This window comes from Tamandua tetradactyla, chromosome 2 (assembly GCF_023851605.1).
Source record: "Tamandua tetradactyla isolate mTamTet1 chromosome 2, mTamTet1.pri, whole genome shotgun sequence".
In the NCBI taxonomy this organism is placed as follows: domain Eukaryota; kingdom Metazoa; phylum Chordata; class Mammalia; order Pilosa; family Myrmecophagidae; genus Tamandua; species Tamandua tetradactyla.
Window position 1 is genome coordinate 223,530,084 of NC_135328.1, and position 109,217 is coordinate 223,639,300.

Genomic DNA, 109,217 nt, shown 5'->3' on the forward strand with positions numbered 1-109,217 from the left:
TACAGAAAATTTAGGTTTGGATCAAAATAAGCCTCTCTTCCTTTGGTCTCACAAAGTAGGTGAAGTTCTAAAATACAATGTCCTCCTTCCCCCTGTATTCTGATTCACCCTAGTCCCGACCTGATCGATTTCATTCTTATCTCTAATTGAAGTCTGGTCTCTTTTTTTTGTTTCTGTAATTGTGTTGTACGTGGCAATGCTGACTTTCAGAGCTACAAAATTCCAGCTCTGAGTCTTAGGTGTCCCTCAAGTAGCCAAAGTTGCAGAGAAATACCAGCTATACATATACACATAGCACAGCCTCTCGAAGTCTAGAAATAACAATTACAGCTCTGGACTAAACATGACTGCTATAAAAGCTCACAATCTAGGCCCCAATTTCCTTATAAGTATCTTCTAAAAGAGACCATAAAATATTTGCTCTTTTGTTCCTGGCTTATTTTGCATTACATAATGTCCCACAGGTTCATTCACCTCCTTGCCTGCCTCACGACTTCATTCTCTTCTGTGGCTACACAATATTCTATCATGTGATGTGTTGGTCAGGGGTCTTAGAGAAACAGGACCAACAGGAGAGCTCTGTGAATATGAGGTTTATAAAGGTGTCTCCTGCAACCGTGGGGATGGAAGAGTCCAAAATCCGCAGAGCAGGCTGTGAAGCTGGCGGCTCTGATGAAGGGTCTGGACGAGCTCCAGGAGAGGCTCGCTGGCTAGAGAAGCAGTGGAAGGGTCTCTCTTGTCCCTTAAAAGCCTTCAATGGATTTGATTATCTCATTGGTGGGAGACAGGCCTTAGTTGATCACAGATATCATCAGCCACAGATGCAGTCAGCTGACGAATGCTTTTTTTTTTTTAACTTTTTTTATTAATTAAAAAATAATTAACAAAACATTTAGATATCATTCCATTCTACATATACAATCAGTAATTCTTAATATCATCACATAGTTGCATATTCATCATTTCTTAGTACATTTGCATCGATTTAGAAAAAGAAATAAAAAGAAAACAGAAAAAGAAATAAAATGATAATAGAGAAAAAAAACTAGACGTACCTTATCCCTTACCCCTCGCTTTCATTTACCACTATTTCAAACTGAATTTATTTTAACATTTGTTCCCCCTATTATTTATTTTTATTGCATATGTTCTACTCTTCTGTTGATATAGTAGCTAAAAGGAGCATCAGACATAAGGTTTTCACATTCACAGAGTCTCATTGTGAAAGCTATATCATTGTTCAATCATCATCAAGAAACATGGCTACTGGAACACAGCTCTACATTTTCAGGCAGTTCCCTCCAGCCTCTCCACTCCATCTTGAACAACAAGGTGATATCTACTTAATGCGTAAGAATAACCTCCAGGATAACCTCTCAACTCTGTTTGGAATCTCTCAGCCATTGACACTTTGTCTCATTTTACTCTTCCCCCTTTTGGTCGAGAAGGTTCTCTCAATCCCTTGATGTTAATTCTCAGCTCATTCTAGGGTTCTTCTCAGTCCTTTGATGCTGAGTCTCAGCTCATTCCAGGATCTCTGTCCCACATTGCCAGGAAGGTCCACACCCCTGGGAGTCATGTCCCACGCAGAGAGGAGGAGGGTGGTGAGACTGCTCATCGTGTTGGCTGGAGAGAGAGGCCACCTCTGAGCAACAAAAGAGGCTCTCTTGGGGGTGACTCTTAGGCCTAAATTTTAAGTAGACTTGACCTATCTTTTGTGGGGTTAAGTTTCATATGAACAAACCCCAAGACTGGGGGCTTAACCTATAGCTTTGGTTGTCCACACTGCTTGTGAGAATATCAAGAATTCAACTTGGGAAAGTTGAATTTCTCCCCACTCTCACCATTCCCCGAAGGGGGCTTGCAAATACATTTCCAGTCACTGATCAAATCACTCTGGGATTCATCGGGGCATCACTCTGGACAAACCAACAAAATCTCATGTGCTACCTGAGATTCCAAGTACTTATGACATTCAATCAAACTATCTACATGAGTTATATTAGGAAATGCTCTAGTCAAAATATAAATTTTGTAACAAATAAACATTTTTTTGCTTTAGTCTCACACATAAGGTGACATTTATAAGTATTAATTATCATCTATTTTCAGCACCCTGAAGTAATGACATTCCTTTGTTCTTCCTCATGCAAAAACATTTTTAAAATTTGTACATTGTACATTTCACTATTGTTATACACTCTAGGCATTCCTCGATTATACCATCTCGATCTTTAACATCTATCTTTCTTTCTGATTTCATTTATGTACCCAGCCCTCCTCCCTCTATCATTCTCATATGCAGCTTCATTGTGTTTTAACATAATTGTATTACAGTTAAGTAATATTGTGCTGTCCATTTCTGAGTTTTTATATTCAGTCCTGTTGCACAATCTGTGTCCTCTCAGCTCCAATTACCCAATATCTTACCCTATTTCTATCTCCTGATGGTCTCTGTTAACCAAGGAAATATTCCAGGTTTATTCACTAATGTCAGTTCATATCAGTGAGACCATACAGTATTTGCCCTTTTATTTCTGGCTAATCACACTCAGCATATTGTCCTTAAGGTCCATTCATGTTGTTACATACTTCATAACTTTATTCTGTCTTACAGCTGCATAATATTCCATCTTATGTAAATGCCACAGTTTGTTTAGTCAGCTGTTTGTTGATGGATATTTTGGCTGTTTCCATCTCTTGGTAATTGTTAATAATGCTGCTATAAACATTGGTGTGTAATGTCCATTTGTGTCCTTGGCCTCGTGTCCTTTGAGTAGAGACAGCATATAGATGGGTCCTGTGTTTTAATCCATTCTGCCGGACTATGTCTTTTGATTGGAGAGTTTAATCCATTAACATTCAGTGTTATTACTGCATGGGTAGTACTTTCTTCTACTATTTTGCCTTCTGGATTTTATATGTCATATCTAATTTTCCTTCTTTTTACCTTTACTCATAGTCTTCCTTTTTACACTCTTCTCCACACCTCTCTCTTCTGTCTTTGTATCTGTGTCTAGTGTTCCCTTTAGTATTTCTTGCAGAGCTGGTCTCTTGATCACAAATTCTCTCAGTGATTTTTTTTTGTCTGAAAATGTTTTAATTTCTCCCTCATTTTTGAAGGACAATTTTTCTGGATATAGAATTCTTGGTTGGCAGTATTTCTTTTTTAATAATTTAAATATATTATCCCACTGTCTTCTCGCCTCCATGGTTTCTGCTGAAAGATCTGCGCATAGTCTTATTGGGTTTCCCTTGTATGTGATGGATTGCTTTTCTCTTGCTGCTTTCAAGATCCTCTCTTTCTCTTTGACCTCTGACATTCTGATTATTAAATGTCTTGGAGTATGTCTATTTGGATCTATTCTCTTTGGGGTATGCTGCACTTCTTGGATCTGTAATTTTAAATCTTTCATAAGAGTTGGGAAATTTTCAGTGATAATTTCCTCCATTCGTTTTTCTCCTCCTTTTCCCTTCTCTTCTCCTTCTGGGACACCCACAACACGTATATTCATGAGCTTCATATTGTCTTTCAACTCCCTGAGTCCCTGCTCATATTTTTCCATTTTTTTCCCTATAGTTTCTGTTTCTTGTCAGATTTTAGATGTTCCGTCCTCCAGTTCAGAAATCCTATGTTCTGTCTCTCGAAATCTACCATTGTAGGTTTCCATTGTTTTTTTCATCTCTTCTACTGTCTTTCATTCCCATAAGTTCTGTGATTTGTTTTTTCAGACTTTCAGTTTCTTCTTTTTGTTCTTTCCTTGCCTTCTTTATATCCTCCCTCAATTCATTGATTTGGTTTTTTATGAGGTTTTCCATGTCTGTTCGTATATTCTGAATTAATTGTTTCAGCTCCTGTATGTCATTTGAATTGTTGGTTTGTTCCTTTGACTGGGCCATATCTTCAATTTTCCTAGTGTGATTTGTTATTTTTTGCTGGCGTCTAGGCATTTAATTCCCTTAATTAGTTTATTCTGGAGATTGCTTTCACTTCTTTTATCTAGGGTTTTCTTGCTGGATGAATTTGTTGTCTATCTGTTCTTTGACATTCCATTCAGCTTTATCTGAACCTTTAGCTTAAGTTTTGTTTAACAGAGGAGAATTTTTCAGTTCTTCTTTTCTTGTTTCTTGCCCTGCTTGTGTGGTGCCTTTCCCCCACACACACTTAGGAGGGTCTACTTAGATATTATAGACCCCAGCCAGATTTTCCCAGACCAAACTGGCCTCCTATCAGGAGGAAAGAGTCACCTGCGTTGGTTTTCCCTGAGGGTGAGACCCAGCAGGTTGAAAGACTTTCCTGTGAAGTCTCTGGACTCTGTTTTTCTTATCCTGCCCAGTATGTGGTGCTTGTGTGACTGCAGGTCCCACCAGCATAAGATGATGCGGTACCTTTAACTTTGGCAGACTCTCCCTGCTGGGGATGTGATGGAGACAGAGGAGAGGATGTAGGCTGGTCTCAATGGCTTCAAATTACCAAGCCCTGGTGTCTGAATTCCTTGATGGAGGGATTCCACCTGGGTGGGACCTCACCCCTCCCCTGGGGAAGGCACAAGCTCCAGATAAGCCCCCAAAAGAGCTCACTTTTGCCTATGCCTGGGGTGGTTGCAGCCTGAAAATTCCTGCCGCTGTATCCAGAGGCAGTCAAGCCTTTGTAGAAACACAGCCACAAAAACCTCTGTTTCCTCCTTTTTTTTTTCCCCCGTTTTCTTTCAGTCCTGCCCCCTTGGCACTGGGGCAAAAATGAACAACCTCCACTTTGATCAGGTTCACCTAAGCTGGGGGCCTATTTTTAGTCAGAATTTGTTAATTAGTTCCACAATTGGCGTTTGATTGTGCCCAGTCCCTGCTGCTGGTAAAGTCCTTTCCTTTCCCCTCTGGGAAGCGGCCTGTGGGGGAGGGGCACTGGCCACCACAGTTTTGGGAACTCACGGTTCTGGGGGGTGCTTGCAGCTGGTCCAGACTGGGGTACGCTGTGTGTCCGGTCACTATCGTGGCTCCACTATCGTGGTACTGTTTCTGGTTATTTAGTAGTTGTTCTGGAAGATGAACTAAAATGCGCACGTTGTTAAGCTGCCATCTTGACCCGGAAGTCTCAGCTGACGAATGTTTTAATACACCAACCTTCCAGTGTATCAACCAGCCATGAAATGTCTTTGCAGCAGTGGTCAGGCCAGTGCTTGCCTGACCAGACATCTGGGTATCATCACTTGGCCAAGGGGACACAGAACCATCACAGTTCATGGTTCTACTTCTCAGTTAGTGTCTCCTTCAGCCACCTCCATCACTGGGCATCATGGACAGCGTCCACAGTCAGCACTCCATACCTCACAATATCCTTACTTAGTTGTACAAGCAACAACACTCTCAATTTTAGGCACTTTTCATTGCTCCAAAGAGAAAAAGAAACGATAAACATTCCCTCACCCAATGGAAAATCCAAACTTCCCCTTAATTCTTGCTGTTCTCTCCCCATTATTTACCACTGGCGTTGCTGTGGTACTGTTGATATTTTCCTGTTAAACACAGCCCAGAGCATGCAGTAGCATTTTTCCTCCATCACCTTTATGATTGACTCCTTGTCCGAGATTCGTAACTTTGAAGTAGTTCATGCAAGAACTTATTTGTATTTGTAGTGTTAACTGGTGGGATATGTGGCACTAAACAACCCCTTTCAATTGAGTTCACTTTCAATATGGTCTTTTGCCATTTTATAATTGGTTTGTTTGTCCTTTTATTGTTGAGTTATAAGATTTCTTTATATATACAGGTTATCAAACTCTTATCAGATATATGTTTTCCAAATATTTTCTCCCACTGAGTTGGCTGCCTCTTCACCTTTTTGACAAAGTCCTTTGGAGCACAGAAGTGTTCAATCTTGAGGTGTTCCCAATGATCCATTTTTTCTTTTGTTGCTTGTGCTTTGGGTTTAAAGTTTAGGAAGCTACCTCCAATCAGTAGGTCTTGAAGATGTTTCTCTACATTTTCTTCCAGGAGTTTGATGGTACTGGCTCTTATATTCAGGTCTTTGATCCACTTTGATTTAATTTTTGTATAGGTGTGAGGTAGGGATCCTCTTTCATTCCTTTGGATATGGACATCCAGTTCTCCCAGCACCGTTGATTAAAGAGACTATTCTGTCCCAGCTCAGTGGACTTGGCAGCCTTGTCAAAGAACAATGACCTTAGATCTGAGGGTCTATTTCTGAACTTTCAATTCAATTTTTAAAAACTTTTATAACCGGATAACCTTCCATTGTATGGCTGGACCACGTTTTGTTTGTCTGCCATTTGTGGATGGGCACTTGAGCTGCTTCCCCTGTTTGGCGAGGATCAACAGTTCCACGATGAGCAATATTCTTTTCTCATGCTTTTCCTCCCTTGCATCTGGCTGCTTATCACCACGCTCTAATAAGCGTGTCAGCCCACGCTTCACCCACCACGACACTCTCCTTTGAGAAAAAGAAAAGACACCCTTGGGTACCTTGGATCCTTGAACTTCATTTCATTTCTGTTTCACAAAGGGCCTTGTCTGCCTCTGCCAAGTTTATTTTCCAGTTTTTCTTCATTTTTACCAGACATAATCTTTGACTTTTCTGAGGATTTTCTTGAAAAACTTGAGACTCGACTGAAGCATCCGCGCACCCCTTGTGCATTTGCTGGGCTTTGCCTCTTGCTTCTCGGGGGCTGTGGAAGTGACACAGTGCTGCCCTGTCCCCCGCGGCCAGCGCCCTTCAGAGGCTGGCAAGTGTTGTTTTTGCTCTTGACATTTTTTTTTAGATAAAGTCCATTTTATTTTAGAATCACTTTAGATTTATAATAAAGTTGGAAAGACAGCTGATAGTATCCATGTACCCCTCCTCCAGTTTCCCCGTTGTTAATGTCTCACATTAGGGCTGTTACAACTGATGGACCAATCCCGACACCACATTATCAACAGGGTCCGGATTTTATTTAGATTTCCTTAGTTTTTACCTAATGTCCTTTTTCTGTTCCAGCATCCTTCCCGGATAGCATACGATATATGTGTTCATCATGTCTTCTTAGGCTTCTCTTGACTGTGGGTTTCTCAGACTTTCCTTGTATCTGATGACCGCGGCAGTTCTGAGGAGAGCTTGTCCAGCACTCCATGTGGATGCATCTGGTGTCTCTCTCCGGCCACTCTGGGGTTGAATGTGGGGTGATGTGCCTTTCTCGTCACCTCACATCAGGAGCATACTTCATGAGCGCGGCTTGCACGGCTGATCTGCCCTTGATCTCCTGGCTGGGCGTCCGTCAGCTCTCTCCACGGTGAACGTCCTCTCCGTTCCCCTCTCCACACTGTGCTCTTCGGAAGGAGGTCAGGCTCTGCGGCATCACCTTGAGACAGAGGCTCTCCATAAGTTATCTGGAATTCTTCTGCATGGGAGATTTATCTGCTCTCCCCCATGTTTTTAATTATTCGACTGTTTATTCATATCAGCATGAACTCTGGAAATCTACTTGATAATTTGGGGTAGGACCCAACCCTCCTTTACTGTTGTTGCTCAAACTGTCTGCACTTTGGCCATCAGAGGCGCCTTCTGTGGGCCCCTTCTGCGCTCCCCCAGCTGGACTTCTCTAGCCCCTCCATGCTTTCTGGTGCTCCAGAGGCTCCGGGCTCCTCTTGTCTGGTTCCTGCACCAGTCCTAGCATCGCCTCTCTCCCCAGCATGTGAGATCCCAGGGTCGGGGCTGTGTGTTCTTTGCCTCTGGGATGTTGACCCTCTCGGCTGAAGCGGGGCGGGGGGGGGGGGCAAGCCCGCAGCCTGCGCACACCCGCATCGGCCTCCACCTGCCTCCGTGGCCGGCTGAAGTTGCTGTGCGCCGCACCGCCCGCTCCTTCCGGCCCCCTGGCCCCCGCTCCCTGCAGGGCCCCTTCCCGTCGGGGTGGCCTCAGAGCTGCTGACCTGTGTCCCTGCGGCGGGACACACAGCTCCTGTCCTCCAGCCGCACGTGTCCACCCGCTTGCAGCCTCGGAGGGCAGCTGGCACAGATGGCCTCTTTGGTCACAGTCTCCTCCCTTCTGGGACCCTGGGACCGGAATGAGCTTTGAAATTTGCACACATTGAGGCTCACCATTTGTGCCATAAAGGTCAGTGGGTTTTTTTTTTTTGTTTTTTTTTTTTTAAAGAGGGAGGAAGGGAAGGAAAGACAGAGAGAAGGAAGGAAGGGAGGAAGAAAGGGAAACATCTTTAAACATTTTCTTGTTTTATTGTATTTTGTTTGTTTTTTTTACATGGGCTGGGGCCGGGAATCGAACCGAGGTCCTCCGGCATGGCAGGCAAGCACTTTGCCCGCTGAGCCACCGCGGCCCGCCCAGGTCAGTGGGTTTTGACAAGCGCATCTCCCTAACCACAGCTCCGTTCAAAACAGTTTACCCCCAAACGCCCCCGGCTCCGCCTGCTCAATCCTCTGCTCTCCTGTGATTTTAAGCTACTAAGTTTTTTTGTTTTATTTTAACTTTTTTTGTGTGTGGCGATATACAACATATACCAAAAAAAAAAAATCATTTCCAAGGTAAGCGCCAACAAGCAGCTACAGAACAGATTTCAGAGTTTGGGGTGGTCACAATTCCACAGGCTCAGGTGTTTGCTTCCAGCTGCTCCAAAGCACTGGGGGCTGAAAGAAACACGGTATAAAGACTCAGCACTCATGCTCATCTGTGAAACCCGACCTTCTCTGCTTAACTCCTTCTCCTTTGACCTTTCTCCCACGCTTTAGGGCCATCTGGGCTGTGCCCATTCTAACTTTCCATGTTGGAAGGGGCTGTCGAAAATATGGGGTCGGGGGTGGAACTAGATGACGTCCTCAGAGAGGCTGGGCTCCCAGGACTCAACTGGTCTCGAACTTGGTAGCATCTCAGACAGAGCCGTAGGTGTTCTTTAGGGTTAACACAAATGGTTTGGGTTGGCGATTATCATATTTAGCTGAAGCTTGCATAAGCACAGCCTCCATAATAGCCTCTCGGCTCAGGGTTCCTTTGATCACTCTCAGCCACTGATACCATATTTTATCACATTTCTTTACCCTCTTTTGGTCAGGAAGGCATTGTCAGTCCGGATCCCAGGTGCCAGGGCCAGACTCATCCCTGGGAGTCACACCTCACACTGTCAGGGAGGCTCACACCCCCGGATGGCATGTCCCACGGAGGGCAACGATTTTCCCTGCAGAGTTGGGCTTAGAGAGAGAGAGGCCACATCTGAGCAACAAAGAGGTTTCCTGGAAGCAACTCTTTGCCCTCATTATGGGTTGTCTTGGCTTCTCCACCACAAAAATAAATTTCGTAAGAGCAATACTCAAAATCCAGGGCTTGGCCTATTTTATTGGGAATCCCCAATGATTGAGAGGGTATCTGGGGTTTCCCCGATGGGAAAGCTTAATAGTTCCATATTTTCTCTCCAATCCCCCAGGGGCCTCTGCTAATACTTTTTTTATCAGCCCACCACAGTCTGGGGTGTATCCTGGTATTACATTTTGCTATACTGTTTTACAAGGCCTCGTTCCCATTCTGGACTCCAGGAGTTTGGGTTGTTTAAATGAGTTCTCCAGACAGGTTGATTTAGATTGTGTGCTATGGGAAAATTTAGGTTCTATACCTAAATAACCCTGTCTGCCTTTGGTCTAATGCAGTAGGTGACGGTCTAGAGCACACACCATCATCTTTTCCCCGGTGTCCTCAGGCTTCATTTTCATCTCTAATTGACGCCTGATCTCTTTTTCATTACTTTAACTGTTATTGGATGCAGCAGTGCTGACTCTAAGAGCTGCAGAGCTCCAGCTCTGAGCCTTCGGTGTCATACAGGAACCCAAAGTTCCAGGGAAATACCAGCTGATACACGTACAGCTCAGCATCTCAGAATTCAGACGCGTACTCACAACTTCAGACTAAGTGCGCCCACAATAAGCGCTCACAATCTAGGCTCCAATTTTCTTAGAAGCATTTTCTGAAAGAGACCTTAGCATATTTGCTTTTTTGTTGTTGTTGTTTCTGACTTGTTCTGTACCACACATTGTCCCCAAGGTTTATTCAGCTTGTGGCATGTCTCAACATCCTTCCTTTCTGTAGCCGCACCATATTCTGCCATATAAATGCATCACCGCTCTCCATTCTGCTTCTGTCGTTGCATCCTTCGGCTCCCTCCATCTATCGGGCATCATGGATAATGTCCAAAATAAACAGACCACGTCTTACCCTCACTTGGTGGTACAAGCAGCAGCACTCTCAAGTGTAGACCATTTTCATTGATCCAAAGGGACAAAGAACTGATAAACACCGCGTCACCAGGTATCAGATCCAAACTTCCCCTAACCTCCTGGCCCCCCACCCCATTATTTGCCCCTGGCAGTGCTGTGGACTTGGCCTCCTGTTAACATAGGGCACAGCCTGCAACCCCTCTACCACTGAGTGTGTGTTCAAGATCAAACCTTTGAAGGACTTCATGCAAGAACTTATTCATAATTGTGGAGCTAATGCGTGGGTCCCAGCCCCTTTCAGTCATATTCAGCTTCAGTACGGCAGTGTTAGTTACAACCCACTAACTAGCTGTCGTCACTTCTACCCGTTCCCTTGCATTTAGACTCCGTCTCTAGCTTCTCTGCACCTCCAGATCTGCTGTATGCTACAATGTAGCCTCTGATCATACCTTTACCAGAGTTATAATAGCGAAATCATTCAGCATCTGTCCTTTTGTGTCTAGTTTATTTCACTTAGCATTATGCCCTCAAGGCTCATCCATTTGTCATGTGCTTCAGGATGTCATTTTGTCTTACTGCTGCATAATATTCCATCGCACGTATAGACCACATTTTGTTGATCCACTCGTCTGTCGATGGGACCTGTCACTGCCCTCAGCTCTTCTGGGTTTGTACTGAGTATTGGTATTGCCGGGTCACAGGACAACTCAATATTTAGTTTCCTAAGGAATCGCCAAACTGATTCTACAGCGGCTGAACCACTATACATTCCCACTGGCAGTGCATAAGGTTTCAATTTCCCCCACATCCTCTCCAACATTTGTGGTTTCCTATTTGCTTAATAGCAGCCACTGTTATGGGCGTGAGGTGGTATCTCACTGTTGTCTTAACTTGCATCTCCCTTATGGCCAGTGGAGATGAGCAGCTCTTCATGTGCTTTTTAGCCATCTGTACTTGCTCTTTAGAAAAATGTCTGGTCGCATCCTCTGCCCATTTTATGATTGGGTTGCTTATTCTTTTGTGGTTGAGTAGTATGATTTCTTTATGTATACAGCATATCAAGCCTTTATCTGATATGTGGTTTCCAAATATTTTCTCCCATTGAGTAGTTAAGCCACTAAGTTTTAGTTGGTTTTTATGTAGAAAAGGCTGTCAGAGGTACCTGGATAATCTGTAAATCGGTTGAATCCACAAAGCTAGAGATGACAAAAATAGTGGATCACTATATAAAAGCATATTTATTCTTGGTAAATGTTGGTAATTTGGATGGTAAACATAATGTGATACGTATATTGTTATAGAGTATGTCAATTTTATTACAGTTAAGGCTAACGCTAAAAATTTCCATTTTCTTCTAATATAAACATCTGTGTATGTATTTGTGTATATTCATAGAAAGTGAATAATGGTGCTAAACTAGGAAAGTGTAAGCATGATATGGAGAAGAAAAATTGTTCTGAAAGAAGTTCTTCTTCACACATACAGGGTATTTTACACGAAAAACAGTTTCATGCTCTGCTGGAGGAGGAAGTGCACGTTTTCACCCTGAGTTAAGCTCCCGAAGGTCCACCTCTGGCTTTCCTTGACTCAGTTTTAACAGCCGGCCCTCATGTCTCAAGGATCAGATGCTCCCAGGAATCCTTTACCGCTGTGCTTACCTTGAATATTGTCACCTGATTAAAAACGTAGGAACACATCATCAGGTCTTGCATTTAACCAGTGGTGGCTGAGGTTGAGCCTATCCCCTCTGACAATCCCTTTTGATACTGCCTTTCCAAAATTTAGCTCCCAAGTTCACAATTTAGAAAGCCAACAATACAGTTTTCACGCCTCGCCGGCCCTTGGAGCACCACACAGGGGCCTGCCCTGGTCCCAGAAAAGCAGCCGCGACAAAGCACCGAAGAAGCTGTCCCCACCCTGTTTACGAAGCCTGTTCCAGGAGGAAGTCCAGTAAATGTCCAGCCTTCCTGGGCCGGCTGCATACCAAAGTCTGTGTGGTTATTACTGTGTCTCAGCACCCCGCATCTCCGCCCGGGTGGCAGCCCAGCACCCTGTGTGCAGGGTGGTGGGCACAGCCTAGCCCCGGCCGTACAGACACCCCTCGCCCAGGCCCTGAGGTTGCCGGACACAGCTATGCCCTGTGTCCACTGACTCCGTTACCACCGTCAAGTGTGGAAAAAAGTGAAAACATTTGGAAAGTTCCAGAAAATAAAGAAAATAAGCAGTTCATGAGCTCCCAGTCTCCTGCCCAGCAAGCATGGCTGCGAGGTGCCAGCCCGGTGTGTGACACACCCAGGTCCCCAGGAGGCCGCCCTGCCACCCAGAGCGCTGTCCTTGCCGCGTCCTCACAGGGCCTTTCCCGGGCAGGCCCCTCCACGGCGGCCGCGGGGCAGGAGCGGGCCGCTCCCTCCAGCCGAGGGGCGAAGACCCTCCGTCCGACTGAAAAAGAGCGAAGATCACATGCAGAAAGGGAAGCAATGAAGGATAAGCACAAACGCGCTGGTTTTGCAGCTGCACCTCCAATGCGCCGCCCGTCCCTGCATCATGACAAGGGGCTTCCCCGCACTCCCCCGAGGCCTTGCCACAAACCCCAGATCCCCGGAAGCCCGCTTACCTCGACTGACACCCACCTGTGGGCACCAAGTAGGGGCGCCTAGGGGAACAGGCCGGCCCAGGAGCCGCGTGGCCCCAACCCCTGCGCCGGCCCCAAGCCACTGCCCAGGGCCGCCGAGACCCCAGCCACCCCCAGGGGCCGAAATGGACAAATCGAGATTTCGTAGGCAGGAAAGGCGTCTTTTTTTGTGTTGACCCTCAGCTGAGCAAGCGTACTTGGCGCTCTGTGGCTAACCTCTCCTTAGGCGGCCTCTCATCCCCACAGACCCTTGGAACTCAGAAGAAAATTATGGAAATCTTAACGTAGATATCAAGCCAGAGAATCGCCAGGAAACCCGAGGAGGCTCGGGAAGTGGCGAATCCCGAGGTGGCTGTTCGCCACCGGGGGAGGAGGTCGGCGGCAGGCAGCTCCCACCTGCGGGCTGCAGGGATGGGGGGCTCCTCAGGTGCAGGTGGGCAATGGGGGCCACGGGTGCTGCCGAGGGAACTGGGGTGCCGGTGACACAGGGGGTCTGTGACGCACGTGGGGCCCGGTTCCATGTTGAGGGGCCCCGGCCTCGAGACTGCCGTGGGATCGTCCGAGAGGCGCTGGCCTGGGCAGAGCCCCCCTAAGCCGCCCGCTCCCCTGCCCCCCTGAGGTGCCCACTGGGGGATGCTCAGCTTCAGCTCTCCCCAGAGGAGAACGCTTAAGGGGCCCGCACGTGGCTGTGGGGCGAGGCAGTAACCTGGCCACTCAGTCCCGGCCTGCTCTCCTTGCTTTCAGGACGTAAGTGGACAAAGTGGATCAGCCAAGGTCGCCACCAGGCCGGAGATGCCCCATTCCAGGCAGATGCTCCCTGCTCAGCCATGGGCAGCCCGCGCTGACCCCGCCGCCCACCTGCACGCGCCACTCTCGGGGCCGGGACGCGTCTGGAAGCTGCTACCCAGGAACCTGGGCTGCTCGGGGCTCGCAGGTGGGTGCCGGTAGAGGTAAGCAGGCTCCTGGGTCTCAGAGTCAAAGCTGGCGGGTCGGTAAAGTGATGAGGAGACATTTCTGGCAGGACGGACATGACAAAAAAGTCAGGGGTCAGCCCTCGAGTCTGCGCGGCCTGGCCCCACCGTGGGGCACCCAGCTCCCCCTGCCGCACCTCAGCCAGGCACGAGCTCCGCTGTCGGGGCTGTGGAAGGACAAACGGATGGGTGAAAAAGCCGCCGGAAGGTGCCCTGGAGTGCGCCTGGGGTCTGAGATGCTGCCTTGCCCTCCAGCCGCCCCGGACCCCGCGGTCGCGTGAGACGCACTGCGGCCGGCCGGGTGCCAGGGCCTGGTGGGGACGGGCAGGCACCATTCCCGTGAGTGCCACGGCCTCCACCTCGGCCAGCCTGCCCCGCTCCCGCTCCGGAAGGCGGTGCACCAGCCTCCTCTCACGGCCTGACGAGCGGCGCCCCTGGGTCAGGGCTTGGGTGCGGCCTGCTGAGCTGCCCTGCTCGGCTCCCCCGACGACGGAGCGGGAGGTCAGCCCCCACCGCCTCGGGGGAGCCTCAAGTCCCCGCTTGGCTGGACCCCCTGTCGCCACCGCAAGGGACGGGGCCCCTCAGGCCTCTGCCCCCCGCGCGGCCTCCCGTTCCTTTCCCGGCTTGGCAGGTCAGGTCCCTCCCAACGGGAGCCCACCCCAGGGTGGGGCCAGGCTGTCCCCGCTGTCCTGCCTGGTCTGAGCGTTCGGCCCGTGTCGCCCTGAGGCGGTGGCCCTGTTACGCGCCCTTCGCTGGCTGCAGTTAAAGGACCCCGTTTCCAGTGCATGGCTCGTGCCCCTTACCCCCTCCAGCCGCACGCGCCCTGGCTCCTCAGTCCTGGGGCTGCACTTGGCACACAGTACGTGCTCAATGAGTGTGTGCCGAGGGTGACAGTGTGCGTCGCTGAGCCATGAAGGCGAGGGTGAGCACACGCCTGTGGGGGCCGTCCGGGGGAGCGGATGTGCGTCTGGTGTGCGTGTGCAAGTGTGGGCGTGAGTGTGTGAGTGTGAGTGAGTGTGGCCGCCTGTGCTCGGGGCGCCTGTGGTTTTCCTTCCCAGGAAGCCGGCCGCCTGGAATGTCCGAGTCACCAGGAACGGGAGCCAGACGCAGAGCTGCGGCCCCACCCCAGGGGGGGAGCTCCAGGCTGCTGGGCGGGGGCCTGGCCGGAGCTCCAGGGTGGGACCATGACGATGTCAGGGGGGTGCCTGGGTCCTGATCCGTACTCTCCCCGGGGAAAGGGCTCCAGCCAAGCACGGGGCAGGGAAGGGCTGCGTGGGGGTGGGGGCCCTGCTGGGCTCTGCTCGGTCGGGACGGCGGAGGCGGTGGCCCTGGGCTGCCCACCCGGCTCTCACTGGTCTCCAGGGCAGGAAGCAGAGGATGGGGCTGGGGGGCCGTGCCATGGCAGCTGCCTCCGTCCACCCTCACCCAGGCGCCCAGGGGTCAGCTGCCCCAAGCAGGCAGCCCGGCTTCGGCAGGACCTGCACAGGCCGAGCTGAGGGCCGGGTCTGCAGCCAGAGGCCCCTGGGTCCCCAGCACACAGAGCCCCAGCCAAGGCGTGGGGCCCAGGGCTCCTCCTGACCCAGTTCCCCTCTCGGACCCAAGGGGCAGGTCCAGCTCGGCCGCCACCTCCCTCTGCAGGGGAGAGACAGGGCGTCCGAGAGAGAGGAGAGGCAGCAAGAGGTCAAGACCCTGAGGGAGTACGAGGGAAAGTCAGATGGAAGCAAGGCAAGACAGCCGGACAGTGGGCTGTGTAGGACAGACAGAGGGACGCCACAAGGGCTGATATAAAACAGAAAACCAGGAGGGGCGCTTGGGCCCCAAGGCCAGCGGGCAGGGCTTGTGTTTTCAGAATGAAAGGCTCCAGGGAGGGGTAAGCCCTGCCTTGATTCCAGTTTGGAAAAGGGGCCCCACCCGCAGCCTGGGCCCCCCGAGATCTGTTAGGTTGGGTGGGGGTGGGCGAGGGGCGAAGGCCCGTTGTGCTCTCAGCGGGTTCCCCTGAGGTCGCCCCTCGCTCCCTCTGGCTGCAGCAGCTGTGGTTCTCTTCTCCTGGCTGCAGCCCAAGGACCCCGGGCAGGGACTGGGCCCCTGGCTCATCTGGGACGCGGGGCCTGTGAGGGTCCCAGGGCTGAGACCCCGGGCCAGCAGCGACTGGGTCCCTGACGATAATTCGGTCCAAATGCGCAGTCTAAAAGCTGCCCGAGGGCACTTTGTGGTTCTTGGGGTTTCCTACTTCTCTGAAGTTCGCCTGGCGAGCAGGGGCCGGTCTGGTGCGAGCAAGTGTGCCCTGTCATTTTGCCGTTGTTTATGTGACTGTACATTTTCCCAGAGTTTCAAATTTGCGCTTTCTGAGGACGGGGTGTGTGTTTTTTCCCCTCCCCCTTCCAGGAGCACTGGGACTCCTGGCAGGAGGCCAAGCTGGGCCCCCCCCCTCCTTGCTGGGGGTCTCCAGTTGGCTCCCCTCGGCTGGGTCCTTCTTGGGGTTCCCACGCTAAGACATCTTCCCGCTGGCCGCGGAGGCAGAGTGTGAGGGGCTGCGAGGTCCCCGCACCAACCGGGCCAGGGAAGCGCGGCCCCTCTTCTGGCTTGGGTCCAAGCCAGGCTCCCTTGGGCTGGTGCCTGCTCGGGAGCAGCCTGGGAGGGGTCCCAGATGTCACAAACACACCCTACGGCGCCCTACGGCCCTCCTGCAACCCCCACCCCCACCCCACGACCCGAGCAAAAGAGGGGGCCGGGCCTCTCTTGACGCCCGCCTGGGGGCGGCTGCGGCCCGCCTCTCCCTGCCCTCCAGCCGAGGATGGGGAGCCTGAGGGGTGGGGGCGGGGCCGGGGGGTGGTCCACAGGCCCAAGGCTCCGTGATGTCACAGCAGAGGCTGGGGAGGGGGGGCAGGTTGTTTTTCTGGAGTTAGAACCGAGAGACAAAGCGCGGGCGGCAGGCGCCATGGAGCCGCAGCCGGGCGTCCTGCTCTGGAAACTTGTGCTTCTGCTGAGTGAGAGTCGGGGTGCGGGCAGGGGGTGCGCGGGCTGCGGGCAGGGCCTGAGTGGGGCTCGGCAGACCTGCCCGTTCCGGCAGCCGGGGATCTGAGCAAGTTCGCGCTCGGGGCAGAGCCGCCTCAGCTGGGCTCGACGCCCCAGGGGTGGGGACGCCCCTCAAGGAAGTAGTTGGGTCGGGGTGCCGGGGGAGTTCATGGGAAGACCCTGCCAGGCCCTCGGAGCGGGGAGACCTCCACCAGAACTGCCTCTGCAGGGCGCCAGAGCCAAGAGGGCGGGCAGGGGGCTTCCCGCAGCGGTCCCTCCTGTGCTGGCTTCTCTGGGAGTCTTGGGGGACCCCTCAGGGCTGCGCCTCCCCCTGCCGGGGGAGCTGAGGCTGTGAGGACCGGCAGGGGACCGGGTGGGGGGTGGTTGAGGAGTCAGCGGAGCTGGGGCTGCCTGCCTGCCCCGTGGCTCACAGGCCCCCGAGCCCGCCCTGCACCGCCTGCTGACCGGGCACATTCCTCCTGCCCGGGCGCAGAGCCACAAACCTGGAACGGGGCTCGGTCCCAGCCCTCAGTGCACTCGGCTTCTGACCGCTGCCCTTCGTAAGGTGGCTGCGACCCTGGCCCTGGGCCTGGGCTGGACACAGGGGGCTGGAGCCCAAGGACCCCCCAAGGGCTCGGCAGGTGCAGGTGTCACCCACTGCCCGCAGGGAGGGGCGCGAGCTCCTGCACGTGCCTAGGAGCCTCAGGCCAGAGGCCGCAGAACCAGCCCCCACTGGGCGCCCACCTCAGGCTTTGGAACACAGGCGGCCTTGGGTGGCGGGAACGGTGGCCCGTGGGGACAAGCCAGCTCCTGGAACTGGCCGGCGCAGGGTCTAACCCTGGCCCACCATTTAGCCCCAGATGACCTGACCCCCCTTCCACACGGTGCCCACTCGCAGGAGCCCCCCTCCTGACTTCTCCAGCTTTACCCGCCCTCGTTCCCAACTGCAAAGAGGGGTCCCAGCAGCCGCCTCATCTGGGTCTCTAAGAGGGACCAGGGACCCCCCCCCGGGGGGGCTCCACAGCTGACTCTCTGCCTCCCCTTCCAGGCTCTGCTGTCCTTCTGTCCTCAGGTTAGTGATCCCCCTTACCATACCCCCAATCCCGGCCGTCCCCTCCCTTCCCTCTGACCCCACCCTGAAACTGTCCCCTCGGGCCTTCCCTTCCCTCACTCACTTGCCCCCACCTCAGAGGCCACCGGGCCGGCCACCGCCGATAGCTCACTGGTGTCCGAGTCCTCTGTGAGCTGGGCAGCAGGCGACCGGGCTGTGCTGCGCTGCCAGAGCTCGCGCATGGTGTGGACCCAGGACCGGCTGCACGACCGCCAGCGCGTGGTCCACTGGGACCTCAGTGGCGGCTTGGGCCCCGCCCGCAGACTGGTGGACATGTACTCGGCTGGGGAACAGCGCGTGGAGCCTCGCTACCGCGGCCGCCTCCTCCTGTCGCCCTCCGCCTTCCACGACGGCAACTTCTCGCTGCTCATCCGCGGTACGGGGGCCTGGGACGCAGGGCCCCGGGGACCAGCGGATTCCGGTCGCGGGCGGGTGCCGAGCACCGCATGGCGGGCTTACGTCGCGGGTTTTCTCCCGGGTCTGCAGCGGTGGAGGAGACGGACGAGGGGCTGTACACCTGCAACCTGCACCACCATTACTGCCACCTCTACGAGAGCCTAGCCATCCGCCTCGAGGTCACCGACGACCGTGAGCGTGCCCGCCCCTCTTCCCCGTGCCCACCCGCCCCCGCCGCCCTGGAGGCTGCCCGGCCTCGACCGTGACCTCCCCGCCACTCCCTGCAGCCCTGGCCGCCGGCGCGCGCTGGGACGGCGAGAAGGAGGTCCTGGCGGTGCAGCGCGGCGCATCGGCGCTTCTGACCTGCGTGAACCGTGCACACGTGTGGACCGACCGGCACGTGGAGGAGGCGCAGCAGGTGGCGCACTGGGACCGGCAGCCGCCGGGGGTGCCGCACGACCGCGCCGACCGCCTGCTCGACCTGTACGCGTCCGGCGAGCGCCGCGCCTACGGGCCGCCCCTCCTGCACGCGCGCATGGCGGTGGGCGCCGACGCCTTCGCGCGCGGCGACTTCTCGCTGCACATCGACCCTCTGGAGCCAGCGGACGAGGGCACCTACTCCTGCCACCTGCATCACCACTACTGCGGCCTGCACGAGCGCCGCGTCTTCCACCTGAGCGTCGCCCAGCCCGCCGCCGACCCGCCGCCGCGGACCCGGCCCGGCAACGGCTCCAGCCACAGCGGCGCCTCGGGCCCAGGTACGGTGCCGCTCTGGGGACCCTGGGCCTGGGGCCGGGCACCCGGGACGCCGGTCTGGAGGGGCGGCTCCGGGTCCCGCTCCCCGGCCTCGGAGCCGGCCCGTCGGGGGCCTCAGGAGGGCGTCCCGCCGCGGCCGCCCCTGACGCAGCCCCTGCTCCGCCCCGCAGACCCCACCCTGGCGCGCGGCCGCAGCGTCATCAACGTTATCGTGCCAGAGGGTCGGGCCCACTTCTTCCAGCAGCTAGGCTACGTGCTGGCCACGCTGCTGCTCTTTATCCTGCTGCTCATCACCGTCGCCCTGGCCACCCGCAGGCGCCGCCGTGGAGGTGAGGGCCAGGCCCGGGGGCGAGGGTCGGGTCCCCGGGGGTGAGGGTCGGGCCCCCGGAGGTGAAGGTCGGGTCCCCGGAGGTGAAGGTCTGGCGCCCGGGAGCGAGGGTCGGGCGCCCGGAGGTGAAGGTCAGGTGTCCGGAGGTGAGGGTGGGGCCCTGGGGGTGAGGGCTGGGCACTGGGGGGGTGAGGGCTGCCCTGCAGAGGTGAGGGCTGGGCACCGCACCCAACTCCGGAGCGCAGGGACTGCTCACAGCAGAGACTGAGGGTAGAAAGAGGGAGGACGTGCCGTCCAGAGGTGGGTCTTGGGGCACTGCAACCCTTGTGTTCACTGGTGGGCGGCTGGGAGCTCCCTGGGTTAGATGAGAGGGCTGCTAGGAGTGTGTGTGTGTGACTGTCCCCAACCTGTCTCCCTCCCCAGGCTATGAATACACAGAGAAGTCAGGGAAGTCCAAGGGGTGAGTGCGCGTGCGACCTCTGGGCTGGCCCTGGGACCAGATCCTCTTCCATCCCCACCACTCTCACCTCCCCCCACGGTTCTCTCTTCCAGGAAGGATGTGAACCTGGCCGAGCTGGCTGTGGCCACCGGGGACCAGGGTTTTTACAGGAGTGAGGAGATTCAACTGGGTGAGGGTGGGCCGCAGGGCTCTCAGGCTCGGGTGTTAGAGGCCCTTCTCGGGGTAGGTGGGGGTCTCACACTGCTTCTGTCCCCACACCAGATTACAAAAACAACATCCTGAAGGAGAGGGCTGAGCTGGCCCATGGCCCCCTGCCCGCCAAGCACATTGACTTGGACAAAGGTGAGTGGCTGTAGGGGGCCCCTCCCTGCCTGTCCCTTCCATTTCCAAGTCCAGATGCAGCCCCACTCCACCCCTTCCCAGGGCTCCCTGAAATCACCACACTCAACCAGCCGCATGGTCAGGAGACCCCTGTCACCGCTGTGCTCCAGGCTTGGGGAAGTCCTGCTGAGTATCTGCCCTGAGTAATCCACTGAGAGGGAGGCGGAAAGAGCAGATCCCAGCCTGTGTTCCCTTGATTTGCAGAGTTCAGGAAGGAATACTGCAAATAAGTGATCCTAGGCTCCTGGCTGGGCCAGAAGCTCTGCCAACTTCTCTCTGTCCACCTCAGAGGACGTTCTACCAACCCTCAGGTGCTTGGTGCCACCTGGATCCCCTCCAGCGGCTGGTCCCGCTTTCCTGGAACTCGGCCTGGACTGTTGCAGAGTGGGGCTACCTTCAGACCCCTTTCCAGTAGACCCACTAATCCTTTTAAGCAGGGGTGGGCTCCCTGAGACTCTCAGCCAGCATGTGGCTACTGCCCCTTCAGCCAGCCCTTGCTGGCTCCTGTGCTCACTGGTGGCCCTGCCCTGCCCCCTGGCCAACTTCCTTGGCACAGTCGAGACTCTGCCAGTGTTCACCAGGCCCTCTGCCCTCCTGGCCTCTGCTTGCAGGGGGCTGGGAAGCCTGCCTCCCCAGGGCTGTGGCAGGAAAGGCGCTCTTGGAGGGGCTCAGCAGAGATTGCAGGGGGTCAGCCCCAGGGCTAGCACCCTAAGCTCCTGCAGGAGAGCTGCCTGCTGCAGCCTGAGGTTGTGAGGATGCCTTGAGACTGGGTTACTCCAAACCCCAGCTGGGCTGCACCCTGCCCTGCACGAGGTCTGAGGACCAGCACTCTCCAGGCCCAGGGCTAAGGCCCCTCTGTGCTGCTCTGGGCCAGCTGGGGCTGCCCTGTTGCCCCTTCCTTTGCTTTCAGCGTGACTCAGCCCTGTTTCCAGTGAGCTGCCTCGACAGTCACCCGATTCTGTATGACTTTTGACCCTGACCATGTCCCTGCACCTCCCTGGGCTGGCGTCTGGGGCTGGGGCCACATTGGCTTCTGCTTTTGGTTGAGGACAGGGGAGGGGTGAAGATGGTTCTGGGGTGGCACCTGTCACCACGCCCAGCGCTCCACGTTTGCTTCTGGAGAACTGCCGCTGTCACAATAAAGTCCACGTCTGGTTTCAGAGCCTGGTCCCAGGTGGGCCTTGCAGCTGCCCCTCTGTCTCCTGTGGGCCGAACCTCAGCACCTTCACCTGCACTGTCACCCCGAGCCCTGGAGCAGAGGGTTTGGGTCTGGCTAGTGTTCAGAACACTGGGAACAGCGACACTGGAGACAGATTCTCGCACAAGGGCTTATTTGCACATGGGGGAGGGGAACATTGTGGTAGGATGAGGGCAGCTGCATGAGTACAAGTCCTCCAAACACACGCTGAGATGAGATGTGCAAGGAGGCAGAGGCAGGAGCAGGCAAGATCTTCACAGCGGGAAGCTGGACTGTCACCTGGGAGAGACAGGTGGGGAGGTGGTGTAAGCGGGAGGAGACCCAGCCTGCAGCGGCCCCCGGCAAAAAGCCAGCTGTTTGGATGTGGCCTTTGTGACTTATCACCTTCATTCTCTCTCCCAGGAGAGCAGGGGCTGGGGAAGGGTGACCGCACAATAGCAAAGGTGGGCAGGAAAGGGAGCTACGGTTCGTTGGACGAGGCAGCTCCCCCCAGCCCATGGTGACCTTGGGCTCACCATGGCTGCACTGTGGCCGGATGAGGGCCGCCCCGCAGGGCCCCTCCCCACTAATGCCCCCAGGGCTCCGCTGCCAGCCTCTCCAGCTGCCTCATGACTTGGGCTGAGGGTAAGGTAGGAGAGGAAGGCCTCAGGGACTGGAGGACAGAGACCCCTCCTCTGGTTGTATGCTGCTGGCTCCCCCTGACCGGCCACAGCCGGGCTGTCCTGGAGGGTGCCATCCCCCAGGGGGCATCAAGGCCATCTTCTTTCTTCCTGGGGAACCCAGCAGACAGTCATGGCAGACTCCCCAGCAGTCACGCTGCATGGCTTCCTCGGTCTACCACTGGGGAAACCGAGTCCTCAGGTGCCAAGCTGGCAGAGGCCGCCTCCAGCAGAGCCCTGCCCACTCACTCCATCACAGCTGAGAGCCACGGGAGTCGGGACCCTAACCTAGGCTGCCCTGGGGGTGTTCCCAGCCTAACCACTCAGGCCACAGTTGGACTGCTGGGGTCTTTCCCCAGAGTGCCCCAGCCTCCAGGCGGGGTGGGGATGGGGCAAGGCTGGTCTGGGTGGTCACCAGGGGTGATCAGCATCGCATGCTCTGCCCGCGGCCTGGGGTCTTCCTCCTGCCTGGCCAGCCTAGGACGCCCCTAGTGGCCTCGCGGCCTCCCTTCCCAGCGTCCGCCAAACATCTGTGCCCAAGTGGGAGAGGGCGCTCCCCTGCTAGCGCTGAGCCCCGCTGTCCCCTCCAGCGGCCACCCAGACACGCGCTCACAAAGGCAGCAAGCGTCCCCGCAGGCGCCCGCGACCACTCTGGGCCTAGGCTTCTCAGATCTCCCGTGGGACCAGACAGAAGACGCGGGAGCGCGGAGCGGGCATGGGGCGAGAGGTGACCGAGGACCCTAACCCCAGCCGGGGCGCAGGACATCCTCGGCCTCACGCCCGGCCCTGCAGCCGGCCCCGGTGCCCCGGGCGCTTCCGGGCTCTGAGCGCCCACGGACGCTGGGAGTCCTCGGGAGGGGAGGAGGGTCGAGACCTCCGACCAGGCGATTTCGCGGCGACTCCCCAAGCTCCCGGCGGCGGGGACTCCCTTCTGACAGCTGGGGCGGGGGCGGAGCCAGTCGAGGCCCCGCCCACCGGCCCAACCCGGCGAGGCCCGCGCGGAGAGTCGGGCCAGCGAGTGCGCGCGCGTCCCGGGAGAGGGGCGGGGCCGGTGAGCACACCCCACCCCTGCCAGCCCCGCGCCTGCGCAGCCCCTCCCCCGCGGGCTCGGTGACGTCGTCCCCCCCACCCACCCTCAGCGCTCTCGGGCGCCCCCGGCGGCTCCCGCTCGGGCCTCGGGCCGGCCCTTTAACTGCGCGCGGCCCGAGGGGGCGGCGGCGGCGGCGGCGCGGGGCGGGGCGCGCGGGGCGGGCGCGGCAGCCGGACGCACGGACGCGCGGGGGGCGGCCCGACGGGCGAGCGCGCCCCTCCCGCTGCTCCCCTCGCGCCCGCGGCCCCGGCGGCCGGGGGCGGATGGGCGGGCGCGGGCCGCGGGGCAGCAGCCGGGGCCGGAGCGGGAGCCGGGGCCGCGGGCCGGGCCGGGGCGGCCGGGCGGGGCCGGGAGGAGGCGGCGCGGCGGGCGGGCGGGCGGGGCGCAGGCCGGCGGGGGGGCGCGCCCCGAGCCCCGGGCCGCGGCATGGCGGAGACCAAGATCATCTACCACCTGGATGAGGAGGAGACGCCGTACCTGGTCAAGCTGCCCGTGGCCCCCGAGCGCGTCACGCTGGCCGACTTCAAGAACGTGCTCAGCAACCGGCCGGTGCACGCCTACAAATTCTTCTTCAAGTCCATGGACCAGGACTTCGGGTCAGTCCCCGCGCGGCCGCTCTTCCGGGGTCGGGGGCGGCGCGCATCGCGGCACCTGTCTGCGCCGCGCAGGGCCGCGGGCTCTGGGGCCTGTGCGCTGCCCCAGCGCCCCGGGTCCCGGCCTGCTGCCCCTGCTGCCGGCCACTCTGCGGGTGCCCACCTGCCTGTGCCTAGGAGCCTGGCAGCTCCAGACCGGGGCCGGGGGAGGGTCCCTGCCTCCCCATCGTGGTGTGCCCCCGCGCACCTGACCTACTGTCAGGCCTGTGGCCCAGGAGCAGCCTCTCCGCAGCCCGGCCCTGTCTAGGCCCAGGCTCGGGGCTGGGGGGGGGCGGAGCTGCAGGGCTGGCCTGCAGGGTGTGTGGTTCACAGAGGTGGGTTGGGGTGTCAGGGTGGAGGGACCTTGGGGTGGGGACAGAGACTGGTCAGGGTAGGAAAGCAGGGTGGGCCAGGACAGGGGTCTGTCTTTTGGGGTCTACAGAAGTTTCCAGGGGCCTGACAGGCAAGAGTCACTGGGAACCCGGGTGTCAGTCTGTCCACTCCTGCCCTGGGGTTCCTGGCTGTAGGGCCTCTGTCCCTGCTGAGCCACCTGGGGCACCTGCGGGCCTGGGCAGCACCTGGTCTCGGCCTGACTGTCCTGGGCAAGGGGACCTGTGCACTGCACAGGGCTGGGTGGCCAGGATGGTGAGCAGGAGGCTGGCTGGCTACCGAGGCCTGACCCAGCACGGCTCGTAACCCGAGTCCCAGTGCGGGGAGGGCGGGGTGGCTCTCACTGGCCTTGCTGGCTGGAGCAGGTGCACCCTGGCCACCCTCAGGCGAGCCTGTGCCCTTGTGTGCCTCCGTGTCCTGGGTCTTTGACATTGAAGCTGTTTTCTGGACTCTGGTTTGCACGTGCAGGCCCAGGTCAGGCCAGGCCCAGGCCCGGGGCAGCTCTCAGGACTGGGGGGCAAGGAGAGCGGGGGTGGGGCACCCCTGGCCGCCTCTGAAGGCCGAGTGCCCCCAGGTCTTCCTGGCTGGGGTTCCTTGGGATGGGGTGGGGAGAGGGGGGCTGTAGGGATGGGGAGGGGCAGGAGGCGAGCCTGTGGCAGGCTGGCCTGGAGGTTCCAGGCGTAGGGGTTTGGTAGGTGGTTGTGCAGGGAGGGTGTCACCTTGGGGGAGGGTGATTGAGGCAGGGAGGGGAAGGGGCAGGGGGCTTGGGGGCTTAGGGACGCCAGTTACTGTGTTCGTGGGCACAGGTGTTTTGACGGCCACCTGTGTTCGTGGGGCTGCGGGGCAGGGGTTGAGTGCTTGGGCCGAGCGCTCCCTCTGCCCTCCCCAGCTGTGCCCGGCAGGTACCAAGAAGGGGATTCAGAGAGAGTCAGTTTGTGGTCTACGGGGTGGGATCCTGGGGTGGCCAGGCCAGTCAGGAGTGAGGAGTGGGTGCTGGCTAGCTGCAGGGAGCAGGCCATGCCAAGGCTCCGTGGGGGCTGAGGACCCCTGGGCTTGCCAAGGCAGTTCCTAGGTATGGGGTGGGGCTTGTGCAGGTAACTTCTGACGGGGGTGGGGGGCCAAAGAACCCCAGACTCATGTAGGCAGCGCCTGGAGGTGGGTGGAGTCTGAGAAGCCCTGGCATGCAGGGTGCTCTTTGAGAGCTGCGGGCCACCCCGTCCTCCCGCTTGCCAGCCTGTGTCCTGTCCTTCGCGGGCTGGACAAGCGGTGTGGTGGGGGGTCCTGGGCCTCTAGGGGCGCTGTTGGGGTGTCCCTCTGGGGTCTGGCCTGGGCTGAGCTGCTTCCAGGAGCAGTGCCTCAGCCTCCCAGAGCAGATTCCTGGCTGGGGCGGGGCTGTGGGGGTGGTGGGTGGGGCCACAGTCTAAGTCCCAGGTGACCGGGACCGTGCCAAGAATCGTGAGGCAGGTGGGGGGGGGCCCTTGCAGGGCACCTGTGGCCTATGGAGACGGAGTCCATTCCCCTGCCCAGAGGCCCAGCCCCACAGTGGCAGAGTTGGACGATGAGCCCCCACCTGTGGCCTCCTCCACCCCCAGATCTCGTTCCATCCTTGGAACTGTCAGCAAAGCTGTGCCTTGCTGGCTCCAATAGAGAGCCCTGTGTGGGACTCTGGCCTTTGGGCCCTCTTGGGGGCAGGGGCAAGCGCTGGCCACGGAGTTCCAGGCCATCTCTGCCACCTTCCTCCCGTTGTCTTGGCACCCTGTCACATCCTCTGGGCCTCACCAGGCGGGTCACTGGGGTGCCCACCATGCTGCGGCCTCTGGTGGCTGGCGGGGAAGTGGTCGTGCAGGGGGGTGATGACTCCAGAGAAGGGAGGGGTGGCCCACAGGGATGGGGTGAGCAGGCGCTGGGGGCGGGGTTGTCTCCAGGGAGGCTCGTGCTTAGCCCTCGGGGCCTCTGGTGTGCTCGCTGGGGGACCTGTTGTGGTTCAGCGGGAGCGGGGCGCTGGGTGGGCACCTGTGTCTTGCCAGGGGCCTTGTGGGGTTGACGGTTTGTGCCCGGGGGCTGGCCCAGCCCTGGGAGACAACTGGGGGCAGCCATGGGAGCCTGGGATGGTGCCTCCTTGCTGGCCTCTCTATTGCGTGTGCTTCAGGAGGGGCTGTGGCCCTTGTCCATCTGCCGCTGGTGTCCAGACCAGAGGTGCTTCCTGTCAGGTGTGCTCCCGGCCCTACCGGGCTCCCACTTCTCCACCAGACACAGTCCTGGGCGTGGACAATTGTGCTGGGCCCTGCATCCTATGCCTGGCCTCCCTCTTTTCTCGTTGGAGTGGCTCAGGCTCTCCCCCCAACAGCCCGCTGACACCCGCTGACACCCCTGATGGGGTGAGCGTCTAGATGGTGGCTTGTGCAGGTGGCTGGAGGGGTGCTGGCCCAGTTGGCTGTGTCCTGCCACCTCCAGGGTCGGGGGTACCCTCAGAGTGGGGACTGGCCCAGCGGGGGGGGGGGTGTGTGGTTTGCACCTGCTGCCCTGGTGGGAGGGTGGGTGCTGCCTCGGCCTGTGCCTGGGAGGGTCTGCTATGCACCCACACAGTTCTGGGGAACCGCTGGCACCCTCCTGGCACCTCAGGCCTGTGGGACACAGGGACATGGAGCCAGGCAGATGGACGCATCACGTGGTGCTGTGCTGTAGTGTTGAGTGGGGGTGCTGTTTGTTTTAGGGGTGTTTGAGTGCAGCCCTGAAGAAGAGGGAAGGAGGTGGGGACCAGCCCTGGCTGGGGGTGTGAGGGCCCTGCCAGGTGGGTGGTCTGAGTGCAGAGGGACATGGCAGGGTCGGACCTGGGTAGGGCAGGGAGCTGCTGAGAAGGACAGGTCTGGGGAGGGGGTGGGTTTGGGGTGTGGGACCTGAGGAGCTGAGCCTGACCCCTGAGCTCCCGGAGGGTGGGGCCTGTCAGAGAGGGGCAGTGGGTGTCCAGAGGCTTGGTGGGGTGGTGAGGTGCGCATTGGAGCCTCATGGGGGTCTGGGCAGGAGAGGAATCAGGAGCCATAAGGGGGGATGAGGCCCCAGTGGAGGCTGGCCAGGGCCACAGAGGCTTTCTGTCACCACCCAGCACCGGCTCTGCTGTCCATTCCCACCCCCACCTCCTGTGTCCCCCGGAGCCAGGGACTTGCCCGGGGGTGGGGAAGGTGAGGCCCCCAAAGGGCCTGGGGGCTGCAGAGTGGCCAGAGGACAGGCAGGGCTTGGGACTCCCTCAGGCTGCCAGGGGCCAGGAGGAGGATGGTGAGGGTCCCCAGGAAGGGACTGTGGGTGTCCACAGGGTCACTGACAGCAGGGTGTGTGCGAGGCCCAGGTACAGGTAGGGGGTGTGGCTCTGTGGGAGGCGTGGTGCAGGCCCAGGCGGGGGTGTGGCTCTGGGGGGCACGCAGGCCCAAGCTGGGGTGAGGCTCCATTGGGTCTGTGGTGGGGGGACAGCCCTGCCTCACCACGCGGCCCCCCCAGGGTGGTGAAGGAGGAGATATCTGACGACAATGCCAAGCTGCCCTGCTTCAACGGTCGCGTGGTGTCCTGGGTGAGTCCGAGGGACGGCTCGCCTTCCCCGGGAGGGGCCCCAGTGGGAGGGGTGTACCTGGAGGCACGAGGACGGCTCGCCTTCCCTGGGAGGGGTCCCAGTGGGAGGGGTGTACCTGGAGGCACGAGGATGGCTTGCCTTCCCCGGGAGGGGCCCCGGTGGGAGGGGGTGTGCCTGGAGGCACGAGGGACGGCTCGCCTTCCCTGGGAGGGGTCCCAGTGGGAGGGGGTGTGCCTGGAGGCACGAGGGTGGTCTGGGCCCACCCCCAGTTTCAGGTGGGGTGGTCAGCGTGAAGGCACGCCCTGGCGGGGGTGGTCTGGGGCAGGTGGGGGCTCTGAGCAGCAGGCTGTCTCTCTGCAGCTGGTCCTGGCCGAGGGGGCCCACTCGGATGCTGGGTCTCAGGGCACTGACAGCCACACGGACCTGCCTCCACCTCTCGAGCGAACAGGGGGCATTGGGGACTCCCGGCCCCCCTCCTTCCAGTAAGGATCTGGTGTGTGGGGCGGGCTGAGCCCTGGGGAAGGCAGTGGCCAGAGAGGCCTAGACTGGGCAGGAGGCGTGGGTGAGCCCTGCAGGGATGTGGGGCACTCCTCTGCCCCAGCCCACCCCTCTCTCATCGGCTCAGCCCGAACGTGGGCAGCATCCGCGACGGGGTGGACAATGACACGGGCACGGAGTCCCTGGCCAGCCATCGGCGAGAGCGAGCTCGGCGCCGGGACCGCGAGGAAGGTAGCATGCTGCCCACCGAGCCCCCGGGAAGCCCAGAGCCGCCCAGACTCTCTTGTTGTCCCCCGGTCCTAGAGCAGGGGCTCCTGAGACCCTGGGCAGAGGGTCTCGGGCCTTTCCGTGGCCAGGTGGGACCCTTGAGACCTCGGTCAGCGTCTCCCTGCTGCCCACAGCCTCCCGGAACAACGGGCACCCCAGGGGGGAGCGGCGGCGGGACGCGGGGCTGCCCCCCGACAGCATGTCCACCATGATGAGCAGCGAGCTTGAGTCCAGCAGCTTCATCGACTCGGACGAGGACGGCAGCACAAGCCGGTGGGGCGGGTTGGATGCGCGGTGTGAGGTGTGACCGGATGGGTGTGTGGGGCTGGTCAGCTCCTGGGGTCCTCTCCTGTGTGTGTGCAGGACCTTGTGTTTGGGCTCTGGGGGTGGGGTACCCTGAGCCCTCTGCAAACCTGGCCCAAGCCCTGCCGCCACCAGGTCCAGTGGGCAAGGCCAGAGCCGCCCTCCTGCCTGCACCACCGCTCCCTCCCAGCCTCTGAGTCCTCCTTTGCAGAGGGTTTGAGTGCTGCCCCGTCGCTCAGCCCACGCGGCCACGGGCCTCCCACATCCCCGAGGGGCACCCTGACCCCCCTGCCCCCCGCCCCCGTGCCCCCAGGCTGAGCAGCTCCACCGAGCAGAGCACCTCGTCCAGGCTTATCCGCAAGCACAAGCGGCGGCGGCGGAAACAGCGCCTGCGGCAGACGGACAGAGTGAGGGGGGTTCCGGGTGGGGGTGCAGAGGAGGAGGGGGGCCGCCTGCGCCCGCCCCCAGCCCTCACCCATGCCGCCCGCAGGCTTCGTCCTTCAGCAGCATCACTGACTCCACCATGTCCCTGAACATCGTCACCGTCACGCTCAACATGGGTGAGGGTCTGGGGGGCGGGGGTCCGCGGGGTGGGCGGGGCTCGGCGGCGGCTTACCCCCTGCCCCGCAGAGCGCCACCACTTCCTGGGCATCAGCATCGTGGGGCAGAGCAACGACCGGGGCGACGGGGGCATCTACATCGGCTCCATCATGAAGGGCGGCGCCGTGGCCGCCGATGGCCGCATCGAGCCCGGGGACATGCTGCTGCAGGTGCTGGGCGCCCCTCCTCGGGCTGGGACCCGCACCCCGCACCCGGGTCTGATCTCCCTCCAACCCCAGGTGAACGATGTCAACTTCGAGAACATGAGCAACGACGATGCAGTCCGCGTTCTGCGGGAGATCGTGTCCCAGACGGGGTGAGGGGGTCGTCGCGGGAGGGGCAGGGCGCTGGGAGGCGCAGGGCCGCAGGGGGTGCGGGAGGGGAGGAGCCGCTGGGGGCGGGGCCAGGCGCGGGAGGGGCGGGGCATGGGATGGGCCGTGGGGACGGAGAGGAGGAGTCGTACGCAGCCGGGGCACCTGCCTGAGGGACCTCCCGCCCTGCAGTCCCGTCAGTCTCACGGTGGCCAAGTGCTGGGACCCGACCCCTCGGAGCTACTTCACCATCCCGAGGGGTGAGTGTCCCCCGGGGCCTAGGGCGCCGTGGCGTGGGGAAATGAGAAGGTGCTGTTGCGCGGAGCCTGAAGGGCCTTTCTCCTCCCTCCTCTGCCCCTCTCACCACGTGGCCCAGCCGACCCAGTGCGGCCGATTGACCCTGCCGCCTGGCTGTCCCACACGGCGGCGCTGGCCGGAGCCCTCCCCCGCTACGGTACGAGTCCCTGCTCGAGCGCTGTCACGCGCACCAGCTCCTCCTCGCTGGCGAGCTCTGTGCCTGGCGCGCCGCGTAAGTGGGCCCCGCGCGCCCGCACGTCCTGTCTCCGCGTGCCTGCACACCCGCCTCACGTCCGCACGCCCTGTTCCCGCGCGCCTGCACACGCCCGCACGCCCTGTTCCCGCGCGCCTGCACACGCTCACACGTCCTGTCTCCACGCGCCTGTACACACGCCTCACGTCCGCACGTCCTGTCACCGCACGCCCACATACCTACACGCCCTGTTCCCGCGCACCTGCACACGCCCGCATGCCCTGTCCCTGCGCACTCACCCTCATGCTTGCACGTTGGCCTCGCACCCGCATGCCGCCCCCCTGTCGGGCTGAGCGGCAGCCGCCCCTTGCAGAACTGGAAGAGGCACCACTGACAGTGAAAAGCGACATGGGAGCCGTGGTCCGGGCCATGCAGCTGCCGGACTCAGGCCTGGAGATCCGTGACCGCATGTGGCTCAAGATCACCATTGCCAACGCGGTCATCGGTGAGCGGCGGGGGTGGGGAGGTGCGGCCCGGGCTGCATTGGGGACCAGCCCTGACGCCCCGCTGCCGGCAGGTGCCGACGTGGTGGACTGGCTGTATGCGCATGTGGACGGCTTCAAGGACCGGCGCGAGGCGCGCAGGTACGCGGGCAGCATGCTGAAGCGCGGCTTCTTGCGGCACACGGTTAACAAAGTTACCTTCTCGGAGCAGTGCTACTACGTCTTCGGAGACCTGTGCAGCCGTGAGTGGGGGCCATGGGTGGGCACCCCTCCCAGGCGCGCCCCCTCCCAGGGGCGCCCCCCCTCACTAGCTGCCTTCTCTCCCAGACCTTGCTGCCCTGAACCTCAACAACGGCTCCAGCGGGGCCTCGGGTCAGGACACATTGGCACCCCTGCCCCACCCAGCTGCTCCCTGGCCTTTGGGTCAAGCTTACTCCTGTCCATACCCCGGGCCCCCAGCCTGTTTCCCGCCTGCCTACCAGGACCCTGGGTTCAGCTATGGCAGTGGCAGTGCTGGGAGTCAGCAGAGTGAAGGTGAGACCCCAGCCCGGCTGTTCTCCTGCTGCCGCAGCCTGGCTCTGCCCTGCTGCCCCCTGCTGCCCGCTGCTTCCTGGGTTCTGCCAGCTCTGTGCTTGGTCTGTGGGTGGGGTCTTTCCAGAAGGAGCAAGTGCCAGGGTGCCTGGGAAGAGAGGGTCTTGGTGGCTGAGTTGATGTGGGAGAGGAGGAGAGAGAAGAGATGCGTCCCCTGTCGGCAGAGGGAGAGACCTTGGACACTGGCTTGGGGGACGGAGCCTGTGGACTGGTGCTTCTGCAGAAGGGAAAGACTGGGGCTGGAGCACGAGGGGGTGGCAGAGGGGGTCACAAAGGCCTGCGGACCCAGCAGTGAGAGATGTGGCGCCTGCAGCAGGGCAGGGCACACAGAGGGGCCTCAGCCAGCTGTGAGCCAGGCAGACTTCAGGTGGGTCCCTGAGGAGGAAACTTTGCAGTGAGACCAGGAAACCTGCAGGTGTGTGTGGGAGAGGAGGGGCCGGTTGGGGCCTGGGGAGGCCCGGCAGCACGGGGCATGTCCTGGTGGGGGCAGTGTGCCCTCAGGCTGGCTGCCCTGGTGTATAACTCACACTATTCCTTGTTTTGTGCTGAGCAAGCATTAGACTGAAGGACTAGAGGAGTGGACCTCGGGCCGGTAAGCCGGGGACCCTCTTGGCGTCCGTCCCGGCACATGCCCGGCCCATGTCGCCAGGTCCTGCCACTTCCTGGTAGTCTGGGACAGGGCTGGGTGCAGCTGGCCAGGGTCCGGGGGTGGACTCCGAGCACGCAGGGGCCTCGATCTTGTTCGCAAGGCCAAGCCCTTGGGGTGTGTGGGTGCTGGTGTGGGGGCACCAGCTGGCCCTTGTGACACCCCGCCTGCTGCTGCCACTGCTGCTGCCCCTGCTGCTGCCCCATCTTTTGAGCTGGCCCAGCCCTGCCCTCGTTTCTGCATGGCTGGGACCCCCACCTGCATCCCCCCCGACCCCCATCATGCTTGTGGTTGCTATCTCAATGTTGATGGTCTTGGGAAAGGCTGGGTCCTGATCCTCTCCCCCCATCTACCCCCTTTCTCCCCCACCCCCAGGAAGCAAAAGCAGTGGATCCACCCAGAGCGCCGGGGGCAGCAGCCGCCGGACCCTGGGGCGAGAGAAGGAGCGTCAGGTGGCCGGCACAGGGGGCAGCGGCAGCGAGTCGGGCCTCGCAGTGCACAGCGGGGCCTGGAGGGAGCGGCCGGGCAGCCAGCTCAGCCGGGGCAGCAGCCCGCGCAGCCAGGCCTCGGCCACCGCCCCTGGGCTTCCGCCACTGTGTGCGCCGAGCCAGGTGTGCCTGGCGGGCGGCGGCCCGCCTGGGGGCCCACCTGTCCGGGAGCTGGCCTCGGCACCCCCCGAGCTCACGGGCAGCCGCCAGTCCTTCCAGAAGGCCATGGGGAACCCCTGCGAGTTCTTTGTGGACATCATGTGAGTGGCAGGGAGAGTACCTACGGCCCCCACAGGTGCTGCCCGCACCTGATGCGTGGCTGTCGCAGGGGTGGTCTTGCCTTAGCAATGGCTGGGCCTGAGCTGGGCCAGCCTGTGCTCCCCTGCCACCTGTATCAGGCCCCCTCCCCTGTGGGGCAGCGGCTTGGGTCCACCCCAGCCTTGGGGCAGGTGGTCTTGAGCTTGTCCCTGGGCCTTGGCGACCCCTCCACTGACCCTCATGTGTGGAGGTGACACCTCATGTACGTGCAGAGCCACCGTGGCACAGGGCCCCAGACTGAAGTGAGAGACAGCTGGGGACCCCTCCCCATGCAGTTCCCAGGTGCCCCCACCCCCCCATGGAGGTCTTTTGGGAGAAACGGGAGCCCCCAGAGCCCTCTGTGACTGCCCAGGGGAGGGGCCTAATTTATTTATTTATTGCCACCTGTATGCTCTGGAGGGGGTGGGGCTATGTCCCCCCAACCCTGCCCCCAGCTGTGGGACCCCCTCCTGGTACACAGGTCGTGTCTGGAAGTTTGCAATGCAAAGTAAAAGATGAACCACCTCAGATGGTTCCAGGAGGGGTCGGGCAGGTTGGAGGGAGGGGCCTGAGCGGGATCGGGGCACCCAGGCTCCCCATCGCTGCCCTCACTGCCGCTCCCATGCACACGCCACAGCCCGGCGGCCTCCAGGAGCCTGCGCTGTAGATACCATGGGGGTCTCTGCGTCCGGGAAGTTAATATATAGCCGCTTCCATGTAAATGCTGCTTCCGTGTAAATGCTATTTTAAACACTAAAAGCTTTTAATTTTATGGGACTGATGTGTGACCTGTGTCCCTGTTTCCTGCTTGGTGGCTTTCAGTGGTTGAAGTGCAGGGGGCTGGTCCAGCTGCCGAGAGGCCGCTGAAGAGAGCCCGTGGGGCCCGGCAGGCGGCACTGGCCATGGTGCTGGCCTTGGTATGGGCGGGCAGCCCATCTGCACTCCTCGACTGGGCGAGAAGGGCATGCCTCTGTTCTTCGGGCTGCTGGGTGAGAGGCTCTCACAGGGTGAGGTCACTGGGCAGGGATCACTCGTTTTTCTCCTGAGCTTCTTCCCTGCCACTGGCCCCCCGGGGCCCCTCCCCCAGGAAGAACTCAGGAGTGTTGAGTTCCGGCCGACACAGCAGCAGGTAGCACTTGGGCAGGTAGAAGGTGGCCATGATGCCCAGAGCACAGAGGAGGAAGGTACCTGCCTGCACGGCGGGCTGGTTGGCCACGTGCACGTTGGCATAGAGGGGCACGAAGGAGACCCAGGTGCCGAAGTAGGCCACCATGGCGAACGTGAGGCCACGCGCGCCATTGTAGCAGCCAGGCCGGCCCTGCACCAGGAAGGTGCCCAGGAAGCACAGGCCGGCTAGCGTGGCGTTGGCACCGTGCATCAGGCCGAGGCCCGCCCAGGAATGCACACGGCAGTGCACCAGGGCCTGCGTGGGCAGCACCTGCCAGTCTGTCACCACTGCCGGCGGCAAGGCCACCAGGTAGCAGGTGCACAGCACTGCCTCGGCCAGCACAGCCAGCAGGACCAGCAGCCAGGCCCGTGGCCCCCCCAGCCAGCCCCGCAGCCAGCCTGCCCAGCCCAGTGGCAGCTCCGACTCTGCAAACAATGTGGTGGACTGCAGAAGGAGTGTGCTCAGGCAGCCGGTGAGCGGCAGGTGGAAGAGTGGCTGCTGGGCCAGGCAGCTGGCAGGGCTCGGCTGGCCGAGGAACAGGAGGACGCTGAGGCAGGCCAGACCCAGGCAGGCAAGGCCCAGGCAGGCCAGCAGCCCCCCTGAGGCCCGGACCAGCGGACTGTGGCGGTGTCGGAGGAAGAGCCCGAGGGCTGCCAGCAGCAGGCCCAACAACAGGATCAGCAGCAGGAGCAGCCCCAGTGCCTCTGGCTCCCCCCATGCCAGGAACTTGGGTGTACGGGGGAAGCAACGCCTGCTGCGGTCCGGGGACCACTGGTTCCGGCCACACTTGGTGCACAGGAAGTCCTCTGCATGGAGTGGGAGGCAGGTGCTGAGGCCACGCAGGAAGTGGAGCTCCAGGAGCCCTCCCCAGGCTACCCCCACCCCCACAGCCAGCCCCCTCGCTGGTGGGGCCAAGCCCACCTTGGCTGCGCTGGTAGGTGCCCGCCTTGCAGTCCACGCAATCGTAGCAGCAGGAGTGGAAGCCCTTCACGCGGCGCACCTGGCCCTCCTGGCACTGCCGGAAGCACTGGGACACCGGCTGCTGCGCGGGCCCGCGGTTCGGCCTGGCTCCGTGGGCCGCGTGGGGCGCGCCGCATGCCCCGCTCCCGCTGCCCGCAGCCCCGCTGCCCACACTCACCCTGTTGCCCTGCGTGTGCCAGACGATCTGGGAGCGGTTGAGTTGCAGCCGGCCGCGGAAGGCGCCCACTGTGCGGAGTTCCAGCGCCCTGCCCCGCCACACCCACAACTTCAGGTCGTAGCCCAGGTTCACATTCCCGCTGGCGTCGAAGGTCAGCGCCAGGCCCCGCGCGCGGAAGCTCAGGTTGTATATCTGAGGCAGGAGCTGGGGGGCGGCGGCGCGGCTGAGCCCGGAAGGGCCCTGGCCGCGGCTCCGCGCACGTGCGGGGCGGGCGGGACAGGGCGGGGAGCGGCTGGGAGAGGCGGGGACGGGGAGGGACGGGGAGGGGCGGGGCGGCGCCCTCACCTGCCAGGGCCGCAGGGGCGCGCGCCCAGGACAGCCCGAGGCGTTGCAGCCCAGCGCGTTGTGCAGCGCCTGGGCCACACCGTACACGGCCGCGTAGGCGGCGAAGGTCTGGTGGTGCCGCAGCCCGCCCGACACGTCCGTCGGCGTGATGCGGTCGCACGGCGGGCAGCGCTGCTCCTCCAGTCCGGGGGCCTCGGCGCCTAGAGCTGCGCAGAAGGCGGGGTCCGCGGCCAGGGCCAGGCGCGTCTCCACGTAGGCGGGAAAGTCGGGCAGCGGCACGCCCCGCAGCCGGAAGCCGAGAACCGTACCCACGCGGTCCATGCCGGGCAGCGCGGTGACCAGGCCCGAATCTAGCCACGCCTCGCTGGCCACCCACACCTTGGGCGCCAGGAGCGCGCGGAGGCTGTGACTGAAGAGCGCGCGGGCGGCCTGGGCCGAGGCGAACAGCAGCAGCACCTGCGCGCCGCTTTGGTGCACACGGCGCAGGATGGCCTCCACCCTGTCGGGCAGCGGCCCAGCGGCGCGGGGCAGGGGTACCAGGCCCTCGTGCGCCACGCAGATGCCTCGGCGTGCCGCCAGGCTGGAGAAGATGCCCAGGCCCTGCCGCCCGTACTCGTTGTCGCTGCCCACGGCGGCCACCCAATTCCAGCCGAAAGCCGCCAGCAGCTCCACGGCGGCGGCCGCCTGCATGCGGTCGCTGGGCACCGTGCGGAAGAAGGATGGGAAGGCCTCCCGCGAGCTCAGCCGGTCTGTGCTGGCTCCGTAGCTGACCTGAGGGGGGCAGAGGCGCTTCCTGGCCACTGGGCTTGGAGACCAGGGTGGGGGTGGGGGTGGGGGTGGGGGGGCGGCGGGTGCACCGGGAGGGCAGGGCACACCTGGGGCATGAGGAAGAAGCCGAAGAACTTGCCGGTGACCAGGGCGAGCTCGGAGGAGTATGGCCCGATCACGGCCAGCACCCGGGGCTGGTAGCGCACATAACTGCAGTAGGTGGCCACGGTGCAGCTGCCCACCTCAGCCAGGAACGAGAGGCTGGGCCGCATGGCCACCACCAGCTCGGAGCATGTGTCGTAGAGGTCGTAGCCCAGACGCAGCCCAGGCAGCAGGGAGCGACCACGGTTTATCTCCTCCACAGCCATTTTCACAGCCAGCGCCCACAGCAGCCCAAGGGGCGAGGACCTGGGGCACAGGGGGCTGCAGGAGCTGTGCCTTGCCCTGGCTCGGGAATGCCCTCAGTCGCCTGTGCTGCCCACCCTCGCCCCTCCCCGCACACCGGCCGCTCCCACTCCTCACCTGTCACACACAGGGCCCCGGGGCTGCGTCTGGTTGCCAACGTTGGCGCCCTCGGCTGAGCCGATGGGGAAAAGCCCGCCCAGCACATAGTCCCCTGGCATCCGGAGCTGCTGTGATACACACAGCGGGGCTGCCACCGCCCTGAGGTCCAGGGCGGCCATAAGGCCGAGGCTCAGGATGGCCTGGTGGGAGAGCATGGCAGGAAGAGCTTCCAGCGGGGAGACAGGCAGACACACCCCACAGGAACCCCAGATGGAGTGAGGCTGGTGCTTGGGGGTAGTGGATTTGTTTAGCAAAACCTTTGCCCGTCGTCACCTGCAAGGCCCCAAGGGGGCAGCGAAGGTGGGGCAGGGACCTCTTCCTCACCTGGCTGTGGGTTTGCCCCCGGGCTGGGCTCTCTGGCCAAGGAGGGATGGGCAGGTGGCCTTGTCACCTGCCTGCGTCCAATCTCCTCGGCACCCCTCTGCAGCCAGTGAGGGAAGGGGGAGGGGGCAGAGGGTTCCAGAGTTTCTCTGCCAGAGGGATTCCTGGGGTCACCAGCTCCTTGCGGGCAGGCGGGGGGCCTCTGAGCTGCTGGTGCCTTGGGGGAAGCCCCTTCTGCAGCCAGGGAGGTTTCTGGCCCCTGGCTGGTGGCTAAGCCTGAAGTAGCCAGGGTTACAGGGACCCCACCTGAGCACCGTGGACATGGGCTCTCCAGGCCGAGGGTAGACCTGTTGGGAGGCCAGTGGACCGGGGCCATGCAAGGTAGCAAGGGGGCGGGGCCTGTCTGTGAGCCCCACGCTTTGGGGGTCTTGGCAGCTCCTTTATCAGTGGTTTGAGAGTCCTTGGCCACCTGCCAGGCCTGGGGCCTCGGTGCACAGCTCATCTGTGGAGCAGGGTCTGTTTTGGCCACCAGCCCCGAGGCAGAGCTCACATGCAAACAAGGCAGCGAGGGGTAACGAAACGGGCCAGCGCAGCTTGGGGGGGGGGGGCATCTCAAGTTCTGCTGAGCCTTGGTGTGCCCTGGAGCCAGGCTGCTTGGCTCTTGGCCTACTCCCCCACTGGGGTCTGGGGGAGCGCTCCCCGACACACCTCCTTCCTGCCTGGAGGTGCAGGGGTGGCCAGCAGTGTTGAGGCCAATCCTGTCCCCGGGGCAGGCACACAATGGGGCTTGTGTCCTTGCGGCTCCTATGGCTAAAAGGCCACCAGCTGACTCTCCTCACGGAGGCCCTGCCCTCGGCAAGCCTGTGGCAGAGCGTCCCCAGCCCCTTGTGACCACCAGCCTGCCCTGGGCTCAGGCGCCCACCACACCAGCCTGGCACCCCCCTCCTTGGGGGTTGGGCACCTGCCTGGTGCATTCGAGCACATGCGATGTCCACATTCTGCGTGTACAGTGTTGCAGAGCACGAACTGGCTGAGTGTTTGTTTATTGTCTTGGAAAAGCCATTGCATACAATCCCCTGGGGTGGAGCTCAAAGGACTCCTGGGCACGGGAACTGGTAGGAAAGGCCAGGGCCACAGTGCTGGGAGAGGCTGCCTGTCTGCTGGGCAGCGGGTCCATGTGTGACCATGAGGAGAGAGGCCTGGGCCTGGGAGAAGGGCACACTACAGCTAGAGGTGGCCTGTAGGGGGGTGGGTGTGTCTACAGTACTCTTGAGGGCCACACGGCCCACCCCAGGGCTCCGGGGGCCTCCGTCTGGGGGCTCAGCTCCCGGCATCGCCATGAAGATGTGGGTTTCAGGCGTGCTCAACACACATAGCCCCTGCCGGGCCCCGCCTGGGGTTGGGGTGTCAGGCTGGCAGGGGTCCCAGGATCAGGGGAGGTGGAGTCTCTGAGCCCTGGGATGTGTGACTTGTTGCCATCTCAACAGCCACACCTCCCAGCAGGCACCCCTTGGGCTTCTGTGGCGGACAGCCATCTTGCTCCCCCCTTCACTTTCTGCCCCACATTGGGGCCTGAACAGCTGTGACTGTTTGGTGGGCATGAGGACGTGGGTAAGAGGCTCTCAGGAAACAAGAATGACTTGTTCTTGCCTGCAGGGACAGGCATGGGGTCTGATGCAGCACCTGCTTCTCCCAGGTAGGCTATGTGGGCCCCCCTGGCGTGCACTAGGGGTGACCAGCTCTGGGAGCTTTCCATGGGTGACACTGTTACTCCTGCTCTTGTGGGGTGGCAGCCCTGGGCTGACCAAGCCCTGCCCTGCAGCAGGGGACGCCTACAGCCCCAGCTGGCTCTGCCCGACCCCTAGGGGAGGTCCAGCAGTGCATGCTCAGCATAGAGCTTCTGGGAGATGTCGTAGACGTGCTCAATGAAGGGCAGGGCCTCGCCCAGCATCTCCACAGCCTGCTCCGGGGATCCCACGTTCATGGCCTCCAGGAAGACCTTGCGAGTAGGCAGGGCGCAGAAGGCCACGGTAACAGCGCGGCGGATGATCCAGGGGTGGTAGGCAGCCAGTGAGGCATTGTAGGAGTCAGTGCACAGCGCGGCGGTCCGGGCATCCTCGGGGCTGGTACGCAGCCCCTCCAGGAAGAGCTGCAGCCAGCGCAGGGCACGGTGCAGCCGCAGGACGGTGCGGCAGCCAGAGTCAGGGTGGTGGGAGCGCCGCTGCAGGTCCACCAGCTGGTGGCTCACCTCGTAGGCCACCATGGACTGCAGGCTGGCGTAGTGTTCGCCCTGCGGGCCCCCGCGGAGCCGTTCCATGATCTGTAGCTTTGTCACCACATCCTTGGAGATGAAGGAGAAGATGGTGCCCAGGCTGTTCAGAAACCTGCATGAGGTGAGCATGGGCTGTGTCGCAGGTACTGCAAAGCCTCCTGGGGGCAGGAGCAGCTTTGCCCAGACCGCTGGGCCCTAGGACCCATCAGTGAGCTGTTCCCCCAAAAGCTGTGCCCCTTGCACAGATCCCGCCCCTCTCCAGGACAGGAGACGAGGGAGGCGCTGTCAGCGTCCCCACAGAGACCCAGCACACACCTGACCAGGCCCCTCCAGCAGGTGATGTAGTGGTCCATGAGGACCTCCTCTTCCTCACTGAGGCACTGCTTGAAATTGACCAGAACGACTTTCAAATTAAAGTCTGTCTCCAGATCACCCATTTTCCACTCAGAGCTGAAACACAAGGGCCATGCTGGTCATTTCACTGGGAACCAGCTCATTCAGCATTTGTTTTGTTTTGTTTCCTTTTTCTTTTTGGTGGGGAGAGGCTGGAAAGGCCCAGCTGCAATCATGCCCTACCCACCAGAGGCTCGGGGACGGCACTGCCTCCTCTTGCAATGACGTCCCTCCCAGGGCTGGCCGCCTCCCACACCCCTGCCTCAGCCACCTCTATTGGACACTCTTGGCACTTGCCCAGCCACTTGCCTTGTGGCCTTTGTACCTGCCGTGTCTGTGCCCACACCCTGGCTCTGTCCTGCCACCCTGGCAGCTCAAACATCACCTTCTCAGAGAGGCTGTCCCTGGCCACCTCTCAGGCCCACAAAACCACTCTGCTGTGTCACTTGCAGCCTGGAATGCTCACCAATGTCTTCCTGTGTATGTGTTCATCGGTCACTGGACTTGTCGCTAGAGTGTGTGTGTGCTTTTACTAGTACGAGAAACAATCACTGGGTCCCTGCCAAAGCCAGGCATGTGCTAGAGACTTGCGATGCATCGTGAGTGAGTGAGGCAGGCGTCAGGCTGTCAGGGTGAGAGTGAGTGACACGTCCGGGAGGTTCCCAGGTGACAAAGCTTATGGGACAGGGAGCAGTTGGGAAGCAGCTGGGCCGGCCTTGCTCCCCCCTCCCTCACTGTTGCAGCCCAATGCCAAAGCAGTGGTTGCAGTATTTCTGTTTATGGGACGAATGGACAAAAGGACAGACACCAATCTTTTCACTCTTGCACCAAAGGTGCCCCCATGCCAGAGGCCTCCAGCTGAGACTGTGCTCTGGATTCTGTGCATTAGCATGCCGCTCCACAGATGTCCTCACATTGAGTGGGCACCGCCTGAGTGTCTGCACGGAGGGGTGGCACTCATGGACCCCATGACTCAGCTCATGCCCAGGACTGACTTGGCCGTGGGCCCTGGTCACCCTACCTGTGGGATCCTGGTGCAGGAAAACGCAGCCTAAGGTGTGGTGAGAGCCCCAGCCAGAAACAGGACACCTAGTTCCTGTTCAGTCCCCAAATTGGTGGACTGGTGGCTCTCTGGCCCAAGACTTGGCTGTTTCATCTCTGGGGAAAATGGGGCCAGTGTGCCCTTCTCTGCCCGCTGCCCAGGCAGCTAAGAGTATGTGGTGGGGCAGGCTCCAAAAATGAGCTTGCCTAGTCTTCAGGTGCGGGGGAAGGCCATGCTGGGTCTCAGGAAGATGGCCTGGGGAAACTTCTCGCAAGCCCTTCTCCCCTCCAGGGCCTCAGTTCTCTGTCCACTGAGCAGTTCTTGAGGCTCCTGGGGCTACCTTCCTGGTCACCAAGCATCCTGCCGATCCGATCCGGCCTTCCTGCCCAGAATCCGAACCAGCAGCCACCACGGGGCCACCAGAGAACCTTCCAGAGCTGCCGTCGGTGTTGTGGAACAGCAGGGAGGACAGTGCCTGTGTAGGTGGGGCGGCTGCCAGGCCCGGAAGGGGTCTACAGGGGCACCGCTCAGGTCCCCCAAGGTCAAGGCTTGGGGGAAGGCGACCCGCGTACCCGAGTCCTGGGGCCGACGGGGGGCAGGCCCTGGCCCCACACGCCCGAGGCCTGGCAGGAGACCGGGGCACCGAGCGCGCCAGGGCCAGAGGGTGGGAGCGGGGCGGGGCCCAGCAGCCAGAGGCCCCGTCTAAGGAGCCCAGCGAGTCTCCCCGAGCCGGTGGGAAGCGGGTTCTGGGCGGCCCCTGCTACAGCCCGGGGTCCAGGGATGGGGGGAGGCTTGGGGCGGGTGGGGGCTGACCTGGGCCACAGCGCAGGCCGCCCTGGAGGCCGGGTCCTCGGCTCCCGCCCCACCCCAGGGCCCGCGAGGATGCTCCTCCCTGGTTGCCGCCCTCAAGCCCGCGACCGCGCGACCTCCGGAGCCGCGCGACGGGTTCGGTTCGGCCGGGCCGAATCCGCTCACCTCCGCTCCGCGCCGCCGCCGCCGCCGCCGCCGCCGCCACCGCCCCGCGCCGCCCCGCGCCGCTCCCTCGCCCTTGCCGCCCCTGATTGGCTGCGGGCCGCCCAATCAGAAGACGCGCCTGCACGCATTTCCGGTGAGGGGACCGGAAACGAGCGCCGTCGGGATTGCGTGTGCGCAGAGTGTCGCCGAGTCGGAAGGCGCGCGGCCGGGGGTCGCGGGGTCCGGTACGCGGCCGCGGGGTCTCCTAGGCGCCGGGCGGGCGGAGCTCACACTCTCCACGGGAGCTGAGGCCTCGCCCCGGCCTCCCTGTCCCCTCGGCCCCTTCCCAGCCGAGCCGCGCGGCGCCGGAGTTGATGCCGGAGATTAGGGTAACCCCCTTGGGTAAGTTCGAGCTCGGCGCCCCGAGGCTGATCCGCGGGGGCATGACCTAGGGACGGCTGCGGCCCAGTCTGGGCTGGCGCCTGCAACCCCTGACTCCCGAGCGTGCTCCGAGGACCGCCTGCGGTCAGCCTGGCGGGGAGGAGTGTGGCGCGGGCTGCCGTGGGGGGGAGCGGCGGGCTCCTGGCCTAATCGCGTGATGCCGCGGGGGTCAAGTCCTCGCCCCGTGCCCACTTTCCTGGCAGTGAGGTGGTTGGGAGTACTCTGTCAGGTTGGCGCTGAGGCGAGATGTTACCGCAGCGCCTGGCGTGAAGTCGGTGCTCAGGAGACGCTACCTGCACCCTCCTGGGTAGCGATGGGGAAACCAGTGACAGAGTGTCCCTGAGACGTGTCGCAGTGTAGACAGGCCTCCTCGCCATGTCCGTCCATCAGTGTGTTTACGTCCTTTTGCACAAAGACTGGCTCTCAGTTCACCTCTTTCCTCACGGGCCTTTGTGCACTCCTCCGCATCGTGGCTCTCCCTTGCCACCATGCTTGGAGGGTCTTCCCAGAGGATTTCTGTATTGTGGGACCAGAGCATCAGCGCCTCACTCCCACCCAGGCTCCGTCCGCCCCCTGTTCTGCTGCTTCTCGTTCATACGTCCATCGCCTGCCTCCTTGCTTGAGGACGCGGTCCGCTTGCGGACCACGTTGTTTCTCATGTGTTCAGCCAAGCTCTGCGAAGCAGAAAGCTGGTCTTGCTCTACTTGTAGTGTGCCCTTGGGCAGACCCTGTCACCTCTCTGATGTTCATATTCTCATCTGGAAGGACTAGTGACACTTCTCCCTTCCACAAATGTATGCTGAAGTCCTCAAGTCAGGCCTGGTTTAAAGGCTGGAGAAGACAGATGAGTCTCCTGCCCTCATGGTGGTTCAGTGGGCTTGAAAACAGAGCCTGAGCCCCCAACTGGTGCAGCAGGCACCTCATCTGGCTCCCAGGTGCAGCAGGCCAGTGAGCTCTTGGCTGACATCATCTGCTGTTGTCCCATGGGGCCAAAGCTCCTCAAGGACCAGCTGTGTCCACTCAGCTCTGGGCTTTTGCAGGAGCTGAGCACCTGTTGGGTTACATGCACGGGGCAGGTGGTCGGTGAGGTTGGTCAGGTGCCAGCAGAAGGAGGCCTTACAATTCTGCAGCTTTTTCACCCGCGTCAGGCTGGGGGTCTGGCCTTGCTGAGGCCCCACAGGCCTCAGAGCGGCTGATGACCACATGGGGGTATTGCTGAATTTGAACCTAGCGAAAGGTTTCAGGGGCTGGGGCATCTGGGCAGAGCTTCCCAGAGGTCAGGAGTGGGGGTGGGACCCTGTGAGGGAGAACAGCAGGGGGGCCCATGTTGCCCACGGCTGGGGCAGGGCGTATGTGCCGCAGCTGGGTAAGGTCACCAGAGTTGGTCACCCCTAGAGCTGAAGGCATGAGACGGCCTCTGCAGAGGTCCCCTGTGGGGTACCCAGACCACTGCCCGCCTTGGGGCAGGCCCTGGGGTCAGGGCTGTTGGCATGCAGTGCAGTGAGGGCTCAGGCGTGAGCCAACGTTGGGGAGAGGTACGGCCCCTCGCAGCTTCATCTTGTCTCTGTTGAATGCTGGGCGCCAGCATCCAGCGTCCACGTTACTCAGCCACTGGCCTTCAAGGATGCAGGTCAGTGCAGAGGTGGTCTGCGTCCTGTGGTGAAGGGCTTGCACACCTGACCCCAGGTGGTAATGGCAGTGCCAGGCCCGCATCTGAGCTCTGCCCGCTCCGCATCTTGCCTGGTGGCTCTGACGCCTGCTTAGCAAACTGCGGGCTTGCTGTCTGCGTGGAGGTCCCTGCGCCTCGCCTCCCGTGAGCAAGGCCGCCGCGTAATGGGGCCATGCAGGCGGCTCCTGAGTGTCAGTGAGCTGTCCTGTGCTGTCCAGGCCCTTCATTGGGCTTCACAGTCTGCTCTCAGCTGCCGAGCACTCCATGGGGTCCGGGAGGCAGCGGGACAGGTGGGCTGGGCCTGGGCAGTGCCACACTTGCGGACTGGTGTGAGCAGAGGGTGGGTGACGGGCTTCTTACTGTGTTCTCCCTGAGCAGGGGCTGGCCAGGATGTGGGTCGCAGCTGCATCCTGGTGTCCATCGCAGGCAAGAACATCATGCTGGACTGTGGGATGCACATGGGTTTCAACGACGATGTGAGTCTGCAGTGCCTGAGAATCATGCCTCTGCCCATTGTCTGCCCCCATTGCGGCAGGCATCCAGGCCTCAGAGCCTGCCACCTGAGTCTGACCTGGGGACTCTGACACTGAGTGGGTGGCAACAAGCGGGCATCTGCCCTCCCTGCTGGTCTGTGGCCATTGCTCTCCTGGGCAGCCCCATGTCATGTGGCAGGTGGGCCCGGCTGAGGGGGCTACCAGCATGCCCTTGGTGTGGGGGCTCAGGTGACCCCAGGTTGGTTCCGGCTGTGGTTTTAAAGCGATGATTAACCTGGCACAGCTACTGGTCAGCATGGTTGCCTAGTCACTCCCAGCCACCAGCTTCACCACTTCCTCTTGGGCTCTCTGAGGCCTTGCATGGTCAACGAGGCCAAGTGCAATCGCCCGGGGACATCTGTTAAGGCCAGGAGGGGTTTGATGGCAAGCTCGGGGGCCAGGGCAATGGGTCAGTTCGGGAGTGGGGTGCTGGGTCCAAGCTCAGGCTGCCTACTGGGGCCTTGAATCTGCATCCTGTTGCCCAGAGACCCAGAGGCCAGCCCACTCCCCTTGACCTTTTCTCTTGGGCTTTTCTTCAGAGGCGCTTCCCTGATTTTTCTTACATCACCCAGAACGGCCGGCTGACCGACTTCCTCGACTGCGTGATTATCAGGTGAGGAGGCCCAGGTGGGGCAGTGCCGTGTGTCACAGTGCCTGCGTCTTGCCGCCTGCCCTGACACACAGGCCCTCCTTGCTGGCCTGTCCCAGCAGTCAGAGGGCTCCTGTGGCACTGACTCAAGTCCCAGCTGGCCATGGTTCCATCCTAGCGAGGCCTGTGCCCCCAGCTAGACTCCTAAGGGGTCTCAGGCACTCATCTCCGACTCAGTTCCTTCCTGGACAGCTGAACGGGCCCCTGGCCCACCACAGAGCACTTGCAGACCCTGCTGTCCTTGAGCACCCCATCAGCCCAGCAGCTCTCCTCCTGCTGTGCCAGGCTTCGTAGCCACTCTGTGCCCTGTGGAGCTTACTACTATCTCGTGCATGTCTTAATGCAGTTTCGCTAAAAGATTGGATTTTAAATTCCAGGGAGGTAGAGCTTTGGTTCGCTTTGCTCCTTTTGAGGCCTGGTACTTAGAGCAGTGTCGGATGCACAGTAGGCCCTCAGTGACGGACAGGTGGACAGATGGCATGATGCAGGCACCCAGAGCTGGTGCGGGGTGGCTGGGGGAGAGGCAGGACTTGGGGGTCAGACTGGGCAGTCCTGGCTGAGCATGCTGTGTCCCCACAGCCACTTCCACCTGGACCACTGTGGGGCACTCCCCTACCTCAGTGAGATGGTGGGCTATGACGGGCCCATCTACATGACCCACCCCACGCAGGCCATCTGCCCCATCCTGCTGGAGGACTACCGCAAGCTTGCTGTGGACAGGAAGGGCGAGGCCAACTTCTTCACCTCCCAGATGGTCAAGGACTGCATGAAGAAGGTGGTGGCTGTGCACCTCCATCAGACGGTCCAGGTCAGGGCCAGGGCGGGAGGGCACAGCGCAGCCTCCTCGCTGCCTGCTCTGCTCGGACTCCAGAAATGGTTTCCCGCATTATCCTGGGCATCCAGACGGTCCAGGTCAGGGCCAGGGCGGGAGGGCACAGCATGGCCTCACTGCCTGCCCTGCTCGGACTCCAGAAATGGTTTCCCGCATTATCCTGGGCATCCAGATGGTCCAGGTCAGGGCCAGGGCGGGAGGGCACGGCGCAGCCTCCTCGCTGCTTGCTCTGCTCGGACTCCAGAAATGGTTTCCCATGTTATCCTGGGCATCCAGAGGCCTGGATCAGCCCTCCCCGGGCTCACCTGCTCTTTGGTCCAGCTCTGGGGGCCACTGGGGGCACAGTGAGTGAGCACCCAGGGTCCCAGTCCAGACTCTGCATGGTGAGGGACTGCCTGCCAGGCTCTGTGCCCTAGCAGCCTGGAAACGGCCAGCAAAGGAGAGGCTGGAGCCACTCTGGGAGGGATGCTGGTGCCTGCTGAGTGGCCTGGGGTCAGGGGCCTGCTGGGCAGCCGGGGAGCACAAGGTGTGCCAGGTGTGCCAGCCGGGAGAGGGGGTCGAGGGCAGGCAGCAGGAAGGGCACCAGTTCTCACCCGCAACACTTGGTCTTACTGCAGGACGTCACGTGCAGGTCAGGAGAGAGCAGAGGATTTTAGGCAGCCAAGTGGCCGATCACTTCTGGTGACGTTTCCCACAACCGTTGTGGATCTTTTCTCCTTATAGGCTATGGATTTTGCTTTATGTGTTTGAAACTATACTGGGTGCTTGCACAGTTTGGATTGCTTGGTCCTTCCAGTTGAATCTTTTGTCAATACGAAGTGTGTCTTTTTATCTTTGGTAATATTTTTTGCCTTTTATTACTATTGTTTTTTTTGCACTGGTGTTTGCAGGGTATATCACTTTACATCTTTTTACCTTTAACCTTATTGTATAGTGTTTTAGATGTGACTTTTTTTTTAGTTTGTTTTTTAATTTATTTTTAATTTTTTTAAATATAACAGCAAACACAAAAATTCTTAACATATGATCATTCCATTCTACATAGATAATCAGTAATTCACAGTATCATCACATAGTTGTATATTCATCATCATGATCATTTCTTAGAACGTTTGTATCAATTCAGAAAAAGAAATAAAAAGAAAACAGAAAAAAATCCATACATGCCATACCCCTCGCCCCTTTCATTGATCACTAGTGTTTCAATCTACTAAATTTATTTTAACATTTGCTCCCCCTATTATTTATTTTTATCCTATATGTTTTACTCGTCTGTTGACAAGGTAGATAAAAGGAGCATCAGACACAAGGTTTTCACAATCACACAGTCACATTGTGAAAGCTATATCCTTGTACAATCATCTTCAAGAAACATGGCTACTGGAACACAGCTCTACATTTTCAGGCAGTTCCCTCCAGCCTCTCCACTACATCTTGACTAACAAGGTGATATCCACTTAATGTGTAAGAATAACCTCCAGGATAACTTCTCAACTCTGTTTAGAATCCCTCAGCCATTGACACTTTATTTTGTCTCATTTTGATCTCCCCCCTTTTGGCTGAGGAAGTTTTCTCAATCCCTTGATGCTGAGTCTCAGCTCACTCTAGGATCTCTGTCCCACCTTGCCAGGAAGGTCCACACCCCTGGGAGTCATGTCCCACGTAGACAGGGGGAGGGTGGTGAGTTTGCTTGTCGTGTTGGCTGAGAGAGAGAGGCCAATATGTGACTTTCTTAAGTAGCATATAGTTGTTTAAAAAAAAGAAGCCTGATAATCTGCCTTTCAGGTAGCGTATTTAGACTACATGTAATGCTGTACTGATAAATTTGGGTTTAGATGTACCACTTTACTGTTTGCTTCTTCTTGGTCTTGCTGGTTCCATTTTTTCCTTGCATGTCCTTGGATTGTTTTTTGTTCCGTTTCTTCCTTTTTTCAAGAGTATAATTACATACTCTATTTTACAGTTCTTTTAGTGGTAGAGATGACAAAATCTGATCTCTCCTGGAACTTTTACTTTTTTTCTGGACAAAACAAGGATCTTAGAATGGTTGAAATCCTGGCTGACCAGCTGCTGTTGCCATGGTTTTTAAGTCCCTCCGTGCCTTTTAACCCAGCGAGACCCATTGCTGATGCTCGGTGTCAGCGTTTGCTTGGTGACCCCTCTGATCTTGCCTCTCAGGCCCTCCTCATCACGTCATGTGGGCGGCAGCTGTCTCGTGCTTACTGACGGTGGGGTCTCTCAGTTATTGTTTGCCTGCAGTTGCATTTATTTCACCCTCATCCCCCACCCCCATCATTGCCTTCATCACTTGGCTTCGCAGGCTAAAGTGCATAAAGACGAAGAAGGAAATGTATACACAGGAAAAGGACGTTTTCCTTGTAAGCCTTAGAAAGGGCCAAGGCGCGCAGGTGGCTGTCCCTGGAAGGACTGCGTCTCAGTGGGTGCTGAGCTGACAGTTATTTTCCTTCAGTGCTTTGAATATATGATGCAGTCTGCAGGTTTGAAAGGAATCTTTTTTCTTGGGCTGCTTATAAGATCTCGCCTTGTCTTTGGTTTTCAGCATTTGATAGACCTATGTGTATTTTTCCTTCTTATTTAACCGGCTTGGAGTTTGAGACCTCTTGAATCTGTGGCTTTTGTCTTTCATCAGGTTCCTTCAGTGTTGCTTTTTCACCTTCTCTTTTCTCCTCCAGGGGCTGCAGATATCTGAGGGCCAGACCTTTCCACTCGACACTCATCTGTTACTCTCCTTTGCTCTTTTCCATCCTTTTGTCTTTTTGTGCTTTGTGTTGAATAATTCCTTCTGATGTATATTTTTCTTCCTTAATGCTTTTTTGATTATGTATATAGTCATCCATGCAACTTTTTTTTTAACCTTTTTTATTGTACAGTATAACATATATGCAAGGCAAAGGAAGAAAAAAGCAGTAATTTTCAAAGCACTCTTCAAGAAATAGTTACAGGACAGATCCCTGAGTCTGTCATGGGCCACCATATGATCCTCTCAGATTTTTCCTTCTAGCTGCTCCAGAACATTGGAGGCTAGAAGGAATAGATATTTTTTTATCATCACAATCGAATTTTTTTTTCTTTTTTGTGAAAAATAACATATACAAAAAAGCAATAAATTTCAAAACACAGCATAATAATTAGTTGTAGAACATATTTCAGAGTTTGGTATGGGTTATAGTTCCAAATACTAGGTTTTTACTTCTAGCTGCTCTTAGGTACTGGAGACTAAAAGAAATATCAGTAGAATTAATCAACACTCATACTCTTCTGTTAAACCCGACCTCTGTATAATCCCACCATCACCTTTGATCCTTCTCCCACTCCTTAGGGATATTTGGGCTATGCCCATTCTAACTTTTTCATATTGGAAGGGGCTGTTGTTAATATGGGGTAGGGGGATGGAACTAGTTGGTTTTTCCGAAGAGGCTGGCCCTCTGGGTTTAGGACTTTTCTGTCGTAGGAGCCGCATGGAGGTTGTAGGTTTCAGGAAAGTAATTATAATGCATGGAATGTGTATAGACTCTCAGATAAAGTCCTAGGAATTCTTTAGGGCCGACAGGAATGGTTTTCCTTGGGGTTTGGCTAACCCTGATGATTAGCAATGTCTAGCTGAAGCTATCAAAAGAGCAGCCTCCAGAGTAGCCTCTTGACTCTATTTGAACTCTCTCAGCCACTGATACCTTATTTGTTACAAATCTTTTCCCCCTTTTGGTCAGGATGGAATTGTTGATCTCATGGTGCCAGGTCTGGATTCAACCCTGGGAGTCATCTCCCATGTCGCCAGGGAGACTTTCACCCCTGGATGTCATGTCCCACATAGGGGGGAGGGCAGTGATTTCACTTGCAGAGTTGGGCTTAGAGGGAGGCCACATCTGAGCAGTAAACGAGGTTCTCCAGAAAGTCCTATGGATTAAAAAATATATTTCTATTTAGTAACATACATATAGACCGAAATTTCCCCTTTTAATCACATTCAGATGTGATTAAAGTTATTTCAGTACTGTTACCTCCATTCACAGCGTGGTGCTCCTGTCACCACTCTCCATTGGTGAAACTTTTCCATCATCCCAACTCGAGACTGCACAGTTGGCGCATAACCCTTCTAGGGCACAGTCAGATTTGGTTTGCCAGTACTTCGTTGAGGGTTTTTTCATCTATATTCATAAGAAATATTGGTCTGTAATTTTCTTCTCTTAGACTGGCTTTATCTGACTTTGCTGTCAAGGTAATGCCTCACCGAATGAGTTGGGATGAGCCCTTCCTCTTGTGTGCTTTGATTTACCATTGAGGTTTTTGGTAATAATTGAGAAGGGTGGATTTACATGTGCCGTTTAGCTATTTGTTCTGTGTGTCTTGTATGTTTTTTGTTCCCCAATTACTCTATTACTGAGATTTTTTTTGTAGTGTACAATATTGATTTCCTTCTTCTTCCCTTTTCTCCCTGTTTTTTAGTTATTTCCTTAGTAGTTAACCTTTGTGATGTGTTTTGGTTTGCTAAAGCTGCCAAAATACAATATACCAGAAATAGATTTGTTTTTACAATGGGGATTTATTAACTTACAATTTGCAGTTCTCAGGCCATGAAAATGTCCCAGTTAAGGATCAGCCAGAGGATCCCTGGGCTCTGAAGAACGGCTGCTGGCATCGATCACCTCTTTTATAGGGAGAGGCCCATGGCCGGCATCTGCTGGTCCTTTGCTCCTGGGTTTCACCATGGAGGCCAGAGGACATGGGATGGCATATTTAAGGTCCTTAGTGGCTTCCTGTGTGGGTCCTCTCTGAGTTTCTCCAGCTGGGGTTTCTCTCTTAGCTCTCTTAGCTTTTTCTACCTTCTGTCCTCTCATACAATGCTTCAGTAAAAGGATTAAGACCCACCTTGCACTGGCTGCATCACATCTCAGTCGAAATAAGCTAACCTAGAGGTCCTGCCCACAGCAGGTCTGACCCCTCAGGAGTGGATTAAAATATAACACGGCCTTTTCTGGGGTACAGAACAGCCTCATGGCAGCACAGACGGCAGCTAACCTCCTAAACTAATAACCAGGTCAGTTAGTACCAACCAAGTTTCCGTTGTATATAGACTCTCCACTCCTATTTATTGCCTTCCCTCCCCCTTTATATTATTGTCAGCTCAGCTTACATCTTTATTCATTGCATGTCCCTTGACATAGATTTAAAATGTTCTTTTAAATAACCTGTGATAACATCACCTGCTAAGCCATGATACAGGGTTGTATATTTACCTCTGTAGCTACCTTTACCCACATTCTTTCTTTCTTCTTTTGACTTCAAGTTACTGTCTAGTGATCTTTATTTCAGCCTGAAGGGACTCCCTTTAGCATTTCTTGTAGGGCAGGTCTTCTGTTATTAATGACTTCCAGCTCTTGTTTAGCTGTAAATATCTGAATTTATCCTTGTTTTTCTCTCTTTGATTTTTGAAAGACAATTTTGCCAGATGGAGAATTCTCGGTTGCTGTTTTTTTCTCTAAGGACCTTAAATATGCCATCCCATGTCCTCTGGCCTCCATGGTTTCTGGTGAGAAATCCCCTGGTCATCTGTCAGGGATCCCTTGATGTGACCAATCACTTCTCTCTTGCTGTTTCCAAAGTCCTCTCTTTGTCTTTGGATTTTGACAGTTTCACTGTAACGGGTCTCAGTGTAGATCTCTCAAAGTCTGTCCTGCTTGGAGTTCTCTGAACTTCCTAGATGTGTAGATTCCTGTCTTTCTCGAGATGCAGGATGTTTTGGGCTATTATTTCTTCGTGTACTTGTTTTGCCCTTTCATTTCCTCCTGGGATTCCAGCAATATGTATGTTGGCTCACTGCATGTGTCCCACAGTCCTTCAGGCTTGTTTGCTTTCCTTCATTCTTTCTGCTCCTCACACATCAGATGATTCCTGTTGTCCTGTCTTTGAGTGCACTGATCCTTTCCTCTGCCTGCTCACAGCTGCTGCTGAATCTCCCTGTTCTAGTTTGCTAGCTGCTGGAGTGCAATATACCAGAAATGGAATGGCTTTTAAAAAGGGGAATTTAATAAGTTGCTAGTTTACAGTTCTAAGGCTGAGAAATTGTCCCAGTTTAAACAAGTCTATAGAAATGTCCAATCAAAGGCATCCAGGGAAAGATAGATACCTTGGTTCAAGAAGGCCAATGAAGTTCAGGGTTTCTCTCAGCTGGAAGGGCACATGGCAAACACAGTCAGGGTTTTTCTCTCAGCTGGAAGGACATGTGGCAAATATGGCATCATCTGTTAGCTTCCTCTCCTGGCTTCCTGTGTCATGAAGCTCCCCAGGAGGCATTTTCCTTCTTCATCTCCAAAGGTCGCTGGTTGGTAGACTCTGCTTCTTGTGGCTATGTCATTCTGCTCTGCTGTCTCCAAATCTCCCATTCTCCAAAACGTTTCCTCTTTTATAGGATTCCAGTATACCAATCAAGACCCACCCAAATGGGTGGAGACACTGAGTCACCTAATCCAGTTTAACAACCACTTTTGACTAAATCACATCTCCAGGGAGATGATCTGATTACAGTTTCAAACATACAGTATTGAATTGGGATTATTCTACCATTATGAAATGGGATTTTGATTAAAACATGGCTTTTCTAGGGGGCATACTTCCTTTCAAACCAGCACACGGCCTAATAATTTTCTCGTTTCACTTAGTGTATTTTGCAGCTCTAAAATTTCTGTTGGTTCCTTTTTATAATTTTCCACTTCTTATCTTTCTTTTGTTTTCATATATAGATTTCTTACTTCATTAGGCATTAGTTAAGCAGTTGATTTAAAGTTGCAGTGTATGAGGTGCTCAGGGATGATTTCTGGCAATTTTTTTTTTTTTTTTTTTTTTTGCGTGGGCAGGCACCGGGAATCAAACCCAGGTCTCTGGCATGGCAGTCGAGCTCTGTGCCACTGAGCCACTATGTCCTGGTCCTGGCAAATTCTCTTTTTCTTTTGAACGTGCCAGTTTCATTTTTGTCTGAGAGTTTTGTTACTTGTTGAGAAGTGGATATTCTGAATTTTACATTTTAAGTGGAAATCTAGTTAGTGTCCCACACTCTGCAATTGCTTGAATTGAATTTTTGTTGCCATTTTGTTTTTTCTTTGTTGTCATTGAGGGCTGGAGGCATCTTGTTTGTGACTGACAGTGGCTGTCCTCTGAGCCTCTGTTCCGGGGACAGGAAGTAGCTGATGCGAAGCATTGGTCAGCGATCGGACCACCCCCCTGACCTGTTGCCCGGGGCCTTGCAGGCAACCTGGCGCCGGGCTGCGTCGCCACTGCTGCAGCCACGTGGCTGGGGGGGGGGTGCTGCAGGGAGGGTGCCACGTGGCTGGCGGGGGGATGCTGCAGGGAGGGGGCACCGCGGTGTTTACCCGCAGTTGCCCCGCCCTTCCCTGGCTGCCGCAGTGTCCGCAGGAGGGTCAGGCAGCTCTGCTGCTTCTGTGGTGGTTTTGGTGCAGGCTTGGGTCCCTGGAGCTTCCTGCTGTCTCCTCCCTTGTATTTCTTCATCGGTCTGTCTCTTTATTCTATTAGTCCTGGCCACGCTGAGGTCCACTCACTCAGCCTTGGACTATTTCTTCTGTCCCTCATTTCTCGTTCTTCTTTCATGTTGCGCCATCTGTTGGATCCTGGATGCCGTGACTGGGTCTGGACACCATGGGTGAAACACTGGACAGCGCTAGGCTTGGAGTGGTCCTGTGTGGACTTGGCCTCCACAGCCATCTGCTACCCCCTGCCGTGCTCCCCAGCATGCTGCCCAGTATGACCCCGCGGGTCCCATGCTCCCTCCCTCCCTTCTTCTGCAGGTGGATGATGAGCTGGAAATCAAGGCCTATTACGCAGGCCACGTGCTGGGGGCAGCTATGTTCCAGATCAGAGTGGGCTCCGAGTCTGTGGTGTACACGGTCAGTGGTGGCTGGGGCGTGGGAGGGGCTGGCTGGGCCTCCCGGGGAGCTGGGGGCAGCCTCCTCATGCCTTCCTCCTTCCAGGGCGATTACAACATGACCCCGGACCGACACCTGGGGTAAGGGGCCCATGGGCTTGTGCACCCCGGGCATCTCCCTGGAGCCTGGTCACCCGTGACTTCACAGCGCCAGGCTCACGTCTGAGCATCTGGATGTGCCATGGTCACTGTGCGGTCTGCGTAGGGTGCAGTCCCCTTGGGCTGGGTGGCAGGAGGGCAGCAGGCCCGGGCCAGGCTCCGTCTCTCCTGCTCCTCCTCACCCTGGGCAGCACCTTGACCCACTGGGCTTTCACCCCACAGAGGCCACTGCTGGCCACGGGCCCCTCGCTGTTGCACTCCCTCCTGTGGCACCTTGCAGGTCAGCCCTAGCCTGTCCCCCTCTGTCCAGAGCTGCCTGGATCGACAAGTGCCGCCCCAACCTGCTCATCACAGAGTCCACCTACGCCACCACCATCCGCGACTCCAAGCGCTGCCGCGAGAGGGATTTCCTGAAGAAGGTCCACGAGGCTGTGGAGCGTGGTGGCAAGGTATGGGGGTGCATAGGGGGTTCCAGGACATGCCCCAGCCCAGCCCCCTGACCCCCTCCTCCTGTGTCGTCCAGGGCCTGCAGACTGCTGCTCCTTGGCAGGGGTAGGGGCAGTCTCCATCTCGGGAAGACCGCCTCCCTGAGAGGACCTTCCCTCTTGTGGGTACCTTGGCCCTTGAGGCTCAGATGTCCCCATGGTCCACTGTGTCTGGGTTATGGCTAAATGTAGCGGGGGTGGTGGGAGCCCCATGGGGTCTACATGGGCCACCTGGGCCCAGGGGCCCTGGCCCCGCCCTCTGGGTCAATGTGTTAACCCTGCCATAGGTCAGCTGGTGGGGTCCTCCTGAGTGCTGGGTGTGGCCCGAAGGCCAGGACCCCCCACCCCAAGTGACCCTGCATGCTGTCCCCAGGTGCTGATTCCTGTGTTTGCACTTGGCCGCGCCCAGGAGCTCTGCATCCTGCTGGAGACCTTCTGGTAAGGGTGCCCAGGACCTGTCTGGATGGGGGTGCCCCTGCACGCAGCAAAAAGGGGTGGCCTGAGTGCAGGGCGGCTGCACTGTGCATGTGACCCCTGGCTTGGAGGCCTGGGACTTTCTGTAGCACCAGTGTCTCCTGCCCAGTGCCAGGGGTGTGCCCCTCACAGTAGGCTGTGGGGCACAGCGGCCAGGGTTGGTCTCTGCCTTCTACCCTGAGGCATGTGGGGAGGGAGGAGGGGCTGTGGCCACTAACCAGGCTTGGGGGGGGCCACTGTGCTGACAGTGGGGTGGGTGAGGCCTCTGGGCTGACCTGGGGGGTGCAGAGGGGCCGAGGCCTCTGTGCTGACTGGGCTGTCACTGCCCAGGGAGCGAATGGACCTGAAGGCCCCCATCTACTTCTCCACGGGCCTGACCGAGAAAGCAAATCACTACTACAAGCTGTTCATCACCTGGACCAACCAGAAGATCCGGAAGACGTTTGTCCAGAGGAACATGTTCGAGTTCAAGCACATCAAGGCCTTCGACCGAGCATTTGCTGACAACCCTGGGCCCATGGTGAGGCCCTGCCTGTGGGAGCTGAGCCCACCCCACCTCGGCCCGGAGGAGACAGGAGGGCAGCACACGTGGCCAGGATGTGGGGCTGTGGGGTCAGGCAGCCCTGCACGCCCAGGCCTGCTGCAGGGGGTGCACGCCATGTGGGGGCTCCAGCCTGAGCCAGGGGTCTCTTGGGTAGCAGGAAAACAGGGACAAGTCCACGGGGCAGAAGTGGGTCAGGGCGGCCCAAGGTTTCGGTGGTTCCCCTGCATGTGTGTTCACTCATCCTCTGGCTGACCCCCACGTCTACCCCATAGGTTGTGTTTGCTACACCAGGGATGCTGCACGCTGGCCAGTCCCTGCAGATTTTCCGGAAGTGGGCAGGGAATGAGAAGAACATGGTAGGGGTGTGGGCACCAGAGCTGGGAGGCTGCGCAGAGGCGGGGTAAAGCCTGGCACAGCTGGCCATCCTGCCCACCCTCACGCTGCCACCTCTGGGCCTTGATGGGATAGTGCCCTGGGATTAGCCGACTCCTGAGCTCGGCCGGGGTGGCACCAGGGCGCTGCTGGGAGGCAAAGGGTCCTCCACCAGGGGCTCAGGTCAGGCACGGGCTGGACATTCCAGGAGGCTCTAGCTGTGCCCAGGCCAGGAGGTGCAGGCCGCAGATGGTCCCCACTCCACCCGCCTTTCCTCGCAGGTCATCATGCCGGGCTATTGTGTGCAGGGCACTGTGGGCCACAAGATCCTGAGCGGGCAGCGCAAGCTGGAAATGGAGGGGCGGCAGGTGGTGAGGCCTCCTCCTGGGTGGCGGTAGATGAGTGGGCGGGCAGGGCACCCAGTCCTGGCATGCCAGTGACCATTTGTGCCATGCTGCAGCTAGAGGTGAAGATGCAGGTGGAGTACATGTCCTTCAGCGCCCATGCCGACGCCAAGGGCATCATGCAGCTGGCCCGGCAGGCAGAGCCCGACAACGTGCTGCTGGTGCATGGCGAGGCCAAGAAGATGGAGTTCCTCAAGCAGAAGATGGAGCAGGAGCTCCGTAGGCATCTGGGTGGGGTCTGGGGGCTCCGTGGGTTTGTCCTGGGGGGCTGCTGGGCCAGGACTAAAGCCCTTCTGCCCCCCCCCCCCCAGGGGTGAGCTGCTTCATGCCGGCCAACGGTGAGACGGTGACGCTGCCCACGAGCCCCAGCATCCCCGTGGGCATCTCGCTGGGGCTGCTGAAGCGGGAGATGGCACAGGGTAGGCGGGGCAGCAGGCTGGGAGTGACAGTCAGTGGTTGGGGGTGAGCTGGGTCCGGGCACAGGCGTGGTATAGTGGGCATGCAGCCACCCACAGGAAGGCCTGTTCCCTGCAGGGCTGCTTCCCGATGCCAAGAGGCCGCGGCTCCTGCACGGCACCCTGGTCATGAAGGACAGTGTGAGTGGGGGTCTCGGGAATGGCAGGGCCGGGGGCTGCCTGCTTCCATGTGTCCTGACCATGCCACCCCGCAGACTTTCCGGCTGGTGTCCTCGGAGCAGGCGCTCAAAGAGCTGGGCCTGGCAGAGCACCAGCTGCGCTTCACCTGCCGCGTGCACCTGCACGACGCACGCAAGGAGCAGGAGACCGTGATGCGGGTGTACAGCCACCTGAAGAGGTGCGTGCCAGCGGCATCCTCACTGCACCCCGTGCTCAGGGTGGAGGGATTGGGGTCTCACCTCCCCCGTGGTGCTCCTGGGCAGGGTCTCACTCTGCAACTCTCTGGCAGTATCCTGAAGGACCGCTGCGTGCAGCACCTCCCGGACGGCTCGGTGACCGTAGAGTCCGTCCTGGTGCAGACCACCACTCCCTCAGAGGACCCCAGCACCAAGGTGCTGCTGGTCTCCTGGACCTACCAGGTGAGGCGCAGGGCTGCAGGCTGTCCAGGCGGTGGGACCGTGGTGGGGGGCGGGGCTCAGTCCCTCTGCCTGCCCCACTGCAGGATGAAGAGTTGGGGAGCTACCTCACATCACTGCTCAAGAAGGGGCTCCCCCAGGCCCCCAGCTGACACATGGCCATGGGCTCAGGCCTGCCGCGCCCCATGGTGGGAGCCGCTGGGTGCACCACACACTCTTGCCCTGACCAGGCCCCGCCTGAGCAACCACCTTGTTCTGGAGCAATAAACAGAGTCTACAACACCTTATTCCTTTTACTTATCCTCACAGGTCTCCACAAGATGGGGTGGGGGCGGCCCAGTGAAAGTAGGGGCAAAGCCCACCCTGGGGACGCCAGGGGGCTGCAGCCAGCCAGGGTGCTGGGGCTTCCAGTAAGTGCAGGGACCCCCACATGCACAGAGGCAGCAGGTGGGCGCCGGGCCCCTCAGGATCACCTGGGGCTGCTTGTGGCCAGCCCCACAGGGTGCCCTGTGGGCAGACACAGGGTCAGTGTGGGGATAGGTGCTTTTGTACTCTGTGGCCCGCGGGAGGGCAGCTCTTACCAAGGTCCCCATACAGCACCGACTTCAGGAACAAGCCGTGGGCGGGGGCCACCTGCTGTTGGTATTTGCCAAGGGGGTCACGGCTCTCCAGAATCGCCTTCACCTGGGTGGGCGCCAGGGCCCCCAGCCCCACAGCCACCAGCACGGCTGTCATCCTCCGTACCTATGACCCCAAAGCTGAGTCTGCCACAGATGCCTGGTCCCTACTCTACCCCCACCTCCCCTCAGGGTCAGACCAGGACTTACCTGTCTGTACAGGAAGGACTGGCTCTCGAATTCCAGGCTCCAGAACTGCACTTTCCTAGGGACACAGGAACCTGCCTGGGCCAGCTGCAGCCTCTGCACCCACAGCCGCAGACAAGCCAGGCAGGGCAGGGGGCTCAAGTGAGCCCGGGCTAGAGCCCACCCTGCCTTCCCCTCCCAGTGCAGGAAGGAAATGACAGAACTCCAGGGGGTAGAAGACGGTGTTAGAGGTGTCTCGCACCCTGCAAAGCCCCTCCTCTTAGGAAGGATCCCACGTGGGGAGGTGCTATGGAAAAAAGGCCAGCTCCTACAACTGTCTAGATTCCCCTGGACAAGTGGGGGCAGCTGGAACCATCCCCTGCCAGGCTGGCCTGGAAAGACCCTCCCCCTGCAGCAGCTTCTCAGCAGCTGTCAAAAGGCACCCCAAAGCTCTGGGTGGGGCAGAGGACTCAGAGAAAGACTGCTTCTCTGCTCTCAACTGTCCAGGCCTGATGGCTAAGTGGACACCTAACTGTGTCCAGGGAGCCCTGACCTCCTGCGCCTAAGCCTCTGGCACCCCACCCCCCTCCAGAACCCACCCGGGGTGAGGGCTGAAGCTAAATCTAGTCTCTCCCTCACCTGCTCTCCTCGGGGAGCACAAAAGGGCTGGTGGGGCTGGGGGACACGGAGACCTGGCGTAGCGTGCGCACGGGGCTCCCGCTTGGGCTGCCTGCCGACTGAAAAGCGCTGAAGTCATGTGTGCCCAGAAGATGCCCTGCGGCCTCCTGCATGGCAGTCACGTCCAGGCTGCTGTGGGGCGGTCGGGTCAGCAGGAAGGAGGCCAGCAGGTGGACCTGCCTCCCCAGCCCCGCACTGGCTGCAACCCACACTCACTCCGATCGCAGCACCCAGCACAGGTTTCGTTCAAACAAGGACAGCTGGCCTGGCCGGGGGCAGCCAGTAGCCAGGCGGTATAGGTAGGTCCTGGACGTGGCTGCGAAGCGGGCATGGAAATCGTCCGGCACGCGGAAGGCCTGCACCACCCTGTGGGAGGACAGTCAGGATCCACAGAAGGTCGCACCACCCCCACGGCCGCCGGCCAGTGTGCCCTGAAAAAGCCTCCCGGCCTGCAGGCCGCAGCTCACCGGATGGCTGGGTGCCGCAGGTGGGTGTTGAGGGCCTCCGCCAGGACCTCGGCGGAGAAGGGCGGCAGGCCGTTGCGGCGCTGGACATCCAGGTGCGCCGCGTTGCTCAGGGCATGGACTCCAGCGTCCGTGCGGCTGGAGATGGTGAACTTGACCGGCTCGACCGAATTCAACCGCTCCGCGGCCTCCTGCAGGGGTAGAACCGCTGGGGCCCGGGCGAGCAGCTCGGGACCGAAGCCGGAGGCCAAGGAGCGGGGCGGGAGGCTGTCCCCGGCCGGCAGGGCTCACCTCTAGGAAGTTCTGGACGCCCACGGCGCGCTGGGCGCCCCTGACGGCAGCGACCCCGCTGCGGACAGAGGCGGGTGAGGGTCACGCGGGGCGGCGGCCGCCTTGGCCCGGACACCTAGGCCAAGGCCCTGCCCGGCCGGCGCCGCCCCGCACTCGGACGCCCGACCAAGCTGTTTCCTTCACCCAGAGTTTGGGATCCCGCTTGGGGGAAGGGACCTCCGCCCGCACCCACGCGCGAGGGTGGCGCGGGTCCTAAACTCCCTGCCTACGCCCTCCCCACGGGGCGGGGCTGCCCTCCGAGTCGCGCTCCAGCCCGGGTTGCGGGGCCGCGCAGCGTACTTGAACTCCGTGCCCAGGTACTGAAAAAACACGAGGTAGCGCGCACGCGCCGAGCCCATGGCCCCGCCAGGAGCCGGGCCGAACCACCGCGCGCGGACGCGACCCGGCCGCACGTGGGGTCCTGCGCGCGTGCGTCCTGGTGTCCGCCCCGCCCCCGCTGCGCCTGCGCCCTGGCGCCCGCCCCGCCCCTGCTGCCGCCTCGCCCTCCCCGCGGCACGCCCAGGGCAGGGCCCGGCTCGGGGAGCGGGTGCAAAGTGAGCGCCGGCTGCGGAGCGGTGGGCCGGGCTGGGGCCGCGGACGCGCGGCAGCCGCACGGCGGGGCCGACAGTCCCAGGAGACGTCGCAGCCCGCTCCCACACTCGCTCAGCCCCTGCCCGCCGCGTTCTGGCAGCCGCCCCCCAGGCGGGGTCCCTGCGAGCGCCCCGAGTTCCACCAGGCGAGCGGGCCGGCCCGCAGGTGGCCGCAGCCGGGCCTTCGCGACGCTCCCCGGCGCTGACAGCGGGCGGCGCGCGGGCGCGGAGTTTGGAGACGCTCCCCGGCGCTGACAGGCGGGGCGGGGCGGCCTCATCCCGGGCGGGCGGGGCGGCGGCGGCGGCGGCGGGGATGCGCGCGGCGAGCCGCGGTCCTCGCGCCTGTGGGAGCCGGCGGGCCGCCGCGCCGCCGCAGCCATGACCGTGGAGTTCGAGGAGTGTATCAAGGACTCGCCGCGCTTCAGGTGCGCCTCCCCCGGGCACCGCGGAGCCGCCTTTGTGCCGGGCGCGGCGGCCGCAGAGCAGCCGGGGACAAAGCCCGCAGCGCGCCGCCCGCCCCGCCGCCCCGCCGCCCCCGGCCCGAGGGGCGGGAACAAAAGGTGCCTGGGCAGGAGCAGCCCCCGCCGTACCTTCGTCCTGGGCAGCCGCGGGCACGGCCGCCCGGACGGAGCGCCGCCCCCTGCCCGGTCCCGCCTGCAGGGCCGCTCGCGGGGCAGGGTCCGGGCCCCGGTGTGGGTGCGCTGGCGTCGGCCCCCGGCTCGGGGTCGCGGTGTCCATTGCCGCTCACGGCGGGACAGGCAGCCGGGGCCACGTTCGGGGACTGCGGACAGCTGCCCAGCAGGGGCTGAGAAGCAGCTTGAGGGACTTCAGGGGTCCGCAGGGCTGCGGGAGGACTAGGCCGGCCAGACTGGATGGGGCGGTCAGGTGGGAGGCGCTCGTTGTGCCCGCCGCCATCTACGTTTCAAGCTGTTCCTGAGCAGGCGTGCCCATCTGTGTGCACCACATGTTCTCCTGAACGTACACGCGTGTGCATTCTGCCTTTCTCATTGGGCAGGACTGAACCGGCAGTGGCGGGGCACCTCACCAGTGTGCACCTGTGTGAGCGTGTGACCTGGCCACAGTGGTCACATGTGAGCTCTGATCCCCTGCATACCTTCTGTGAGGTGCAAGCCTCCTGCCCCTACCTGTAGTCATGTGGGTGAGCATGTGCCACCCCTCGGGGCAGACGGGCACATGTGCACACCACATCCGCTCATCTGTGTTGCACTGTGCCCCTGCATGTGTGCGCATCTGATCCTGTGGAAGTGTGGGTGTCGGCCTCTGTGCACACATGCGCCTTTCACACGTATGTGCACGTGGGAGAGAAGGCCCCTGTGTGGGTGCCCCATGGGTCTCGGCACAGTGGATCCCTCGAGCCCGCCACCGCCTGGCGAAGGAGCCAGGGAGGCCTCAGGAGGTGGGGTGGGGACGCCTGGCCAGCCTGGCCCCGCCTGGCCCTGGCAGTGGAGGGACCAGTTGGGCCCAGGGTTTCTCTTCCTCTCCCAGCCTGTTTGGCCTGTGGGGCCTGCAGTGGGTGTGGCAGCCGCCTGGGCTCTTTCCGCAGGGAGGGGCTGCCCTGGGAAAGGCCTGGGTAAGCGGGGGTGGGGGTCCAAGGAGCAGCCCCACCCCAGGGAGGACACAGAATGGGCCTAGGACATCGGGGCCACTGGTCCTGCCTGCTGGGCTTTCTGGGTCTTGGGAACCGGGCGGCTGGATTGGAGGTTTGGGGCTCTGGTTTACCCAGGGGTTTCTGGGATGCCCCAAGAGCTGCCTGGAGTCCCTCTTATCTGCTGGCCCGTCGGGTGGCTCCTGACCTTTCCTGCCGCCTGCCTTCGGGCCAAGGCTGGGAGGGGCAGCAGGAGGATGTGGTCAGTGGAGTCAGAGTCCCGGCAGCCCCAGAACCGGGAAGGGGCTCCTGCCTGCCGGAGGGCCATGCGGCACCCACGCGATCGCCGTATGGGGTGGGGGTCCTGACCGGGCCCATCGGACAGCCCAGGGGGTGGGAGGCTGAAGGAGCCTGTGGAGGGGAGGGAAGTCGCCTGCCCTTGTCCTGTGCACCCCCTCCCTTGGGCAAACCGGCACGGCTTTGTGAAGGGTGGGAAGCACAGCCTGGAGGGTGGCCTATGCTTTTCCCTCCCTTACCTCCTGGTCCCCCAACAGTACAGGACAGAAGGGGAGGTAAGAGCTGAGAGCTGTGTGGTCCCCAGGCAGGGCTGGCTCTCAGGGCTGTGCCCAGCACCCCACTGTAACCCCAGGAACTCACTGGTCGACTCCCAGGTGTAGTCCCGCCCTTGGGGAAGGGAACAGTGCAGGGTTTCAGGGATGGGGCAGGTCCCCTGCTCTGGGACCCTTGGTGTGGGGGTAGGGCAACACAGCAGCCATTAGGGTCCCGGGTTTGCCTCTAGCTGAGTCCAGCACCGAGAGTACAGTTCTCCCAGGTGGGCTGGGCGGCCGGGCCCACTGTCACCTCCCTGCTCGGTCACCCTCGCCTTGCTGGGTGGAGAGCAGGCATCCTGCGCGTGCTCAGCTGGGACAGCCTGGCGAGCTCAGTGTCCAGCTTCTTGAGGACACCCCCACGTGACCTGGTGACCCTCCCTCTAGGACGAGGACACCCTGGCACCCCTCTCCCACTCCTCCCCACTTCTCTACTCTGCTGGGTGGGGCTGGACCCTAAGATCTGTCCCGGATCAGGGAGGGCTCTGGCTCCCAGAACTAGCATGGACCTTGCTGAGCCCCCAGCCCCCCTCGTCCCTGTCCCCAGGAGGCGGGGCGGCCCCAGCTGGCCAGCTGAGGGGAGTGGAGGGGGCAGCCGGCTCCAGGCCGCTGTCCCGATTTCCTGTTCCCCGAGGGGGGCTGGGGGCCGTCACGTGCCCGCTCCATCTGCTGCTCTCCCTTCCGGGGGTTCTGGTCCAGGCTTCTCCAGTGACGTCACACGTTAACCCTCCTGTCCCCGAGGCCGTGCCGTTGTCAGGATGCTGTGGTGGGGGCAGCCTCCTTGGCGACCCGAGCCTTTGGGATCTCAAAGCTGGTGGTGCCGGGGAGACCAGCTCCCTCTGCAGCTGGCCTGGGGTCTTGCTGCGGCCCCACTCAACCTCCTTGGCCCTCTGGGGCAGATCCTTTTGGCCAGGGGGCAGCGCTGGGGGCAGCTGGGGCTGAGGCCAGGCGGGGCGGAGCCTGTGCATAGCCCGCCTCGCGGGTCCTGGCAGCGCCGCCTCCACGTGGGGGTGCTGAGGGGTCCCTGCCTGCCCCCAAAGGGTCCCCGCCCCCCAGCTCGGCTTCTCCTGGTGCTGAGCCCCCAGGCCCCGTTGACGGCTGCCTCTGTGCAGGGCCACCATCGACGAGGTGGAGACAGATGTGGTTGAGATCGAGGCTAAGCTGGATAAGGTAGGCGGGTGGGCCTGGGCGGGGCGGGGTACACTCGGGGAGGCACACATGTGGGTGCGGCTGGGGTCTGCCCAGAGTCTCGGCTGCCAAGTGGGAGGACTGCGGTGGGTCCCCAAGGCCTCGGGGGTCCAGGCTGGACGCTGAGGGTGGGGCCGGCGGCAGCCCCATGCTCCCACCCTCCGCCCTGGGCCTGGCCCCCTCAGACCCCAGCCTGGGCTCCTCAGGCCCCGCAGGCAGAGGTGGTGTGTGCCCGGGGGCTGCTGGGCCCCGTTGGGGGTCCCCTCCTGGCGATGCAGGGGGCTGCACAGGGAAGCTGCCGCCTGCACCGTCCACCCGCCCGCCCGCAGCTGGTCAAGCTGTGCAGCGGCATGCTTGAGGCCGGCACGGCCTACGTTGCCGCCAACCGGCTCTTCGTGAGCGGCGTCCGCGACCTGTCACGGCAGTGCCAGGGCGACTCCGTCATCTCGGTGAGTGCAGCAGGGGCCGGGAGGGGGGGCGGAGGGCCGGGCCTGCCCATCTGGCTGTAGACCCTGACCCTGCTCTCCCCAGGAGTGTCTGCAGAGGTTTGGAGACAGCCTGCAGGAAATGGTGAACTACCACATGGTGAGAGCCCGGGGCGGGGGGCTGGGGGCTTCCGGGGCGGACCCCTCCACGTCCCAGGCAGCCCCTGCTTCTCCAGGCCCCGCCCCGCCTGGAACGGAGCTCCCGGCTGGCTCAGAGGGAGCTGAGCTGGCGGCTGTGGCCAGGGTGGGGAGGGCTTCGGTCTGGGGGTGACCGCCCAGCGTCTGAGTCAGTGGGTGGGGAGGGGTCAGATAACGGGGTCACTGGATCCTTGGACGTGGAAGAGGTGGGAACAAAGGGTTGCAAATAGTGGGGACCTGGGGGGTGGGGCAGAGGCCTTGGAGGTTTCTCTAGGGTCTCCCAGGAGGGTGGGGCACTCCGGCCAGGCCGACACTCAGCCCTGGGTGACTCTGGCCTCATTGCCATTCGGGCTGGGTGACCCTGCAGGACCCCCTCTTAGTACCAGCATACACACAGTGCGGGGCACGGCCTGGAGGCCAGACCCCCGGACTACACGGGGGTGCCCCCTTCCCACAGGGAGGTGCAGAAATAAGTTGGCCGAGGATGGCTTGTTCCCCCCATCACCTGCCTGGCCCGGCGGCCTCTCACAGGGCATCTGATCAGTGCCGGGGGACACCCTAACACTCCTGCACCCCTACCAGGCTCCCTGGGGGTGCTCCAGCTCTGACGTGAGCCCTTCCTAGTGCAGCCGTTGGGCTGGCCAGGCAGGGTGGCAGGCATGGGGGTGCTGCCATGGGCGTGGGGCCAGAGGGCCCTCTGACACTCGCCAGGTGGGGAGACTGCTGGGATCTGGCTGTGGCCTCTGGGCGCCCGCGGCGGCTCTGCCTGGGCCTGGCAGCACCCCTGCCTGCCAGGGTGGGTGGGGCTTTCCAGACCGCGTTCTCACCTGGGGGTGGGCACTGTCCTTTGGGGTCCTGTGGGGGCAACCCCCAGCACCCCCACCTCCCTCGCCTTGCAGATCTTGTTTGACCAGGCCCAGAGGTCCGTCCGGCAGCAGCTGCACAACTTCGTCAAAGAGTGAGCGCCCCCGGCCCCAGCCCCTGGCCTCCCTGGGCACCAGACTCCCCGGTGCCTGGGGACCCCAAGACCTCCCCAGGGCTGAGGTCATCCTGGCGAGACAGGGAGGCCTGTGGACCAGGCCAGTGCCAAGTGCCACCAGTGCTGGGGGCGGCACAGCCACGTGGTCGGAGCATCCCTGCGGAGGGGCTCGGGCTGGGGCCTCAGGGGCATCCAGAGTGGGTGTCCGCAAAGAGGGGCTCCTAGGCTGGAAGGGGCTGGGTTCGGGGGGACATAGCTGGGCCCAGAGGGCAGCAGGGCTGCCGGGATGCCCCAGGCAGACAGCAGGAGGGGACAGTGGTGGCTGAACGGGGCCGAGGGTGAGGGCTGGCCTGGGCGAAGGGTGGGCGAGGGCACTGCGCCGAGATGGGGATCCGGAGCCCAGCTCTGAGCCCCGCACCACCGCCGTGCGGGTCCCCAGGGACGTGCGGAAGTTCAAGGAGACCAAGAAGCAGTTTGACAAGGTACGGGAGGAGCTGGAGCTGTCCCTGATACGTAACGCCCAGGCCCCGCGGCACCGGCCCCACGAGGTGGAGGAGGCCACGGGCGCCCTCAGCCTCACCCGCAAGTGCTTCCGCCACCTGGCACTGGACTACGTCCTGCAGGTGAGGGCGGCCGTGGGGAGGAACCCTGAGACCCCCGATGCTGCGAGGCTGGGCAGGGGTTGGTGATGGCGGAGCCCCACGGCCAAGGCAGGAGGGAAGGGGCAGGGGCCTGTGGACAAGCCCAGCACATAATCTAGAGTGCAGACAGTTTTGGGGGGAGGGCTCGGCTGGTATTTGGGGTAGGAGTAAGAGTCTTGCTTTCCCTGTGTCGGGACACAGAGAGACTCAGGGAACCTGGGAGGATAGGGCCAGCACAAGTGCAGGGAGCTGAGGACGACCTGGGGGTTATAGGAAGCCACAAGCAGCCTGAAGGGACTCTGGGGCAAGCTATGGGCCATGACCCTTGACCCTGCCACTTGGCCCTGAATACCCACCCCTCCCGTTTGCTCCCTTCGCTGGCAGATCAACGTCCTCCAGGCTCGGAAGAAGTTTGAGATCTTAGATTCTGTGAGTGCCGTGGGCCTGGGACCTCTGCCAGGGGCCAGGGTGGTGCCCGTGAGAGCAGGCTTGTGCGAGTGCTCAGGAGGGCTGCGTGGCCTCACCTGTCCCCCACAGATGCTGTCCTTCATGCACGCTCAGCGCAGTTTTTTCCAGCAAGGCCACAGCCTCCTGCGTCAGTTGGACCCCTACATGGAGAAGCTGGCGGCCGAGGTGAGCTGAGGCCAGGGGCTGGAGCGGGGACATGGGGCGTGGGGGCCACCCCTCCACGAGCTGCCTGCCCCACAGCTGGACCAGCTGGTGATTGACTCCGCCGTGGAAAAGCGGGAAATGGAGCGCAGGCACGCCGCAGTGCAGCAGCGGGTGAGGTTGCAAGCCACGCCCTCGCCGTGCCCTAGGGGCGCTGCCCCTCCATGCACCCTGGCCGGCTGCCCACCCCTTCCTCCCAGGCCTTCCCAGCCCCCACCCCACTCCCCTCACTCCACCGGGCTGAGGGGAAGGTCTCCAGCCTTGGGGGCTTGAGGTGGCGAGCAGGAGGGGGCCCCAGCCCAGGTGGCAAATCTCCCCACCTTGCGGGGCCCTCGGGGGCCTCCCCTCTCTCTTGCCAGACAGCCACCCCTTTCCCCACCCAGGAGAGAGGTGGGTGCTGGGGACGGGCTATTTTGGGGAGTCCTGTGGGAATTGGGGTACGGCAGCGACTCACTGTCTCTCTCTCTCCTGTTCCCTCACCCTCTCACCCCCCCCCCCAGACGCTGCTACAGGTGAGGAGCGTCACGCTGGGGCTGGGGGTGCTGAGGATGGCGGGGGGGTGGGGGGCCCTGGGGCTCTGCCCTGTTCTACCCCACGGGGGATTCAGCACCACGGACACCTCCCACAGCCAGCAGCTCCCTGGGCCACCCCCAGGCCAGGTCCCTCGTGGGCACGAACGGCTGCAGCTGCCCAGCCCTCCCCCCCCCTCGGCCGGGGAGCAGGTGCGGCGGGGCCTCCCCCCAGGCTGTGAATGGGGTCCTGTCCCCGGCTCAGAGCAGGCCCAGCTGGTTACATGAATGGGAGACTGGGGCAGGGGCACCGCCTTCCCGATTCCAGAGCCTTGGGAGGCGGGAGCATGGACACCCAGCTGGGGGCCAGAGGGCCATACCCCCAGGAGTTTTGGGGCCCAGCTCAGGGGCTGGGCCACCTCCCGCCAGGGCCCCCCAGCCGTCTGCCCTGGGACCCAGGAGGGGCGGGGCAGCTAAGGGTGGGCCCCCCCAGGACTTCTCCTACGACGAGTCCAAGGCCGAGTTTGACGTGGACGCGCCCAGCGGCGTGGTGATGGAGGGCTACCTCTTCAAGAGGGCCAGCAACGCCTTTAAGACCTGGAACCGGTGAGGCCCGGCCGGCGGAGGGGGGAGGCTAGAGGGGCCGCTGGCTGACGCCCGCCCCCCCCTGCCAGGCGCTGGTTCTCGATCCAGAACAGCCAGCTGGTCTACCAGAAGAAGCTCAAGGTGTGTGGGGCCCCGTGGGCTGGGGCTGCCCTGGCGGGCCATGGGGTGGGCTGCTCGGCGGGGTCAGCTCTGAGCTGAGGACACTGATGGGTGCCACAGCCTGAACGGTCAGGGGTGAAAGAGTCGGAGACAGGACTGAGCTCTCTGCGGGCTCTACAGCCTGCAGCTGCGAGGCGGTCGGTGCCCGGACAGGGTGGGGTCAGGGCTGGGGTCAGCACTGAGGCCAGAGCCCGTGGTGTGACCGCCCCCAGGACGCGCTGACTGTGGTCGTGGACGACCTGCGTCTGTGCTCCGTGAAGCCGTGTGAGGACATCGAGAGGAGGTTCTGCTTCGAGGTCGTGTCTCCTACCAAGTGAGGAGGCCCGGCTGGGGCCAGGAAGGGGGAGCCCTTGTCCACCCGCCCGCCCACCCTGACAGCACCCCTCCCCAGGAGCTGCATGCTGCAGGCCGACTCGGAGAAGCTGCGGCAGGCCTGGGTGCAGGCCGTGCAAGCCAGCATTGCGTCTGCCTACCGGGAGAGCCCGGACAGCTGCTACAGCGAGGTGTGCCCCCCGTGCTGCTCACGTGTGTGCAGACCTGGGCTGTAGTCAGCATGCCCGTGTGAGCACATATTGTGTTCATGGATGCATGAGTGTGCACACATGAGCTGCTTGTGGCACGTGTGTGCATGTATGAGTGTGTCAGGTCTGCACATGTGCCACGTATATGCATGCCTGTGTGTGTGCATGTGCACGTGCAGACTTGTGCTGGAGAAGCCCTGGCCTGTGCCGCAGAGGACGGTGTCCAGTTGGAAACTTGCCTGGGAGCGGCGGGAGCCCCAGGGCTGAGGGTCTCTATCCCTCCAGAGGCTGGACCGCACTGCGTCCCCGTCCACAAGCAGCATTGACTCTGCCACTGACCTGCGGGAGCGCAGTGCCAAGGGGGAGAGCGTGCTGCAGCGTGTGCAGGGCGTGCCAGGCAACGGGCACTGCAGCGACTGTGGGCAGCCAGACCCCCGCTGGGCCAGCATCAACCTGGGCGTGCTGCTGTGCATCGAGTGCTCAGGCATCCACAGGTGGGCCGGGCGCAGGGGGGAGGCCGGCAGGTGGGGTGCAGAGCCATCAGCTGACCCTGTCTTTCCCGCCAGGAGCCTGGGGGTCCACTGCTCCAAGGTGCGCTCGCTGACACTGGACTCGTGGGAGCCAGAGCTGCTGAAGGTGGGCAAGGGGCCGGCCACGGCCGCTGAGCCCTCGGGGCTGGGCACGCACAGCCACCCACACGCCTGTCTCCCGCAGCTGATGTGTGAGCTGGGCAACAGCGCCGTGAACCGGATCTACGAGGCCCGGTGCGATGGCCCGAGTGGCAGGAAGCCCACAGCCAGCAGCCCCAGGTAAGGCAGGCGCAGCGGGCTGTGGGGGGCCCGGCCAGCAGGTCCCGCCTCACGCTTGCCCCTGGCCCAGGCAGGACAAGGAGGCCTGGATCAAGGACAAGTACGTGGAGAAGAAGTTCCTGCAGAAGACGCCCGCAGCCCCGAGCCCGGCTGGCAGGGAAGGAGTGCCCCGGCGCGGGCAGGCACGGAAGTGCCCGCGTCACCCCGGCTCCCCACGGGCACCCCCTGCCCGCCGAAAGGTCCGGCTGGAGCCCGCCCTGCCCTCCGTGGCGGCCCTGTCCTCAGGTCCGTTTGGGGGAGGGCTGCCTCCCAGGGCACGGTCTTCAGCCCCCACGTCGGGCCCGCAGCCTCAGTTTCCCCATCGGAACGCGTGGCCCTGCTCCCCTGCAGCCGGTACCCTAGAGCGCAGGTTCCGCCGTGATTCACTTTTCTGCCCGGACGAGCTGGACTCCCTGTTCTCCTACTTCGATGCGGGGGCTACAGGAGCTGCGGGGGCAGGCCCACGCAGTGAGTACTGGGAGGACCCTGCTGCCCGCCCCAGGCTCGGTGCTGAGGGGACAGGAGCGCCTGGCAGGAGGGTGTGGACTGGAGGCCAGTCATGGGCGGGGCCAGTGGGACCACTGACTGGGAGGCTGAGGCCATGGCCAAGAGTGAGGTGGGCATGTGTGTGAGTGTGCGTGTGTGTGCTTAGGTGTTGTATACGTGTGAGTGGTTGTGTGCACTGAAATGTGTAATGCACCTGTGGTGCGAGGTGCCCATCCAGGTGTATGTACTTGTGCATATGTGTACACATGTGGGGATATATGTGTATATGAGCCGTGAGCGTGTTATGAGGCCCACGTGCATGAGCTGGAGCCGGCTCATGGAGACAGCTCACTGGGCAGCATGCCCTGGGGCCCTGGGCAGCATGGCAGAAGCTTGTGGAGGACACGGGGCTGGAGGTGGCAGGGCTGATGGGGGTGACACGGGAGTGGCACGGGGGCACTGCTGCCCTTCCCTGAACCCAGGGCTCCTGGCACCAGGCTGGTGGGTGAGGGGAGCGGGGACGGAGAGTTGGCCTCCCGGGCTGCTAGGCCCTGTTTCCAGGGCTGGGGAGACCCCAACACCACCCTGCTGTGGCAGGGGACTGGCTAGGCTACTCCTGAGGGCCAGCTCCACCTGAGACCCTGCTGTGTGTGCCCTGTCCTGAGCCCTGAGTGGTAACTTGCTTTCGTCCCCCCGAACCTGAGCGAGCTGTGCCCTAGCGCCAGCTGATCTTGGGAGTGGGAGCCGGGGTAACCTTGCCCCCAAGTCCCTGGAAGGAACCCCTGCCTCTGCCTGATGCCTCTGCAGGTTTGAGCAGCGACAGTGGCCTGGGTGGCAGCTCGGATGGCAGCTCGGATGTCCTGGCCTTCGGGGCCAGCTCCCTGGTGGACAGCGTCACTGAGGAGGGTAGGTGTGTCCCCCCATCTTTAGTGCCTCCGCCCCCGGGGGCCAGGCTGCCCCTGACCACTCTTTCCTGCAGAGGGGGCCGAGTCGGAGGAGTCCAGCGGAGAGGCCGAAGGAGACACGGAGGGGTGGCACCTGGCCGACGTGCGCGCGCTGCACCCGGGGCTCCTGGCACACCAGGCTGCCCTCACTCGCGACCTCCCTGCGCTGGCCGCGGCTCTGGCTCACGGGGCTGAGGTCAACTGGGCTGATGCGGAGGACGAGGGCAAGACCCCGCTGGTCCAGGCCGTGCTGGGGGTGAGCGCGGGCGGGGGCCGCGGGGTGGCGTTCCGTCCAGGCGCTGCCTTGGGGGCGACTTTGTCCTCCCTCTGAGACTCCCGCCCCGCCCCAGGGCTCCTTGGTTGTCTGTGAGTTTCTTCTGCAAAACGGAGCCGACGTGAACCAAAGAGACAGCCGGGGGCGGGCGCCCCTGCACCATGCCACGCTCCTGGGCCACACGGGGTGAGTGCACGACCCGCAACGTCCCCACAGCGCCCCGCCCCCGCATCCTGTCCAGGTCCCCGCCCCGCCCCAACGCCGCCCTCTGCCCACAGCCAGGTGTGCCTGTTCCTGAAGCGCGGGGCCGACCAGCACGCGCTGGACCGCGAGCACCGAGACCCGCTCAGCATCGCCGTTCAGGTGGCCAACGCCGACATCGTCACCCTGTGAGGGCGCGTGGGGCGGAGGCGGGGGGAGCCAGGGTGGAGCGCGGGGCCGTGCGGGGCGGGACTGCGTCCCTGCCAGGGCCCCTTGCGGAGCACGCGCCTCCCACTCTCTGCCCCCCCCAGGCTCCGTCTGGCGCGCATGGCGGAGGAGATGCGTGAGACTGAGGCGCCCCCGGGCCAGCCCGCGCCTCTGGCGGGCAGCAGCCCCACCGAGCTCCAGTACCGCAGGTGCATCCAGGAGTTCATCAGTCTCCACCTGGAGGAGACCTAGGGCCCCACCCTGCGCCTCGACAGGCTGCCCCGTCGCCCTCGGGCCTTTCTCTGCCCCCCCTCCTCGGAGCCCTGCGGCCTTCTCAAGCCCTGCGGCGCTGCTGCCCCTCCCCCAACCCCTGCCCCGTAGCCCTGCTGTCTTCAGGGGGTCCAGGCGTCCCCCTGGCCAGGTGGCCCACTTCACAAAGCACTCTCAGACCGTGCGGCCTCGCGCCCCACTTTTACTGCCCCAGACACACTGACCTGCTCCAGGGTCCCTCCCATACACCCCCATAGCCGCTCCTCTGGGCCCCAGGGCCGGTGCAGGCCACCAGCTCCTCACCAGGGCAGGTGGGGCGCCGTGCAGGGAACCCACCCCGTGTACCTCACTCAGTGACCCCAGCGTCCAGGCCGGGCTCTGCCGGTGCAGGGCAGGTGCCGGACGCGGGCGTCCATGCAGGCCCCAGACACAGCTGTCTGCTCCTCAGCCCCGAGCCCGGGTGTAAAGCCACTCAGGCACTTGTGCCCACGTTGCTGTTCTCTGCTACCCACTCAGTGGACCAGGCGACCTCGTTCGGACTTGGTTTTGCGACTTTTCTCTATGGACTCTTCAGGAAGGGGCTGAGCCCTGGGAAACGGTCCAAGGATCCTCAGCTGCCTCTGCAGGCTCCACCGATGCTTCCTGCAGCCCCCTTTTCTCAAGGCAGCCCCCAGGGTGGAGGCTGGGTCCCCACCCCCCCTGCAGGCACTGGGTCAGGCCAAGGCCACGAGCAGCTCTGTGGTCAGCAGCGTGGGTGCTCACAGGGAAACCCCAACTCTCTCACCCACTGGCTGTGAACTCTAAAGAGCACGATTAACTCCTTTCTCTCTCCCTGCTTGAGCTCTACCCACTGCGCCTCGGCCTGCGGGCTCTTCCCTCCCCCAGGTCAGGCACCGTCAATAAAAGTCTGCCGCGCACGCCTCTTTCTGGTCTCGCAGCTGGGCGGCCTCTCCGGGCTCCATCCCTCCCGTCCCATCCCCTGCTGGCATCCCCAGGGCCAGCGCCCCTTCCCCAAAGGGATGCTTGGGGGTTCTTTGGATGAAAACTGTCTCCTGGGCCCCTCCAGGTGGAGCAGATGCTGAACGGTGAGGGCAGTCTGGAGCTGGTCCTGCTCCCAGCGCATCCCCTGACCCAGCCTGGCCTCCTCCGGCCTCACTGGTCTGCCCCAAGGCAGGGTCAGTGCAGGCCCGAGGCCTTAAGCTTAACCAGAGACAGGCTGGTACAGGCACGCACACCGGCTGCCAGGTTGGGGCGCTGATTTTTTTTACATCACTGGCCAAGGCCACAGGCTTCGACCTGGCTGACCTCTGTCCTGCCTGCCCAGAGTCTGTCCCTGAGTACGTGGACACAGGGCTCCCCACAGGCATAGACAGATGTGTGGACACAGTGAGACAAGCAGAAGCACAGGGACACACCTGTGTATGAAAACACCTGACACTGTCCCCCACCCCTTCTGCTCCAACCCACCATGCACAGAAAACACACGACTGTGCCCACAACAGGGGGTTACAGAGGAGTGGACCCTCCCTTCCTAGCCTGGAGGCTTCTGGAGACTGGTACCCAGCAACAGATCCGGGGCTGGGAGGCAGCTGGGCCAGCGAGGGGCCCTGATGGACAGGGTGTTGCTGCCCAGTGGACGGTGCTGCCCTTGCTTGGCACCCCTGGGCTCCACTTGCATGGTGTGGCAGGAGAGACAGTTGCTGCAGCACCAGAGGCCAGCAAAGTGGCCGGGCAGCTCGGTTGAGCAGTTGTAGGTGAGGGTGCCTGGGCTGGGGCGGGGTGCTGCTATAACTTTTTTTTTTTTTTCCACATGGGCAGGCACCGGGAATCAAACCCAGGTCCTCAGGCATGGCAGGCAAGCACTCTTGCCTGCTGAGCCACCGTGGCCCTGCTGTAACTTTTTAGCAGATGCTCCTGCTGGGCCTCCAGCCTCAGACTGAGTGCTGGCCCCCCGCGGGGAGGCCCTGTACCTGTGGAGCCCGGGACAGCCAAGCAGCAGGGCGAGGGCTGTGACATCAGGCAGCAGCTCCAGGACTGAGAGGACGGACGAGCCAAACCACAGGCTGCAGAGGCTGCCTGTGGCCAAGAGCAGCTGCAGCATCTGCAGGCGGGGGGCATGAAGGGGCACCGGGACCCTTGCCCTGCGGCCCGGCTGACTGAGTACAGCGGTGTCTCGTCTACCGCGCCATAGCTGAGCTCCTGGTAGATGTTCACTTTGGCAATGTTGCTCCTGGAGCAGGGAGAGACGTGGAGGGGCTGAACTCCGACCTGCTTGGTGGGGGTGCCTCCCAGGGTGCACGACGGAGGGGTCACCCAAAGACGGGTGCAAACCAACCTTGGCCCCTTGCTGGGGCTCTGGCTTCCATTCCGGGGGTTCAGGTCCCCCAACATGGCCAGCATCCAGCACTGTGCCAAGAGGCTTGCTGTGGCTCCTGGCCCCTCCCCAGGTCTCCCGCGGCTGCCCTGGCCTAACTGGGCTCTGGGGTCAGTGAGGTGGGCCCGCTGCCCTGCGTCCCATGCACCTTTCGGGGCGCTCACAGCAGATCTGGGGGAAGGCTACCAGGAAATTCCTGCAGAGAGCTTGTAGGGAGACTCCCTTGGACAGACCCGCCTCAGAGCTGCGACCCCTGCCCCCTGGACCCCGGGTGCCACAGCAGGAGAGCTGATGAGTTTCCAGGTCCCAGTAGAAGCGATAGAAACAGTGGCCTGAGGGTGGGGGGCCGAGGTGAACCCTCAGGAGTGCACCAAAGGGTGGTGGCATGAGAGGATGGCCGTGCGGGGCGGCCACCAGGGCTGAGCCTCTGCGGCTGTCTGGCTTGGGGCAGGGGTGGGGGGACGGCCTGGCGGCAGCGGGACAAAATAGGCACTGCCGGAGCAGTCAGCCACCATCAGCTGTTGGAAGCAGGGCGGCAAGCAGGCCTGGGGGCCGGGCCGCGGGGCGCTGGGTCACCTCAAGGGCCTCCTCCCCCGGCCCCGCCCTGCCAAGGCCCCCGGCCCACCTCTCAGATGCCCACAGTGGCTGCGGCCCCGGGGCGGATGCTGAAGCCATGGTGCTCGGGCAGGGCGCGCGGTTGCGCTCGTGACCTTGATGCCCGCCCTGGCGGAGAGCGGGGGCAGGTGAGCGCACTGCTCGGCCCTGGGAACCAAACAGGTGTGGGGGGGGTCGGGGGCCCAGCTCCCGCCCCCACTGCCCCTCCTTGGGGCCAGCCCCCAGCAGGGGTGATTCCCGCCCGCTGTGCCGTCCAGAGGCCATTGAGGGTGTTGCAGCTGCTGTGGCGGAAAGGTCTCGAAGCTCCTGGGACGCAGGAGCGGCCACGCTCAGGCCAGCCGGCCCCCCAGCCCCCAACCCGCGGCGGCCTTGTCTCAGCGGGAGGCCCTCACCCCGCTCTGTCCACCGGGCCCTGCAGCCCTGGCCGCCGTAGTGGCAGGGGAAGACAAAGTGGCCGCATGTCCGGTGCCATCCTGGCGGGCATGGACAGTAAGGCCAGGACGTCCAGGCGGTAGAGGCAGCACCATGGCCGCCCACCGGCCCCCCGCCCCCCACCCTTCCCACTGCCCCTCCCCACCCCCGGCGGCCCACACAGGTCCGTCTCATGGGTACTGGACACGCCCAGCCCAAGCCCCACCCGGACCGGGCTGCCGGGGGCTCAGCCTCTACAGGTGGGTGGTTTGGCCCAGTGGGGGCTGGTGCAGGGGTGCAGGCGAAGGGGGCGGCGGCGCCGGGCTGCGTGCGCTCGCTGAGGTTGAACCAGAGCAGGGAGCAAAGGTTCTCCCAGGCAAACGCATCCAGCACCTCTAGGTGGCCACAGAGGGGTCTCGGCCTGGGGGCACGCTCCCCCCTCACTGGTCAGCTGGGGGCCCTGCTGGGAAGGGTTGCGCCGGGCCCCAGATGCTGCACCATCACGCAGCCTCAGTTTCCCCATGTGCCTGGCAGATGGCAGCCCCTTCCCTGGACGCTCAAAGGGCTTCCACATGTTGGGGGCCCCAGGGTGCTCAGCCTGGCCTGACCCTGGAGACTGCCCCACCCCTGCCCTGCCTCTGCTCTGGCTGCTTCCAGGCTTGGGGTGTCTCAGCTGCCTCAGGAAAAGGCCCCCACCTTCTCTCCCCCCCAGGGCTCCCCAGCTCAGGCAGCAGCAACCACACCAAGCCCCACCTGAAACACCCGCCATCCCGTGTCATGGGCAGAGGAGTGAGGGGTCCAGGGGGAGCCCAGGGAGGCGGCCCCTTCACACCGGGTCTGCCCCCTCCAGCCGCTTTCGGCCTTGCCATCCTGCCCATTGGCCCCCCACCTGCCCTTCTCACCGCTGCGGGTTCGTGTCGCACAGCGTGATGGCCGGAAGAGCTGGCGCTCCAAGTGCACAGACCTGGTCACAGGGCGGGCAGGTGGGCGGGCCTGGACTCTGCGCAGCTGGCAGCACAGTGCACCCAGTGCACCAAGCATGGTGGCCGGCGTGATGCAGCTGCGCCCGGGACAGGCAAGGTGGGTGGTGCCATGGATGGTGGTGTGGGTGCAGGAGGACAGCAGCTCGCAGAAGGAGCTGGGCAGCTCCACCAGCCCGTCCTCGGGGGGCGGCCACGCCGCTGGTACTGTGCTGGGTCCAGCCTGGGTGCACAGGCAGCCTCAGCAGGGCCCCCCCTGCAGCCCCCAGGCTCCTACCCCGAGACCCCTGACACAGTTGTGGCCCAGTGCTCTCTCCCCGTGGGAAAGGCCCCACCAGGGGAGGACGTGCGGGGGCCCATAGTGTCCTGTCAGAGCCCAGCGGGGGTCGTGGGAGGCCGCAGGGGACACGGCGTCCAGGCCCCACCTGGCTCTGTTGGCAGCGCGGGGCCCAGGGGCTGGAAGGTTCTCCTCCGCCTCCCTTCCTGGCCCCCCCACCGCCCCAGAGCAGGAGACGCAGGCAGGGGAGGGCTGGGCAGGGCAGGTGACCTGGGCCGGGCGGACCTGCCTGGGGCAGGGGTATCTGTGCTGGCTGCAAGGCTGTGGGGGCCTGGGGGGAGACCCCTCTCTCCCAGCTGCGACCCCCTCCACCCAGCCCGGTGGGCAGCGTCTCCCGGCCTTGCCTGTCCAGAACTGACAGCCGGCCTGGGCCCATGGTCAGGTCTGAGCTCCGCTCACCGCTGTAGGCTGAGGCTGGGGCCTTGGCCACTGAACTGGGAGAACGTTTCAGGGATCTGGGGCTTTAGGGCAAGGTGGGCTGGCCCTGGGGGTCCTCAGGGAAGGGGTCCACCTGGCACCCCCACACTGCCCTGGAGGCTCCAGCTTCCCCTGGCCAGCTGAGCCCTTCCTTGTACAGCTGGGGCATGGACGGGGCTGGCCACCGCAGGGCCCTGACCACACCTGCCACAGACTCACTCCGAGTCCGTCTGCCTGCTTCTTGAGGACTCTTGCGCTTCCCCATCTTGGTCAGGTTCGCCCAAACCTTCCTGCAGCTGGGCACAGCCTGCTGGGTTCCTGGGTGGCCCCCAGGGTGGGGACTGGGGAGGCACCTGCGCGTCTCACGCGACACGTGCCCTGTTGTGTGTGCCCGAGCAGGCTGAGCACACGCACTCTGGGAACGTGCATGTTGGTGCCCGCATCGAGGGGTGGCAGGGGGCCCTGGAGCTCCCCCGTGCAGAGCAGCGCACCTGGGAGCTGCGCCGGCCCTGGGATCTGCCCACGGGACCCACAGAACCTGGAGCTGGGCCTGAACCTGCACCCCCAGGTGGGCGGGGGGCAAAGGAGACCCCTTGCTCTGGGTCCAGCTTGCCTTTGCCCTCCGCCTACACGCGTGGCCCAGCCAGCCCCCTGCACAGCCGGGGCTGCTGGGGGCTCTCGGGGGCCAGCTGGAGCCAGCAGGGCTCCCTCCACTGGGGAGGAAAGCGGAGGCTCCCAGGTGTAGGCGGACACGCAAGCTGCCCCCTGACACGCCCCTTCACCTGCACCAGGGGTGCGCACAGAGCAGGCCCTGGGGCTGCAAGGCCAAGGAAGGTACACTGCAACCTGCAGGGAATGGGACCCCATCTGCTCGCCAGCTCCGTGCACCAGTGGCCTGCAGGCCCCTGCAGGTCTCATGTGACCCCCGGCCCTCACCTCTGCCTCTCTGCACCCCGGGGCCTGGCATCGGGAGGAGCCCCCATCAGGCACCCCCTCACCAGTACCTTGAGGCTGAGGCCTCTGCAGGCAGGTGCCTCCACTCCCCTGTCAGGGATGGCGGTGGCTGTGAGTCGGGTGACGACAAACAGGCTGTGGCCTGAGGACAGCTGGACAGCCTTCTGTTTATAGCAGGCCGGGAGGGGTTGGGCCCAGCCGCCAGGGCAGCCGCAGGACCCTCTGGGCCAGGAAAGGGCGACCTCGGGGCCCTCTGGGGGCAAGCACGCAGGGTCCCTCGGTCCCCAGGTGGGCCTGCCCTGTGGGCTAGGTCTGGGACTCTGACCCTGGCCGCAGGTGGGGGAATTAATAACTGGGGGTGGAGAGGAGCCGTCTGGGCTGGCCTGAGCCCCCCAGATGCCTCCCTCCTGAGCTCCTGGCTGCCTGCCCTCCACCACCCACCTGGGAGCCTGCGGTAGCAGGGACGTGGGGGTGTGTCTGGGGCCCGTCTGCTCCAGAAACCGGTGCTGAGGGACCAGCCACCTGGCTGCGGGAGGGACACTAACCGCCCGGCTGTGAGCCCGAGCGAGGTGGCCCCTGCCACAGGCACATAGCTTGGTCTCCTGGTGGGGGCCACTCCTGTCACCAGCCATGCCACATGCAAGACCACAGACTGGACACTACAACTACCTGCCAAGTCTGCACACCACACACCAGGAACACATCCCAAGTCCACACACTACACGCTAAGAACCCTTTAAGTCCACAACCACATGCTAAGAACACACTAGGTCCACAAGCACATGCTGAGAACACAATAAGTCCACACCACAGACTAAAAACATTCTAAGTCCACACTCCACACACCAGGAACACTCTAGGCCCATACACCCATTCATGCTACACATGCTAAGACTGAACACGCTGAGATGCCACACTGCACTCTAAGGCCATAGCCTGCATGCAGCGTCCAGGCCCAGACTCCGCAGCCAGCCGGATACTGAAGGCAGGATGACACCATCCTGTCCCCCTGGACAATTTGACCCGTCCTCACGATGGCCTGGAGGCCTCACTGCCCTAGACTTGGGTGGGCTCAGGCCTGCTGCCCCTCTGCAGGGCAGGCTCTGGTTCTCAGCTCCCCCCACCGCCCCAATCCCCAGGCCCCATGGCTTTGGGGGATGCCCTGTGAGGCCATGAGAGGAGTCGAGCTTGGGAAGGAGCAGGGTCCGGGCCTCTCCTGGGCCTGGTGTGAATCACAGTCCTGTCACTCATCAGCTGTGTGGCCTCACCCATATTACTCAACCTCTCTGACCCCATTTCCTCAATACCAATGGGGCAGCAGGGCTTCTTCACACACAAGGCCCAGCTGATGCCCGCGGGCCAGTGCAGGACCCCCGAGACCCCGGGGCCTGCCCAGCACGCACTCCTGGGCTTCCTTTAGGAAGGGGTGGGTGGGTGGGGCCCACAGGGATACCCAGGGCAGGGTGGATGCCAGCCAGGAAGAAGCACCGCGGCTCTCTGGGAAATCAGTCTTGGGCTCCTGGGGTTGTGCAAGGGCTGCCTCTCCAGCTGGGGTGGCAGGTGGGTCCGGCCTGGCACGAGTGGCTGCAGGAAGCAGAGGGCACGGCCCAGAAGAGGCCTCAAGGAACTGCCCAGGCACAGAGCACAGGACCAGGGGCTGGAAGGTTCTCCTCTGCCTCCCTTCCTGGCCCCCCCACCACCCCAGAGCAGGAGATGCAGGCAGGGGAGGGTGGGAGCCAGTGAGAGAAGGGACTGCGGACGCCCCCCAGGAAGGAGGGCTGGACCCCCTGCCGGCACAGACCCGTGCACGTCCCCCATCAGCTGGGGTGGGATGGGGTGCTGGGGGAGCTTCCTCCCGGGTCAGGCCCATTCCCCAGGGGTGGCGTGCACTCAGGAGCAGCTCAGCATGGCCCTCGGCTCTAGCGGAGTGGGCAGGCCAGGGCCCCTACGTCCCGGCTGGCAGGGTGTGCCTCGGCGCCTGGCCCGTCTGCACTGGCCGCGGGTCGGGCTGGGACTCAGTGCCCACAGATGGGCTCTTGCAACTGCCAGGGTCTGGCTGTCCCCGAGGCCCCAGCTGCCGGCACGAGGGCTGCAGGCAGGGCCAGCGTCTCCCCTGCCGCTCCGGGACTAGTGGTCTGGGGGGTGGTGGGGGAGGGAGTGGGGCAAGTGGCCCCCTCCCCCGTCCCTCGGGGCCAGTTCCGTGGTGCCTGCCAGGGAGCTGTGGGCAGAGGGCTCCTGCTGGTCTGCGCCCTTGGGGCTGGGCCCCTGGCCGAGGTACTGCGCTGCTTGCTGCCCTCCACCCAGGGCCGTGGGGCCACTTGCACCTGCGTGGGGCTCCTGCGGCCGCCCGAGGGCCCCCGCCCCGCCCACTCCGAGGGGCTTCGGCATTGGGTCCGAGGGGATCCCCGGCTGGAGGACTCTGCAGACCTCCAAGGCCACAGGTGTCCAGGGCCGACAGAAGCACACTGATGTGGGACTGGGGTGGAGGCTCCCGGACGGTGGCAAGGCTCAGAACTCCTGCAGAGCTCTTGCCTGGGAAGACCACGGGATACACGCAGCCATGAGAGGGTCCGTGGCGGGTGGAGGGGTGTGTGGGTGCATGAGGCACCCCCAGGCCTCTTACCTAACACGCCCAGCCTAGAAACAGCGTGCTGGGGCCGCTTGCCTGGGAGGAGGCCGTGGGAGCAAAGGGTGCTCCTGAGGGTGACTGCAGGAGGCGGGCACTGGGCACCGCCCCAGGCGGCCCCAGGTGGGATGCCCGCAGGCTGACTAGCTGGGATCCGCAGCCAAGGTCGGTTCCCCCCAGATGCAGCCGGGGCACCTCAGGGGGCCATGCTAGCCGCAATGCCTCCGTTCTTCAGTGCCGGCTGTGGTGGCAGAAGTGTGGCCCTGGGCGGAACCTCAGCCCTGAGCCCCTTTGGGTGCCCCCTGTGCTGGACTGGGGGCTGCAGGGAAGGCAGGACAGCCGGGAGCCTTCAGCGGGGTCCTGGGCTGCAGCAAACGCCCTCCATGCGTGTCTGCGCACACGCGATGCCCGAGCGCCAGGGCCCACGGGGTGGGCGGAACTGGTCAGCCCGGGCTGCACGCGCGGCCCCGGGCCCAGGGAGGGGCCGTGGGAGCCGAACCGAGACCCGCCGGGACTATGGCCCCATTCACGGCCGCGCGGGAGGAAGATCGGTGGGGCACGGTTGGTGAGACCGGGGCAGGCGGGGCTCGGGCTCGCCCACCGCGCGTCCCCGGGACCCCCACAATCCTGTCCAGGGCTTGCCTCTTAGGGGCCCAGGGAGTCAGTTTGGTCACTGGCGGGACTGAGCGACCTCGAGGGACTCCCGCGCACTCTTAAACAGGGACAAGAATTCGGAGTTCCCTCTCGGGACCGGACTGATCGTTACAGAGCAGCGGGCGTGAGAGTCGAGGTCCCAGCGTACTCCGGGCGGGGCCGCGCCTCCCGCGGTACTCCGGGCGCCGGGCAGAGAGACACGGCTGGTCCTCCCGTGCCTAGAGCGGCCGTCTGCGTCCGCCTGCGCCCGCGCGCCGGAAGCGGAAGCACCTCCGGTCCCGCCCCGCGCGCGGCCATTTTGGAGGCTGAGGCGGCAGCGGCGGCGGCGGCGGGCTCGGTGGGCTCGCTCCGGGCGGCGGCGGCTTTCTCCGGCGCGGGCCCGACTCTCCGCAGCCTGCTCCGGCCTCGGCCACGGCGAGCCAGGGCGCGGCTGCGGCGGCCCACGCGCGGCGACGGGGAGAGGTGAGCCCGCGCGCGGCTCGCGCTGGGCCTCAGGCCGCTCGCCCGTCCCACCGGAGCCGGCCAGGGCGGCGGGCCGGGACGGGGGTTGCCGCAGGACGCTCCGGACCCGGCGGCTCCGCCGAGCCCCCGCCCCCGCCCCTGCCCGCAGGGCCGCCGGGCCCGGAGCGTCGGTACTCGGAACCCTAGTCGGTTCCGGCGGCGCCGGCCAGTTGGGGGCTCAAGCGGCCACACGGCCTGGGTCTCCTGAGAAAGGGGCTTCTCGCTAACCAGGACGCCCTCAGGTACTTCCAGGGCGAGTTAGCGTCATCTTGGCTCCAAAGACACCCCGGGGCGCTCGTGTCGGGGTGGGAGGCTCCCGTCGAGCCCGGCGCCGTTTCCTCTCGGGCAGTTAGACCCTCCAGCTGCGGCACAAAACGGGTGTGCGCTGGACGGTGGCCGCCGGAAGGCAGCCGGCAGGAAGTTCAGACAGAGAGAGGGGGAAGCCGCGGTCCTGACGCCACCGCTGCCAGCCTCCAGTGCTGCTCCTCACTTTCCACGTCTGCTGGGTTTCTGCAGTCGCTGGGCTTCTGGCCACGTGGAACCGTGTAGCTTCCCTTTCCACCGGTGTCAGTTAGCAGTGTCTGTTTACCGCACGTCCGGTTCCCAGCTGGGCGCAAACATGTAACAGCCAAAGAGAGCAGCAAGACCTCTGTCTCTGGGAGGTCTTGTCCAGTTGGGAAGGCAGCTCGCAACGTTAAAGTACCGTGGGTTTATCACGGAGGCACACAGTGTTACAGGGCCCTTCCTGGCTGCTGAGTGAAACTCTGTGATCTGGCTTCAGCAGAAAGGAACCAAAAAATCCACCGTGTAGGTTTAGGCGCAGTTGGCATTGCTGACCTCTGTTTTCAGGCGGGTTAAGTGTTGGGAACCATCTGTCAGCCCGGCTTCCATCCGACCCGTGAAGCAGCCGTAGTGGGGAAGGAGAGACTTCCGTGAAAGTCCTGCCCAGGTGACTGGTGAGGCCAAGGTCTCATGCCATCCTATCAGCTGAGCTAGTGCCCTCCGAGTCTGGAGGAGGGCGAGTGGACGCTGGGCTGGCGAGAGGTCTCACTCAACTTAACTGACTTGAGCCTGGAGGGGAGTGTGTCCTGGGAAGAGCAAGCTGGGCTCCCTTCACTCCATCATTTCTGTGCGTTGAAATGGTCCCTGCTGTGTCACTTTTTTGTCAGCACTTAATTCCCCCATGGACGCCCCTCATTTGCTCGGGGCCGGTGAGACCCTTCGCTATCAGTGTGTGCGCGTGTGCGCGTGCTGTGGACCCCGTATTCACATTTTGATTTCTTTGTGTGTCTTTCCTGTCATATTTGGCTGGGGAGAATTGGGAGAAACAGTCTCACCGGGAACCCCTGGTGGGGGGCAGGAGAGAGTTGTTCTGAGGGGGCCCAGAAGGGGCAGCTGGGGAGCGTTTTCCTCTTGACGAACTTAATTATGTCCTAAATAGGATTTTGACGTTGATGCCTCTGAAAGCGAGGACAAGAGAAAACTTTGTCTGCCCTGACCAGGCAGGATCTACTTTGTTTCTTGTTTGTGTGAATTGTCCATCAGCGTTTGCTGAGACCCATTTGAATTTTCTGGTGAATTACTTTGTGTGGTCTGAGACTCTGTAACTTCAGAGAGAACGTAAACCCTGGTGGTGATCCTGCTGCAGCCTGTGTTTGTTCCCACGTGGTGGCCTGGGGAGAGCTGCAGGGTCTGTGCTCCTGGGCCAGCGGCCCTGTCCATTCCAGGGGCTGCTCTGTACACCGGTGCCCCGTGTAGGTGGAGCAGCGCAGGCGCTCATGGCAGGGGTGGGCATTTGGCTCTGGAGAGGGTGGCTCTCGAGCTAGACCAGAGAGCCCTGGGTGAATCTTCCACCAGTCAAGACTGGCTGGGATGGGTTGGAGCTTTTGTGAGTGGCCTGGCTTGGTGCCCTCCTGGGCTGGCGGGACCTTGACTGGCAGGTGGTGGGACCGGGATGACCAGACTGGATGTGGAGAAAGCTGATCTGACATCTGTGTACGAGACCGTTGAAATGAAGGGAGTGAACACTGGGGGCCAGCTGGGAGGCTGCTGTGGCAGTTGAAGCAGAAAGTAACAGACCTGAGTGGAGATGAAGGAGCGGGGTCAGCAGTGGTGCGGCATGGCAGTGTGGCGGGCTGCTGCGGTGCACAGGCCCCGAGGGTGAGTCGCAAACAGTTCCAGCCTGATCATCTCCTGGACCTGGCCTTCTGGTTGGGAAGCCTCTGAACAGGCTGGTGGTGATGGGGCTCTGAGGGGAAGTAAACCAGACCAAGGGTTGAGAGTGGGGAGACCTCCGGGGAGGGGTCTTGAAGGGGCGAGTGAGCGTACGAAGGCCATACGTCGAGGGGAGGAGGAACAGACTCGGGAGGGGAGGGCCGGGGCCGGGCAGGCTGGGGGTTGAAATGGAGACCCTGCAGCCAGTGTCCAGCGTTGGGAAGCATAGACGTGCTTGTTCTGAGAGCAGGTGGCACGAGGGCTTGGGAGCGCTGAGCAGAGCATCGGTGGCAGGAGCAGGAGCTGGGAGGGGAGCAGGGGGCCTGTCCGGGCCTGGTACCCCCTCTCCCCGCAGCCCTGCACTTCCCCATGCAGCTCCCTCTCCCGTGTTTTAGATGAGTGGTTTTTACACTTGATCTTTAGCAACAGAACCCATTTGCCTTTCCACCTTAAATTATAAGAAACGCCAGGATATAAAGCACGTTGAGGTGGAGTGCTCAGATTTCTCTGGGAGTAAGGAGTCCTGTCCCCCACTTCTCTGCTCCTCCCCCTCAGCCTCGAGCATATCTTATGGCTCCTGGGGTCTTCATGCAGGCTGCTCTCCCTTCTTTTAATGATGCCAACTTGCTCCTTGCCCCTGCCTGCCTTGAGCTCAGCCAAAAACCCTGCTGGGCTGAGCACCTAGAGGGGGCTTGCTGGCCCTGCTGTCCAGTCTCTGCATGTGGTGCCTCCTGGACAGCGACCCAGTTTTGTCCCCCCGAGCCCACCGCATTCTTTCTGTGTGCTCACCTGTGGCCGCTTCTGCCCCATAAGTGCCTGAGTCTTTCAGGGGTCACCATCTCTGCATGCTGGGGGAGAGAGGCTCCTATGCCCCCTGGTTCCTTTTACTTGCTAGCAGGTGTGCCAGTGAGCGTGGATCAGCAGCCTCTGGCGGGGGTGGGCGTGGCTGAGCACCTCTGCTTAGGCCCCCTCCCCTAAAAATTGCTTTTGTCTTTTTCTTGTTTACCTACAAGCGCAGGGAGGAAGCTTTAGGTTTTCTTTTTTTTTTTTTTTAACTTTTTATTTTCCTTTTCTGTATCATTCTGTTTAATGTCCATCCATCAGTGTGTTTTCTGAAAGTTTGAGAGCAGACTGCACACTTCATACTCTTTGAACACATAATCCTTCCATGTATATTTCCTTCAAACAAGAATATTTATTTGCTTAGAGGGGAGTTAATGCCCCTATTGTCCTTTTGAGCCTTTTCTCCTTCATTCTTAGATGCCTTCCAGGATCATTTATTGCATTTAATTGTCATTATCTCTTTAGTTTTTCTCTTTCTATTTTTTAAATTGTGGAAACATTTATACATCATGAATCTCCTTGTCCCGACCCCTCCCAGGCACCCCACACAGTGTGGCTAGTCGAACTGACAGTGTGGCAGTGCCCTCCCTGCCACAGTGCTGTCACTTTCCCTCACCCCTCACGGGAGCGCGCATTCTGCATAAACTCCCCACGATCTGCCCCTCTGGTAACCTGTGCTTTGGTCTCTATGAGCTTGCATATCTTCTCTGACATTTTCTTTGTGTTTGCCATGTGCCTAAATGTAACATCCTAATCTGTGACAATCTCATTTGGTTTGATACCAACTTAACAGCCTCAGTAGCTTATACAGACTATGTCCTCCACGTTTGGGTAGTTCTTATCACAAATTACATACTTAAACTTTATAAGTGAGAACCATTGATTTGTCATTACATTTGATTCATTTGCACTTTACTTTAGATCCTGTAGGCGTTATAAAGTAGCGTCAAAAATAAAAGGTATAGTAGTCGTGGCATTTACATTTACGAGGGTGGGTGTATCCACACAGAGGTCTCTGCTCCTTCACGCGGCTTCCGGCTCTTGTCCAGCGCCCTCTCCTTCCCACCTGCAGAGCTCTCGCTCAGGGCAGGTCTGGTGGTGATGGACTGCCTCAGCTCTGGTTTTTCTGGGAATGGCTTATTCTTTCCCTCTTTTTTTTTTTTTTTTTTGGCATGGGCAGGCGCCATGAATTGAACCCAGGTCTCCAGCATGGTAGGCAAGAATTATGCCACTGCACCGCCCTTTCCCCTGTTTTTTGTTTTTGTTTTTTAATTTTTTTTAATTCTTAAATTAAAAAAAAATGACAACAAAGAAACACAGACGTTCTTAACATATGATCATTGCGTTCTGCATATATAATCAGTAATTCACAATATCATCACATAGTTGCATATTCATCATCATGATCATTTCTTAGAACTTGCCTCCCCCTCGTTTTTGAAAGACAGTTTTGCTGGATATAGAATTGTCGGTTGGCAGTTTTTTGCTTTCAGCTCTTTAAATATGTCTTCCCACTGCCGCCTTCTTTTTTTTTAATTTTAATTGAGAAATCTTGACACATACATTTTATACATGGTGTACAATCAGTGTCACAGTATCATCACATAGTTGTGTATTCATCACCATGATCATTTTTAGAACATTTGCATCATTCCAGAAAAAAAAAAAAAAACCACTGCCTTCTTGCCTCCATGGTATCTGATGGAAATAAGTGCTGAAGCTTATTGAGGCTCCCTTGTGTCTGACACGTTGCTTCTCTGTGCGGCTTTCAGAATTTTCTGTTTGTCTTTGGTATATATGACAGTCTGATTATATCGTGGTGTAGAGTGGGTCTGTTTGGGTTTATCTTGTTGAAGGTTTTAAGCATCTTGGATGTGGGCATTAATGTCTTTTGTTAATTTGGGAAGTTTTCAGCCATTATTATCTTTGGATATTCTCTCTGCCTCTGTCCCTCTCTCCTCCTGAGGCTCCCACGGTATGTGTTGCTGCACTTGATGAGGCCCCTTAGGCTCTCTTCACTTCTCTTTGTTTTTTCTTCTTTCTGCTCCTCAGCCTGGATGGTTTCAGTGGCCTTACCTTCAGGTTCTCTGATTCTTTCTACTGCCAGCTCCAGTCTGCTGCTGGACCCGTCTAGGGAATATTTAATTTCTGTTGCTGTGGTCTTCAGCTCTGTTTCGTTTCTTTCGTAATTTCCATCTCTGTTGTGTTCATGTAGTGTTTTCCTGATTTCCGTTAGTTCTTTGTCTGTGTTTACCTTTGGGCTCTGAGGTGTCTGTTCCTTAAGCCTGTATCCAGCTAGTGTTATGTCAGAGCTCTCTTCCTTGAATGCCAGGAGCTGAACAAAAAAAGAAAAGAAGAAGAAAAAAAAGGAAATGTCTTTCCCAGTCTGCAGATTAATCAGTGCTCTCCTTCAGAACTTATTCATAGGATGAGTAGGGAATAGCTCCAGGCCAAAACATAGGGGCCTACCTTTTCCTTTCGTCTTGAGTGTGCACTCCGTTTACATAGTTACCAATGTCTTCTTCCCTGGGAAACAGTGTCCTCACAATCTGGGCATTGCGCTGTGTGTCCTACAGCCAGTGATCCCTGCCCCAGGCAGCACGACCTGTTGCTCTCCCAGAGTTGTGTAGGAGAGCTCGGTGCACTGCCTTCTACGTGCAGGGCAAGTTCTGGGATGGTGAGTCCCTCAGGCACCACCAGACAGATTTGGACAGGCATATGTGCTCCCGGGATGTTCCTGAGGGTCAGTCTGCCCCTCCAGAACTGGGACCACTGCGTGGAAATGGTGAGGGCTGGGGTGGGTGCCAGCCAGGGTACTAGGAAATCCCACTTTAAGTAGCCTTTCTTTTGATTTGGAGCTTACGTGTTCTTACAGTCCTTTATCTGACTTCTGGAGCTTGGAGAAAGATGTTTCTGCCAGTTCTTGCTGGTTATTCACAGCCTCTGGGGACTGGAAGGGGTGTCCCGCTCCACCTTGGTTAGGGCAGGCCCCAGGTTCTCTTAATCTTTGTGTCTATGTTGGGTGCTCATAGGCAGCCAGTGTGGTACCTGGGTGTGGGGAAAGGGTGGCCGTTCTGGGGAGCTTCTGGTGTGGTCCTGGATGAGGGCATAGAATGTCCTACATTCAGATCCTGGCCTGCAGAAAGTAAAGCAAAAGGTGCCCTGGGCACGGGGGCCATGGGCGCGACTGCCGCCCCTCCTCTTAAACCTGAGTGTCTGTTGTTGACAGATGAGCAGCAACAGCAGCAAGAGAGCGCCCACAACTGCCACCCAGAGGCTGAAGCAGGACTACCTCCGGATCAAGAAAGACCCTGTGCCTTACATCTGTGCCGAGCCTCTGCCTTCCAACATCCTCGAGTGGTGAGGCTCTTCACTGCTGCTCCCCATACCCGCTCTGTGGCCCCCCCTGCACCCATGCCTGTAGCCGGCACCTACAATCATCTGTACCAGCAACCCCTTGTGGGGCTCTCCCCTGGCTGCCAGGCGTGGTGCTGGACTTGGTCCCTGGTCTCAGGGTGGTGTGGGGCCCTCCGCCCTCCTCCCTCCTCAGGTATGAGTGGACACTGGTAGGGGCTACTGGACACGCTCTGGTCTTCATAAGATGGCTTGCAGGGCACAGAGTAGGGTCTTGCTTTGCTTATGCTGGGGCTGGAGTAAGCCTTCCTCCTAGAGGAAGTACGAGCCCGCAGGGTCTGTGAGCGGGTGTGCAGGCTGGCGCGCTTGGAAGCGGCAGTCCCAGAGGGGACTCTGCTCTTTGCTTCTTTACCCTGTAAGGGGGCCGCCCCCTCCTCACCCTCCCAGCCAGCCCTGGGGCTTCCTGTTAGCCATCAGGTCAGTGCTGGTGGGCTTGGTGCCTTGTGATCGTTAGGGCAGCTCTGTTGCTGTGGTAACATGAGACTTCGCATACCTCTCCAGAAGGACTGTGCCTTCCAGCTTTGTTGATGCTCTTCTTTGTTTGAGGTGCTGTATTTTTTGATATTTAAGAAATTCCTTATATTTTTTTGTTCTAGCAAAAAGAGGTTTACCAGAGTTTAAAAGAAACATGTTGAGGTTAGACATGTGTTTCATGATTCTGAGTCCAGTGTCCTTAGTTTACAGGGAAGGACAGAGCCTTGGACAGATGGAAGGACCCCAGGGTGGGGAGGTTCCCGGCAGGGTGGATGAGAGAGTCCTGCGCAGACTTGTGTCAGAACAGACCTCTCCTCACCCACCCCACCCCATGACAGAAAGCACACTTGGCCCCCAGAACACACTTAGCAGGTGAGGGGTAGCTTCCTAGGCTGTTGGCCTTTGCAGTTCCTGGCACCGTCCCCATTTTGTGGAAAACCCCTCTCCGCCTGGGTGTGTATTGGGGTTCCCCACGACCTCCTCCAGGTTCGATAACTTGCCAGGAGGACTCACAGGACTCAGCATGGGGTCAGTAAATGCGGCTAAGATTTGGTGCTGCAAAAGGACGTGAAACAAAATCAGCTAAGGAAGAGATGAGGGGTGAAGCCCAGGGGAGACATTGCGTGAGCTCCCCACATCCCTTCTCAGTGGGGTTCCACAGGCCATGCTTAGTTCCCCCAGCAGTGAACGGTGACAGCATGCATGAGATGCTGCAGCCCGGGAAGCTTGTTTAGAGACTTGGGTCCAGGGCCTTCCCTGGAGGTCTGGTCGTGCTCCCAAATTCCAGGCTCCCAGAGGGATAGTAGGTGTTGGGTGTGAGCCACGCCTTGTGTGCCAGCAGCTGAGGTGCAGGACACATCACATGCAAGCCTCTCGGAAAGCTCAGCCAGGCCCCCCATGGGAGCAGCTTTCCCACAGCCTGGGCAGGGGTCTCGCCCGTTAACTTCCCTGGAAATGGGCTCTTTGTGTAAAGGTTGGGCCCATAGGCCCTGCCCTTTGAGCAGCGTATCCTGATCCCCTCCGCCCTCCAAGTCTGCGTGAACTGTGACAGAATAAAAACTTGTATGTATTTTCCTAGTTTTGGCTCAGCAGTTGGGAGCCGTAACAAATTAAGGCCACGTTTCTGAGTGAGCTGTATGCTCCCCCTTGTCCGGGGCCCCTTTCCCTCGGTGCCTTTAGGGTTAAAATGGGGCACATCTTATCCCAGAGCAAAGAGGTGTTTGGAGCAGTGCTTACAGCCGTGTTTGGTTTCTGGAATTTCTGGTTGGTTTTACTTTCTTCTTTGTGCTTTTCTGTTTTGTTTGAAAATTCGTAAAGCCCATGCCCCTCTTTGCATCGAGCCCAAAGCCTTGTTTCTTTGCACAGGAGGGGGCTGTTTTCCTGGGCTGAGGCCCCAGGCCCAGCTGGGGCAGTCTATTAGAGCTGATGGCCTTTAGGGAAGCTGCTCCTGTGCTCCAGGCCAGCTGCTTCAGGGTCTTCTCTGGGCGTCCAGGTTCGGGCACCAGGGGGAACAGGGCCAGCTCCTCCTGGCACAACCCGTCTGTGACTCAACCTGTGTGTGTAATGTCTGGGCACATTGAAAAGTGCATGTCTTTAAGTGTGTCTCAAGAGTGTATCGTGGGTACTTAGGTAGTTTGGTGGTAGAATTCTCGCCTGCTGTGTGGGAGACCTGGGTTTGATTCCCAGCCATGCACCCCCCACCGCCCCCAAAGAAAAACAAAACCATGTTGTGAACAGAAATCCCTATGCGATATGTATCACATATCTGCCTCCGTGTGTGTGTATAGATACAGATCTACATACATGTTGGGAGACATATACAAAATGTAAAAAATAATGTATTGTGAGGTTTTAAATTTTGTTCACATTTCCACTGATGTTAATGAGTGGAGAGAATGAACTCCTCAAGTGTTTTGTTGCAGCAGTTCTGCGATGGGTCTCGCAGTGCATAGCGCTGAGCCCTGGCCTCATGCTGCAGGTGTGAGTGTCTGGGCCCTAGCAGTCCCAGCCTTGGAGGGACTCAGATTGTGGGGAATTTGCCCAAATGCCAAGTGATTTTCTTCTCTTCCTAGGCATTATGTTGTCCGAGGCCCTGAAATGACTCCTTATGAAGGTGAGTCTCTTGTTCTGAGTTAGAAAAACGAGAAGCAGTTTTTATATTCTGAACACACCTTGTCGTTAGACATCTTTTATTTATAAATAACAGTCTTTCTATTTCAAGTGTGTATAAGTTGAATTGGATTTATTTGGAACTCATCTGCATCTCTCCAGGCCCTGGAGGTGTTTGCTCAGAGTTTGGTTTTGCTCTTATGTCTAGATCTTCAGGGCCCCTCTCAAATATCACTGCTTCACTCAGTCTCACCTGTCAGTGGAATTAGACTGGGGAGCAGCAGGTTGGGGAAATGGAATAAAATGTAGCCCCTTTCTTCTCCTGGTTCCCAGGACCAAGGAGGGATACTGGGAGGGAAAGAAAGGTGCCTCCCTTGAGGCTGTCCCACTGAGGTGTCCTGGGAGCTGAGGGGTGTGTCCCCTGTGCAGACCAGGCATCTGGGGCTGGGAGAGATGAAAGATCACCTTGGCCAGGCGTGGTCTTGGCACTCTGGCTCTCCCACTGCCCCCAGCGCCTAGTCAGGAGGCCTTACCTCCAATGACCAGAAGGTTTCAGGGACAGACAAGTCTTGGGAGCTGTCCTGTCCGTCACCTGTCTGTCTGTGGCAGCTGCTGGAGCCACAGCAGAGATGGAGCAGACTCTGGGCTGTGGACCTCCATCCCTGACAGGGCGAGCTCAGGGCAGAGTGGTGACCAGGTGAGCAGTGCTTTTGCTTTCTGGACAGTGGGCCCTGGCTTGAGGCAGCTAGAACAGCTCACTCTTGTCTGCTTACATTATGTTTTACATGAGATTTATTTTGGCGAGAGTTCTGTCTTGGATGGTCAGAGGAGACTTTTGGAGTAGTTAAAAATTAAAAGAGTTAAAAAGGCCAAGCTCTTCCAAAGGTAGCTTGGCAAAAGGTATCAATAGACTTATATCATCGTCTTTTTTGGCCTGACAATCCCAATTCTTGGATAATCTATCCTACAGAAATGAGAGTACGGAAATGAGTTAGAAGAGCAGACCATTGGAAACCATGTGGATGTACAGCAGTTGGGTGGGTGGCTAATGGGCTCTGGTATGTGCCTGTGTGGTGGACACTCAGACAGCACCGAAAGCCATGCTGGCCACTGTAGACAAGGCAGGAGAGAGGACTCATAACGGGTCGTATAAGAACTAGAGAAACGCTTGGTAAATACTCAAATGTTGGTGACAAATTTGAAGAGCACACACCGAAACCAAATGGGTTATCTTCATCTAGCAAGTGAGACCTTGGCTGGCTTTTTTGGGTTTTTTTTTTGAAAAAAGTTTGTTGAAGAGAAAGCAAGCACACACTCGAGGGTTGAGCATGGGGGTGCTCAAGAGAGAGTCATGCCAAGGCTGCCTCTTTAATTCTTTATGTCTTTTAGTAGTTTCCAAAGAAATAGTGAACATCTACTAATTGTGTGCCCAGTAACAACAAAACCAGTCAGGGCTGTGGGTGGCAAAGGTGTTGGTTACAGGTTTGGTCCTGGGCTGGGCTGGCACAGCAGGGAGAGCTGAGACAGTGGTAGGCAGGCGGCCCTGCGACCTTGGTCCTTTGAGACCCCTTCCCTCCATGACCCTGCCCACCTGGGACCTGCCCCATCCCGGGCATGTCCTGCTGAGGCGGCCCCATTTTTCCAGACTCGGGAAGGAGGCACTTCCCTGTCCAGGCCTGAACCCATCCCTCCCTTCCCCAGTCCTTGCCCATTGAGGTGTCTTCTCTTGCACGTGTCAGTTTCTCTACTGGTCCTGCCCTCAGGCTGCAAGCATGCTCAGTCCATCCTGTATCCATTTTCCTCTGGAAACAGCTTTGTTTGCCATTCCATCTCTACTTTTTCTTTGCCGGTGGCCAGGCTCACAGAAGCAGCAGGAGGCACAAGCTGCCACCCATCCTCTGGCGACTGCCAGGCCAAGGGGCCACTCTCAACCTTGCTTCTGACCTCTGTAATGTCCGAAGTATTGATCCTCCTGCCTTCCTAGAAGGCGCCTTTTCTGACCCCTAGGTGCCTGGGCCTCCCTTCCTGGCCTTCTCGGGACACTCACCTGTGCTTCTCCTGGCTCCTAGCTTGCTGCTGACCTCTTCCTGGTGGGCCCCATGCCCATTGCTCTGGCTCCTGGCAGGTGTCCCACAGGTGTTGACCGAGCATGCCAGTCATCCCCGGATAGGAGCGCTGCTTTAACAGTCTTCCCAAATTCGTCTATCCAAATCCTAACAACGTTTTCTGTAGTTGTAGAGAACCTTGTTCTGAAATTTACATGGGAAGATAAAGGAACTAAAATAGCTAAAACAGTGTTTAAGTGAAGAGTCAAGTGGTAGGGTTCAGTCTGCCTGACTCTAAGGTGTCCTTTAAAGCTGCACTCCTCAGGACTGTGGTGTTGCCAAGGTCAGAAAACAGACTGTGGGACACGCGTGCCGGCTTCTGACGAGGTGCGCCAGCAGTTCCATGTGGCAGGATGTTGCTGGAGGGCGTGGGCATCCACCCCACTCACCCAGAAGTCACCTCAAGAGGGATCCTGGGCCTAAGTGTCATATGTACGAATGTAAGACTTCTAGGGTTTGGAACTTTAGTGCTAAGTCTAGTTTTTAATTTGACACCAAAAGCACAATTTGTAAGAGGATAATTGGTAAATTGGACATCATCAAAATTTAAAAACTTTTGTTTTGCAAGAGAGCCTATTAAAAGGATAAGAAAACTACAACCTGGGAGAAAGTATTTGCCAACCACCTATCTGAAAAACAGCTAGCATCTAGAATGTGTCAAATTAATCAGTTAAGTGATGCTACACCATGACAAGTGGGATTTATTCTAGGAACGCAAAGGTGTTTCAACATAAGACAGTCTGTAACACACCACATGAGTAGAGTGAAGGAAAAAAGAAAAAAGCTGCGTGATCATCTCAGTTGTATAGAAAAGGTATCTGACAGAATTGAATATCCTTTCATGATAAAAACTCTCAGAAAACCAGGAATATAAGGGAAATTCCTGAACTTGATAAAGAACATTTATGAAAACCCACAGCAAATACCATACACAGTAGTAAAGACTGAAAAGTTTTTCCCCGAAGACCAGAAACGAAACAAGAATCCCTCCTGTCGCCACTGTTAATTGAAGTCATTGTGTTGGAAGTTTTGGCCACAGCAGTCAGGCAAGAAAAAATAAATAGAAGTGTCCAAATTGGGAAGGAAGAAGTAAAACGATCAGATAATGTGATCTTATGCATAGAAAATTCCAGAGAATTCACAAGAAAACAAAGCTAAAAAAATGAGTACAGCAAAAAATAAACACAGAAGCAGTTGGGTTTCTATAATCTAGTAATGAATAATCTGAAAAGGAAATCAAGAAAATAATTCCATTTACAATAGTGTCTAAAATAATAAAATACCTAGGAATAAATTTAACCAAGGAGGTGAAGGTACGCTTGAAAACTGCAAAACCGCTGAAAGAAATGAAAGAAGACCTAAATAAGTGGAAAGACGTCCTGTGTTCACAGATTGAAAAGACGAAATATCACTGAGGAGGTGTCAGTGCTATTTAAAATGAGCTACAAAATCCGTTAAATCCTTGTAAAAATTCCAGCAGTCTTTTTTTTGCAGAAATGGAAGAGCTGATTCATACGAATTTTTTTTTTTTCTTGTATGCTGTATGGCGGGGTTCACATTTCATTCTTTTTCCATGTGAGTATCCCCTTATTGCAGCACCATTTTTTTGTTTGTTTGATTTTCCATTTGTTTGCTTGTTTGTTTTTTGGGAAGTGCATGGGCCAGGAATCGAACCTGGATCTCCTGCATGGCAGGTGGGAATTCTACCACTGAGACACCCTCGCATCCCCACATATAAAATTTTAAGGGGACCAAATAGCTAAAATAGTTGTGAAAAAGGAAAAGTTGAAGGACTCTCTTCCTGATTTCAAAACTTACTGCAAAGTTGTAGGAATTAAAACCATGTACTTACAGACTCAGTAGAACTGAGAGTCCAGACTTAAATCCACACATTTATGGCCAGTTTGTGTTTAACAAGAGTGCCAGGTCCATTCAGCTGGGAAAGAGGGGTCTCTTCAACAAGTGTACCGAGGCACTGGAGGTCCACATGGAAGAGAATGAGTTTGGCTCCTAGTTCTCACCATGTACAAAAATTAATTCAAAATGAATCAGCGATAATAAAAATGTGCATATATCGGTTGTAACATGTATCACACCAATGCAAGGTATTAATAATAGGGTGGTGTATGGGAATCCTATATTTTACATATGATTGTTTTGTAAACCCACAGCTTTTCTAATGCTAAGACAAAACAATTAGCAACCTAACTATAAGAGTTAATTCCTACAAGAAAACAGGGAACTATCTTCAGGACCTTGTATTAAGCAGTGGGTTCTTAGATTTTACACCAAAAATATAAGCAGTAAATGAAATAAGTGATAAATGGGACATCATCAGAATTTAAAACTTTTTACATCAGAAGACATCAAGAAAGTGAAAAAACCTACAGAATGGGAGAAAATATTTGGAAACCACATATTTGTAAGGATTTAATATCTGGAATATTAAAGAACTCCTACAATTTAACATTAAAAAGACAACCTAATTAAAAAATGGATGAAAGACTTGAAAAAGACATTTCTCCAAAGAAGATATACAAAATGGCCAATAGGTGTATGTAAATTAGAACTTCAGATACCACTCTGCTCATACCTACTAAGATGGCTGTTACTAAAAAGAAGAAAAGAACAAATGTTGGCAAGGATGCAGGAGAGATAGAAACCTCCGTACGTTGTAAAATGATGCAGCTGTTGTAGAAAGCAGCTTGGCAGTTCCTCACAAATTTAAACATGAAATTGCTATATGATCTGGAAATTGCATTCCTAGGCACGCACCCGAAAGAATTGAAAGCAGGGACTAGCACAGGTATTTACATACTGATGTTTATCACAGTGTTATTTACCATAGTCAAAAGATGGAAGCAACCAAAGTTTATCAACAGATGAATGAATTTTAAAATGTTTGTCCATACAGTGGGATATGATTGAGCCATAGAGAGAAGGGGTATGCTACAGCATGGATGAGCCCTGAAGACATCACATCCTGTGAAACAAGCCAGATGTGAAGAGGATAAAGTCTGTTTCTCCAAATGAAGTCCTTAGAATTAGCAAATCCGTAGAGATGGCACAACCACCACTGTAGAAGGCAGACTAGTGGCTGGCAGGATGGGGGCGGAGAGTACAAGGGAGTATCGCCAGACGGGGGTCTGCAAGTAGATGGGGGTCTGCAAGTAGAGGAGCACTTCACCTTAGACAGTATTGCCGGTGCATGTGCATGTCCCTGAATTGCACTTAAAAACAGTTAAAATGATTTTCATGTTAGGTTTATTTTATCACACTTAAGTAAAATGTCTTTGTGCATGTGGTTACATAGTTCTGTGTTTGTTTTTTTTAATATGAGTAACAAGTTCTATGTATGGTTCTGTAAGTTGCTTTTTCTTCTTTTTTTTCAAACTTGATTTGCCATGAGTAAGCCAAACATGGTTTCGGACTGCCGCCTTCTGCTGGTTTAGCTTTTTGGGCTGCTGCCTCCAAGGAGGTCAAGGTGGAGTCACTGGTTGGGGAGTCACTGGCATGAGATGACCGAAGGGATACCAAGGGCACAAGTGGACAGAGGGGGAGCACTGGGACAGAGGCCCCCATGGGGAGGGGTGTCTGCTGACCCGTGGCCATGAGGCCTGGAATGTGGGGGGTGGGCACAGGGTAGACCCATTGTGGCTCTGAGGCAACCCAGCTGGGGGAGTGCTGCAGCATGGTTAAGGTGGGAGAAGGTGCAACATGGTGGCTGGCTGCTGGGGCAGCCTGCGGGAGGTGGAGAAATGGGGGTGGGGCGTTGCTGTGTCAGGACCTTGAGGGGTTGTCAGGTTGCGCTCTGGGAGAGAGGCGGCCTCAACCTGATGTGCGAGCCCCTGCAGGACATCAGGACAATCGGGGGTGGTCCAGGGCAGGGTGGTCGTGTGCTGCGCAGCTGGTGGTCCCAGGCTCACATGCGAGGCAGGGGATCTGCCTGTTCGCAGGGGACGTGCAGGCACCAACGAGGGATTCGGGGTGGGGCGTGTGGGCAGTGGGAGCGCAAGGAGGCATGTTTGGGTAACCACAGGCTCTGTGCTTTTTCTGTTTTGGAATAGGTGGCTATTATCATGGAAAACTAATTTTTCCCAGAGAATTTCCCTTTAAACCTCCTAGTATTTATATGATAACTCCCAATGGAAGATTTAAGTGCAATACAAGGTAAGGCCCTTTGCATATTCTTGCCGGTCATGGGGGGGATGTGCGTGCCTCTTTTGAGCAAGCCCCTTGTTTGCAGGCTCTGTCTCTCCATCACGGATTTCCACCCGGACACGTGGAACCCTGCGTGGTCTGTCTCAACAATCCTCACGGGACTCCTGAGCTTCATGGTGGAGAAGGGCCCCACACTGGGCAGTGTGGAGACCTCAGACTTCACGGTGAGGCATGAGCGGTCTGCGTGCCCAGGCAGGGAGCAGCCTTCTGTTCTAGGGGCTGCCACTCTGCTCTGTCCTGCTCCTGGCACCATCCCAGACCCCCGGCCCATCTCTCTGCTCTGACGCTGGCTGTTACCCCCATTAAATCTTGCCTGCTTCTGTACTCCTTGGGTTCTGGGGCAGTTGGGGGCAGGAGGTCCGTTCCACAGCCCCCAGGCGGCTTGGACAGAGCCAGTGCTCTGAGGCTGGTGAGATGAGGTTTCTTTCTCCTTATGTGTGTGTTTCTTCTGTTTTTTTAAATAGGAGTCAAGTTTAATGTCCTTGATTGATGAGAAAAGATGCATGAGTCTTTCTTAAGCATAAATATGTTATGAAGAACAAACTTAAGTGGTTTCTCTGACAAAAAGACAGCAGCCCTTGACTCTTTTTGTTGTTGTTTTATTTTTAATTTTCGTTTTTAGCAGCCCTTGACTCTAAAAGGATCTGTTTTTAGAATTTTGAAAGAGGGTGGGCCACAGTGGCTCAGCAGGCAGAATTATCACCTGCCATGCCAGAGACCCGGCTTCGTTTCTTGGTGCCTGCCCATGTAAAAAAAAAAGAATTTTGAAAGAGTTGAAGGTAGCGTTCCACTGACATTTCCCTTCTCTTTCTTCCTAGAAAAGACAACTGGCTGTGCAAAGTTTAGCATTTAATTTAAAAGACAAAGTTTTTTGTGAATTATTTCCCGAAGTTGTGGAGGTGAGTGTTAAGTAGGATAGTGAGAGTTGGGATCCTTCTTATTTTCTCTACATTAAAAACACTTCCACATTCTATTCTTTCTAAAGGGAATGTGTTGTCCCGTGTGCCCCAAGGTGCAGGGGTCTCCGGGGCTCACGAGGTGTGGCAGAGCACAGGGTATATGCTGTGGTAAGGGGCTCGGTGACAGCAAGTAGCCCCTCCTTGGCCATCGCCTGGCTCTGGGTACACACAGGTCCAGCAGGTGTCACAGGAGGCCTTGGCACGAGTTGGGGAGGGAGGTGGGGAGCAGAGGAGTGGGACTGCCCGCTGGCCAGGCCACGGTGATCGTGTCAGCCTGTGAGACCCGGCTGGGTGGTGCTGGCCTGTCCCTGGTTCCTTCATCTGTGAAATGAGGTGAGGGACGGGCCTGCTTCAGGCTGAAGGTCAGGGTGGAACGTGGCCACAGGACGTGCCGAGAGGGCAGTTGGTGGCAGCGGGGGGCTTGGGGGACTTCCTTCCTGCTCATCGTCAGCCTCAGGAGCCTTCCTGGTCTCGAAGCCACTTTCCCTTTTAGGCCAACCCTGTTTTGCGTGCTGCTTTTTCTTAGGAAATTAAACAGAAACAGAAAGCACAAGATGAACTCAGCAGCAGACCCCAGACCCTGCCCTTACCAGACGTGGTTCCAGATGGGGAGACGCACCCTGGCCGGAACGGGCTCCCGCTCCTCAACGGGCATGCGCCGGTGGCCGGGCCCCACCTCCCAGGGCTGCAGCAGGCGCAGCGGCACCACGGACTGCTGGGTGGCGCGCTGGCGAACTTGTTTGTCATCGTGGGGTTTGCGGCCTTTGCCTACACGGTCAAGTACGTCCTGCGGAGCATAGCACAGGAGTGATGCACGGAGGCCCGGGCCGCGTCAGCAGTCACTCGGAAGCGGGGGGACTCTGCGCCCGGGAGCCAGCCCTGGGACCCCCCCTGGATGCCCCACACACGGGGTGAGCCCTCCAGCCCCTGGGCTCAGCTTTCCAGAGATCATCCTGGGGAGACAAAACCCACAGGCGCCCCGAGGAGGCAGAGCTGGGGCGACGCGCTGGGTGCCTGTGGGCTACCGAGCTGCTCAGCGCCCACGGCCGGGCGAGGCGGCGTGCTGTTTTATAGTCTGTTTCCTGTATTGTCTTCTGGATCTGTTTGAGTAAACATGTTTCTCATTTTATTAGATTTGGTCACTTACAGAAATATAAAACCAGAAGCCCATCCGTACTCTATGTGCATTCTTAGCTTACTGCAGCCGCCCAGTGTCGAGGCAGAAGGGCTGGTGGTACCCGGCCGTGCTTCTCCAGCGGGTCTCAGCAAGGCTGGGAGGGGCTGTGGGCCCCACGGGTCAGTGACCCAGGACCCAGCTTGGTCTCAGCCTTCTGGGGACGTTTGCGTTCACTTCCCCAAAGTCTGGCCCCGCTGAGGCCGTACAGGGGTGCCTGCTTTTTCTGACCACAGCCCAGGGGCAGCCGCTGGTGGGCTGGCAAGAGAAGCATGGCGCTTGGGAGCTCTGTACTCACTGCGGTGGGATCCCTGTTGAGGGTGCTGCCTGGCGGCCTGCCTCCGCAGCCAGACCTGGGCCTGGGGGGATTCTGGGGTCACAGCAGGGACTTTCTCTACAAATGTCCATGTTGCCCAAAGGCCGCAGCTTCCTTTGTAGGTGGAAGGAACAGAAGTTCTGGGCTGGACGGTGTGGACAGGCAATGCAGGTCCTACCTGCGCGTTTCCCCCAAGCCCTGTGCCATTGCTTCCCCCAAGGGGGGTGTGTGCTCCCTTCTCATGTTGCTCCAGCGTGTTGGAGAGTGTCATGACATCAGGGGCCATCAGGAGACTGCCTTGAGAGACATCCAGTTTCTTCTGAGCTTCACGCCCTCCTGTGAGACCAATCACTTCATGGCTTGGCCTCAGTCCCTTTTCAGCTCTTAGGGTTTGACACATCCTGCCCAGATTTCGGAGGCACATACCGCTGTTAAAACGGAAGTTCCCAGAGTCTGTGCCCTGGCCTGTGGCAGGTGTGGCCGCCAGGTGTGGCAGCACCTGAGCAAGGCTCTCTCAGTGGTGTGCTTATACGTCTTTGACTTCTGCTCTATAACTTACCCTTTGTGTATATCCAACTTGCTCTTGAGAAAAAAGCTTTCATCAAGTCTTTGTTTATACATTTTGCACCGAAGTACATTGCCCACCACAGCGCCCGGCTGGAGGATGCAGTATTTTTGCATGACCCTTGTCACTGAGTGAGGGGATGGTGTGTCCACAGCGCACGGGGACTCCCTGAACCTCGGTGGCTATAGGCATGGCCCCTAGATGAGAGCTGTGGGCACCTTGGCTGGGGTGGGCTCAGCCTCGCCCCATGGCCTTCTGCTGTTTTCCCACACTGGACCCCCAGCCCCTGCCTTCCGCCCCCCAGCCCAGCAGGCTTGCTCAGGGGTGCCCTGGCGGTGGCTGCTGTGAGCTTAGGTCCCTGCTGTTTCCTGAGGGCTCATGGAGGGTCTTCTGACCGTGTGGTTGCTTCGCCTCTGAAACCCCAGACCCCCAAAGTCAGTGGGCGGGCATGCACCCCCGCTGCACGGCATCCGAGGCCACGTGCTCTTTGTCTGCCTGGAACGTGCTGTGTGGGGTGGTGAGCCCTGACTTCTCGTCAGCTGCTGCGCGGTGGGCAGGCCTGCCTGGACCCTGCTGCTCCTGGGCAGCGGCCGCGTGTGTGCCCACGGGCGCGGCTGTCCTGCCCTGTGCAGAGCACAGGTGCCGGCCCCATGGCGGATGTGTCTTAATAAAGAAAGAAAAGCCCTGTGCAAAAGCTATACTGCGTGGCCGTAACTAGTGATTTCCGGCACGTGTGGCCAGCCTTGGAGTGCTGTTTCCTGCTTGCTCCCAGCAAACGGCAGAGGGTGCCCCTGCGTGCACTGCAAGGGGAAGGACGTCCTCCAGCCTGGTCCTCGAGGGTTCCATTTTTTTGCCAATCCCCCAGGAGTGCTCAGATTGGGAGGCCAGAGCGGCCCGGTGTGCAGGAGGCGTGAGTGTGCCGCTGGGCATGCTTGGGCCCAGGGCGGGGGACTCCCTCCTGCCAGCCTGGAGGACCCCTCAGACTCCTTCGGGCGTCACAGACAGTTCCAAGCTCCTCCCAGGGGGCGGAGGGGGTGCTGGCGGCCGGGCTGGAGCAGGGCTCTGCCGGGGCTGTAGTGTGGCCGGACCCTTGAGCTCAGCCCCCCGAGGGCCGAGCCCCCTCCCCACTCCAGAGTGTACTCCATCGCCTATTAACCTTGTGACCTGAGGCAGCGGGCAGCATTCACGGGCAGAAGCAAGAGTCGTACTACCCGGGCCTCTCCTCAAGCCAGCGCAGGCCGCCTCGGGCAGGCGAGGAATGGACATGCCTCCCACTGGGCCCCACCCCCGAGGGCCCCTGTCTCCTCCCAGAGCCCAGGGGGCAGCATGTGGGGGGCCTCAGGGGGCCTGGAACCACCGCAGCCTTCCATGCAGACGTCTGGAAATTGGGGGGATCAGGAGAATTCTCCAGCCCTGGGACTGAGAGTGTGGCACTTCTCAGGGGTGACCCTCTCAACCGGGTGTGGTGGCAGCTGAGGGGCAGTGGGTTCCAGGAGAGGGTCTGTTCTTCCCCCAGCGTGTCCGCAGCGAGCGCCCTATTCAGCTGCTCACAGCAGCCCCGGCCAGTCCCGGGGCACTCAGCACAGGCTGGCCAGAGGGGCACTCACTCCCCAGGGGCCTGGCGGGGGCCCGAGGGGCTCAGGGTGTTGGCCCCCCCCCCCCAGCCCCGTGGGGTTGCAGTGCCCATGGTCCCCAAGGGCTACCGCAGGTGGGTGCAGGGAGCTGGTTGTGCTGGGTGGCACGCCCGCTGTGCAGCCCCCCAGGTTCCCCAGAGTCGGCACCACGGAGGCAGGGGGTGGGGGGTAAGCTGCCAGCGGGTCGCCAGCCGGCATGCTCAGGCTCTGACCCAGCGCCGGCTCGGGCGGGCGGGGAGCGGCCCCTGACGGCAGGACCAGTGGCGCGGACTTGCTGGGGCGTCGGGTCCCTGGTCGCGCCCCTTCCAGCGCAGGCCCTCCCCCTCGGGCGGCAGGGGAGGTGCCACTGTGTGCACCCCGTCGCACCCTCTCTGCGGCAGACAAGCCAGGGCCTGGCCCCTGCGTGGGGGCACCGAGGGCAGAGCCACAGCCGCCCACCCAGGCCAAGGGCCGGCCCCAGGGGCCTCAGTGTGGAGCCGCCCGGCCCGCGGGACCCTAGAGCTGCCCGCCAGCTGCCATCTGCCGGCTGTCATGAGGGGCTGGGGCTGGACCTGGGCCACGACCGTGGCTCTCCTCTGGCCACAGCTCGCGCTGCCCGGGGGTGTCGGCGCCCGGCGGGAGCCCAACAGGCTACGGCCGCCCGGCCAGCACACAGCGTCCCCCAGCGCCACCATCCCCAGCATCAGGGAGCCTCCAGGCGCCCCCAGGGTAGGCGAGCTGGGCGCATGTGGGCGGGGGGCGTGCGGGCACGTGCGGGGCGCACTTCCAGAGGGTTCCGGGCCAGCGAGGCCGGAGTTCCCCAGAGGGGGTGGCTCTGCCTACCTGGTCCTGCCTGGCAGGTGGCCAGTGGCCCCTTTCCCTGGCCCGTGTTGGTGGAGAGGGGTTTCTGGCAAGGTCCTCAGGAGCCAGGGCTGGAGGGGGCCTCGTTGGGGGCACATCAGCCCTTCAGTGCCTCGGGAAGGCTGCGCTCTGAGCTGCCTGCCGTGGTCTGCGGTGGCCTTGGTGAAATCGCGTGTCCAGGTGTGTGTATAGAGGACGCCCCGCAGGCCCCACCGGGCCCGGGGTCTTCTCTGAGCCAGGAGACCCAGGCTGGGAGTCTCCTAAGGGGTCCTGGAGCTGACCATGGGGCCCAGGCCTGGGCCCTCCCACCACCGAGTCTGCTGACCTGGGCGTCCACGGCCCGGCCAAGCACGGCGTTGCCATCCTGGGGACACAGGTCAGGTCGGGGCGGGGGTGGTACTGGCAGCCTCAGGGTGTCGCTGTGGCCGCCTGCCTGCTGCCCATGCGGCCTGAGGCCCTATTTCCCAGAAGGGCTGGGGAGAGGTGGGCTCCAGCAAGAGCCTCTGGCCTGCAGGAAGGAGGGGCTGTTGGGGCCTTGGGTCGCAGCCTTTCCTGCTGGGACTTGGTCAGCCTCTGCCTGACCCCCACCCTGGCCCCTGGCCCCCGGCCCCCAGCATGGAGATGGGCGGGGGCGGCCGTGGAGCAGCCAGGTACTGGCTGCCTCTTTCTCCTGGCCCTGTGTGGGGCCCAGGCCGGGGTCCAGCTGACCCCTCAGGGAAGAGGCCCGTCTGGCCGTGTCCAGGACTCCCCTGAGGACCAAGGGCTGGCACCCTGTCCCCAGCCCCCGGCGTCTCTCTGCTGAAGCTGGCCTGGTGGCTCTCGCACCTGGTGTCCCATGTGGCACCAGGAACGCTGCCTCCCACCCCATGCATGGCTGCAGCCAGGACCTATCCCACTGCGGGCCCTGTGGCCACAGGAAGTCCTGGCTGTGCCTGGAGAGTCAGAACCGGCCCGGGGCCAGTTTCCAGAATGGTGCTGCTGCCGCTGCCCTTGCCAGGGTGTCCCTGGCCACTGCACTGCCGCCTGCCTGTGCCCGCAGCCGCCTGAGGCCTCTGGGCCCGAGTTCTTGGATGCCCACACCACGTGGCTGAGCTTCGTCCGGCAGCCCGACGACGGGGCCACAAGGAAACAGTGCCGAGGGAGGGACAAGCAGTCGGTGAGAGCAGGTGGCTGGGAGGCCTTGGTGCGGGGTGGCCCTGTGCGTCCTCACGCTCTGTCCCCCCCCAGCAAGGCCTCTCTGGACCCCCAGGGCCGCCAGGCGCTGAGACCCCGCGAGAGACCCTGCTGCGGGAGTTCCAGGAGCTGCTGAGAGGTGAGCCCCAGGCCGCCCCCGGGCCCAAGCAGCCAGGCTGCTGCGCTGACCCGCGCTGGCCACCGCCGCCCTTGTCCCCACAGAAGCCACTAAGCGCCGGCTCCCGGGGCTGCCCAGCGGGGGCCCCCTGGCCGAGGCCTTCCACTGCCGGCTGCCCGGGCCCGTGCGGGTGGATGGGAGGACGCTGGTGGAGCTGCACGGCTTCCAGGCTGTGAGTGATGTGAGGGCCGGGCCGGAGCAGCCAGGAGGGGCTGTGGCCCCGCGCTGCCCCCAACCTGCCACTCACTCGCTGCCCTTGCAGCCCGCGGCTGATGGGACCTTCCTGCGCGGCACCGGCCTCAGCCTGGCCTCTGGCCGCTTCACTGCCCCCGCGGCCACAGTCTTCCAGTTCTCAGCCAGCCTGCACGTGGGTGAGCACCCTCTCGGGCCTGGGGGGGTGCCTGGGGTGCCTGGGGGCCCTGGTTACCCTCATGGCCCCCAACCCCACAGGCCACAGCGAGCTGAAGAGCAGGGCCCGGCCGCGGGTCCAGGACGCCATCCATGTGCTCATCTGCATCTCGTCCCTCTGTCACCACCACACGTGAGCCATGGTGGATGGTGGGCGGGATCAGGACCTCGGGCAGCGGGCAGGGTTGGGACCTCGGGACTCCGGCTGCGGGTGGGGCGGGACCTCGGGTGGCAGGCAGGGTCGGGACCCCAGGGCCCTGCCCCCCACCCGGCCTCACCTGCGCCCATGCCCCTGGCCCAGGACTCTGGAGGCTGTCGAGGGCCTGGAGCGCCGCGGTGGGGTCTTCACGGTGCCGGTGCAGGGGCTGCTACAGCTGCAGGTGGGCGTGGAGGGAGGGGTGCGCTGCAGCCAGCACCCATGTCCTGAGGCCGCAGGAGTGGGCTCTGGTCCGGCCAGGCTCGGCCCCAACCCGAGAGGACGCTTTCTCGCCTGGACTTTGGGTTCAGGCCCCCTGTAGGTGGGTGGGGGTCTGGCCTGGAGCTGCCCACCCTGCTGGTGACACCGCCTGGGGGCTGCAGGCTGGACAGTACGTCTCCATCTTCGTGGACAATGGCTCCAGGGCGCACCTCACTGTCCAGAGCGGTTCCAGCTTCTCAGGCCTGCTTCTGGGCGCGTGACGGCGCCAAGGAGGGCAGAGGAGCTGACGTGGAGCCAGCAGCCAGGACAGGCGCTGTTGGGGAGCCGATCCCCAAAGCTGCCTGCCCCTACAAACCTCCCTTCCCAGCTCCCAGCCTGTCCTCCCAAGCTCCATCGGGCCAGCCCTCGGGCAGTGCTCCCCCCCGCCTGTCCCATTCAGTCCCCAACCCCCCCACCCAGTCCCCCTGCAGCCCTGGGTCCCCCCAGCTCCTGGTCTCCTCCAGCCCCTGGGGGCCCCCCAACCCCGGTTGCCCTCCGAGCCCCCCTGCAGCCCTGGACACCCCCACCCCTGCTGTCTTCTGTTCACAACTGGTCACAGCAATAAAGGACAGGCCCCTCCCCTGTGACCCCTGTGCTGTCTGGTCACTGCCTGAAGGGGGTTGGAGAGTGGCCGAGGCGGTGTCTACACATGGTGCCGCCAAGGGCCGTGCCACGCGTGCCCGGGAGGAGCTCGGCAAGGACAGGGCTGGAGCCCCGGCTGGCATGGCATGAGTGTGCAGCGAGTGTGTACGCCACGAGCACATGTGATGCGGGGGTATGCACACGCGTGGGGCTGGGTGAGGGCCAGGCCGGGGCTGGACCTGAGCTGCCCCAAGGGGCAGGGGGCGCCCCCGGCTCACCGCGTGGGCTCACCGCGGCCCTGCCGCCCCCAGCCGGAGAACGTAATTTGGCCGCCAACTGTGAAGGGAGCTCCCGCGGCCCCTGGGGGACTGGGCCAGTGGCGGGAGGTCTGGAGGCGAGTGGGGCGCACCGAGGACCCTACTCCACTCCTAGCAGCCCCAGGTGGGCCTCAGCTAAGTGTGGGTGCCATGCTGGGGTCCCTCCCGGAGGGCAGGGCACAGGTGTGGGAAGGGGCGACTACCCGCCGAGGCCCTGCTACCGGCATGCCCTGCCCCCGGGGCAAGTTCAGGGCCCTCGAGTTCCTCTGTGCTCCCCACAAGAGTACTCGTGGCCGCATCTCTGTACAGAAGGGGAAACTGAGGCTGGGCACTGGGTGGGAGGAGGATGACAGCCAGGGCTGTGTGGAGGAGACCACACTGCTGTCGGTGTTGGAATGGGATGGGGGGAGCACAGCGACCCCTGCCTGAGCCTCTGGGCCTGGCAGCACCCCGTTTTACATCAGTGTTTGGGGTCACTTCCCTGGCCTGCGCTTGTGGGGCCCCAAGTGGGGGCAGGGCTCTGCCGGGCAGGAAGTCAAGGGGGGCGTGACAGCACCCCGACCACATGGCCCCCCGTCTTTCATCCACTGTCTGCTCCCCTGCTCTGCAAACCCGAGGCCCGAGGCCCCTGTGTGCAGGTAGGTCCCCAGGATGGGGAGCAGCGGGCCGGGTCAGGAGTGAGGGAAAGGGCTTGGGGCTGCGCAGCTCTGCGGCGGGAGGTCCTGGGGGCTTGGCAGGGACACCAAGCCCCCCACGGCCTCTCCCTGTCCCCTTACAGCACCTGGGGCCCACGTGCCTTTGAGGGGGGTCAAAGCCAGGTGGGTGGCACAGGCTGGCTGAGGATGCCGGGCAGCGGGGGGCCGGGCCAGCCCCATTGACCCTCCTGGGACCGACTTCCCAGGCGTGTGGCCCCACCTGTCTGGCAGCCTCTTGGGCAGCTGCTGCCTCGAAGACCGTCAGGTGGGGGGGCCTCAGGGCGTGCCGGGCCCCCACCAGGCCCCCAGGGTCCAAGTGCAAACCTCACCTGCAGGGTCCCCTCTGCTCGGCATCTGCAGGCTGGGCCTGGTCAGTCCCCAGGGCCCCGTAGGACCCACACAGTGCATCTGCATCCAGGCTGGCGGGTCGGTGGGGCCCTGTCCCCAGGGCTAGCCTCGCTGGGTGCACCCTGTGGGGTCTCTGTGTCCCCCTGCTGCCCAGGACCTAGAGGACAGCTCCCTCGATGCCCGTGGCCCAATCAGGAGCAGCTGCTGCCCTGCCCAGGGGGCGCCTGGGGAGGGCCTCAGGGTCAGGCTTAGGCAGCTCAGGACCCAATTGCCCAAGTGCTGGCCTGGGGCCCGTGGGGGCTGGACGGCCCTGTGCACGAGAACTCAGGGCCCATGGCCTCCCGCAGCCCAGGGTCCCCCGCAGCCCGGGGTCTCCTGCAACCCAGGGTCCCCCGCAGCCGCAGTGGGTCAGCAGACATGTCTGGCGTCAGGAATATGGCCCTGCTCCGTGCCTGTGCCTGCCGCCCTCACCCACACCTGCCCGCTGCATGTCTGGCGGGTACACAGGTGGGCTCGGGGAACAAAGGGCCTTTGTTCAGAAGGATTTGGGGTGCAACCTGCTCCAGGGCAGTGACTCACACGCTCCTCTGGGAGCTGAGCGAGGCGCAGGGGTGATAACATCGGTTTTGTAACACCTGCTCGTCACACTGGACCTGGGGCGCCGAGGTCAGCCTGCTGCACCCTCCAAGCCAGCCACGAGGCGCATGAGTGGGGGAGCAGCCGACAAGCCCCCGCCCTTTCCCGCCCTGAGAGAAGCTGCAGCGGGTAGCAAGGGGGAGAATAACGGGAAGACGCTGTCAGAGGACCCAAGAAAAGTCTGTTTTGCGGCAAGGCACCCACAGAAGCAGCCTCACCTCCGTCCAACGCCCCTTGCTCCAGGCTCACAGCCCCCCAGGACCGGGAGGGCTGCGGGGTCCTGTCCTCAAGTCCGTCCCTGCCACATCCCCAAAGAGTGTGTGGACACAACTCAGCAGCAGGACACTCCGAGGCCAGGCTCACAGCAGCCCTTCCAGGCAGGCAGCTTAGGAGATCGTGTGCACACCCCCATCACTCCCCAGGGGACCAGCGGCGGGGGCGGCCGAGACCTCCAGACGCCACCCGGGCTGGGGCCAGGCTCGGGTTCCTTCTCCGGTTGCCAGGCCGGGGCTGGCCCGAGGTCGGTGGGAGGGGTCCTGCCCACCGCACAGCTTTGGGATGCAGACACTGGGAGCGGGCAGCCCCCACACCTGCCCCGGGCAAGCGGCCACAGCAGGAGCCCAGAGGCCGCAGAGCGAAGCGGTGGGGACGCAGGGTGGGGTGGCGGGGGGGGAAGCGGTGGGACACGCAGGGGCCCTGCGTGGCCCTGCGTGGCCAGGCCAGCAGCTGTCCCCTGTCCTGCTACCCCTGCATCCTCAGGACCCAGGTCCAGCCCCCACCCCAGGCCTGCGCTGACAACCCCTGGCGTCCCCCCCTCCCCCTGCAGCCCCTCAGCTGCTGCTGAGGCCGGGCCTCTGGGGGCAGCTTTGGGTGGACACATCCCTCTCCGGCGTCAGTTCTGTCCTCCAGGATGTGTCCCCCGGGGCAGACCCAATGAGGTCGGAGGTGGGTGTTGGGCAGGGGTCCGGCCGGGGCAGCCCCCCTGGGGCCTCTGCGCTCTGATGTATCTCCTGGAAACTCGCGTATGGGTAGGCCCGTCTGCCTGGTGTGTCCCAGTATCAGGGCTCAGGGCTCGCTGTGGGCTGGAGCTGGCGCCGGGACTGGCCGGGTCCCCTCATACTGGGGAGGCCCAGGCAGCTCGGCCGAGACAAAGCGGGGCCTGCGGCACAGCAGGGCCAAGGTGGCCGCGTCTCGGGTCCTCTCCCCAGGAGCCAGCTCCGGGTGGGGGCTCACAAGTGCCCTCTGTCCTGGGTGCCCATGCCAGGCAAGTGTCCCCAGGCAAAGGCAGTGCTGGTGCCACTGAGAGACGCCCCTGGCCAAGGAGGGGGCGGGCGGGCCCCAAAATTCCTGGGGAGGAAGGGGCAGGGGAGCTCCAGCGTGGTCAGGGGCAGATGGGCGTGCTCTTGTTTGCTTTGGGTGGTCCCTGCCCCGTCAGAATGGGGGATGGGGAGAGTCAGCAGCTCCTCCCCAGGGCCGGGCGGGGGCTGGAAGGTCTCAGCTCGGGGAGGGGTGGAGGCGGCAGGGCATGTGGGGAACTGGGGTGCCGCAGAGCAGCGGGCCCTTTCCATAGGGTCCCCAGATTGGCAGGGCACCCCCGGCCCCCTAAGCAAGGGGCTGCCGCCGATGGCAACAGGGGCTTCCGTGAAGGAGGTGCTTCGATTCCCAGGGCTGGGTAGTCCCGCCGGGGGGGCAGGCTGGGAGGGGACCCCGAGGAATGACGAGAGGAGATGGCTGGCTGGGGTTGGGGCCTCTTGGGTGGCAGGGGCGCCCTGGGAGTGGGGAGACACGGGGCCGGCCTGGGTCCTCCCAGGAAGGAGCCCAGGCTCAGAGGCTCAGGCAGCTGCCAGCTCCTCCACCAGGGCCACTTACCAGGGCCCTTTCTACAGCGTCCTGTACGCCACCGTCGCCAGCACCGCTGGCCTCCCCAGGAAGCTCTGTACCTCTGGGGGCCCTGCTCCAGAGCTTGGGAGGGACGCATGAGGACCCCCGTGTCCCATTTCCCTGTCCCTCCCCAGAACCACTGGTTTCTCCATAAATTCCCAGAGCCCGTGGTTTTCACAGAGCATCAGGCCTGGGACAGGTTGGGGCTGTGGGAGGCGCTTGGGCTGGCCATGGAGGGGGTAGGAGCTGGGGGGACTGAGTGAAAACAAGAGGTCTTTGGGGCTGAGGTGGGGAGCCTGGGAGGCTGTCTGTGTCACAGAAAGGACTGGGGGTGGACCGACGCC

General features: G+C 60.4%; 9 protein-coding genes across 24 annotated transcripts; 6 read left to right on the forward strand and 3 right to left on the reverse strand.

Annotated features, from left to right (window-relative positions):
* The first annotated feature begins 16,681 nt into the window (after positions 1-16,681).
* Positions 16,682-21,422, forward strand: MXRA8 (matrix remodeling associated 8). The gene is made up of 10 exons (XM_077151616.1): positions 16,682-16,800; positions 17,877-17,895; positions 18,014-18,315; positions 18,426-18,527; positions 18,623-19,093; positions 19,262-19,420; positions 19,843-19,879; positions 19,972-20,048; positions 20,141-20,221; positions 20,465-21,422. Exons 1-10 carry the CDS (start codon positions 16,752-16,754, stop codon positions 20,488-20,490), a joined length of 1,323 nt encoding a protein of 440 aa, XP_077007731.1. The 5' UTR covers positions 16,682-16,751; the 3' UTR covers positions 20,491-21,422.
* Positions 21,423-23,596: 2,174 nt separating this feature from the next.
* Positions 23,597-33,562, forward strand: DVL1 (dishevelled segment polarity protein 1). Of its 5 annotated transcripts, none has more exons than XM_077151606.1 (15): positions 23,597-23,803; positions 27,722-27,791; positions 28,152-28,273; positions 28,417-28,520; positions 28,646-28,829; positions 29,173-29,266; positions 29,350-29,419; positions 29,490-29,629; positions 29,699-29,775; positions 29,963-30,030; positions 30,147-30,299; positions 30,634-30,765; positions 30,838-31,005; positions 31,091-31,297; positions 32,376-33,562. In XM_077151606.1, exons 1-15 carry the CDS (start codon positions 23,634-23,636, stop codon positions 32,750-32,752), a joined length of 2,136 nt encoding a protein of 711 aa, XP_077007721.1. In that variant the 5' UTR covers positions 23,597-23,633; the 3' UTR covers positions 32,753-33,562. The 5 variants fall into 5 exon arrangements, with proteins under 5 accessions (XP_077007721.1, XP_077007724.1, XP_077007722.1 ...); XM_077151609.1 differs by having other exon boundaries at positions 30,147-30,224; XM_077151607.1 differs by having other exon boundaries at positions 28,691-28,829.
* TAS1R3 (taste 1 receptor member 3) lies at positions 32,532-37,132 on the reverse strand. The gene is made up of 6 exons (XM_077151605.1): positions 36,727-37,132; positions 36,312-36,612; positions 35,437-36,207; positions 35,092-35,295; positions 34,875-34,995; positions 32,532-34,759 (listed from the first exon to the last, which is right to left on the reverse strand). Exons 1-6 carry the CDS (start codon positions 36,921-36,923, stop codon positions 33,813-33,815), a joined length of 2,541 nt encoding a protein of 846 aa, XP_077007720.1. The 5' UTR covers positions 36,924-37,132; the 3' UTR covers positions 32,532-33,812.
* A 969-nt stretch (positions 37,133-38,101) lies between these two features.
* Positions 38,102-41,819, reverse strand: CPTP (ceramide-1-phosphate transfer protein). 5 transcript variants are annotated; one of them, XM_077151622.1, is made up of 4 exons: positions 41,610-41,667; positions 41,003-41,271; positions 39,677-39,811; positions 38,102-39,473 (listed from the first exon to the last, which is right to left on the reverse strand). In XM_077151622.1, the coding sequence occupies exons 3-4, from the start codon at positions 39,796-39,798 to the stop codon at positions 38,951-38,953; spliced, it is 645 nt and encodes a 214-aa protein (XP_077007737.1). In that variant the 5' UTR covers positions 39,799-39,811; positions 41,003-41,271; positions 41,610-41,667; the 3' UTR covers positions 38,102-38,950. The 5 variants fall into 5 exon arrangements, with proteins under 5 accessions (XP_077007737.1, XP_077007735.1, XP_077007739.1 ...); XM_077151620.1 differs by lacking the exons at positions 41,003-41,271; positions 41,610-41,667 and adding an exon at positions 41,772-41,819; XM_077151624.1 differs by lacking the exon at positions 41,003-41,271 and having other exon boundaries at positions 41,610-41,685.
* Positions 41,820-41,929: 110 nt separating this feature from the next.
* On the forward strand, positions 41,930-57,538 carry INTS11 (integrator complex subunit 11). Of its 4 annotated transcripts, none has more exons than XM_077151613.1 (17): positions 41,930-42,152; positions 44,239-44,336; positions 44,933-45,006; positions 45,622-45,850; positions 53,692-53,790; positions 53,875-53,909; positions 54,208-54,376; positions 54,786-54,850; positions 55,217-55,406; positions 55,703-55,786; positions 56,084-56,170; positions 56,263-56,425; positions 56,518-56,625; positions 56,741-56,802; positions 56,877-57,019; positions 57,131-57,260; positions 57,344-57,538. In XM_077151613.1, exons 1-17 carry the CDS (start codon positions 42,125-42,127, stop codon positions 57,407-57,409), a joined length of 1,830 nt encoding a protein of 609 aa, XP_077007728.1. In that variant the 5' UTR covers positions 41,930-42,124; the 3' UTR covers positions 57,410-57,538. The 4 variants fall into 4 exon arrangements, with proteins under 4 accessions (XP_077007728.1, XP_077007727.1, XP_077007729.1 ...); XM_077151612.1 differs by having other exon boundaries at positions 41,931-42,152; positions 56,084-56,173; XM_077151614.1 differs by having other exon boundaries at positions 41,932-42,152; positions 54,238-54,376; positions 56,084-56,173.
* On the reverse strand, positions 49,637-59,932 carry PUSL1 (pseudouridine synthase like 1). Of its 3 annotated transcripts, XM_077151618.1 has the most exons (8): positions 59,833-59,932; positions 59,494-59,551; positions 59,206-59,393; positions 58,955-59,104; positions 58,700-58,870; positions 58,085-58,139; positions 57,839-58,001; positions 53,228-57,764 (listed from the first exon to the last, which is right to left on the reverse strand). In XM_077151618.1, the coding sequence occupies exons 1-8, from the start codon at positions 59,889-59,891 to the stop codon at positions 57,727-57,729; spliced, it is 882 nt and encodes a 293-aa protein (XP_077007733.1). In that variant the 5' UTR covers positions 59,892-59,932; the 3' UTR covers positions 53,228-57,726. The 3 variants fall into 3 exon arrangements, with proteins under 3 accessions (XP_077007734.1, XP_077007733.1, XP_077007732.1); XM_077151619.1 differs by lacking the exons at positions 53,228-57,764; positions 57,839-58,001 and adding an exon at positions 49,637-49,789; XM_077151617.1 differs by having other exon boundaries at positions 53,228-58,001.
* Positions 59,933-60,440: 508 nt separating this feature from the next.
* ACAP3 (ArfGAP with coiled-coil, ankyrin repeat and PH domains 3) lies at positions 60,441-72,378 on the forward strand. The gene is made up of 24 exons (XM_077151625.1): positions 60,441-60,547; positions 63,449-63,506; positions 63,854-63,973; positions 64,056-64,109; positions 65,047-65,105; positions 65,566-65,749; positions 66,152-66,196; positions 66,305-66,400; positions 66,476-66,550; positions 66,937-66,948; positions 67,439-67,551; positions 67,620-67,671; positions 67,923-68,023; positions 68,102-68,213; positions 68,517-68,725; positions 68,798-68,867; positions 68,946-69,040; positions 69,111-69,325; positions 69,431-69,547; positions 70,373-70,471; positions 70,545-70,765; positions 70,860-70,969; positions 71,062-71,172; positions 71,296-72,378. The coding sequence occupies exons 1-24, from the start codon at positions 60,501-60,503 to the stop codon at positions 71,441-71,443; spliced, it is 2,523 nt and encodes an 840-aa protein (XP_077007740.1). The 5' UTR covers positions 60,441-60,500; the 3' UTR covers positions 71,444-72,378.
* An 8,258-nt stretch (positions 72,379-80,636) lies between these two features.
* On the forward strand, positions 80,637-98,798 carry UBE2J2 (ubiquitin conjugating enzyme E2 J2). 3 transcript variants are annotated; one of them, XM_077151626.1, is made up of 7 exons: positions 80,637-80,736; positions 87,617-87,747; positions 90,348-90,388; positions 96,557-96,659; positions 96,736-96,874; positions 97,529-97,609; positions 98,196-98,798. In XM_077151626.1, exons 1-7 carry the CDS (start codon positions 80,692-80,694, stop codon positions 98,478-98,480), a joined length of 825 nt encoding a protein of 274 aa, XP_077007741.1. In that variant the 5' UTR covers positions 80,637-80,691; the 3' UTR covers positions 98,481-98,798. The 3 variants fall into 3 exon arrangements, with proteins under 3 accessions (XP_077007741.1, XP_077007743.1, XP_077007742.1); XM_077151628.1 differs by lacking the exon at positions 80,637-80,736 and adding an exon at positions 81,153-81,291; XM_077151627.1 differs by lacking the exon at positions 80,637-80,736 and adding an exon at positions 81,424-81,572.
* A 3,091-nt stretch (positions 98,799-101,889) lies between these two features.
* C1QTNF12 (C1q and TNF related 12) lies at positions 101,890-104,768 on the forward strand. Its single transcript, XM_077131024.1, has 12 exons — positions 101,890-102,066; positions 102,198-102,378; positions 102,492-102,681; positions 102,813-102,848; positions 102,914-103,196; positions 103,238-103,354; positions 103,426-103,510; positions 103,594-103,721; positions 103,812-103,920; positions 104,000-104,090; positions 104,259-104,337; positions 104,537-104,768. Exons 1-12 carry the CDS (start codon positions 101,890-101,892, stop codon positions 104,633-104,635), a joined length of 1,575 nt encoding a protein of 524 aa, XP_076987139.1. The 3' UTR covers positions 104,636-104,768.
* The last annotated feature ends 4,449 nt before the right edge of the window (positions 104,769-109,217 follow it).

What these genes read in the sequence shown, in the direction of transcription:
- TAS1R3 (XM_077151605.1), bottom strand. Translation starts at nt 36,923, where the DNA reads ATGCTCTCCCACCAGGCCATCCTGAGCCTCGGCCTTATGGCCGCCCTG. An exon ending in CGCCCCTGCGGCCCTGGCAG is followed by an intron (nt 35,296 to 35,436) that starts GTGAGGGCGCCG and finishes GCCGCCCCCCAG; the next exon opens with CTCCTGCCTCAGATATACAA. An exon ending in GGCACACGCAGGGCAACAGG is followed by an intron (nt 34,996 to 35,091) that starts GTGAGTGTGGGC and finishes GGGCCCGCGCAG; the next exon opens with CAGCCGGTGTCCCAGTGCTT.
- CPTP (XM_077151620.1), bottom strand. Translation starts at nt 39,798, where the DNA reads ATGGGTGATCTGGAGACAGACTTTAATTTGAAAGTCGTTCTGGTCAAT. An exon ending in TGCTGGAGGGGCCTGGTCAG is followed by an intron (nt 39,474 to 39,676) that starts GTGTGTGCTGGG and finishes CACCTCATGCAG; the next exon opens with GTTTCTGAACAGCCTGGGCA.
- C1QTNF12 (XM_077131024.1), top strand. Translation starts at nt 101,890, where the DNA reads ATGAGGGGCTGGGGCTGGACCTGGGCCACGACCGTGGCTCTCCTCTGG. An exon ending in GAGGGAGGGACAAGCAGTCG is followed by an intron (nt 103,355 to 103,425) that starts GTGAGAGCAGGT and finishes GTCCCCCCCCAG; the next exon opens with CAAGGCCTCTCTGGACCCCC. An exon ending in AGGGGCTGCTACAGCTGCAG is followed by an intron (nt 104,338 to 104,536) that starts GTGGGCGTGGAG and finishes TGGGGGCTGCAG; the next exon opens with GCTGGACAGTACGTCTCCAT.
- ACAP3 (XM_077151625.1), top strand. Translation starts at nt 60,501, where the DNA reads ATGACCGTGGAGTTCGAGGAGTGTATCAAGGACTCGCCGCGCTTCAG. An exon ending in CCCACAGCCAGCAGCCCCAG is followed by an intron (nt 69,041 to 69,110) that starts GTAAGGCAGGCG and finishes CCCCTGGCCCAG; the next exon opens with GCAGGACAAGGAGGCCTGGA. An exon ending in AACGCCGACATCGTCACCCT is followed by an intron (nt 71,173 to 71,295) that starts GTGAGGGCGCGT and finishes TGCCCCCCCCAG; the next exon opens with GCTCCGTCTGGCGCGCATGG.
- UBE2J2 (XM_077151626.1), top strand. Translation starts at nt 80,692, where the DNA reads ATGGCCCCATTCACGGCCGCGCGGGAGGAAGATCGGTGGGGCACG. An exon ending in AGGAAGATCGGTGGGGCACG is followed by an intron (nt 80,737 to 87,616) that starts GTTGGTGAGACC and finishes TGTTGTTGACAG; the next exon opens with ATGAGCAGCAACAGCAGCAA. An exon ending in TGAAATGACTCCTTATGAAG is followed by an intron (nt 90,389 to 96,556) that starts GTGAGTCTCTTG and finishes GTTTTGGAATAG; the next exon opens with GTGGCTATTATCATGGAAAA.
- PUSL1 (XM_077151617.1), bottom strand. Translation starts at nt 59,891, where the DNA reads ATGGGCTCGGCGCGTGCGCGCTACCTCGTGTTTTTTCAGTACCTGGGC. An exon ending in GTGCTCCCCGAGGAGAGCAG is followed by an intron (nt 58,140 to 58,699) that starts GTGAGGGAGAGA and finishes CTGTGTCCCTAG; the next exon opens with GAAAGTGCAGTTCTGGAGCC. An exon ending in AGTCCTTCCTGTACAGACAG is followed by an intron (nt 58,002 to 58,084) that starts GTAAGTCCTGGT and finishes TTGGGGTCATAG; the next exon opens with GTACGGAGGATGACAGCCGT.
- DVL1 (XM_077151606.1), top strand. Translation starts at nt 23,634, where the DNA reads ATGGCGGAGACCAAGATCATCTACCACCTGGATGAGGAGGAGACGCCG. An exon ending in GCGCCGGGACCGCGAGGAAG is followed by an intron (nt 28,521 to 28,645) that starts GTAGCATGCTGC and finishes TTCCGTGGCCAG; the next exon opens with GTGGGACCCTTGAGACCTCG. An exon ending in GAGGACGGCAGCACAAGCCG is followed by an intron (nt 28,830 to 29,172) that starts GTGGGGCGGGTT and finishes CCGTGCCCCCAG; the next exon opens with GCTGAGCAGCTCCACCGAGC.
- MXRA8 (XM_077151616.1), top strand. Translation starts at nt 16,752, where the DNA reads ATGGAGCCGCAGCCGGGCGTCCTGCTCTGGAAACTTGTGCTTCTGCTG. An exon ending in CAGCGGCGCCTCGGGCCCAG is followed by an intron (nt 19,094 to 19,261) that starts GTACGGTGCCGC and finishes TCCGCCCCGCAG; the next exon opens with ACCCCACCCTGGCGCGCGGC. An exon ending in AAGTCAGGGAAGTCCAAGGG is followed by an intron (nt 19,880 to 19,971) that starts GTGAGTGCGCGT and finishes TCTCTCTTCCAG; the next exon opens with GAAGGATGTGAACCTGGCCG.
- INTS11 (XM_077151612.1), top strand. Translation starts at nt 42,125, where the DNA reads ATGCCGGAGATTAGGGTAACCCCCTTGG. An exon ending in GATTAGGGTAACCCCCTTGG is followed by an intron (nt 42,153 to 44,238) that starts GTAAGTTCGAGC and finishes CTCCCTGAGCAG; the next exon opens with GGGCTGGCCAGGATGTGGGT. An exon ending in TGGTCTCCTGGACCTACCAG is followed by an intron (nt 57,261 to 57,343) that starts GTGAGGCGCAGG and finishes GCCCCACTGCAG; the next exon opens with GATGAAGAGTTGGGGAGCTA.